The sequence below is a fragment of the Heterodontus francisci genome, chromosome 9 (assembly GCF_036365525.1).
Source record: "Heterodontus francisci isolate sHetFra1 chromosome 9, sHetFra1.hap1, whole genome shotgun sequence".
In the NCBI taxonomy this organism is placed as follows: Eukaryota; Metazoa; Chordata; class Chondrichthyes; order Heterodontiformes; family Heterodontidae; genus Heterodontus; species Heterodontus francisci.
The window spans coordinates 126898026-127042204 of NC_090379.1; positions in this window are offsets into that span (position 1 = coordinate 126898026).

Here is a 144179-nt window from a genome sequence, read left to right on the forward strand (position 1 = left end):
TCACTCTCAGACACTCTCAGACAATCTCTATCACTCTCTGACACTCTCTTTCACTCTCTATCACTCTCTGACACTCTCTGACAATCTCTGACACTCACTGACTCAATACATCACTCTCTATCACTCTCTGACACTCTCTGATATTCTCAGACACTCTCTATCACTCTCTATCACTCTCTGACACTCTGAGACACTCTCAGACACTCTCTGTCACTCTCTGTCACTCTCTGTCACTCTCACACACTCTCAGACACTCTCTATCACTCTCTGACACTCTCTATCACTCTCTGACACTCTCCATCGCTCTCTGTCACTCTCACACACTCTGACACTCTCTGACACTCTCAGACACTCTCTCTCACTCTCTATCACTCTCTGACACTCTCAGAAACTCTCTGTCACTCTCTGACACTCTCAGAAACTCTCTATCACTCTCTGACACTCTCTATCACTCTCTGACACTCTCAGACACTCTCTATCACTCTCTGACACTCTCTATCACTCTCTGACGCTCTCAGACACTCTCAGACACTCTCTGACGCTCTCAGACACTCTCAGACACTCTGACACTCTCTGACACTCTCAGACACTCTCTCTCACTCTCTATCACTCTCTGACACTCTCAGAAACTCTCTGTCACTCTCTGACACTCTCAGAAACTCTCTATCACTCTCTGACACTCTCTATCACTCTCTGACACTCTCAGACAGTCTCTATCACTCTCTGACACTCTCTATCACTCTCTGACGCTCTCAGACACTCTCAGACACTCTCTGAGGCTCTCAGACACTCTCAGACACTCTCTGACACTCTTTGACGCTCTCAGACACTGTCTATCACTCTCAGACACTCTCTATCACTCTCAGACACTCTCTGTCACTCTCTGACACTCTCTGAAACTCTCAGACACACTCAATCACTCTCTCTCACTCTCTGTCACTCTCTAACACTCTCTATCACTCTCTGACACTCTCTGACACTCTCCATCACTCTCTATCTCTCTCTGACACTCTCTGACACACTCTGACTCTCTCTGACACTCTCAGACTCTCTCTATCACTCTTTATCACTCTCTGACACACTCTGACACTCTCTGACACTCTCTGACACTCTCAGGCACTCTCTGACACTCTCAGACACTCTCAGTCACTCTCTATCTCTCTCTATCACTCTCTGACACTCTCTGACACTCTCTGACACTCTTAATCACTATCTGACACTCTGTATCACTCTCTATCACTCTCTGACACTCCCCATCTTTCTCTGACACTCTCTATCACTCTCTGACACTCTCGAACACTCTCTGATGCTCTCTGACGCTCTCTGACACTCTCTATCACTCAATGACACTCTATGACACTCTCTATCACTCTCTATCACTCTCTATCACTCTCTGATACTCTCTTACACTCTCTGACACTCTCAGACACCCTCTATCACTATTTATCAATCTGAGACACACTCTGACACTCTCAGACATTCTGTGACACACTCTGACACTCTCTGTCACTCGATGACACTCTCTGACGCTCTCGATCACTCTCTGACACTCTCTGACACACTCTGACACTCTCTATCACTCTCTATCACTCTCTGACACTCGCTGACATTCTCTGACACTCGCTATCCATCTATGACTCTCTCTGACACTCTCTATCACCGTCTATCACTCTCTGACACTCTCTGACACTCTCTGACACAATCTATCACTCTTTATCACTCTTTGACACTCTCTAACACGCTCAGAAACTCTACATCACTCTCTGACACTCTCTGAAACATGCTATCACTCCATGACTCTCTCTGACACTCTCTATTACTCTCTATCACTCTCTGACACTCTCTGACACTCTCTGACACAATCTATCACTCTCTATCACTCTTTGACACTCTCTAACACTCTCAGAAACTCTCTATCACTCTCTCTCACTCTCTGACACTCTCAGACACTCTCTATCACTCTCTGACACTGACTGACACTCTCAGACACTCTCTGTCACTCTCGGTCACTCTCTGTCACTCTCAGACACTCTCAGACACTCTCTATCACTCTCTGACACTCTCTTTCACTCTCTGACACTCTCTATCACTCTCTGACACTCTCTATCGCTCTCTGACATTCTCACACACTCTGATACTCTCAGACACTCTCCATTACTCTCTATCACTCTCTGACACTCTCTGACACTCTCAGAAACTCTCTATCACTCTCTGACACACTCGATCACTCTCTGACACTCTCTGACACTCTCTATCACTCTCTGACACGCACTGACACTCTCAGACACTCTCTGTCACTCACGGACACTCTCAGACACTCTCTATCACACTCAAACGCTCTTTGACACTCTCATACTCTCTCAGACACTCTCTGACACTCTCTGACGCTCTCATACACTCTCTGACACTCTTTGACGCTCTCAGACACCCTCAGAAACTCTCTATCTCTCTCAGAAACTCTCTATCACTCTCTGACACTCTCTGACACACTCAATCACTCTCTATCACACTCTGACACCATCTGACACTCTCAGACACTCTCTATCACTCTCTATCACTCTCTGACACTCTCTATCACTCAATGACACTCTCTGAAAATCTCTGTCACCTTTATCACTTTCTGACACTCTCTGACACTCTCTGACACTCTCTGACACTCTCTATCATTCTCTATCACTCACTGACACTCTCTGACACTCTCTTTCACTCTCTATCACTCTCTGACACTCTCTATCACTCTATGACACTCTCTGACGCTCTCTATCACTCTCTGACACTCTCAGACACTCTCTATCACTCTCTATCACTCTCTGACACTCTCTATCACTCAATGACACTCTCTGAAAATCTCTGTCACCTTTATCACTTTCTGACACTCTCTGACATTCTCTGACACTCTCTGACACTCTCTATCATTCTCTATCACTCACTGACACTCTCTGACACTCTCTTTCACTCTCTATCACTCTCTGACACACTCAGACACTCTGTGACTCACTCTGACACTCTCTATCACTCTATGACACTCTCTGACGCTCTCTATCACTCTCTGACACTCTCTGACACTCTCTATCACTCTCTTTCACTCTCTGACACTCTCTGACACTCTCTATCATTCTCTATCACTCACTGACACTCTCTGACACTCTCTTTCACTCTCTATCACTCTCTGACACACTCAGACACTCTGTGACTCACTCTGACACTCTCTATCACTCTATGACACTCTCTGACGCTCTCTATCACTCTCTGACACTCTCTGACACTCTCTATCACTCAATGACACTCTGTGACAATCTCTATCACTCTCCATCACTCTCAGACACTCTCTATCACTCCATGACACTCTCTGACACAGTCTGACACTCTCTGACACACTCTGACTCTCTCAGACACTCTCTGACACTCTCAGACGCTCTCTGACACTCTCAGACACTCTCAGACAATCTCAGACACTCTCTATCGCTCGCTATCACTCTCTGACACTCTCTGACAATCTTAATCAATCTCTGACACTCTGTATCACTCTCTATCCCTCTCTGACACTCTCTAGCATTCTCTGACACTCTCTATCACTTTCTGACACTCTCGATCACTCTCTGACGCTCTCTGACACTCTCTGACACTCTCTGACACTCTCTATCACTCAATGACACTTTTTGACACTTTCGATCACTCTCTATCAATCTCTGACACTCTCTATCACTCTCTGTCACTCTCGATCACTCTCTGACACTCTCTGACACTCTCTGACACTCTCTATCACTCAATGACACTTTTTGACACTTTCGATCACTCTCTTTCACTCTCTGACACTCTCTGACACACTCTGACACTCTCTATCACTCTTTATCACTCTCTGACTCTCTCTGACACTTTCAGACACTCTCTGACACTCTCAGACACTCTCAGACTATCTCTGACACTCTCAGACACTCTCAGACTCGCTCAGACACTCTCTGACACTCCCTATCACTCTCTATCACTCTCTATCACTCTCTGACTCTCTCTGACACTCTCAGACACTCACTATCACTCTCTATCACTCTGTCACTCTCTGACACTCTCTATCACTCTCTGAATCTCTCTGACACTCTCTGACACTCAATGACAATCTCTGACACTCCCTATCATAAATCCCTGAAAGTTGCTACCCAGGTTAATAGGGCTGTTAAGAAGGCATATGGTGTGTTAGCCTTTATTAGTAGGGGGATCGAGTTTCAGAGCCACGGGGTCATGATGCAGCTGTACAAAACTCTGGTGAGGCCGCACCTGGAGTATTACGTGCAGTTCTGGTCACCGCATTATAGGAAGGATGTCGAAGCTTTGGAAAGGGTGCAGAGGAGATTTACTAGGATGTTGCCTGGTATGGAAGGAAGGTCTTACGAGGAAAGGCTGAGGGACTTGGGGTTGTTTTCGTTAGAGAGAAGGAGGAGGAGAGGTGACTTAATAGAGACATACAAGATAATCAGAGGGTTAGATAGGGTGGATAGTGAGAGTCTTTTTCCTCAGATGAGGATGGCAAACACGAGGGGACATAGCTTTAAGTTGAGGGGTGAAAGATATAGGACAGATGTCAGAGGTAGTTTCTTTACGCAGAGAGTAGTAGGGGCGTGGAACGCCCTGCCTGCAACAGTAGTAGACTCGCCAACTTTAAGGGCATTTAAGTGGTCATTGGATAGACATATGGATGTAAATGGAATAGTGTAGGTCAGATGATCGGCGCAACATCGAGGGCCGAAGGGCCTGTACTGCGCTGTAATATCCTAATTCTAATTCTAATTCTATCACTCTCTATCACTCTCTATCACTCTCTGACACTCTCTGACACTCTCTGACACTCTCAGACACTCACTGTCACTCTCTATCACTCTCTATCACTCTCTGTCACTCTGACATTCTCTATCACACTCTATCACTTTCTGACACTCTCTGTCACTCTCTGACACTCTCTATCACTCTCTGAATCTCTCTGACACTGTCTATCACTCAATGACACTCTCTGACACTCTCTATCACTCTCTATCACTCTCTGACACTCTCTGACACACTCTGACACTCTCTGACACTCTCAGACACTCTCTATCACTCTTTATCACTCTCTGACAATCTCTGACACTCACTGACACTCTCTGACATTCTGAGACACTCTCTATCACTCTCTGACACCCCCTATCACTCTCTGACACTCTCTGACACTCTCTATCACTCTCTGACACTCTCTATCACTCTCTGTCACTCTCTATCAATCTTTATCACTCTCTGACAATCTCTGACACTCACTGACACTCTCTGACATTCTGAGACACTCTCTATCACTCGCTGACACACTTAATCACTCTCTGACGCTCTCTGTCACTCTCTATCAATCTCTGACACTCTCTATCACTCTCTGTCACTCTCGATCACTCTCTGACACTCTCTGACACTCTCTATCACTCAATGACACTTTTTGACACTTTCGATCACTCTCTATCACTCTCTGACACTCTCTGACACACTCTGACACTCTCATACACTCTCTATCACTCAATGACACTTTTTGACACTTTCGATCACTCTCTATCACTCTCTGACACTCTCTGACTCTCTCTGACGCTCTCTGACACACTCAGACATTCTCTATCGCTCTTTATCACTCTCTGACACACTCTAACGCTCTCTGACACTCTCAGACACTCTCTGACACTCTCAGACACTCTCAGACACTCTCAGACACTCTCTATCACTCGCTATCACTCTCTGACACTCTCTGACAATCCTAATCACTCTCTGACACTCTGTATCACTCTCTATCCCTCTCTGACACTCTCTAGCATTCTCTGACACTCTCTATCACTTTCTGACACTCTCGATCACTCTCTGACGCTCTCTGACACTCTCTATCCCTCAATGACACTCTCTGACACTCTCTGACACAGTCTGACGCTTTCTGACACTCTCAGACAATCTCTGACACTCTCAGACACTCTCAGACACTCTCAGACACTCTCTATCACTCGCTATCACTCTCTGACACTCTCTGACACTCTCTGAAAATCGTAATCACTCTCTGACACTCTGTATCACTCTCTATCACTCTCTGACACTCTCTATCATTCTCTGACACTCTCTATCATTCTCTGACACTCTCTATCACTCTCTGACACTCTCGATCACTCTCTGACGCTCTCTGACAATCTCTATCCCTCAATGACACTCTATGACACTCTCTATCACTCTCTATCACTCTCTATCACTCTCTGATACTCTCTGACACACTCTGACACTCTCAGACGTTCTGTGTCACACTCTGACACTCTCTGTCACTCTATGACACTCTCTGACGCCCTCTATCACTCTCTATCACTCTCTATCACTCTCTGACACTCTCTGACACACTCTGACACTCTCTATCACACTCTATCACTCTCTGACACTCTCTGACACTCTCTGACTCTTGCTATCACTCTATGACTCTCTCTGCAATCTCTATCACTCTCTATCACTCTCTGACACTCTCTGACACTCTCTGACACTCTCTGACACTCTCTGACACTCTCTGACACAATCTATCACTCTCTATCACTCTTTGACACTCTCAGAAACTCTCTATCATTCTCTGACACTCACTGACACTCTCAGACACTCTCTGACACTCTCAGACACTCTCAGAAACTCTCTATCACTCTCTGACACTCTCTATCACTCTCTGACACTCTCTATCACTCTCTGACACTCTCACACACTCTGACACTCACTGAAACTCTCAGACACTCTCTATCACACTCTATAACACTCTGACACTCTCTATCACTCTCTGACATTCTGAGACACTCTCTATCACTCTCTGACACCCTCTGTCACTCTCTGACACTCTCTGACACTCTCTATCACTCTCTGACACTCACTGACACTCTCAGACACTCTCTGTCACTCTCAGACACTCTCAGACACTCTCTATCACTCCCTATCACACTCGAACGCTCTTGGACGCTCTCTGACACTCTCTGACGCTCTCAGACACTCTCTGACACTCTTCGACTCTCTCAGACCATCTCTGACACTCTCCATCACTCTCAGAAACTCTCTATCACTCTCTGACACTCTCTGACACACTCAGACACACTCAATCACTCTCTATCAGTAGAGTAACAGTTAGAGGTGGGAAGAGGTCAGTGCAGGGATCTCCTGTGGTCGTTCCCCTCAACAACAAGTATACAGTTTTAGATACTGTTGGGGGGGACGGCCTATCGGGGGCAGGCTGCAGTGACCGGGCCTCTGGCACGGGGTCCTGCACTGTGGCTCAGAAGGGAAGGAGGGAGAATGGGAGAGCACTAGTCATCGGGGACTCGATGGTGAGGAGTACGGACAGGCGGTTCTCTGGGCGCAGGCGAGACGCACGGATGGTTTGTTGCCTCCCTGGTGCCAGGGTCCGTGATGTTTGTGATCGCGTCTTCAGGATCCTTAAAGGGGAGGGGGAGCAGCCAGAGGTCGTGGTGCACATTGGCACCAACGACGTAGGAAGGAAGGGTGGCACAGATGTTAGAAGTGAGTTTAGGGAGTTAGGCTGGAAGCTGAAAGCTCGGACGGACAGAGTTGTTATCTCTGGTTTGTTGCCGGCGCCACGTGATAGTGAGGCTAGGAATAGGGAGAGAGCACAGCTGAACACGTGGCTGCAGGAATGGTGTAGGAGGGAGGGCTTCCAGTTCTTGGATAATTGGACTGCATTCTGGGGAAGATGGGACCTGTTCAAACAGGACGGGCTGCATCTGAACCAGAGGGGCACCAATATCCTGGGAGGGAGGTTTGCTAGTACTGTTCGGGAGGGTTTAAACTAGTTTGGGAGGGGGATGGGAACCGGACTTGTAATCCAGGGACCAGTGGGTCCACTCAGAAAGACAAAGAGTGTAGTGAGGTATTGGGGAAGGTAGCACTGTCGCAGAGGACAGATGGGCACGGAGAAGGGTTAAAGTGCGTATACTTCAACGCAAGAAGCATCAGGAATAAGGTGAGTGAATTGAAGGCGTGGATGGGCACTTGGGACTACGATGTTGTGGCCATCACTGAAACGTGGATAGGTGAGGGGGAGGAATGGTTTTTGGAGGTACCTGGTTATAGATGTTTTCATAAGATTAGGAATGGTGGTAAAAGAGGTGGGGGGGTGGCATTGTTAGTTAGAAATAGTGTAACAACTGCTGAAAGAATTTTCGAGGAGGATCTGCCGACTGAGGCACTGTGGGTTGAGGTCAGGAACAGGAAAGGAGCAGTCACCTTGATGGGAGTTTTCTATAGGCCCCCCAATAGCAGCAGGGAGGTGGAAGAGCAGATTGGGAAACAGATTTTGGAAAGGAGCAGAAGTCACAGGGTAGTAATTATGGGGGATTTCAACTTCCCAAATATTGATTGGCAACTCTTTAGATCGAATAGTTTGGATGGGGTAGTGTTTGTGCAGTATGTCCAGGAAGCTTTTCTGACTCAGTATGTAGACTGCCCGACCAGAGGGGAGGCAATATTGGATTTGGTACTAGGTAATGAACCAGGGCAAGTGATAGAGCTGTTGGTGGGCGAGCACTTTGGAGATAGTGATCACAATTCTGTAGCATTCACTGTGGTAATGGAGAGGGATAGGTATGTGCAACAGGGCAAGGTTTACAATTGGGGGAAGGGTAGATATGATGCTGTCAGGCAGGAACTGAGGAGCATAAGTTGGGAGCATATGCTGGCAGGGAAGGGCACGGTCGAAATGTGGAACTTTTTCAAGGAGCAGATAGTAGGGGCCATTGATAAGCATGTCCCTGTCAGACAGGGAAGGGATGGTCATGTGAGGGAACCGTGGTTGACAAGAGAGGTTGAGAGTCTTGTTAGGAAGAAGAAGGATGCGTATATAAAGTTGAGGAAAAAGGGCACAGGCATAGCTCTGGAGGGATACAAGATGGCCAGGAAGGATCTGAAGAAAGGGATTAGGAGAGCTAAGAGAGGGCATGAAAAATGCTTGGCGGGTAGGATAAAAGAAAACCCCAAGGCCTTTTACGCGTATGTCAGAAATATGAGGATGACTAGGGGGACCGTAGGTCCGGTCAAGGACAATAGCGGGAGACTGTGTGTTGAGCCGGAAGAGATAAGTGAGGTTTTGAATGAGTACTTCTCTTCGGTATTTACGAATGAGAAGGGGTGTATTACTGAAGAGGACGGTGGGAAGCAGACTGGTAAGCTCGAGGAAGTGCTCGTTAGGAGGGAAGATGTGTTGGGGTTTTTGAATAACTTGAAGATAGACAAGTCTCCCGGGCCTGACGGGGTATATCCAAGGATGTTATGGGAAGCAAGGGATGAAATTGCAGAGCCGCTGGCAATGATCTTTTCATCTTCTCTGCTGACGGGGGTGGTACCAGGTGATTGGAGGGTGGCAAATGTTGTGCCCCTGTTCAAGAAAGGGAATAGGAACAACCCTGGGAATTACAGGCCAGTTAGTCTTACTTCGGTGGTAGGCAAGTTGATGGAAAAGGTGCTGAGGGATAGGATTTCTGAGCATCTGGAAAGACACTGCTTGATTCGGGACAGTCAGCACGGTTTTGTGAGGGGTAGGTCTTGCCTCACAAGCCTGATTGAATTCTTTGAGCAGGTGACCAAGCAAGTGGATGAGGGTAAACCAGTGGATGTGGTGTACATGGATTTTAGTAAGGCATTTGATAAGGTCCCCCATGGTAGACTTATGGAGAAAGTCAGGAGGCATGGGATAGTGGGGAATGTGGCCAGTTGGATTAAGAATTGGCTAACTGATAGAAGGCAGAGAGTGGTCTTAGATGGTAAATACTCAGCCTGGAGCCCAGTTACCAGTGGCGTGCCGCAGGGATCAGTTCTGGGTCCTCTCCTGTTTGTGATTTTTATTAACGACTTGGATGAGGAAGTCGAAGGGTGGGTCAGTAAATTTGCAGATGATACAAAGGTTGGTGGAGTTGTGGATACCGAGGAGGGCTATTGTCGTCTGCAAAGGGACTTGGATAGGTTGCAGTGCTGGGCTGAAAAGTGGCAGATGGAGTTTAACCCTGAAAAGTGTGAGGTCGTCCATTTTGGAAGGACAAACATGAATGCAAAATACTGGGTTAACGGTAGGGTTCTTGGGCATGTGGAGGAGCAGAGAGACCTTGGGGTCTATGTGCATAGATCATTGAAAGTTGCAACTCAAGTGGATAGGGCTGTGAAGAAGGCATATGGGGTGTTAGCGTTCATTAGCAGAGGGATTGAATTTAAGAGCCGTGAGGTGATGATGCAGCTGTACAGGACCTTGGTAAGGCCTCATTTGGAGTACTGTGTGCAGTTCTGGTCGCCTCATTTTAGGAAGGATGTGGAAGCCTTGGAGAGGGTGCAGAGGAGATTTTCCAGGATGTTGCCTGGAATGGAGAATAAGTCTTACGAGGAAAGGCTGAACATTCTAGGCCTCTTCTCATTAGAACGGAGAAGGATGAGGGGTGACATGATAGAGGTTTATAAGATGATCAGGGGAATAGATAGGGTAGACAGTCAGAAACTTTTTCCCCGGGTGGAGCAAAGCGTTACAAGGGGTCATAAATTTAAGGTGAAGGGTGGGAGATATAAGGGGGATGTCAGGGGAAGGTTCTTTACCCAGAGAGTGGTCGAGGCATGGAATGCCTTGCCCGGGGAAGTTGTTGAGTCAGAAACTTTAGGGACTTTCAAAAGGCTTTTGGATAGGTATATGGATAAAGGAGAATGATGGGGTATAGATTAAATTGTCCTTGACAGAGGACAAAGGATCGGCACAACATTGTGGGCCGAAGGGCCTGTTCTGTGCTGTATGTTCTATGTTCTATGTTCTATGTTCTATCACTCTCAGACACTCTCCATCACTCTCTATCACTCTCTGACACTCTCTATCATTCAATGACACTCTCTGAAAATCTCTTTTACTCTTTACCACTCTCTGACCCTCTCTGACACTCTCTATCACTCTCTGACACTCTCTATCACTCTCTGACACTCTCTGACATTCTCTGACACACTCTATCACTCTCTATCACTCTCTATCACTCTTTGATACTCTCTGACACACTCAGACACTCTGTGACTCACTCTGACACTCTCTATCGCTCTATGAAACTCTCTGACGCTCTCTATCACTCTCTATCACTCACTGACATGCTCTATCGCCCTCTGATACTCTCTATCACTCTCTATCACTCTCTGACACTCTCTCATACTCTCTATCACACTCTTTCACACTCTGACACTCTCTGACACTCTCTATCACTCAATGGCACTCTGTGACACTCTCTACTCTCTGACACTCTCTGACACTCTCAGACATTCTGTGACACACTCTGACACTCTCTATCACTCCTTGACACTCTCTGACGCTCTCTATCACTCTCGATCACTCTCTCACACACTCTGACACTCTCTATCACTCTCTATCACTCTCTGACACTCTCTGACATTCTCTGACACTCTCTGACACTCTCTATCACTCTCTATCACTTTCTGACACTCTCTATCACTCTCTGACACTCTCTATCACTCTCTGAAACTTTCGGACACGTAATGACACTCTCTGACAATCCCTATCACTCTCTACCATTCTCTGACACTCTCTGACACTTTCATACACTCTATTACTCTCAATCACTCTCTATCACTTTCTGACACTCTCTATCACTCTCTGACACTCTCTGACACTCTCTATCACTCTCTATCAATCTCTGACAGTCTCTGACACACTCTGACACGCTCAGACATTCTCTATCACTCTTTATCACTCTCTGACACACTCTTACACTCTCTGACACTCTCTATCACTCTATGACACTCTCTGACACTCTCTGACACTCTCTGACACTCTCTATCACTCTCTATCACTCTCTATCACTCTCTGACACTCTCTGACACTCTCTGACACTCTCTATCACTCTCTGATACTCTCTGACACACTCAGACTCTCTGTGACTCACTCTGAAACTCTCTATCACCCTCTGACAGTCTCTATCACTCTCGATCACTCTCTGACACTCTCTGAAACTCTCTATCACTCTCTATCACTCTCTTACACTCTCTGACACTCTCTATCACACAATGACACTCTGTGCCACTCTCTATCACTCTCTGACACGCTCTGACACTCTCTGACACACTCTGACACTCTCAGACACTCACTATCACACTCCGTATCAGTCTCTGACACCCAATGAAACTCTCTATCACTCTCTGACACTCTCTATCACTCTCAATCACTCTCTGACTCTCTCTGACACTCTCTATCACTCAATGACACTCTGTGACACTCTCTATCACTCTCTGACACTCTCTGACACTCTCTATCACTCTCGATCTCTCTCTGACACTCTCTATCACTCAATGACTCTCTGTGACACTCTCTATCACTCTCTGACACTCTCTGACACACTCTGACACTCTCTATCGCACTCTATCACTCTCTGACACTCTCCATCACTCTATGACACTCTCTGACACTCTCCATCACTCTATGACACTCTCTGACACTCTCAGAGGCTCTCTATCTCTCTCTGACTCTCTCAGACACTCTCCATCACTCTCTGACACTCACTGACACTCTCAGACACTCTCTGTCACTCTCTGTCACTCTCTGACACTCTCTGACACTCTCTGACACTCTCTATCACTCTCTATCACTTTCTGACACTCTCTATCACTCTCTGACACTCTCTGACACTCTCTATCACTCTCTATCAATCTCTGACAGTCTCTGACACACTCTGACACTCTCTGACACTCTCAGACATTCTCTATCACTCTTTATCACTCTCTGACACACTCTTACACTCTCTGACACTCTCTATCACTCTATGACACTCTCTGACACTCTCTGACACTCTCTGACACTCTCTATCACTCTCTATCACTCTCTATCACGCTCTGACACTCTCTGACTCTCTCTGACACTCTCTATCACTCTCTGATACTCTCTGACACACTCAGACTCTCTGTGACTCACTCTGACACTCTCTATCACCCTCTGACAGTCTCTATCACTCTCGATCACTCTCTGACACTCTCTGAAACTCTCTATCACTCTCTATCACTCTCTTACACTCTCTGACACTCTCTATCACTCAATGACACTCTGTGCCACTCTCTATCACTCTCTGACACTCTCTGACACTCTCTGACACACTCTGACACTCTCAGACACTCACTATCACACTCCGTATCACTCTCTGACACCCAATGAAACTCTCTATCACTCTCTGACATTCTCTGACACACTCTATCACTCTCAATCACTCTCTGACTCTCTCTGACACTCTCTATCACTCAATGACACTCTGTGACACTCTCTATCACTCTCTGACACTCTCTGACACTCTCTATCACTCTCGATCTCTCTCTGACACTCTCTGACACTCTCTATCACTCTCGATCTCTCTCTGACACTCTCTATCACTCAATGACACTCTGTGACACTCTCTATCACTCTCTGACACTCTCTGACACACTCTGACACTCTCTATCGCACTCTATCACTCTCTGACACTCTCCATCACTCTATGACACTCTCTGACACTCTCCATCACTCTATGACACTCTCTGACACTCTCAGAGGCTCTCTATCTCTCTCTGACTCTCTCAGACACTCTCCATCACTCTCTGACACTCACTGACACTCTCAGACACTCTCTGTCACTCTCTGTCACTCTCTGACACTCTCTGACACTCTCTGACACTCTCTATCACTCTCTATCACTTTCTGACACTCTCTATCACTCTCTGACACTCTCTATCACTCTCTGAAACTTTCGGACACGTAATGACACTCTCTGACACTCCCTATCACTCTCTACCATTCTCTGACACTCTCTGACACTTTCATACACTCTATCACTCTCTATCACTTTCTGACACTCTCTATCACTCTCTGACACTCTCTGACACTCTCTATCACTCTCTATCAATCTCTGACAGTCTCTGACACACTCTGACACTCTCTGACACTCTCAGACATTCTCTATCACTCTTTATCACTCTCTGACACACTCTTACACTCTCTGACACTCTCTATCACTCTATGACACTCTCTGACACTCTCTGACACTCTCTGACACTCTCTATCACTCTCTATCACTCTCTATCACTCTCTGACACTCTCTGACTCTCTCTGACACTCTCTATCACTCTCTGATACTCTCTGACACACTCAGACTCTCTGTGACTCACTCTGACACTCTCTATCACCCTCTGACAGTCTCTATCACTCTCGATCACTCTCTGACACTCTCTGAAACTCTCTATCACTCTCTATCACTCTCTTACACTCTCTGACACTCTCTATCACTCAATGACACTCTGTGCCACTCTCTATCACTCTCTGACACTCTCTGACACACTCTGACACTCTCAGACACTCACTATCACACTCCGTATCACTCTCTGACACCCAATGAAACTCTCTATCACTCTCTGACACTCTCTGACACTCTCTATCACTCTCAATCACTCTCTGACTCTCTCTGACACTCTCTATCACTCAATGACACTCTGTGACACTCTCTATCACTCTCTGACACTCTCTGACACTCTCTATCACTCTCGATCTCTCTCTGACATTCTCTATCACTCAATGACACTCTGTGACACTCTCTATCACTCTCTGACACTCTCTGACACACTCTGACACTCTCTATCGCACTCTATCACTCTCTGACACTCTCCATCACTCTATGACACTCTCTGACACTCTCCATCACTCTATGACACTCTCTGACACTCTCAGAGGATCTCTATCTCTCTCTGACTCTCTATCACTCTCCATTACTCTCTGACACTCTCTGACACACTCTGAAACTCTCAGACACTCTCTATCACACTCCGTATCACTCTCTGACACCCAATGACACTCTATATCACTCTCTGACACTCTATATCACTCTCTATCACTTTCTGACACTCTCTGACACTCTCTATCACTCTCTATCACTCTCTGACTCTCTCTGACACTCTCTATCACTCTCTATCACTGTCTGACACTCTCTATCACTCAATGACACTCTGTGACACTATCTGACACTCTCTATCACTCTCTATCACTCTCTATCACTCTCTATCACTCTCTGACACTCTCTATCACTCTCTGACACTCTCTGACACACTCTGACACTCTCTATCACTCTCTATCAATTTCTGACAGTCTCTGACATTCTCTGACACTCGCTATCACTCTCTGACTCTCTCTGACACTCTCTACCACTCTTTATCAATCTCTGATACTCTCTGACACTCTCTCACACTCGCTATCACTCTATGACTCTCTCTGACACTCTCTATCACTCTCTATCACTCTCTGACACTCTCTGACAATCTCTGACACTCTCTGATACAATATATCACTCTCTATCACTCTCTGACAATCTCTGACATTCTCAGACACTCTCTATCACTCTCTATCACTCTGTGACTCTCACTGACACTCTCAGACACTCTCTGTCACTCTCTGTCACTCTCTATCACTCTCTGACACTCTCTATCTCTCTCTGTCACTCTCACACACACTGACACACTCTGACACTCTCATACACTCTCTCTCACTCTCAATCACTCTCTGACACTCTCTAACACTCTCAGAAACTCTCTGTCACTCTCTGACACTCTCCGAAACTCTCTATCACTCTCTGACACTCTCTATCACTCTCTGACATTCTCAGACACTCTCTATCACTCTCTGACACTCTCTATCACTCTCTGACACTCACTGACACTCTCAGACACTCTCTGTCACTCTCAGACCCTCTCTATCACTCTCTATCACACTCTAACGCTTTTTGACGCTCTCAGACACTCTCTGACGTTCTCAGACACTCTCTGACACTCTCTGACGCTCTCAGACACTCTCTGACACTCTTTGACGCTCTCTGACACTCTCAGGCACTCTATCACTCTCAGACACTCTCTATCACTCTCAGACACTATCCATCACTCTCTGACACTCTCTGACACACTCTGCCACTCTCTATCGCACTCTATCACTCTCTGACACTCTCCATCACTCTATGACACTCTCTGACACTCTCCATCACTCTATGACACTCTCTGACACTCTCAGAGGCTCTCTATCTCTCTCTGACTCTCTCAGACACTCTCCATCACTCTCTGACACTCACTGACACTCTCAGACACTCTCTGTCACTCTCTGTCACTCTCTGTCACTCTCAGACACTCCCAGACACTCTCTGACACTCTCTGACACACTCAGACACTCTGTGACTCAGTCTGACACTCTCTATCACTCTCTGACACTCTCTGACACTTTCCATCACTCAATGACACTCTGTGACACTCTCTATCACTCTCCATTACTCTCTGACACTCTCTGACACACTCTGAAACTCTCAGACACTCTCTATCACACTCTGTATCACTCTCTGACACCCAATGACACTCTATATCACTCTCTGACACTCTATATCACTCTCTATCACTTTCTGACACTCTCTGACACTCTCTATCACTCTCTATCACTCTCTGTCTCTCTCTGACACTCTCTATCACTCTCTATCACTCTCTGACACTCTCTATCAATCAATGACACTCTGTGACACTATCTGACACTCTCTATCACTCTCTATCACTCTCTATCACTCTCTATCACTCTCTGACACTCTCTATCACTCTCTGACACTCTCTGACACACTCTGACACTCTCTATCACTCTCTATCAATTTCTGACACTCTCTGACATTCTCTGACACTCGCTATCACTCTCTGACTCTGTCTGACACTCTCTACCACTCTTTATCAATCTCTGACACTCTCTGACACTCTCTCACACTCGCTATCACTCTATGACTCTCTCTGACACTCTCTATCACTCTCTATCACTCTCTGACACTCTCTGACAATCTCTGACACTCTCTGATACAATATATCACTCTCTATCACTCTCTGACAATCTCTGACATTCTCAGACACTCTCTATCACTCTGTGACTCTCACTGACACTCTCAGACACTCTCTGTCACTCTCTGTCACTCTCTATCACTCTCTGACACTCTCTATCTCTCTCTGTCACTCTCACACACACTGACACTCTCTGACACTCTCATACACTCTCTCTCACTCTCAATCACTCTCTGACACTCTCTGACACTCTCAGAAACTCTCTGTCACTCTCTGACACTCTCCGAAACTCTCTATCACTCTCTGACACTCTCTATCACTCTCTGACATTCTCAGACACTCTCTATCACTCTCTGACACTCTCTATCACTCTCTGACACTCACTGACACTCTCAGATACTCTCTGTCACTCTCAGACCCTCTCTATCACTCTCTATCACACTCTAACGCTTTTTGACGCTCTCAGACACTCTCTGACGCTCTCAGACACTCTCTGACACTCTCTGACGCTCTCAGACACTCTCTGACACTCTTTGACGCTCTCTGACACTCTCAGACACTCTATCACTCTCAGACACTCTCTATCACTCTCAGACACTCTCCATCACTCTCTGACACTCTCTGACACTCTCAGAAACTCTCTGACACTCTCAGACACACTCAATCACTCTCTATCACTCTCTATCACTCTCTGACACTCTCTGACAATCTCTGACACTCTCTGATACAATATATCACTCTCTATCACTCTCTGACAATCTCTGACATTCTCAGACACTCTCTATCACTCTGTGACTCTCACTGACACTCTCAGACACTCTCTGTCACTCTCTGTCACTCTCTATCACTCTCTGACACTCTCTATCTCTCTCTGTCACTCTCACACACACTGACACTCTCTGACACTCTCATACACTCTCTCTCACTCTCAATCACTCTCTGACACTCTCTGACACTCTCAGAAACTCTCTGTCACTCTCTGACACTCTCCGAAACTCTCTATCACTCTCTGACACTCTCTATCACTCTCTGACATTCTCAGACACTCTCTATCACTCTCTGACACTCTCTATCACTCTCTGACACTCACTGACACTCTCAGACACTCTCTGTCACTCTCAGACCCTCTCTATCACTCTCTATCACACTCTAACGCTTTTTGACGCTCTCAGACACTCTCTGACGCTCTCAGACACTCTCTGACACTCTCTGACGCTCTCAGACACTCTCTGACACTCTTTGACGCTCTCTGACACTCTCAGACACTCTATCACTCTCAGACACTCTCTATCACTCTCAGACACTCTCCATCACTCTCTGACACTCTCTGACACTCTCAGACACTCTCTGACACTCTCAGACACACTCAATCACTCTCTATCACTCTCTGACACTCTCTAACACTCTCTATCACTCTCTGAACACTCTGACACTCTCTGACACTCTCGGACCCTCTCTATCACTCTCTAACACTCTCTGACACTCTCTATCAATCAATAACACGCTCTGAAAATCTCTATCACTCTATCACTCTCTGACACTCTCTGACACTCTCTGACACACTCTGACACTCTCAGACACTCTCTACCACTCTTTATCACTCTCTGACACTCTCTGGCACTCTCTATCACTCTCTATCACTCCTTGACACTCTCTATTTCTCTCTGACACTCTCGATCTCTCTCTGACACTCTCAGACACTCTCAGACACTCTCTGACACTCTCAGACATTCTCAGACACTCTCTATCGCTCTCTAAAACTCTCGATCACTCTCTGAAACTCTCGATCACTCTCTGACACTCTCTTTCACTCAATGACACTCTATGACACTTTCTATAACTCTCTATCACTCTCTGATACTCTCTATCACTCTCTGAAACTCTCTGACACTCTCTGACACGCAATGACAAACCCTGACACTCCCTATCATTCTCTACCATTCTCTGACACTCTCTGACACTCTCTGACACTTACAGACACTCTCTGACACTCTCTATCACTCTCTATCACTTTCTGACAAACTCTATCACTCTCTGACACTCTCTGACACTCTCTATCACTCTCTATCACTCTCTGAAACTCTCTGACACACTCTGACACTCTCTGACACTCTCAGACATACTCTATCACTCTTTATCACTCTCTGACACACTGACACTCTCTGACACTCTCAGACACTCTCTGACACTCTCTATCACTCGCTATCACTCTCTGACACTCTCTGACACTCTCTGACATTCTTAATCACTCTCTGACACTCTGTATCACTCTCTATCACTCTATGACACTCTCTATCATTCTCTGACACTCTCTATCACTCTCTGACGCTCTCTGACACTCTCTATCACTCAATGACACTCTATGACACTCACTATCACTCTCTATCACTCTCTGACACACTCTGACACACTCTGAAACTCGCAGACACTCTCTATCACACTCTGTATCACTCTCTGACACCCAATGACACTCTATATAACTCTCTGACACTCTATATCACTCTCTATCACTTTCTGACACTCTCTGACACTCTCTATCACTCTCTATCACTCTCTGACTCTCTCTGACACTCTCTATCACTCTCTATCACTCTCCGACACTCTCCGACACTCTCTATCACTCAATGACACTCTGTGACACTCTCTAACACTCTCTAACACTCTCTATCACTCTCTATCACTCTCTGACACTCTCTGACACACTCTGACACTCTCTATCACTCTCTGACACTCTCTGACACTTTCCAACACTCAATGACACTCTGTGACACTCTCTATCACTCTCCATTACTCTCTGACACTCTCTGACACACTCTGAAACTCTCTGACACTCTCTATCACACTCCGTATCACTCTCTGACACCCAATGACACTCTATATAACTCTCTGACACTCTAAATCACTCTCTATCACTTTCTGACACTCTCTGACACTCTCTATCACTGCCTATCACTCTCTGACTCTCTCTGACACTCTATATCACTCTCTATCACTCTCCGACACTCTCTGACACTCTCTATCACTCAATGACACTCTGTGACACTCTCTATCACTCTCAGACACTCTCTGACACTCTCAGACATACTCTATCACTCTCTGACACTCTCTGACACTCTCTGACATTCTTAATCACTCTCTGACACTCTGTATCACTCTCTATCACTCTCTGACACTCTCTATCATTCTCTGACAATCTCTATCACTCTCTGACACTCTCGATCACTCTCTGACGCTCTCTGACACTCTCTATCACTCAATGACACTCTATGACACTCTCTATCACTCTCTATCACTCTCTGACACACTCTGACACACTCTGAAACTCGCAGACACTCTCTGTCACACTCCGTATCACTCTATGACACCCAATGACACTCTATATAACTCTCTGACACTCTATATCACTCTCTATCACTTTCTGACACTCTCTGACACTCTCTATCACTCTCTATCACTCTCTGACTCTCTCTGACACTCTCTATCACTCTCTATCTCTCTCCGACACTCTCCGACACTCTCTATCACTCAATGACACTCTGTGACACTCTCTAACACTCTCTATCACTCTCTATCACTCTCTGACACTCTCTGACACACTCTGACACTCTCTATCACTCTCTGACACTCTCTGACACTTTCCATCGCTCAATGACACTCTGTGACACTCTCTATCACTCTCCATTACTCTCTGACTCTCTCTGACACACTCTGAAACTCTCTGACACTCTCTATCACACTCCGTATCACTCTCTGACACCCAATGACACTCTATATAACTCTCTGACACTCTAAATCACTCTCTATCACTTTCTGACACTCTCTGACACTCTCTATCACTGTCTATCACTCTCTGACTCTCTCTGACACTCTCTATCACTCTCTACCACTCTCCGACACTCTCTGACACTCTGTATAACTCAATGACACTCTGTGACACTCTCTAACACTAGCTATCACTCTCTATCACTCTCTATCACTCTCTGACACTCTCTGACACACTCTGACCCTCTCTATCACTCTCTATCAATCTCTGACACTCCCTGACATTCTCTGACACTCGCTATCACTCTCTGACTCTCTCTGACACTCTCCATCACTCTTTATGAATCTCTGAAACTCTCTGACACTCTCAGACATTCTGTGACACACTCTGAGACTCTCTATCACTCTCTATCACTCTCTGACACTCTCTGACACTCGCTATCACTCCATGACTCTCTCTGACACTCTCTATCACTCTCTGTCACTCTCTGACACTCTCTGACAATCTCTGACACTCTCTGACACAATATCTCACTCTCTATCACCCTCTGACACTCTGTGACATTCTCAGACACTCTCTATCACTCTCCGACACTCTCTGACACTCTCTATCACTCAATGACACTCTGTGACAATCTGTGACACTCTCTATCACTCTCTATCACTCTCTGACACTCTCTGACACACTCTGACACTCTCTATCACTCTCTATCAATCTCTGACACTCTCTGACATTCTCTGACACTCGCTATCACTCTCTGACTCTCTCTGACACTCTCCACCACTCTATATGAATCTCTGACACTCTCTGACACTCTCAGACATTCTGTGACACAATCTGAGACTCTCTATCACTCTCGATCACTCTCTGACACTCTCTGACACTCTCTGACACTCGCTATCACTCCATGACTCTCTCTGACACTCTCTATCACTCTCTATCACTCTCTGACACTCTCTGACAATCTCTGACACTCTCTGACACAATATCTCAATCTCTATCACTCTCTGACACTCTCTGACATTCTCAGACACTCTGTATCACTCTCTGTCTCTCTCTGACACTCTCAGACACTCTCTATCACTCTGTGACTCTCACTGACACTCTCAGACACTCTCTGTCACTCTCTGTCACTCTCTGCCACTCTCACACACTCTCAGACACTCTCTATCACTCTCTGACACTCTCTATCGCTCTCTGACACTCTCTATCGCTCTCTGTCACTCTCACACACTCTGACACTCTCAGACACTCTCTCTCACTCTCTATCACTCTCTATCACTCTCTGACACTCTCAGAAACTCTCTGTCACTCTCTGACACTCTCAGAAACTCTCTATCACTCTCTGACACTCTCTATCACTCTTTGACATTCTCAGACACTCTCTATCACTCTCTGACACTCTCTATCACTCTCTGACACTCTCTGACACTCTCTATCACTCTCTGACACTCACTGACACTCTCAGACCCTCTCTGTCACTCTCAGACCCTCTCAGACACTCTATATCACTCTCTGTCACACTCTAACGCTCTTTGACTCTCTCAGACAGTATCTGACGCTCTCAGAAACTCTCTGACACTCTTTGACGCTCTCTGACACTCTCAGACACTCTTTATCACTCTCAGACACTCTCTATCACTCTCTCACGCTCTCTGACACTCTCAGCCACACTCAATCACTCTCTATCATTCTCTGACACTCTCTAACACTCTCTATCACTCTCTATCACTCTCTGACACTCTCTATCAATCAATAACACTCTCTGAAAATCTGTATCACTCTATCACTCTCTGACACTCTCTGACACACTCTGACACTCTCTGACACACTCTGACACTCTCAGACACTCTCTATCACTCTTTATCACACTCTGACACTCTCTGACACTCTGAGACTCTCTATCACTCACTGACACTCTCTATCACTCTCCATCACTCCTTGACACTCTATATCACTCTCTGACACTCTCGATCACTCCCTGACACTCTCATACACTCTCAGACACTCTCTGTCACTCTCTATCACTCTCTGACACTCTCTGACACACTTAATCACTCTCTGACAATCTCTGTCACTCTCTATCAATCTCTGACACTCTCTATCACTCTCTGACACTCTTGATCACTCTCTGACACTCTCTGTCACTCAATGACACTCTATGACACTTTCTATCACTCTCTATCACTCTGTGAAACTCTCTGACACACTCTGACACTCTCAGACTCTCTCTATCACTCTTTATCACTCTCTGACACTCTCTGACACTCTCAGACATTCTGTGACACACTCTGACACTCGCTATCACTCTATGACACTCTCTGACGCTCTCTATCACTCTCTATTACTCTCACACACTCTGACACTCTCTATCACTCTCCATCACTCTCTGAAACTCTCTGACACTCTCTGACACTCTCTGACACTCTCTATCACTCTCTATCACTTTCTGACACTCTCTATCAATCTCTGACACTCTCTATCACTCTCTGAAACTCTCTATCAATCTCTGACACACTCTGACACTCTCAGACTCCCTCTATCACTCTTTATCACTCTCTGACACTCTCTGACACTCTCAGACATTCTGTGACACACTCTGACACTCGCTATCACTCGATGACACTCTCCGACGTTCTCTATCACTCTCTATTACTCTCACACACTCTGACACTCCCTATCACTCTCTACCATTCTCTGACACTCTGACACTCTCTGACACTTTCAGACACTCTCTATCACTCTCTATCACTTTCTGACACTCTCTATCACTCTCTGACACTCTCTGACACTCTCTATCACTCTCTATCACTCTCTGACACTCTCTGACACACTCTGACACTCTCTGACACTCTCAGACATTCTCTATCACTCTTTATCAATCTCTGACACACTCTGACACTCTCTGACATTCTCTGACACTCTCTGACACTCTCAGACACTCTCAGACACTCTCTATCACTCGCGATCACTCTCTGACACTCTCTGACACTCTCTGACACTCTCTGACACTCTCTGACACACTTACTCACTCTCTGACACTCTGTCTCACTCTCTATCACTGTCTGACACTATCATTCTCTGACACTCTCTATCACTCTCTGACACTCTCGATCACTCTCTGACGCTCTCTGACACTCTCTATCACTCAATGACACTGTATAACACTCTCTATCACTATCTCTCACTCTCTAATACTCTCTGACACAATCTGACACTCTCAGACGTTCTGTGACACACTCTGACACTCTCTGTCACTCTATGACACTCTCTGACGCCCTCTATGACTCTCTATCACTCTGTGACACTCTCTGACACACTCTGACACTCTCTATCACACTCTATCACTCTCTGACACTCTCTGACACTCGCTATCACTCTATGACTCTCTCTGACAATCTCTATCACTCTCTTGTAATCTCTGACACTCTCTGACACTCTCTGACACTCTCTGACACACTCTGAAACTCTCAGACACTCTCTATCACTCTTTATCACACTCTGACACTCTCTGACATTCTCTGACACTCTCTATCACTCTCTGACACTCTCTATCACTCTCTATCACTCCTTGACACTCTATATCACTCTCTGACACTCTCGATCAATCCCTGACACTCTCATACACTCTCTGTCACTCTATATCACTCTCTGACACTCTCTGACACACTTAATCACTCTCTGACACTCTCTGTCACTCTCTATCAATCTCTGACACTCTCTATCACTCTCTATCACTCTCTGACACTCGCTATCACTCTATGACACTCTCTGACGCTCTCTATCACTCTCTATTACTCTCACACACTCTGACACTCTCTATCAATCTCTATCACTCTCTGAAACTCTCTGACACTCTCTGACACTCTCTATCACTCTCTATCACTTTCTGACACTCTCTATCACTCTCTGACACTCTCTATCACTCTCTGAAACTCTCTATCAATCTCTGACACACTCTGCCACTCTCAGACTCCCTCTATCACTCTTTATCACTCTCTGACACTCTCTGACACTCTCAGACATTCTGTGACACACTCTGACACTCGCTATCACTCGATGACACTCTCTGACGCTCTCTATCACTCTCTATTACTCTCACACACTCTGACACTCCCTATCACTCTCTACCATTCTCTGACACTCTCTGACACTTTCAGACACTCTCTATCACTCTCTATCACTCTCTATCACTTTCTGACACTCTCTATCACTCTCTGACACTCTCTGACACTCTCTATCACTCTCTATCACTCTCTGACACTCTCTGACACTCTCTGACACACTCTGACACTCTCTGACACTCTCAGACATTCTCTATCACTCTTTATCAATCTCTGACACACTGACACTCTGACATTCTCTGACACTCTCTGACACACTTACTCACTCTCTGACGCTCTGTCTCACTCTCTATCACTGTCTGACACTCTCTATCATTCTCTGACACTCTCAGACACTCTCTATCACTCGCGATCACTCTCTGACACTCTCTGACACTCTCTGACACACTTACTCACTCTCTGACGCTCTGTCTCACTCTCTATCACTGTCTGACACTCTGTATCATTCTCTGACACTCTCTATCACTCTCTGAAACTCTCGATCACTCTCTGACGCTCTCTGACACTCTCTATCACTCAATGACACTGTATGACACTCTCTATCACTATCTATCACTCTCTGATACTCTCTGACACAATCTGACACTCTCAGACGTTCTGTGACACACTCTGACACTCTCTGTCACTCTATGACACTCTCTGATGCCCTCAATGACTCTCTATCACTCGGTGACACTCTCTGACACACTCTGACACTCTCTATCACACTCTATCACTCTCTGACACTCTCTGACACTCGCTATCACTCTATGACTCTCTCTGACAATCTCTATCACTCTCTTTTAATCTCTGACACTCTCTGACACTCTCTGACACTCTCTGACACAATCTATCACTCTCTATCAATCTTTGACACTCTCAGAAGCTCTCTATCACTCTCTGACACACACAGACACACTCTATCACTCACTGAAACTCACTGACACTCTCAGACACTCTCAGACACTCTCACACACTCTGACACTCACTGACACTCTCAGACACTCTATATCACTCTCTATCATTCTCTGTCACTCTCTGACACTCTCAGAAACTCTCTGTCACTCTCTGACACTCTCTGACACTCTCTATAACACTCTGACACTCTCTATCACTCTCTGACATTCTGAGACACTCTCTATCACTCTCTGACACTCTCTATCACTCTCTGACACTCTCTGACACTCTCTATCACTCTCTGACACTCACTGACACTCTCAGACACACTCTGACACTCTCTGTCACTCTATGACACTCTCTGACGCCCTCAATGACTCTCGCCTACTCTGTGACACTCTCTGACAGACTCTGACACTCTCTATCACACTCTATCACTCTCTGACACTCTCTGACACTCGCTATCACTCTATGACTCTCTCTGACAATCTCTATCACTCTCTTTTAATCTCTGACACTCTCTGACACTCTCTGACACACTCTGACACAATCTATCACTCTCTATCAATCTTTGACACTCTCAGAAGCTCTCTATCTCTCTCTGACACACACAGACACACTCTATCACTCACTGAAACTCACTGACACTCTCAGACACTCTCAGACACTCTCACACACTCTGACACTCACTGACACTCTCAGACACTCTATATCACTCTCTATCATTCTCTGTCACTCTCTGACACTCTCAGAAACTCTCTGTCACTCTCTGACACTCTCTGACAGTCTCTATAACACTCTGACACTCTCCATCACTCTCTGACATTCTGAGACACTCTCTATCACTCTCTGACACTCTCTATCACTCTCTGACACTCTCTGACACTCTCTATCACTCTCTGACACTCACTGACACTCTCAGACACTCTCTGTCACTCTCAGACACTCTCAGACACTGTCTATCACTCTCTATCACACTGGAACGCTCTTTGACGCTCCCTGACACTCTCTGACGCTCTCAGACACTCTCTGACGCTCTCTGACGCTCTCAGACACTCTCTGACACTCTTTGACGCACTCAGACAATCTCAGACACTCTCCATCACTCTCAGAAACTCTCTATCACTCTCTGACACTCTCTGACACACTCAGACACACTCAATCACTCTCTATCACTCTCTGACACTCCCTGACACTCTCTGACACTCTCTAACACTCTCTATCACTCTCTATCACTCTCTGACACACTCTGACACTCTCTGACACTCTCTGATACTCTCAGACACACTCTATCACTCTCTACCACTCTCTGACACTCTCTGTCACTCTCTGACACTCTCTGACACTCTCTGTCACTCAATGACACTCTATGACACTTTCTATCACTCTCTATCACTCTGTGACACTCTCTGACACACTCTGACACTCTCAGACTCTCTCTATCACTCTTTATCACTCTCTGACACTCTCTGACACTCTCAGACATTATGTGACACACTCTGACACTCGCTATCACTCTATGACACTGTCTGACGCTCTCTATCACTCTCTATTACTCTCACACACTCTGACACTCTCTATCACTCTCTGAAACTCTCTGAAACTCTCTGACACTCTCTGACACTCTCTGACACTCTCTATCACTCTCTATCACTTTCTGACACTCTCTATCACTCTCTGACACTCTCTCTCACTCTCTGAAACTCTCTATCAATCTCTGGCACACTCTGACACTCTCAGACTCCCTCTATCACTCTTTATCACTCTCTGACACTCTCTGACACTCTCAGACATTCTGTGACACACTCTGACACTCGCTATCACTCGATGACACTCTCTCACGCTCTCTATCACTCTCTATTACTCTCACACACTCTGACACTCCCTATCACTCTCTACCATTCTCTGACACTCTCTGACACTCTCTCACACTTTCAGACACTCTCTATCACTCTCTGTCACTTTCTGACACTCTCTATCACTCTCTGACACTCTCTGACACTCTCTATCAATCTCTATCACTCTCTGACAGTCTCTGACACACTCTGACACTCTCTGACACTCTCAGACATTCTCTATCACTCTTTATCAATCTCTGACACACTCTGACACTCTCTGACATTCTCTGACACTCTCTGACACTCTCAGACACTCTCAGACACTCTCTATCACTCGCGATCACTCTCTGACACTCTCTGACACTCTCTGACACTCTCTGACGCACTTACTCACTCTCTGACACTCTGTCTCACTCTCTATCACTGTCTGACACTATCATTCTCTGACACTCTCTATCACTCTCTGACACTCTCGATCACTCTCTGACGCTCTCTGACACTCTCTATCACTCAATGACACTGTATGACACTCTCTATCACTATCTCTCACTCTCTAATACTCTCTGACACAATCTGACACTCTCAGACGTTCTGTGACACACTCTGACACTCTCTGTCACTCTATGACACTCTCTGACGCCCTCTATGACTCTCTATCACTCTGTGACACTCTCTGACACACTCTGACACTCTCTATCACACTCTATCACTCTCTGACACTCTCTGACACTCGCTATCACTCTATGACTCTCTCTGACAATCTCTAACACTCTCTTTTAATCTCTGACACTCTCTGACACACTCTGACACTCTCAGACACTCTCTATCACTCTTTATCACACTCTGACACTCTCTGACATTCTCTGACACTCTCTATCACTCTCTGACACTCTCTATCACTCACTATCACTCCTTGACACTCTATATCACTCTCTGACACTCTCGATCACTCCCTGACACACTCATACACTCTCTGTCACTCTCTATCACTCTCTGACACTCTCTGACACACTTAATCACTCTCTGACACTCTCTGTCACTCTCTATCAATCTCTGACACTCTCTATCACTCTCTGACACTCTTGATCACTCTCTGACACTCTCTGACACTCTCTGTCACTCAATGACACTCTATGACACTTTCTATCACTCTCTATCACTCTGTGACACTCTCTGACACACTCTGACACTCTCAGACTCTCTCTATCACTCTTTATCACTCTCTGACACTCTCTGACACTCTCAGACATTCTGTGACACACTCTGACACTCGCTATCACTCTATGACACTCTCTGACGCTCTCTATCACTCTCTATTACTCTCACACACTCTGACACTCTCTATCAATCTCTATCACTCTCTGAAACTCTCTGACACTCTCTGACACTCTCTGACACTCTCTATCACTCTCTATCACTTTCTGACACTCTCTATCACTCTCTGACACTCTCTATCACTCTCTATTACTCTCACACACTCTGACACTCTCTATCAATCTCTATCACTCTCTGAAACTCTCTGACACTCTCTGACACTCTCTGACACTCTCTATCACTCTCTATCACTTTCTGACACTCTCTATCACTCTCTGACACTCTCTATCACTCTCTGAAACTCTCTATCAATCTCTGACACACTCTGCCACTCTCAGACTCCCTCTATCACTCTTTATCACTCTCTGACACTCTCTGACACTCTCAGACATTCTGTGACACACTCTGACACTCGCTATCACTCGATGACACTCTCTGACGCTCTCTATCACTCTCTATTACTCTCACACACTCTGACACTCCCTATCACTCTCTACCATTCTCTGACACTCTCTGACACTCTCTGACACTTTCAGACACTCTCTATCACTCTCTATCACTCTCTATCACTTTCTGACACTCTCTATCACTCTCTGACACTCTCTATCACTCTCTATCACTCTCTGACACTCTCTGACACTCTCTGACACTCTCTGACACACTCTGACACTCTCTGACACTCTCAGACATTCTCTATCACTCTTTATCATTCTCTGACACACTGACACTCTCTGACATTCTCTGACACTCTCTGACACTCTCTGACACTCTCTGACACTCTCTATCACACTCTGACACACTCTGACACTCTCTGACACTCTCAGACACACTGTATCACTCTCTATCACTCTCTAACACTCTCTGACACTCTCTTTCACTCAATGGCACTCTCTGAAAATCTCTATCACTCTTTATCACTCTCTGACACTCTCTGACACTCTATCACTCTCTGACACTCTCGATCACTCTCTCACACTCTCTGACACTCTCTATCACTCTCTGATTCTCTCTGACACACTCAGACACTCTGTGACTCACTCTGACACTCTCTATCACTCTATGACACTCTCTGACGCTCTCTATCACTCTCTGACACTCTCGATCACTCTCGATCACTCTCTATCACTCTCTGACACTCTCTGACACTCTCTATCACACTCTTTCACACTCTGACACTCTCTGACACTCTCTATCACTCAATGGCACACTGTGACTCTCTCTATCACTCTCCATCACTCTCTGACACTCTCTGACACACTCTGACGCTCTCTATCACTCTCTATGACTCTCTGACATTCTCTGACACTCTCTATCACTCTCTGACACTCTCTGACACTCTCTATCACTCTGTGATTCTCTCTGACACACTCAGACACTCTGTGACTCACTCTGACACTCTCTATCACTCGATGACACTCTCTGACACACTCAGACACTCTGTGACTCACTCTGACACTCTCTATCACTCTCTGACACGCTCTATCACCCTCTGACACTCTCGATCACTCTCTATCACTCTCTGACACTCTCTGACACTCTCTATCACACTCCGTATCACTCTCTGACACCCAATGACACTCTCTATCACTCTCTGACACTCTATATCACTCTCTATCACTCTCTGACATTCTCTGACACTCTCTATCACTCTCTGACTCTCTCTGACACTCTCGATCACTCTCTATCACTCTCTGACACTCTCTGACACTCTCTATCACACTCCGTATCACTCTCTGACTGCCAATGACACTCTCTATCACTCTCTGACACTCTATATCACTCTCTATCACTCTCTGACACTCTCTGACACTCTCTATCACTCTCTGACTCTCTCTGACACTCTCTATCACTCTCTATCACTCTCTGACATTCTCTGACACTCTCTATCACTCAATGACACTCTGTGAAACTCTCTATCACTCTCTGACAGCATCAGACACACTGTGACACACTCTGACGCTCTCTATCACTCTCTATTACGTTCTGACATTCTCTGACACACTCTGACACTCTCTATCACTCTCTGACACTCTACATCACTCTCTGACACTCTCTGACACTCTCTATCACTCTCTATCACTCTCTGACACTCTTTGAGGACCTCTGACACACTCTGACACGCTCTGACACTCTCTATCACTCTCTGACACTCTCTGACACCCTCTGACACACTCTGACACACTCTGACACTCTCTATCACTCTCTGACCCTCTCTGACACTCTCAGAGGCTCTCTATCACTCCATATCACTCTCTGACACTCTCAGACACTCTCTATCAATCTCTGACACTCACTGACACTCTCAGACACTCTCTGCCACTCTGAGACACTCTCAGACACTCTCTATCACTCTCTGACACTCTCTATCACTCTCTGACACTCTCTGACACTCTCTATCACTCTCTATCACTTTCTGACACTCTCTATCACTCTCTGACACTCTCTATCACTCTCTGAAACTCTCTGACACTCTCTATCACTCTCTGACACTCTCGATCACACTCTATCACTCTCTGACACTCAATCACGCTCTGAAACTCTCGATCGCTCTCTGACACTCTCTGACACTCTCTATCACTCAATGACACTCTCTGACACTCTCCATCACTCTCTATCACTCTCTGACACTCTCTGACACACTCTGACACTCTCAGACACTCTCTGTCAGTCTTTATCACTCTCTGACACTCTCTGACACTCTCAGACATTCTGTGACACACTCTGACACACTCTATCACTCTCTGACACTCTCTGACACTCTCTGTCACTCTATGACACTCTCTGACACGCTCTGTCACTCTCTATCAGTCTCTGACACTCTCTGACACTCTCTGACACTCTCTATCATTCTCTATCACTCTCTGACATTCTCTGACGCTCTCTAACACTCTCTATCACTCTCTACCACTCTCTATCACTCTCTGACACTCTCTGACACTCTCTGACACTCTATGACACTCTCTGACACGCCCTGTCACTCTCTATCAGTCTCTGACACTATCAGACAATCTCTATCACTCTCTGACACTCACTGGTACTCTCAGACACTCTCTGTCACTCTCAGACACTCTCAGATACTCTCTATCACTCTCTGACACTCTCTATCACTTTCTGACACTCTCTATCGCTCTCTGACACTCTCACACACGCTGACACTCTCTGACACTCTCAGACACTCTCTATCACTCTCTGACACTCTCAAACACTCTCTATCACTCTCTATCAGTCTCTATCACTCTCTGACACTCTCTGACACCCTCTGACACCCTCTGACACACTCTGACACACTCTATCACTCTCTGACACTCTCTGACACTCTCAGAGTCTCTCTATCACTCTATAGTTACTAGTGGTGTACCGCAAGGTTCTGTTTTGGGGCCACTGCTGTTTGTCATTTTTATAAACGACCTGGATGAGGGTGTAGAAGGGTGGGTTAGTAAATTTGCGGATGACACGAAGGTCGGTGGAGTTGTGGATAGTGTCGAAGGGTGTTGTAGGGTACAGAGGGACATAGATAGGCTGCAGAGCTGGGCTGAGAGATGGCAAATGGAGTTTAATGCGGAGAAGTGTGAGGTGATTCACTTTGGAAGGAGTAACAGCAATGCAGAGTACTGGGCTAATGGGAAGATTCTTGGTAGTGTAGATGAGCAGAGAGATCTTGGTATCCAGGTACATAAATCCCTGAAAGTTGCTACCCAGGTTAATAGGGCTGTTAAGAAGGCATATGGTGTGTTAGCCTTTATTAGTAGGGGGATCGAGTTTCGGAGCCACGAGGTCATGATGCAGCTGTACAAAACTCTGGTGAGGCCGCACCTGGAGTATTGCGTGCAGTTCTGGTCACCGCATTATAGGAAGGATGTCGAAGCTTTGGAAAGGGTGCAGAGGAGATTTACTAGGATGTTGCCTGGTATGGAAGGAAGGTCTTACGAGGAAAGGCTGAGGGACTTGGGGTTGTTTTCGTTAGAGAGAAGGAGGAGGAGAGGTGACTTAATAGAGACATACAAGATAATCAGAGGGTTAGATAGGGTGGATAGTGAGAGTCTTTTTCCTCGGATGAGGATGGCAAACACGAGGGGACATAGCTTTAAGTTGAGGGGTGAAAGATATAGGACAGATGTCAGAGGTAGTTTCTTTACGCAGAGAGTAGTAGGGGCGTGGAACGCCCTGCCTGCAACAGTAGTAGACTCGCCAACTTTAAGGGCATTTAAGTGGTCATTGGATAGACATATGGATGTAAATGGAATAGTGTAGGTCAGATGATCGGCACAACATCGAGGGCCGAAGGGCCTGTACTGCGCTGTAATATTCTAAAAAAAAAAAATATATCACTCTCAGACACTCTCAGGCACTCTCTATCACTATCTGACACTCTCTATCACTCTCTATCACATTCTGACACTCTCGATCACTCTCTGACACTCTCTATCACACTCTGAAACTCTCTGACACTCTCTATCACTCAATGACACTCTCTGACACTCTCTATCACTCTCTGACACTCTCTGACACTATCTGACACTCTATCACTCTTTATCACTCTCTGACACTCACTGACATTCTCTGACACTCTCAGACACTCTCTGACAATCACAGACACTCTCAGACACTCTCTATCACTCACTCACACTCTCTGACACTCTTAATCACTCTCTGACACTCACTGACACTCTCAGACACTCTCTGTCACTCTCAGACACTCTCAGACACTGTCTATCACTCTCTATCACACTGGAACGCTCTTTGACGCTCCCTGACACTCTCTGACGCTCTCAGACACTCTCTGACGCTCTCTGACGCTCTCAGACACTCTCTGACACTCTTTGACGCACTCAGACAATCTCAGACACTCTCCATCACTCTCAGAAACTCTCTATCACTCTCTGACACTCTCTGACACACTCAGACACACTCAATCACTCTCTATCACTCTCTGACACTCCCTGACACTCTCTGACACTCTCTAACACTCTCTATCACTCTCTATCACTCTCTGACACACTCTGACACTCTCTGACACTCTCTGATACTCTCAGACACACTCTATCACTCTCTACCACTCTCTGACACTCTCTGTCACTCTCTGACACTCTCTGACACTCTCTGTCACTCAATGACACTCTATGACACTTTCTATCACTCTCTATCACTCTGTGACACTCTCTGACACACTCTGACACTCTCAGACTCTCTCTATCACTCTTTATCACTCTCTGACACTCTCTGACACTCTCAGACATTATGTGACACACTCTGACACTCGCTATCACTCTATGACACTGTCTGACGCTCTCTATCACTCTCTATTACTCTCACACACTCTGACACTCTCTATCACTCTCTGAAACTCTCTGAAACTCTCTGACACTCTCTGACACTCTCTGACACTCTCTATCACTCTCTATCACTTTCTGACACTCTCTATCACTCTCTGACACTCTCTCTCACTCTCTGAAACTCTCTATCAATCTCTGGCACACTCTGACACTCTCAGACTCCCTCTATCACTCTTTATCACTCTCTGACACTCTCTGACACTCTCAGACATTCTGTGACACACTCTGACACTCGCTATCACTCGATGACACTCTCTCACGCTCTCTATCACTCTCTATTACTCTCACACACTCTGACACTCCCTATCACTCTCTACCATTCTCTGACACTCTCTCACACTTTCAGACACTCTCTATCACTCTCTGTCACTTTCTGACACTCTCTATCACTCTCTGACACTCTCTGACACTCTCTATCAATCTCTATCACTCTCTGACAGTCTCTGACACACTCTGACACTCTCTGACACTCTCAGACATTCTCTATCACTCTTTATCAATCTCTGACACACTCTGACACTCTCTGACATTCTCTGACACTCTCTGACACTCTCAGACACTCTCAGACACTCTCTATCACTCGCGATCACTCTCTGACACTCTCTGACACTCTCTGACACTCTCTGACGCACTTACTCACTCTCTGACACTCTGTCTCACTCTCTATCACTGTCTGACACTATCATTCTCTGACACTCTCTATCACTCTCTGACACTCTCGATCACTCTCTGACGCTCTCTGACACTCTCTATCACTCAATGACACTGTATGACACTCTCTATCACTATCTCTCACTCTCTAATACTCTCTGACACAATCTGACACTCTCAGACGTTCTGTGACACACTCTGACACTCTCTGTCACTCTATGACACTCTCTGACGCCCTCTATGACTCTCTATCACTCTGTGACACTCTCTGACACACTCTGACACTCTCTATCACACTCTATCACTCTCTGACACTCTCTGACACTCGCTATCACTCTATGACTCTCTCTGACAATCTCTAACACTCTCTTTTAATCTCTGACACTCTCTGACACACTCTGACACTCTCAGACACTCTCTATCACTCTTTATCGCACTCTGTCACTCTCTGACATTCTCTGACACTCTCTATCACTCTCTGACACTCTCTATCACTCACTATCACTCCTTGACACTCTATATCACTCTCTGACACTCTCGATCACTCCCTGACACTCTCATACACTCTCTGTCACTCTCTATCACTCTCTGACACTCTCTGACACACTTAATCACTCTCTGACACTCTCTGTCACTCTCTATCAATCTCTGACACTCTCTATCACTCTCTGACACTCTTGATCACTCTCTGACACTCTCTGACACTCTCTGTCACTCAATGACACTCTATGACACTTTCTATCACTCTCTATCACTCTGTGACACTCTCTGACACACTCTGACACTCTCAGACTCTCTCTATCACTCTTTATCACTCTCTGACACTCTCTGACACTCTCAGACATTCTGTGACACACTCTGACACTCGCTATCACTCTATGACACTCTCTGACGCTCTCTATCACTCTCTATTACTCTCACACACTCTGACACTCTCTATCAATCTCTATCACTCTCTGAAACTCTCTGACACTCTCTGACACTCTCTGACACTCTCTATCACTCTCTATCACTTTCTGACACTCTCTATCACTCTCTGACACTCTCTATCACTCTCTATTACTCTCACACACTCTGACACTCTCTATCAATCTCTATCACTCTCTGAAACTCTCTGACACTCTCTGACACTCTCTGACACTCTCTATCACTCTCTATCACTTTCTGACACTCTCTATCACTCTCTGACACTCTCTATCACTCTCTGAAACTCTCTATCAATCTCTGACACACTCTGCCACTCTCAGACTCCCTCTATCACTCTTTATCACTCTCTGACACTCTCTGACACTCTCAGACATTCTGTGACACACTCTGACACTCGCTATCACTCGATGACACTCTCTGACGCTCTCTATCACTCTCTATTAATCTCACACACTCTGACACTCCCTATCACTCTCTACCATTCTCTGACACTCTCTGACACTCTCTGACACTTTCAGACACTCTCTATCACTCTCTATCACTCTCCATCACTTTCTGACACTCTCTATCACTCTCTGACACTCTCTATCACTCTCTATCACTCTCTGACACTCTCTGACACTCTCTGACACACTCTGACACTCTCTGACACTCTCAGACATTCTCTATCACTCTTTATCATTCTCTGACACACTGACACTCTCTGACATTCTCTGACACTCTCTGACATTCTCAGACACTCTCAGACACTCTCTATCACTCGCGATCACTCTCTGACACTCTCTGACACTCTCTGACACACTTACTCACTCTCTGACACTCTGTCTCACTCTCTATCACTGTCTGACACCCTCTATCATTCTCTGACACTCTCTATCACTCTGAAACTCTCGATCACTCTCTGACGCTCTCTGACACTCTCTATCACTCAATGACACTGTATGACACTCTCTATCACTCTCTATCACTCTCTGATACTCTCTGACACAATCTGACACTCTCAGACGTTCTGTGACACACTCTGACACTCTCTGTCACTCTATGACACTCTCTGACGCCCTCAATGACTCTCTATCACTCTGTGACACTCTCTGACAGACTCTGACACTCTCTATCACACTCTATCACTCTCTGACACTCTCTGACACTCGCTAGCACTCTATGACTCTCTCTGACAATCTCTATCACTCTCTTTTAATCTCTGACACTCTCTGACACTCTCTGACACACTCTGAAACAATCTATCACTCTCTATCAATCTTTGACACTCTCAGAAGCTCTCTATCACTCTCTGACACACACAGACACACTCTATCACTCACTGAAACTCACTGACACTCTCAGACACTCTCAGACACTCTCACACACTCTGACACTCACTGACACTCTCAGACACTCGATATCACTCTCTATCATTCTCTGTCACTCTCTGACACTCTCAGAAACTCTCTGTCACTCTCTGACACTCTCTGACACTCTCTATAACACTCTGACACTCTCTATCACTCTCTGACATTCTGAGACACTCTCTATCACTCTCTGACACTCTCTATCACTCTCTGACACTCTCTGACACTCTCTATCACTCTCTGACACTCACTGACACTCTCAGACACACTCTGACACTCTCTGTCACTCTATGACACTCTCTGACGCCCTCAATGACTCTCGCCTACTCTGTGACACTCTCTGACAGACTCTGACACTCTCTATCACACTCTATCACTCTCTGACACTCTCTGACACTCGCTATCACTCTATGACTCTCTCTGACAATCTCTATCACTCTCTTTTAATCTCTGACACTCTCTGACACTCTCTGACACACTCTGACACAATCTATCACTCTCTATCAATCTTTGACACTCTCAGAAGCTCTCTATCTCTCTCTGACACACACAGACACACTCTATCACTCACTGAAACTCACTGACACTCTCAGACACTCTCAGACACTCTCACACACTCTGACACTCACTGACACTCTCAGACACTCTATATCACTCTCTATCATTCTCTGTCACTCTCTGACACTCTCAGAAACTCTCTGTCACTCTCTGACACTCTCTGACACTCTCTATAACACTCTGACACTCTCTATCACTCTCTGACATTCTGAGACACTCTCTATCACTCTCTGACACTCTCTATCACTCTCTGACACTCTCTGACACTCTCTATCACTCTCTGACACTCACTGACACTCTCAGACACTCTCTGTCACTCTCAGACACTCTCAGACACTGTCTATCACTCTCTATCACACTGGAACGCTCTTTGACGCTCCCTGACACTCTCTGACGCTCTCAGACACTCTCTGACACTCTCTGACGCTCTCTGACGCTCTCAGACACTCTCTGACACTCTTTGACGCACTCAGACAATCTCAGATACTCTCCATCACTCTCAGAAACTCTCTATCACTCTCTGACACTCTCTGACACACTCAGACACACTCAATCACTCTCTATCACTCTCTGACACTCTCTGACACTCTCTAACACTCTCTATCACTCTCTGACACACTCTGACACTCTCTGACACTCTCTGACACTCTCAGACACACTCTATCACTCTCTATCACTCTCTGACACTCTCTGGCACTCTCTATCACTCAATGACACTCTCTGAAAATCTCTATCACTCTTTATCACTCTCTGAAACTCTCTGACACTCTCCATCACTCTCTGACACTCTCTATCACTCTCTGACACTCTCTGACACTCTCGATCACTCTCTATCACTCTCTGATACTCTCTGACACACTCAGACGTTCTGTGACACACTCTGACACTCTCTGTCAATCTATGACACTCTCTGACGCCCTCTATCACTCTCAATCACTCTCTGACACTCTCTGACACACTCTGACACTCTCTATCACACTCTATCACTCTCTATCAATCTTTGACACTCTCAGAAACTCTCTATCACTCTCTATCACTCTCTGACACTCTCAGACACTCTCTATCACTCACTGACACTCACTGACACTCTCAGACACTCTCTGACCCTCTCTATCACTCTCTGACACTCTCTATCGCTCTCTGACACTCTCACACACTCTGACACTCACTGACACTCTCACACACTCTATATCACTCGCTATCATTCTCTGACACTCTCAGAAACTCTTTGTCGCTCTCTGACACTCTCTGACACTCTCTATAACACTCTGAAACTCTCCATCACTCTCTGACATTCTGAGACACTCTCTATCACTCTGTGACACTCTCTATCACTCTCTGACACTCTCTGACACTCTCTATAACACTCACTGACACTCTCAGACACTCTCTGTCACTCTCAGACACTCTCAGACACTCTCTATCACTCTCTATCACACTCAAACGCTCTTTCACGCTCCCTGACACTCTCTGACGCTCTCAGACAATCTCTGACAATCTCTGACGCTCTCAGACACTCTCTGACACTCTTTGACGCTCTCAGACAATCTCAGACACTCTCCATCACTCTCAGAAACTCTCTATCACTCTCTGACACTCTCTGACACACTAAGACACACTCAATCACTCTCTATCACTCTCTGACACTCTCTGACACTCTCTAACACTCTCTATCACTCTCTGACACACTCTGACACTCTCTGACACTCTCTGACACTCTCAGACACACTCTATCACTCTCTATCACTCTCTGACACTCTCTATCACTCAATGACACTCTCTGAAAATTTCTATCACTCTTTATCACTCTCTGACACTCTCTGACACTCTCCATCACTCTCTGACACTCTCTATCACTCTCTGACACTCTCTGACACTCTCTATCACTCTCTGAAACTCTCTGACACTCTCTGACACTCTCCATCACTCTCTATCACTCTCTGATACTCTCTGACACACTCAGACACTCTGTGACTCACTCTGACACTCTCTATCACTCGATGACAATCCCTGACGCTCTCTATCTCTCTCTGACACGCTCTATCACCCTCTGACACTCTCTATCACTCTCTATTACACTCTGAAACTCTCTGACACCCTCTATCACACTCTATCAAAATCTGACACTCTCTGACACACTCTATCACTCAATGGCACTCTCTATCACCCTCTGACACTCTCAGACACTCTCTATCACTCTCTGACACTCTCCATCACTCTCTGACACTCTCTGACACACTCAGACACTCTGTGACTCACTCTGACACTCTCTATCACTCGATGACACTCTCTGACGCTCTCTACCACTCTCTGACACGCTCTATCACCCTCTGACACTCTCTATCACTCTCTATCACTCTCTGACACTCTCTGACTCTCTCTATCACACTTTTTCACACTCTGACACTCTCTATCACTCAATGGCACTCTGTGACTCTCTCTATCACTCTCCATCACTCTCCATCACTCTGTAACACTCTCTGACACACTCTGACACTCTCAGACAATCTCTATCACACTCAGTATCACTCTCTGACACCCAATGACACTCTCTATCACTCTCTGACACTCTCTGACACTCTCTATCACTCTCTATCACTCTCTGACACTCTCTGACATTCTCAGAAACTTTCTGTCACTCTCTGACACTATCAGAAACTCTCTATCACTCTCTGAAACTCTCTATCACTCTCTGACATTCTCAGACACTCTCTATCACTCTCTGACACTCTCTATCACTCTCTGACGCTCTCTGACACTCTCTATCACTCTCTGACTCTCACTGACACTCTCAGACACTCTCTGTCGCTCTCAGACACTCTCTATCACCCTCTATCACACTTGAACGCTCTTTGACGCTCTCAGACACTATCTGACGCTCTCAGACACTCTCTGACACTCTCTGACGCTCTCAGACACTCTCTGACACTCTTTGACGCTCTCAGACACTCTCAGACACTCTCTATCACTCTCAGAAACTCTCTATCACTCTCTGACACTCTCTGACACACTCAGACACTCTCTATCACTCTCTGACACACTCTGACACTCTCTGACGCTCTCAGACAGTCTCGATCACTCTCCATCACTCTCTGACACTCTCTATCACTCAATGACACTCTCTGAAAATCTCTATCACTCTTTATCACTCTCTGACACTCTTTGACACTCTCTGACACTCTCTATCATTCTCTATCACTCTCTGACACTTTCTGACACTCTCAGACACTGTCTATCAATCTCTGACAATCTCAGGCACTCTCTATCACTCTCTGACACTCACTGATACTCTCAGACACTCTCTGACACTCTCTGTCACTCTCTGTCACTCTCAGACACTCTCAGATACTCTCTATCACTCTCTGACACTCTCTATCACTCTCTGACGCTCTCTGACACTCTCTATCACTCTCTGACTCTCACTGACACTCTCAGACACTCTCTGTCACTCTCAGACACTCTCTATCACCCTCTATCACACTTGAACGCTCTTTGACGCTCTCAGACACTATCTGATGCTCTCAGACACTCTCTGACACTCTCTGACGCTCTCAGACACTCTCTGACACTCTTTGACGCTCTCAGACACTCTCAGACACTCTCTATCACTCTCAGAAACTCTCTATCACTCTCTGACACTCTCTGACACACTCAGACACTCTCTATCACTCTCTGACACACTCTGACACTCTCTGACGCTCTCAGACAGTCTCGATCACTCTCCATCACTCTCTGACACTCTCTATCACTCAATGACACTCTCTGAAAATCTCTATCACTCTTTATCACTCTCTGACACTCTTTGACACTCTCTGACACTCTCTATCATTCTCTATCACTCTCTGACACTTTCTGACACTCTCAGACACTGTCTATCAATCTCTGACAATCTCAGGCACTCTCTATCACTCTCTGACACTCACTGATACTCTCAGACACTCTCTGACACTCTCTGTCACTCTCTGTCACTCTCAGACACTCTCAGATACTCTCTATCACTCTCTGACGCTCTCTATCACTCTCTGACACTCTCTATCACTCTCTGGCACTCTCTATCGCTCTCTGACACTCTCACACACACTGACACTCTCTGACACTCTCAGTCACTCTCTATCACTCTCTGACAGTCTCAGACACTCTCTGACACTCTTTGATGCTCTCAGACAATCTCTGACACTCTCCATCACTCTCAGAAACTCTCTATGACTCTCTGACACTCTCTGACACACTCAGACACACTCAATCACTCTCTATCACTCTCTGACACTCTCTGACACTCTCTAACACTCTCTATCACACTCTGACACACTCTGACACTCTCTGACACTCTCAGACACACTGTATCACTCTCTATCACTCTCTAACACTCTCTGACACTCTCTTTCACTCAATGGCACTCTCTGAAAATCTCTATCACTCTTTATCACTCTCTGACACTCTGACACTCTATCACTCTCTGACACTCTCGATCACTCTCTCACACTCTCTGACACTCTCTATCACTCTCTGATTCTCTCTGACACACTCAGACACTCTGTGACTCACTCTGACACTCTCTATCACTCTATGACACTCTCTGACGCTCTCTATCACTCTCTGACACTCTCGATCACTCTCGATCACTCTCTATCACTCTCTGACACTCTCTGACACTCTCTATCACACTCTTTCACACTCTGACACTCTCTGACACTCTCTATCACTCAATGGCACACTGTGACTCTCTCTATCACTCTCCATCACTCTCTGACACTCTCTGACACACTCTGACGCTCTCTATCACTCTCTATGACTCTCTGACATTCTCTGACACTCTCTATCACTCTCTGACACTCTCTGACACTCTCTATCACTCTGTGATTCTCTCTGACACACTCAGACACTCTGTGACTCACTCTGACACTCTCTATCACTCGATGACACTCTCTGACACACTCAGACACTCTGTGACTCACTCTGACACTCTCTATCACTCTCTGACACGCTCTATCACCCTCTGACACTCTCGATCACTCTCTATCACTCTCTGACACTCTCTGACACTCTCTATCACACTCCGTATCACTCTCTGACACCCAATGACACTCTCTATCACTCTCTGACACTCTATATCACTCTCTATCACTCTCTGACATTCTCTGACACTCTCTATCACTCTCTGACTCTCTCTGACACTCTCGATCACTCTCTATCACTCTCTGACACTCTCTGACACTCTCTATCACACTCCGTATCACTCTCTGACTGCCAATGACACTCTCTATCACTCTCTGACACTCTATATCACTCTCTATCACTCTCTGACACTCTCTGACACTCTCTATCACTCTCTGACTCTCTCTGACACTCTCTATCACTCTCTATCACTCTCTGACATTCTCTGACACTCTCTATCACTCAATGACACTCTGTGAAACTCTCTATCACTCTCTGACAGCATCAGACACACTGTGACACACTCTGACGCTCTCTATCACTCTCTATTACGTTCTGACATTCTCTGACACACTCTGACACTCTCTATCACTCTCTGACACTCTACATCACTCTCTGACACTCTCTGACACTCTCTATCACTCTCTATCACTCTCTGACACTCTTTGAGGACCTCTGACACACTCTGACACGCTCTGACACTCTCTATCACTCTCTGACACTCTCTGACACCCTCTGACACACTCTGACACACTCTGACACTCTCTATCACTCTCTGACCCTCTCTGACACTCTCAGAGGCTCTCTATCACTCCATATCACTCTCTGACACTCTCAGACACTCTCTATCAATCTCTGACACTCACTGACACTCTCAGACACTCTCTGCCACTCTGAGACACTCTCAGACACTCTCTATCACTCTCTGACACTCTCTATCACTCTCTGACACTCTCTGACACTCTCTATCACTCTCTATCACTTTCTGACACTCTCTATCACTCTCTGACACTCTCTATCACTCTCTGAAACTCTCTGACACTCTCTATCACTCTCTGACACTCTCGATCACACTCTATCACTCTCTGACACTCTCTATAACACTCTGAAACTCTCCATCACTCTCTGACATTCTGAGACACTCTCTATCACTCTGTGACACTCTCTATCACTCTCTGACACTCTCTGACACTCTCTATAACACTCACTGACACTCTCAGACACTCTCTGTCACTCTCAGACACTCTCAGACACTCTCTATCACTCTCTATCACACTCAAACGCTCTTTCACGCTCCCTGACACTCTCTGACGCTCTCAGACAATCTCTGACAATCTCTGACGCTCTCAGACACTCTCTGACACTCTTTGACGCTCTCAGACAATCTCAGACACTCTCCATCACTCTCAGAAACTCTCTATCACTCTCTGACACTCTCTGACACACTAAGACACACTCAATCACTCTCTATCACTCTCTGACACTCTCTGACACTCTCTAACACTCTCTATCACTCTCTGACACACTCTGACACTCTCTGACACTCTCTGACACTCTCAGACACACTCTATCACTCTCTATCACTCTCTGACACTCTCTATCACTCAATGACACTCTCTGAAAATTTCTATCACTCTTTATCACTCTCTGACACTCTCTGACACTCTCCATCACTCTCTGACACTCTCTATCACTCTCTGACACTCTCTGACACTCTCTATCACTCTCTATCACTCTCTGAAACTCTCTGACACTCTCTGACACTCTCCATCACTCTCTATCACTCTCTGATACTCTCTGACACACTCAGACACTCTGTGACTCACTCTGACACTCTCTATCACTCGATGACAATCCCTGACGCTCTCTATCTCTCTCTGACACGCTCTATCACCCTCTGACACTCTCTATCACTCTCTATTACACTCTGAAACTCTCTGACACCCTCTATCACACTCTATCAAAATCTGACACTCTCTGACACACTCTATCACTCAATGGCACTCTCTATCACCCTCTGACACTCTCAGACACACTCTATCACTCTCTGACACTCTCCATCACTCTCTGACACTCTCTGACACACTCAGACACTCTGTGACTCACTCTGACACTCTCTATCACTCGATGACACTCTCTGACGCTCTCTACCACTCTCTGACACGCTCTATCACCCTCTGACACTCTCTATCACTCTCTATCACTCTCTGACACTCTCTGACTCTCTCTATCACACTTTTTCACACTCTGACACTCTCTATCACTCAATGGCACTCTGTGACTCTCTCTATCACTCTCCATCACTCTCCATCACTCTGTAACACTCTCTGACACACTCTGACACTCTCAGACAATCTCTATCACACTCAGTATCACTCTCTGACACCCAATGACACTCTCTATCACTCTCTGACACTCTCTGACACTCTCTATCACTCTCTATCACTCTCTGACACTCTCTGACATTCTCAGAAACTTTCTGTCACTCTCTGACACTATCAGAAACTCTCTATCACTCTCTGAAACTCTCTATCACTCTCTGACATTCTCAGACACTCTCTATCACTCTCTGACACTCTCTATCACTCTCTGACGCTCTCTGACACTCTCTATCACTCTCTGACTCTCACTGACACTCTCAGACACTCTCTGTCGCTCTCAGACACTCTCTATCACCCTCTATCACACTTGAACGCTCTTTGACGCTCTCAGACACTATCTGACGCTCTCAGACACTCTCTGACACTCTCTGACGCTCTCAGACACTCTCTGACACTCTTTGACGCTCTCAGACACTCTCAGACACTCTCTATCACTCTCAGAAACTCTCTATCACTCTCTGACACTCTCTGACACACTCAGACACTCTCTATCACTCTCTGACACACTCTGACACTCTCTGACGCTCTCAGACAGTCTCGATCACTCTCCATCACTCTCTGACACTCTCTATCACTCAATGACACTCTCTGAAAATCTCTATCACTCTTTATCACTCTCTGACACTCTTTGACACTCTCTGACACTCTCTATCATTCTCTATCACTCTCTGACACTTTCTGACACTCTCAGACACTGTCTATCAATCTCTGACAATCTCAGGCACTCTCTATCACTCTCTGACACTCACTGATACTCTCAGACACTCTCTGACACTCTCTGTCACTCTCTGTCACTCTCAGACACTCTCAGATACTCTCTATCACTCTCTGACACTCTCTATCACTCTCTGACGCTCTCTGACACTCTCTATCACTCTCTGACTCTCACTGACACTCTCAGACACTCTCTGTCACTCTCAGACACTCTCTATCACCCTCTATCACACTTGAACGCTCTTTGACGCTCTCAGACACTATCTGATGCTCTCAGACACTCTCTGACACTCTCTGACGCTCTCAGACACTCTCTGACACTCTTTGACGCTCTCAGACACTCTCAGACACTCTCTATCACTCTCAGAAACTCTCTATCACTCTCTGACACTCTCTGACACACTCAGACACTCTCTATCACTCTCTGACACACTCTGACACTCTCTGACGCTCTCAGACAGTCTCGATCACTCTCCATCACTCTCTGACACTCTCTATCACTCAATGACACTCTCTGAAAATCTCTATCACTCTTTATCACTCTCTGACACTCTTTGACACTCTCTGACACTCTCTATCATTCTCTATCACTCTCTGACACTTTCTGACACTCTCAGACACTGTCTATCAATCTCTGACAATCTCAGGCACTCTCTATCACTCTCTGACACTCACTGATACTCTCAGACACTCTCTGACACTCTCTGTCACTCTCTGTCACTCTCAGACACTCTCAGATACTCTCTATCACTCTCTGACGCTCTCTATCACTCTCTGACACTCTCTATCACTCTCTGGCACTCTCTATCGCTCTCTGACACTCTCACACACACTGACACTCTCTGACACTCTCAGTCACTCTCTATCACTCTCTGACAGTCTCAGACACTCTCTGACACTCTTTGATGCTCTCAGACAATCTCTGACACTCTCCATCACTCTCAGAAACTCTCTATGACTCTCTGACACTCTCTGACACACTCAGACACACTCAATCACTCTCTATCACTCTCTGACACTCTCTGACACTCTCTAACACTCTCTATCACACTCTGACACACTCTGACACTCTCTGACACTCTCAGACACACTGTATCACTCTCTATCACTCTCTAACACTCTCTGACACTCTCTTTCACTCAATGGCACTCTCTGAAAATCTCTATCACTCTTTATCACTCTCTGACACTCTCTGACACTCTATCACTCTCTGACACTCTCGATCACTCTCTCACACTCTCTGACACTCTCTATCACTCTCTGATTCTCTCTGACACACTCAGACACTCTGTGACTCACTCTGACACTCTCTATCACTCTCTGACACTCTTTGACGCTCTCAGACACTCTCAGACACTCTCTATCACTCTCAGAAACTCTCTATCACTCTCTGACACTCTCTGACACACTCAGACACTCTCTATCACTCTCTGACACACTCTGACACTCTCTGACGCTCTCAGACAGTCTCGATCACTCTCCATCACTCTCTGACACTCTCTATCACTCAATGACACTCTCTGAAAATCTCTATCACTCTTTATCACTCTCTGACACTCTTTGACACTCTCTGACACTCTCTATCATTCTCTATCACTCTCTGACACTTTCTGACACTCTCAGACACTGTCTATCAATCTCTGACAATCTCAGGCACTCTCTATCACTCTCTGACACTCACTGATACTCTCAGACACTCTCTGACACTCTCTGTCACTCTCTGTCACTCTCAGACACTCTCAGATACTCTCTATCACTCTCTGACGCTCTCTATCACTCTCTGACACTCTCTATCACTCTCTGGCACTCTCTATCGCTCTCTGACACTCTCACACACACTGACACTCTCTGACACTCTCAGTCACTCTCTATCACTCTCTGACAGTCTCAGACACTCTCTGACACTCTTTGATGCTCTCAGACAATCTCTGACACTCTCCATCACTCTCAGAAACTCTCTATGACTCTCTGACACTCTCTGACACACTCAGACACACTCAATCACTCTCTATCACTCTCTGACACTCTCTGACACTCTCTAACACTCTCTATCACACTCTGACACACTCTGACACTCTCTGACACTCTCAGACACACTGTATCACTCTCTATCACTCTCTAACACTCTCTGACACTCTCTTTCACTCAATGGCACTCTCTGAAAATCTCTATCACTCTTTATCACTCTCTGACACTCTCTGACACTCTATCACTCTCTGACACTCTCGATCACTCTCTCACACTCTCTGACACTCTCTATCACTCTCTGATTCTCTCTGACACACTCAGACACTCTGTGACTCACTCTGACACTCTCTATCACTCTATGACACTCTCTGACGCTCTCTATCACTCTCTGACACTCTCGATCACTCTCGATCACTCTCTATCACTCTCTGACACTCTCTGACACTCTCTATCACACTCTTTCACACTCTGACACTCTCTGACACTCTCTATCACTCAATGGCACACTGTGACTCTCTCTATCACTCTCCATCACTCTCTGACACTCTCTGACACACTCTGACGCTCTCTATCACTCTCTATGACTCTCTGACATTCTCTGACACTCTCTATCACTCTCTGACACTCTCTGACACTCTCTATCACTCTGTGATTCTCTCTGACACACTCAGACACTCTGTGACTCACTCTGACACTCTCTATCACTCGATGACACTCTCTGACACACTCAGACACTCTGTGACTCACTCTGACACTCTCTATCACTCTCTGACACGCTCTATCACCCTCTGACACTCTCGATCACTCTCTATCACTCTCTGACACTCTCTGACACTCTCTATCACACTCCGTATCACTCTCTGACACCCAATGACACTCTCTATCACTCTCTGACACTCTATATCACTCTCTATCACTCTCTGACATTCTCTGACACTCTCTATCACTCTCTGACTCTCTCTGACACTCTCGATCACTCTCTATCACTCTCTGACACTCTCTGACACTCTCTATCACACTCCGTATCACTCTCTGACTGCCAATGACACTCTCTATCACTCTCTGACACTCTATATCACTCTCTATCACTCTCTGACACTCTCTGACACTCTCTATCACTCTCTGACTCTCTCTGACACTCTCTATCACTCTCTATCACTCTCTGACATTCTCTGACACTCTCTATCACTCAATGACACTCTGTGAAACTCTCTATCACTCTCTGACAGCATCAGACACACTGTGACACACTCTGACGCTCTCTATCACTCTCTATTACGTTCTGACATTCTCTGACACACTCTGACACTCTCTATCACTCTCTGACACTCTACATCACTCTCTGACACTCTCTGACACTCTCTATCACTCTCTATCACTCTCTGACACTCTTTGAGGACCTCTGACACACTCTGACACGCTCTGACACTCTCTATCACTCTCTGACACTCTCTGACACCCTCTGACACACTCTGACACACTCTGACACTCTCTATCACTCTCTGACCCTCTCTGACACTCTCAGAGGCTCTCTATCACTCCATATCACTCTCTGACACTCTCAGACACTCTCTATCAATCTCTGACACTCACTGACACTCTCAGACACTCTCTGCCACTCTGAGACACTCTCAGACACTCTCTATCACTCTCTGACACTCTCTATCACTCTCTGACACTCTCTGACACTCTCTATCACTCTCTATCACTTTCTGACACTCTCTATCACTCTCTGACACTCTCTATCACTCTCTGAAACTCTCTGACACTCTCTATCACTCTCTGACACTCTCGATCACACTCTATCACTCTCTGACACTCAATCACGCTCTGAAACTCTCGATCGCTCTCTGACACTCTCTGACACTCTCTATCACTCAATGACACTCTCTGACACTCTCCATCACTCTCTATCACTCTCTGACACTCTCTGACACACTCTGACACTCTCAGACACTCTCTGTCAGTCTTTATCACTCTCTGACACTCTCTGACACTCTCAGACATTCTGTGACACACTCTGACACACTCTATCACTCTCTGACACTCTCTGACACTCTCTGTCACTCTATGACACTCTCTGACACGCTCTGTCACTCTCTATCAGTCTCTGACACTCTCTGACACTCTCTGACACTCTCTATCATTCTCTATCACTCTCTGACATTCTCTGACGCTCTCTAACACTCTCTATCACTCTCTATCACTCTCTATCACTCTCTGACACTCTCTGACACTCTCTGACACTCTATGACACTCTCTGACACGCCCTGTCACTCTCTATCAGTCTCTGACACTATCAGACAATCTCTATCACTCTCTGACACTCACTGGTACTCTCAGACACTCTCTGTCACTCTCAGACACTCTCAGATACTCTCTATCACTCTCTGACACTCTCTATCACTTTCTGACACTCTCTATCGCTCTCTGACACTCTCACACACGCTGACACTCTCTGACACTCTCAGACACTCTCTATCACTCTCTGACACTCTCAAACACTCTCTATCACTCTCTATCAGTCTCTATCACTCTCTGACACTCTCTGACACCCTCTGACACCCTCTGACACACTCTGACACACTCTATCACTCTCTGACACTCTCTGACACTCTCAGAGTCTCTCTATCACTCTATAGTTACTAGTGGTGTACCGCAAGGTTCTGTTTTGGGGCCACTGCTGTTTGTCATTTTTATAAACGACCTGGATGAGGGTGTAGAAGGGTGGGTTAGTAAATTTGCGGATGACACGAAGGTCGGTGGAGTTGTGGATAGTGTCGAAGGGTGTTGTAGGGTACAGAGGGACATAGATAGGCTGCAGAGCTGGGCTGAGAGATGGCAAATGGAGTTTAATGCGGAGAAGTGTGAGGTGATTCACTTTGGAAGGAGTAACAGCAATGCAGAGTACTGGGCTAATGGGAAGATTCTTGGTAGTGTAGATGAGCAGAGAGATCTTGGTATCCAGGTACATAAATCCCTGAAAGTTGCTACCCAGGTTAATAGGGCTGTTAAGAAGGCATATGGTGTGTTAGCCTTTATTAGTAGGGGGATCGAGTTTCGGAGCCACGAGGTCATGATGCAGCTGTACAAAACTCTGGTGAGGCCGCACCTGGAGTATTGCGTGCAGTTCTGGTCACCGCATTATAGGAAGGATGTCGAAGCTTTGGAAAGGGTGCAGAGGAGATTTACTAGGATGTTGCCTGGTATGGAAGGAAGGTCTTACGAGGAAAGGCTGAGGGACTTGGGGTTGTTTTCGTTAGAGAGAAGGAGGAGGAGAGGTGACTTAATAGAGACATACAAGATAATCAGAGGGTTAGATAGGGTGGATAGTGAGAGTCTTTTTCCTCGGATGAGGATGGCAAACACGAGGGGACATAGCTTTAAGTTGAGGGGTGAAAGATATAGGACAGATGTCAGAGGTAGTTTCTTTACGCAGAGAGTAGTAGGGGCGTGGAACGCCCTGCCTGCAACAGTAGTAGACTCGCCAACTTTAAGGGCATTTAAGTGGTCATTGGATAGACATATGGATGTAAATGGAATAGTGTAGGTCAGATGATCGGCACAACATCGAGGGCCGAAGGGCCTGTACTGCGCTGTAATATTCTAAAAAAAAAAAATATATCACTCTCAGACACTCTCAGGCACTCTCTATCACTATCTGACACTCTCTATCACTCTCTATCACATTCTGACACTCTCGATCACTCTCTGACACTCTCTATCACACTCTGAAACTCTCTGACACTCTCTATCACTCAATGACACTCTCTGACACTCTCTATCACTCTCTGACACTCTCTGACACTATCTGACACTCTATCACTCTTTATCACTCTCTGACACTCACTGACATTCTCTGACACTCTCAGACACTCTCTGACAATCACAGACACTCTCAGACACTCTCTATCACTCACTCACACTCTCTGACACTCTTAATCACTCTCTGACACTCACTGACACTCTCAGACACTCTCTGTCACTCTCAGACACTCTCAGACACTGTCTATCACTCTCTATCACACTGGAACGCTCTTTGACGCTCCCTGACACTCTCTGACGCTCTCAGACACTCTCTGACGCTCTCTGACGCTCTCAGACACTCTCTGACACTCTTTGACGCACTCAGACAATCTCAGACACTCTCCATCACTCTCAGAAACTCTCTATCACTCTCTGACACTCTCTGACACACTCAGACACACTCAATCACTCTCTATCACTCTCTGACACTCCCTGACACTCTCTGACACTCTCTAACACTCTCTATCACTCTCTATCACTCTCTGACACACTCTGACACTCTCTGACACTCTCTGATACTCTCAGACACACTCTATCACTCTCTACCACTCTCTGACACTCTCTGTCACTCTCTGACATTCTCTGACACTCTCTGTCACTCAATGACACACTATGACACTTTCTATCACTCTCTATCACTCTGTGACACTCTCTGACACACTCTGACACTCTCAGACTCTCTCTATCACTCTTTATCACTCTCTGACACTCTCTGACACTCTCAGACATTATGTGACACACTCTGACACTCGCTATCACTCTATGACACTGTCTGACGCTCTCTATCACTCTCTATTACTCTCACACACTCTGACACTCTCTATCACTCTCTGAAACTCTCTGAAACTCTCTGACACTCTCTGACACTCTCTGACACTCTCTATCACTCTCTATCACTTTCTGACACTCTCTATCACTCTCTGACACTCTCTCTCACTCTCTGAAACTCTCTATCAATCTCTGGCACACTCTGACACTCTCAGACTCCCTCTATCACTCTTTATCACTCTCTGACACTCTCTGACACTCTCAGACATTCTGTGACACACTCTGACACTCGCTATCACTCGATGACACTCTCTCACGCTCTCTATCACTCTCTATTACTCTCACACACTCTGACACTCCCTATCACTCTCTACCATTCTCTGACACTCTCTCACACTTTCAGACACTCTCTATCACTCTCTGTCACTTTCTGACACTCTCTATCACTCTCTGACACTCTCTGACACTCTCTATCAATCTCTATCACTCTCTGACAGTCTCTGACACACTCTGACACTCTCTGACACTCTCAGACATTCTCTATCACTCTTTATCAATCTCTGACACACTCTGACACTCTCTGACATTCTCTGACACTCTCTGACACTCTCAGACACTCTCAGACACTCTCTATCACTCGCGATCACTCTCTGACACTCTCTGACACTCTCTGACACTCTCTGACGCACTTACTCACTCTCTGACACTCTGTCTCACTCTCTATCACTGTCTGACACTATCATTCTCTGACACTCTCTATCACTCTCTGACACTCTCGATCACTCTCTGACGCTCTCTGACACTCTCTATCACTCAATGACACTGTATGACACTCTCTATCACTATCTCTCACTCTCTAATACTCTCTGACACAATCTGACACTCTCAGACGTTCTGTGACACACTCTGACACTCTCTGTCACTCTATGACACTCTCTGACGCCCTCTATGACTCTCTATCACTCTGTGACACTCTCTGACACACTCTGACACTCTCTATCACACTCTATCACTCTCTGACACTCTCTGACACTCGCTATCACTCTATGACTCTCTCTGACAATCTCTAACACTCTCTTTTAATCTCTGACACTCTCTGACACACTCTGACACTCTCAGACACTCTCTATCACTCTTTATCGCACTCTGTCACTCTCTGACATTCTCTGACACTCTCTATCACTCTCTGACACTCTCTATCACTCACTATCACTCCTTGACACTCTATATCACTCTCTGACACTCTCGATCACTCCCTGACACTCTCATACACTCTCTGTCACTCTCTATCACTCTCTGACACTCTCTGACACACTTAATCACTCTCTGACACTCTCTGTCACTCTCTATCAATCTCTGACACTCTCTATCACTCTCTGACACTCTTGATCACTCTCTGACACTCTCTGACACTCTCTGTCACTCAATGACACTCTATGACACTTTCTATCACTCTCTATCACTCTGTGACACTCTCTGACACACTCTGACACTCTCAGACTCTCTCTATCACTCTTTATCACTCTCTGACACTCTCTGACACTCTCAGACATTCTGTGACACACTCTGACACTCGCTATCACTCTATGACACTCTCTGACGCTCTCTATCACTCTCTATTACTCTCACACACTCTGACACTCTCTATCAATCTCTATCACTCTCTGAAACTCTCTGACACTCTCTGACACTCTCTGACACTCTCTATCACTCTCTATCACTTTCTGACACTCTCTATCACTCTCTGACACTCTCTATCACTCTCTATTACTCTCACACACTCTGACACTCTCTATCAATCTCTATCACTCTCTGAAACTCTCTGACACTCTCTGACACTCTCTGACACTCTCTATCACTCTCTATCACTTTCTGACACTCTCTATCACTCTCTGACACTCTCTATCACTCTCTGAAACTCTCTATCAATCTCTGACACACTCTGCCACTCTCAGACTCCCTCTATCACTCTTTATCACTCTCTGACACTCTCTGACACTCTCAGACATTCTGTGACACACTCTGACACTCGCTATCACTCGATGACACTCTCTGACGCTCTCTATCACTCTCTATTAATCTCACACACTCTGACACTCCCTATCACTCTCTACCATTCTCTGACACTCTCTGACACTCTCTGACACTTTCAGACACTCTCTATCACTCTCTATCACTCTCTATCACTTTCTGACACTCTCTATCACTCTCTGACACTCTCTATCACTCTCTATCACTCTCTGACACTCTCTGACACTCTCTGACACACTCTGACACTCTCTGACACTCTCAGACATTCTCTATCACTCTTTATCATTCTCTGACACACTGACACTCTCTGACATTCTCTGACACTCTCTGACATTCTCAGACACTCTCAGACACTCTCTATCACTCGCGATCACTCTCTGACACTCTCTGACACTCTCTGACACACTTACTCACTCTCTGACACTCTGTCTCACTCTCTATCACTGTCTGACACCCTCTATCATTCTCTGACACTCTCTATCACTCTGAAACTCTCGATCACTCTCTGACGCTCTCTGACACTCTCTATCACTCAATGACACTGTATGACACTCTCTATCACTCTCTATCACTCTCTGATACTCTCTGACACAATCTGACACTCTCAGACGTTCTGTGACACACTCTGACACTCTCTGTCACTCTATGACACTCTCTGACGCCCTCAATGACTCTCTATCACTCTGTGACACTCTCTGACAGACTCTGACACTCTCTATCACACTCTATCACTCTCTGACACTCTCTGACACTCGCTAGCACTCTATGACTCTCTCTGACAATCTCTATCACTCTCTTTTAATCTCTGACACTCTCTGACACTCTCTGACACACTCTGAAACAATCTATCACTCTCTATCAATCTTTGACACTCTCAGAAGCTCTCTATCACTCTCTGACACACACAGACACACTCTATCACTCACTGAAACTCACTGACACTCTCAGACACTCTCAGACACTCTCACACACTCTGACACTCACTGACACTCTCAGACACTCGATATCACTCTCTATCATTCTCTGTCACTCTCTGACACTCTCAGAAACTCTCTGTCACTCTCTGACACTCTCTGACACTCTCTATAACACTCTGACACTCTCTATCACTCTCTGACATTCTGAGACACTCTCTATCACTCTCTGACACTCTCTATCACTCTCTGACACTCTCTGACACTCTCTATCACTCTCTGACACTCACTGACACTCTCAGACACACTCTGACACTCTCTGTCACTCTATGACACTCTCTGACGCCCTCAATGACTCTCGCCTACTCTGTGACACTCTCTGACAGACTCTGACACTCTCTATCACACTCTATCACTCTCTGACACTCTCTGACACTCGCTATCACTCTATGACTCTCTCTGACAATCTCTATCACTCTCTTTTAATCTCTGACACTCTCTGACACTCTCTGACACACTCTGACACAATCTATCACTCTCTATCAATCTTTGACACTCTCAGAAGCTCTCTATCTCTCTCTGACACACACAGACACACTCTATCACTCACTGAAACTCACTGACACTCTCAGACACTCTCAGACACTCTCACACACTCTGACACTCACTGACACTCTCAGACACTCTATATCACTCTCTATCATTCTCTGTCACTCTCTGACACTCTCAGAAACTCTCTGTCACTCTCTGACACTCTCTGACACTCTCTATAACACTCTGACACTCTCTATCACTCTCTGACATTCTGAGACACTCTCTATCACTCTCTGACACTCTCTATCACTCTCTGACACTCTCTGACACTCTCTATCACTCTCTGACACTCACTGACACTCTCAGACACTCTCTGTCACTCTCAGACACTCTCAGACACTGTCTATCACTCTCTATCACACTGGAACGCTCTTTGACGCTCCCTGACACTCTCTGACGCTCTCAGACACTCTCTGACACTCTCTGACGCTCTCTGACGCTCTCAGACACTCTCTGACACTCTTTGACGCACTCAGACAATCTCAGATACTCTCCATCACTCTCAGAAACTCTCTATCACTCTCTGACACTCTCTGACACACTCAGACACACTCAATCACTCTCTATCACTCTCTGACACTCTCTGACACTCTCTAACACTCTCTATCACTCTCTGACACACTCTGACACTCTCTGACACTCTCTGACACTCTCAGACACACTCTATCACTCTCTATCACTCTCTGACACTCTCTGGCACTCTCTATCACTCAATGACACTCTCTGAAAATCTCTATCACTCTTTATCACTCTCTGAAACTCTCTGACACTCTCCATCACTCTCTGACACTCTCTATCACTCTCTGACACTCTCTGACACTCTCGATCACTCTCTATCACTCTCTGATACTCTCTGACACACTCAGACGTTCTGTGACACACTCTGACACTCTCTGTCAATCTATGACACTCTCTGACGCCCTCTATCACTCTCAATCACTCTCTGACACTCTCTGACACACTCTGACACTCTCTATCACACTCTATCACTCTCTATCAATCTTTGACACTCTCAGAAACTCTCTATCACTCTCTATCACTCTCTGACACTCTCAGACACTCTCTATCACTCACTGACACTCACTGACACTCACTGACACTCTCAGACACTCTCTGACCCTCTCTATCACTCTCTGACACTCTCTATCGCTCTCTGACACTCTCACACACTCTGACACTCACTGACACTCTCACACACTCTATATCACTCGCTATCATTCTCTGACACTCTCAGAAACTCTTTGTCGCTCTCTGACACTCTCTGACACTCTCTATAACACTCTGAAACTCTCCATCACTCTCTGACATTCTGAGACACTCTCTATCACTCTGTGACACTCTCTATCACTCTCTGACACTCTCTGACACTCTCTATAACACTCACTGACACTCTCAGACACTCTCTGTCACTCTCAGACACTCTCAGACACTCTCTATCACTCTCTATCACACTCAAACGCTCTTTCACGCTCCCTGACACTCTCTGACGCTCTCAGACAATCTCTGACAATCTCTGACGCTCTCAGACACTCTCTGACACTCTTTGACGCTCTCAGACAATCTCAGACACTCTCCATCACTCTCAGAAACTCTCTATCACTCTCTGACACTCTCTGACACACTAAGACACACTCAATCACTCTCTATCACTCTCTGACACTCTCTGACACTCTCTAACACTCTCTATCACTCTCTGACACACTCTGACACTCTCTGACACTCTCTGACACTCTCAGACACACTCTATCACTCTCTATCACTCTCTGACACTCTCTATCACTCAATGACACTCTCTGAAAATTTCTATCACTCTTTATCACTCTCTGACACTCTCTGACACTCTCCATCACTCTCTGACACTCTCTATCACTCTCTGACACTCTCTGACACTCTCTATCACTCTCTATCACTCTCTGAAACTCTCTGACACTCTCTGACACTCTCCATCACTCTCTATCACTCTCTGATACTCTCTGACACACTCAGACACTCTGTGACTCACTCTGACACTCTCTATCACTCGATGACAATCCCTGACGCTCTCTATCTCTCTCTGACACGCTCTATCACCCTCTGACACTCTCTATCACTCTCTATTACACTCTGAAACTCTCTGACACCCTCTATCACACTCTATCAAAATCTGACACTCTCTGACACACTCTATCACTCAATGGCACTCTCTATCACCCTCTGACACTCTCAGACACTCTCTATCACTCTCTGACACTCTCCATCACTCTCTGACACTCTCTGACACACTCAGACACTCTGTGACTCACTCTGACACTCTCTATCACTCGATGACACTCTCTGACGCTCTCTACCACTCTCTGACACGCTCTATCACCCTCTGACACTCTCTATCACTCTCTATCACTCTCTGACACTCTCTGACTCTCTCTATCACACTTTTTCACACTCTGACACTCTCTATCACTCAATGGCACTCTGTGACTCTCTCTATCACTCTCCATCACTCTCCATCACTCTGTAACACTCTCTGACACACTCTGACACTCTCAGACAATCTCTATCACACTCAGTATCACTCTCTGACACCCAATGACACTCTCTATCACTCTCTGACACTTTCTGACACTCTCTATCACTCTCTATCACTCTCTGACACTCTCTGACATTCTCAGAAACTTTCTGTCACTCTCTGACACTATCAGAAACTCTCTATCACTCTCTGAAACTCTCTATCACTCTCTGACATTCTCAGACACTCTCTATCACTCTCTGACACTCTCTATCACTCTCTGACGCTCTCTGACACTCTCTATCACTCTCTGACTCTCACTGACACTCTCAGACACTCTCTGTCGCTCTCAGACACTCTCTATCACCCTCTATCACACTTGAACGCTCTTTGACGCTCTCAGACACTATCTGACGCTCTCAGACACTCTCTGACACTCTCTGACGCTCTCAGACACTCTCTGACACTCTTTGACGCTCTCAGACACTCTCAGACACTCTCTATCACTCTCAGAAACTCTCTATCACTCTCTGACACTCTCTGACACACTCAGACACTCTCTATCACTCTCTGACACACTCTGACACTCTCTGACGCTCTCAGACAGTCTCGATCACTCTCCATCACTCTCTGACACTCTCTATCACTCAATGACACTCTCTGAAAATCTCTATCACTCTTTATCACTCTCTGACACTCTTTGACACTCTCTGACACTCTCTATCATTCTCTATCACTCTCTGACACTTTCTGACACTCTCAGACACTGTCTATCAATCTCTGACAATCTCAGGCACTCTCTATCACTCTCTGACACTCACTGATACTCTCAGACACTCTCTGACACTCTCTGTCACTCTCTGTCACTCTCAGACACTCTCAGATACTCTCTATCACTCTCTGACACTCTCTATCACTCTCTGACGCTCTCTGACACTCTCTATCACTCTCTGACTCTCACTGACACTCTCAGACACTCTCTGTCACTCTCAGACACTCTCTATCACCCTCTATCACACTTGAACGCTCTTTGATGCTCTCAGACACTATCTGATGCTCTCAGACACTCTCTGACACTCTCTGACGCTCTCAGACACTCTCTGACACTCTTTGACGCTCTCAGACACTCTCAGACACTCTCTATCACTCTCAGAAACTCTCTATCACTCTCTGACACTCTCTGACACACTCAGACACTCTCTATCACTCTCTGACACACTCTGACACTCTCTGACGCTCTCAGACAGTCTCGATCACTCTCCATCACTCTCTGACACTCTCTATCACTCAATGACACTCTCTGAAAATCTCTATCACTCTTTATCACTCTCTGACACTCTTTGACACTCTCTGACACTCTCTATCATTCTCTATCACTCTCTGACACTTTCTGACACTCTCAGACACTGTCTATCAATCTCTGACAATCTCAGGCACTCTCTATCACTCTCTGACACTCACTGATACTCTCAGACACTCTCTGACACTCTCTGTCACTCTCTGTCACTCTCAGACACTCTCAGATACTCTCTATCACTCTCTGACGCTCTCTATCACTCTCTGACACTCTCTATCACTCTCTGGCACTCTCTATCGCTCTCTGACACTCTTACACACACTGACACTCTCTGACACTCTCAGTCACTCTCTATCACTCTCTGACAGTCTCAGACACTCTCTGACACTCTTTGATGCTCTCAGACAATCTCTGACACTCTCCATCACTCTCAGAAACTCTCTATGACTCTCTGACACTCTCTGACACACTCAGACACACTCAATCACTCTCTATCACTCTCTGACACTCTCTGACACTCTCTAACACTCTCTATCACACTCTGACACACTCTGACACTCTCTGACACTCTCAGACACACTGTATCACTCTCTATCACTCTCTAACACTCTCTGACACTCTCTTTCACTCAATGGCACTCTCTGAAAATCTCTATCACTCTTTATCACTCTCTGACACTCTCTGACACTCTATCACTCTCTGACACTCTCGATCACTCTCTCACACTCTCTGACACTCTCTATCACTCTCTGATTCTCTCTGACACACTCAGACACTCTGTGACTCACTCTGACACTCTCTATCACTCTATGACACTCTCTGACGCTCTCTATCACTCTCTGACACTCTCGATCACTCTCGATCACTCTCTATCACTCTCTGACACTCTCTGACACTCTCTATCACACTCTTTCACACTCTGACACTCTCTGACACTCTCTATCACTCAATGGCACACTGTGACTCTCTCTATCACTCTCCATCACTCTCTGACACTCTCTGACACACTCTGACGCTCTCTATCACTCTCTATGACTCTCTGACATTCTCTGACACTCTCTATCACTCTCTGACACTCTCTGACACTCTCTATCACTCTGTGATTCTCTCTGACACACTCAGACACTCTGTGACTCACTCTGACACTCTCTATCACTCGATGACACTCTCTGACACACTCAGACACTCTGTGACTCACTCTGACACTCTCTATCACTCTCTGACACGCTCTATCACCCTCTGACACTCTCGATCACTCTCTATCACTCTCTGACACTCTCTGACACTCTCTATCACACTCCGTATCACTCTCTGACACCCAATGACACTCTCTATCACTCTCTGACACTCTATATCACTCTCTATCACTCTCTGACATTCTCTGACACTCTCTATCACTCTCTGACTCTCTCTGACACTCTCGATCACTCTCTATCACTCTCTGACACTCTCTGACACTCTCTATCACACTCCGTATCACTCTCTGACTGCCAATGACACTCTCTATCACTCTCTGACACTCTATATCACTCTCTATCACTCTCTGACACTCTCTGACACTCTCTATCACTCTCTGACTCTCTCTGACACTCTCTATCACTCTCTATCACTCTCTGACATTCTCTGACACTCTCTATCACTCAATGACACTCTGTGAAACTCTCTATCACTCTCTGACAGCATCAGACACACTGTGACACACTCTGACGCTCTCTATCACTCTCTATTACGCTCTGACATTCTCTGACACACTCTGACACTCTCTATCACTCTCTGACACTCTACATCACTCTCTGACACTCTCTGACACTCTCTATCACTCTCTATCACTCTCTGACACTCTTTGAGGACCTCTGACACACTCTGACACGCTCTGACACTCTCTATCACTCTCTGACACTCTCTGACACCCTCTGACACACTCTGACACACTCTGACACTCTCTATCACTCTCTGACCCTCTCTGACACTCTCAGAGGCTCTCTATCACTCCATATCACTCTCTGACACTCTCAGACACTCTCTATCAATCTCTGACACTCACTGACACTCTCAGACACTCTCTGCCACTCTGAGACACTCTCAGACACTCTCTATCACTCTCTGACACTCTCTATCACTCTCTGACACTCTCTGACACTCTCTATCACTCTCTATCACTTTCTGACACTCTCTATCACTCTCTGACACTCTCTATCACTCTCTGAAACTCTCTGACACTCTCTATCACTCTCTGACACTCTCGATCACACTCTATCACTCTCTGACACTCTATCACGCTCTGACACTCTCGATCGCTCTCTGACACTCTCTGACACTCTCTATCACTCAATGACACTCTCTGACACTCTCCATCACTCTCTATCACTCTCTGACACTCTCTGACACACTCTGACACTCTCAGACACTCTCTGTCAGTCTTTATCACTCTCTGACACTCTCTGACACTCTCAGACATTCTGTGACACACTCTGACACACTCTATCACTCTCTGACACTCTCTGACACTCTCTGTCACTCTATGACACTCTCTGACACGCTCTGTCACTCTCTATCAGTCTCTGACACTCTCTGACACTCTCTGACACTCTCTATCATTCTCTATCACTCTCTGACATTCTCTGACGCTCTCTAACACTCTCTATCACTCTCTATCACTCTCTATCACTCTCTGACACTCTCTGACACTCTCTGACACTCTATGACACTCTCTGACACGCCCTGTCACTCTCTATCAGTCTCTGACACTATCAGACAATCTCTATCACTCTCTGACACTCACTGGTACTCTCAGACACTCTCTGTCACTCTCAGACACTCTCAGATACTCTCTATCACTCTCTGACACTCTCTATCACTTTCTGACACTCTCTATCGCTCTCTGACACTCTCACACACGCTGACACTCTCTGACACTCTCAGACACTCTCTATCACTCTCTGACACTCTCAAACACTCTCTATCACTCTCTATCAGTCTCTATCACTCTCTGACACTCTCTGACACCCTCTGACACCCTCTGACACACTCTGACACACTCTATCACTCTCTGACACTCTCTGACACTCTCAGAGTCTCTCTATCACTCTATAGTTACTAGTGGTGTACCGCAAGGTTCTGTTTTGGGGCCACTGCTGTTTGTCATTTTTATAAACGACCTGGATGAGGGTGTAGAAGGGTGGGTTAGTAAATTTGCGGATGACACGAAGGTCGGTGGAGTTGTGGATAGTGTCGAAGGGTGTTGTAGGGTACAGAGGGACATAGATAGGCTGCAGAGCTGGGCTAAGAGATGGCAAATGGAGTTTAATGCGGAGAAGTGTGAGGTGATTCACTTTGGAAGGAGTAACAGCAATGCAGAGTACTGGGCTAATGGGAAGATTCTTGGTAGTGTAGATGAGCAGAGAGATCTTGGTATCCAGGTACATAAATCCCTGAAAGTTGCTACCCAGGTTAATAGGGCTGTTAAGAAGGCATATGGTGTGTTAGCCTTTATTAGTAGGGGGATCGAGTTTCGGAGCCACGAGGTCATGATGCAGCTGTACAAAACTCTGGTGAGGCCGCACCTGGAGTATTGCGTGCAGTTCTGGTCACCGCATTATAGGAAGGATGTCGAAGCTTTGGAAAGGGTGCAGAGGAGATTTACTAGGATGTTGCCTGGTATGGAAGGAAGGTCTTACGAGGAAAGGCTGAGGGACTTGGGGTTGTTTTCGTTAGAGAGAAGGAGGAGGAGAGGTGACTTAATAGAGACATACAAGATAATCAGAGGGTTAGATAGGGTGGATAGTGAGAGTCTTTTTCCTCGGATGAGGATGGCAAACACGAGGGGACATAGCTTTAAGTTGAGGGGTGAAAGATATAGGACAGATGTCAGAGGTAGTTTCTTTACGCAGAGAGTAGTAGGGGCGTGGAACGCCCTGCCTGCAACAGTAGTAGACTCGCCAACTTTAAGGGCATTTAAGTGGTCATTGGATAGACATATGGATGTAAATGGAATAGTGTAGGTCAGATGATCGGCACAACATCGAGGGCCGAAGGGCCTGTACTGCGCTGTAATATTCTAAAAAAAAAAAATATATCACTCTCAGACACTCTCAGGCACTCTCTATCACTCTCTGACACTCTCTATCACTCTCTATCACATTCTGACACTCTCGATCACTCTCTGACACTCTCTATCACACTCTGAAACTCTCTGACACTCTCTATCACTCAATGACACTCTCTGACACTCTCTATCACTCTCTGACACTCTCTGACACTATCTGACACTCTATCACTCTTTATCACTCTCTGACACTCTCTGACATTCTCTGACACTCTCAGACACTCTCTGACAATCACAGACACTCTCAGACACTCTCTATCACTCACTCACACTCTCTGACACTCTTAATCACTCTCGGACACTCTCTGACAATCACAGACCCCCTCAGACACTCTCTATCACTCTCTATCACTCTCTCACACTCTCTGACACTCTTAATCACTCTCTGACACTCTCTATCACAATCTATCACTCTCTGACACTCTCTATCACTCTCTGACACTCTCGATCACTCTCTGACAATCTCTGACACTCTCTATCACTCAATGACACTCTCTGACACTATCACTCTCTATCACTCTCTGACACTCTCTGACACACTCTGACACTCTCTGACACACTCTGACACTCTCAGACACTCTCTGTCAGTCTTTATCACTCTCTGACACTCTCAGACATTCTGTGACACACTCTGACACACTCTATCACTCTATGACACTCTCTGACGCTCTCTATCACTCTCTATCACTCTCTGACACTCTCTGACACTCTCTATCACTCTATGACACTCTCTGACACGATCTGTCACCTTCTATCAATCTCTGACACTCTCTGACACTCTCTATCATTCTCTATCACTCTCTGACACTCACTGATACTCTCAGACACTCTCTGACACTCTCAGACACTCTCAGATACTCTCTATCACTCTCTGACACTCTCTATCACTCTCTGACACTCTCCATCACTCTCTGACACTCTCTATCGCTCTCTGACACTCTCACACACACTGACACTCTCTGAAACTCTCAGACACTCTCTATCACTCTCTGACACTCTCTGAATCTCTCAGAAACTCTCTCTCACTCTCTGACATTCTCAGACACTCTCTATCACTCTCTGACATTCTCTGTCACTATCTGACATTCTCTGCAACTCTCTATCACTCTCTGACACCCTCTGACTCTCTCAGAACCCCTCTGTCACTCTCAGACATTCTCACACACTCTCTATCACTCTCTATCACTCTCTATCACTCGCTATCACACTCTGACACTCTCTGACACTCTCAGACATTCTGTGACACATTCTGACACTCTCCATCAATCCACGACACTCTCTGACGCTCTCTATCACTCTCTATCACTCTCTCACACACTCTGACACTCTATCACTCTCTGTCACTCTCTGACACTCTCTGACACTCTCTGACACTCTCAGACACTCTCTATCACTCTCTATCACTCTCTGACACTCTCTATCACTCTCTGACACTCTCTGACTCTCTCTATCACTCTCTGCCACTCTCTGACACTCTCTATCACTCTCTGACACTCTCTATCACTCTCTGACACTCTCTATCACTATCTGACACTCTCTGACACTCTCACAAACTCACTATCACTCTCTAACACTCACTATCACTCTCTGACACTCTCTGACACTCTCTCGCACTCTCTGACACTCTCTATCTCTCTCTGACACTCTCTGACTCTCTCTATCTCTCTCTGCCACTCTCTGACACTCTCTATCACTCTCTGACACTCTCTGGCACTCTCAGACACTCTCAGCCACTCTCAGCCACTCACTAGCACTCTCTGACACTCTCTGACACTCTCTGACACACTCGATCACTGTCTGACACTCTCTGACGCTCTCTGACACTCTCTGACTCTCTCTATCACTCTCTGCCACTCTCTGACACTCTATATCACTCTCTGACACTGTCTGACACTCTCAGACACTCTCAGACACTCTCAGACACTCACTATCACTCTCTGACACTCCCTGACACACTCTGACACTCTCTGACACTCTCTATCATTCTCTATCACTCTCTGACATTCTCTGACGCTCTCTAACACTCTCTATCACTCTCTATCACTCTCTATCACTCTCTGACACTCTCTGACACTCTCTGACACTCTATGACACTCTCTGACACGCCCTGTCACTCTCTATCAGTCTCTGACACTATCAGACAATCTCTATCACTCTCTGACACTCACTGGTACTCTCAGACACTCTCTGTCACTCTCAGACACTCTCAGATACTCTCTATCACTCTCTATCACTCTCTGACATTCTCTGACGCTCTCTAACACTCTCTATCACTCTCTATCACTCTCTATCACTCTCTGACACTCTCTGACACTCTCTGACACTCTATGACACTCTCTGACACGCCCTGTCACTCTCTATCAGTCTCTGACACTATCAGACAATCTCTATCACTCTCTGACACTCACTGGTACTCTCAGACACTCTCTGTCACTCTCAGACACTCTCAGATACTCTCTATCACTCTCTGACACTCTCTATCACTTTCTGACACTCTCTATCGCTCTCTGACACTCTCACACACGCTGACACTCTCTGACACTCTCAGACACTCTCTATCACTCTCTGACACTCTCAAACACTCTCTATCACTCTCTATCAGTCTCTATCACTCTCTGACACTCTCTGACACCCTCTGACACCCTCTGACACACTCTGACACACTCTATCACTCTCTGACACTCTCTGACACTCTCAGAGTCTCTCTATCACTCTATAGTTACTAGTGGTGTACCGCAAGGTTCTGTTTTGGGGCCACTGCTGTTTGTCATTTTTATAAACGACCTGGATGAGGGTGTAGAAGGGTGGGTTAGTAAATTTGCGGATGACACGAAGGTCGGTGGAGTTGTGGATAGTGTCGAAGGGTGTTGTAGGGTACAGAGGGACATAGATAGGCTGCAGAGCTGGGCTAAGAGATGGCAAATGGAGTTTAATGCGGAGAAGTGTGAGGTGATTCACTTTGGAAGGAGTAACAGCAATGCAGAGTACTGGGCTAATGGGAAGATTCTTGGTAGTGTAGATGAGCAGAGAGATCTTGGTATCCAGGTACATAAATCCCTGAAAGTTGCTACCCAGGTTAATAGGGCTGTTAAGAAGGCATATGGTGTGTTAGCCTTTATTAGTAGGGGGATCGAGTTTCGGAGCCACGAGGTCATGATGCAGCTGTACAAAACTCTGGTGAGGCCGCACCTGGAGTATTGCGTGCAGTTCTGGTCACCGCATTATAGGAAGGATGTCGAAGCTTTGGAAAGGGTGCAGAGGAGATTTACTAGGATGTTGCCTGGTATGGAAGGAAGGTCTTACGAGGAAAGGCTGAGGGACTTGGGGTTGTTTTCGTTAGAGAGAAGGAGGAGGAGAGGTGACTTAATAGAGACATACAAGATAATCAGAGGGTTAGATAGGGTGGATAGTGAGAGTCTTTTTCCTCGGATGAGGATGGCAAACACGAGGGGACATAGCTTTAAGTTGAGGGGTGAAAGATATAGGACAGATGTCAGAGGTAGTTTCTTTACGCAGAGAGTAGTAGGGGCGTGGAACGCCCTGCCTGCAACAGTAGTAGACTCGCCAACTTTAAGGGCATTTAAGTGGTCATTGGATAGACATATGGATGTAAATGGAATAGTGTAGGTCAGATGATCGGCACAACATCGAGGGCCGAAGGGCCTGTACTGCGCTGTAATATTCTAAAAAAAAAAAATATATCACTCTCAGACACTCTCAGGCACTCTCTATCACTCTCTGACACTCTCTATCACTCTCTATCACATTCTGACACTCTCGATCACTCTCTGACACTCTCTATCACACTCTGAAACTCTCTGACACTCTCTATCACTCAATGACACTCTCTGACACTCTCTATCACTCTCTGACACTCTCTGACACTATCTGACACTCTATCACTCTTTATCACTCTCTGACACTCTCTGACATTCTCTGACACTCTCAGACACTCTCTGACAATCACAGACACTCTCAGACACTCTCTATCACTCACTCACACTCTCTGACACTCTTAATCACTCTCTGACACTCTCTGACAATCACAGACCCCCTCAGACACTCTCTATCACTCTCTATCACTCTCTCACACTCTCTGACACTCTTAATCACTCTCTGACACTCTCTATCACAATCTATCACTCTCTGACACTCTCTATCACTCTCTGACACTCTCGATCACTCTCTGACAATCTCTGACACTCTCTATCACTCAATGACACTCTCTGACACTATCACTCTCTATCACTCTCTGACACTCTCTGACACACTCTGACACTCTCTGACACACTCTGACACTCTCAGACACTCTCTGTCAGTCTTTATCACTCTCTGACACTCTCAGACATTCTGTGACACACTCTGACACACTCTATCACTCTATGACACTCTCTGACGCTCTCTATCACTCTCTATCACTCTCTGACACTCTCTGACACTCTCTATCACTCTATGACACTCTCTGACACGATCTGTCACCTTCTATCAATCTCTGACACTCTCTGACACTCTCTATCATTCTCTATCACTCTCTGACACTCACTGATACTCTCAGACACTCTCTGACACTCTCAGACACTCTCAGATACTCTCTATCACTCTCTGACACTCTCTATCACTCTCTGACACTCTCCATCACTCTCTGACACTCTCTATCGCTCTCTGACACTCTCACACACACTGACACTCTCTGAAACTCTCAGACACTCTCTATCACTCTCTGACACTCTCTGAATCTCTCAGAAACTCTCTCTCACTCTCTGACATTCTCAGACACTCTCTATCACTCTCTGACATTCTCTGTCACTATCTGACATTCTCTGCAACTCTCTATCACTCTCTGACACCCTCTGACTCTCTCAGAACCCCTCTGTCACTCTCAGACATTCTCACACACTCTCTATCACTCTCTATCACTCTCTATCACTCGCTATCACACTCTGACACTCTCTGACACTCTCAGACATTCTGTGACACACTCTGACACTCTCCATCAATCCACGACACTCTCTGACGCTCTCTATCACTCTCTATCACTCTCTCACACACTCTGACACTCTATCACTCTCTGTCACTCTCTGACACTCTCTGACACTCTCTGACACTCTCAGACACTCTCTATCACTCTCTATCACTCTCTGACACTCTCTATCACTCTCTGACACTCTCTGACTCTCTCTATCACTCTCTGCCACTCTCTGACACTCTCTATCACTCTCTGACACTCTCTATCACTCTCTGACACTCTCTATCACTATCTGACACTCTCTGACACTCTCACAAACTCACTATCACTCTCTAACACTCACTATCACTCTCTGACACTCTCTGACACTCTCTCGCACTCTCTGACACTCTCTATCTCTCTCTGACACTCTCTGACTCTCTCTATCTCTCTCTGCCACTCTCTGACACTCTCTATCACTCTCTGACACTCTCTGGCACTCTCAGACACTCTCAGCCACTCTCAGCCACTCACTAGCACTCTCTGACACTCTCTGACACTCTCTGACACACTCGATCACTGTCTGACACTCTCTGACGCTCTCTGACACTCTCTGACTCTCTCTATCACTCTCTGCCACTCTCTGACACTCTATATCACTCTCTGACACTGTCTGACACTCTCAGACACTCTCAGACACTCTCAGACACTCACTATCACTCTCTGACACTCCCTGACACACTCTGACACTCTCTGACACACTCTATCACTGTCTGACACTCTCTGACACTCTCAGACACTCTCTGACACTCTCTGAAACTCACTATCACTCTCTGACACTCTCTGACACTCTCTATCACTCTCTATCATTCTCTGACACTCTCAGACACCTCAGTAACTCTCTGACTCTCTCTGACACTCTCTGACACTCTCTATCACTCTCTATCACTCTCTATCACTCTCTGACACTCTCAGACACTCACTATCACTCTCTGATACTCTCTGACACTCTCTATCACTCTCTGACACTCTCAATCACTCTCTGACACTCTCTGGCACTCTCTGAAACTCTCTATAACTCTCTGACACTCTCTGGCACTCTCTGACACCCTCTGACACTCACTATCACTCTCTGACACTCTCTGAAACACTCTGACACTCTCTGACAGTCTCTGACAGTCTCTGACAGTCTCTATCACTCTCTGATACTCTCTGACACTCTCAATCACTGTCTGACACTCTCTATCTATCTCTGACACTCTCTATCTATCTCTGACACTCTCTGACATTCTCTGACACTCTCTGACACTCTCTGACACCCTCTGACACTCTCTATCACTCTCTATGACACTCTATCAATCTCTGACACTCTCTGACTCACTCTGACACTCTCTGACACTCACTGACGCCCTCTGACACTCTCTATCACTCTCTATCACTCCTTGACACACTTAGACACACTCTGACACTTCAGACTCTCTCAGACACTAACTATCACTCTCTGACGAACTCTCTGACACTCTATTACACTCTCTGACACTCTCTGACACTCTCTGACACTCTCAGACATGCACTATCACTCTCTGACTATCACTATCACTTTCTGACATTCTCCATCTCTCTCTGACACTCTCTGACACTCTCTATCACTCTCTATCGCTCTCTGACACTCTCTGACACTCTCAGAAACTCACTATCACTCTCTGACACACGCAATCACTATCTGACACTATCTGACTCTCTCTATCACTCTCTATCGCTCTCTGACACTCTCTGAAACTCTCAGAAACTCACTATCACTCTCTGACACTCTCTCTCACTCTCTGACACTCTCTATCACTCTCTGACACTCTCTGACACTCTCTATCACTCACTATCACTCTCTGACACTCTCTGACACTCTCTGACACTCTCTATCACTCTCTGACACTCTCTGACACTCTCTATCACTCTCTGACACTCTCTGACACTCTCTGACATTCACTATCACTCTCTGACACTCTCGATCTCTCTCTGACACTCTCTGACACTCTCTATATCTCTCTGACACTCTGACACTCACTATCACTATCTGACACTATCTGACACTCTCTATCACTCTCTATTGCTCTCTGACACTCTCTGACACTCTCAGAAACTAACTAACACCCTCTGACACTCACCATCACTCTCTGACACTCTCAGAAACTAACTATCACTCTCTGACACTCACTATCACTCTCTGACACTCTCTGAAACTCTCGCTCACTCTCTGACACTCTCTATCTCCCTCTGACACTCTCTGACACTCTCTATCACTCAATATCACTCTCTGACACTCTCTGACATTCACTATCACTCTCTGACACTCTCGATCTCTCTCTGACACTCTCTGACACTCTCTGACACTCTCTGACACTCTCTATATCTCTCTGACACTCTGACACTCTCTGACACTCACTATCACTATGTGACACTATCTGACACTCTCTATCACTCTCTATTGCTCTCTGACACTCTCTGACACTCTCAGAAACTAACTATCATCCTCTGACACTCACCATCACTCTCTGACACTCTCAGAAACTAACTATCACTCTCTGACACTCACTATCACTCTCTGACACTCTCTGAAACTCTCGCTCACTCTCTGACACTCTCTATCTCCCTCTGACACTCTCTGACACTCTCTATCACTCAATATCACTCTCTGACACTCTCTGACACTCTCTATCACTCTCTGACACTCTCTGACACTCACTATCACTCTCTGACACTCTCTATCTCTCTCTGACACTCTCTGACACTCTCTATCACTCTCTATCACTCTCTGACAATCCCTGACACTCTCAGACACTCACTATCACTCTCTGACACGCTCTATCACTATCTGACACTCTCTGACACTCTCTATCACTCTCTGACACTCTCTGACACCCTCTGACACTCTCTATCACTCTCTATCACTCTCTGACACTCTCAGACACTCTCAGACACTCACTATCACTCTCTGACTCTCTCTATCACTCTCTGCCACTCTCTGACACTCTCTATCACTCGCTGACACTCTCTGAAACTCTCTGACACTCTCTGACAATCTCAGACACTCTCAGACACTCTCTGACACTCTCTGACATACTCTGACACTCTCTATCACTCTCTGACACTCTCTGAAACTCACTATCAATCTCTGACACTCTCTGTCACTCTCTACCATTCTCTGACACTCTCTGACACTCTCAGACACTCACTATCACTCTCTGATACTCTCTGACACTCTCTATCACTCTCTGACACTCTCTATCTCTCTCTGACTCTCTCTATCTCTCTCTGACACTCTCTATCACTCTCTGACACTCTCTGACACTCTCTATAACTCTCTGACACGCTCTGACACTCTCTGACACACTCTGACACTCTCTATAACACTCTGACACACTGACACACTCTGACACAGTCAGACACTCTCAGACACTAACTATCACTCTCTGAAGAACTCTCTGACGAACTCTCTGTGACTCTCTGACACTCTCTGACACTCTCTGACACTCTCGATCACTCTCTATCACTCTCTGACACTCTCAGACAATCACTATCACTCTCTGACACTCACTATCACTCTCTGACACTCTCTATCTCTCACTGACACTCTCTGACACGCTCGATCACTCTCAATCGCTCTCTGACACTCTCTGACACTCTCAGAAACTCACTATCACTCTCTGACACTCTCTATCACTATCTGACACTATCTGACACTCTCTATCACTCTCTATCGCTCTCTGACACACTCTGACACACTCAGAAACTCACTATCACTCTCTGACACTCACTATCACTCTCTGACACTCTCTATCACTCTCTGACACTCTCTATCACTATCTGACACTCTCTATCACTCTATATCGCTCTCTGACACTCTCACAAACTCACTATCACTCTCTGACACTCACTATCACTCTCTGACACTCTCTGACACACTCTCTCACTCTCTGACACTCTCTATCTCTCTCTGACAGTCTATGACACTCTCTATCACTCACTATCACTCTCTGACACTCTCTGACACTCTCTATCACTCTCTGACACTCTCTTACTCTCTGACACTCTCTATCACTCTCTGACTCTCTCTGACACTCACTATCACTCTCTGACACTCTCTATCGCTCTCTGACACTCTCTGACACTCTCTGACACTCTCCATCACTCTCTGACACTCTCTGACACTCTCTTCACTCTATGACACTCTCTCTCACTCTCTGACACTCTCTCTCACTCTCTGACAATCTCTATCTCTCTCTGACACTCTCTGACACTCTCTATCACACTCTATCACTCTCTATCGCTCTCTGACACTCTCTGACACTCTCAGGCACTCACTATCACTCTCTGACACGCTCTATCACTATCTGACAATCTCTGACACTCTCTATCACTCTCTGACACTCTCTGACACTCTCTGACACTCTCGATCACTATCTGACACTCTCTGACACTCTCTGACACTCTCGATCACTATCTGACACTCTCTGACACTCTCTATCAATCTCTGACACTCACTGTCACTCTCAGCCACTCACTATCACTCTCTGACTCTCTCTATCACTCTCAGCCACTCTCTGACACTCTCTATCACTCTGACACTCTCTGACACTCTCAGAAACTCTCAGACACACTCAGACACTCACTATCACTCTCTGACTCTCTCTATCACTCTCTGCCAATCTCTGACACTCGCTATAACTCTCTATCACACTCTGACACTCTCTGACACTCTCAGACACACTCAGACACTCACTATCACTCTCTGACTCTCTCTATCACTCTCTGCCAATCTCTGACACTCTCTATCACTCTCTATCACTCTCTGACACTCTTTGACACTCTCAGACACTCACTACCACTCTCTGACACTCTCTGACACACTCTGACACACTCTGACACTCTCTGACACTCTCTGACACTCTCTGACACTCTCAGACACTCTCTGACTCTCTCTGAAACTCACTATCACTCTCTGACACTCTCTGACTCTCTCTGAAACTCACTATCACTCTCTGACACTCTCTATCACTCTCTATCATTCTCTGACACTACCAGACACTCTCAGACACTCACTATCACTCTCTGAAACTCTCTGACACTCTCTGACACTCTCTATCACTCTCTGTCACTCTCTGACACTCTCTGAAACTCACTATCACTCTCTGTCACTCTCAATCATTCTCTGACACTCTCTGACACTCTCAGACACTCACTATCACTCTCTGATACTCTCAGACACTCACTATCACTCTCTGACACTGTCTGACACTCTCTATCACTCACTGACACTCTCTATCTCTCTCTGACACTCTCTAGCTCTCTCTGACACTCTCTGACACTCTCTGACACTCTCACAAACTCACTATCACTCTCTGACACTCACTATCACTCTCTGACACTCTCTGACACTCTCTTGCACTCTCTGACACTCTCTATCTCTCTCTGACACTCTCAGACACGCTCTATCACTCACGATCACTCTCTGACACTCTCTGACACTCTCTATCACTCTCTGACACACTCTGACACTCTATATCACTCTGACACTCTCTGACACTCACTATCACTCTCTGACACTCTATATCTCTCTCTGACACGCTCTGACAATCACTATCACTCTCTGACACTCTCTATCACTCTCTGACACTCTCTATCTCTCTCTGACACTCTCTGACACTCTCTATCACTCTCTATCACTCTCTGACTCTCTCTATCACTCTCTGCCACTCTCTGACACTCTCTATCACTCTCTGACACTCTCTATCACTCTCTGACACTCTCTATCACTATCTGAAACTCTCTGACACTCTCACAAACTCACTATCACTCTCTGACACTCACATTCACTCTCTGACACTCTCTGACACTCTCTCGCACTCTCTGACACTCTCTATCTCTCTCTGACACTCTCTGACTCTCTCTATCTCTCTCTGCCACTCTCTGACACTCTCTATCACTCTCTGACACTCTCTGGCACTCTCAGACACTCTCAGCCACTCTCAGACACTCACTAGCACTCTCTGACACTCTCTGACACTCTCTGACACACTCGATCACTGTCTGACACTCTCTGACGCTCTCTGACACTCTCTGACTCTCTCTATCACTCTCTGCCACTCTCTGACACTCTATATCACTCTCTGACACTGTCTGACACTCTCAGACACTCTCAGACACTCACTATCACTCTCTGACACTCTCTGACACACTCTGACACTCTCTGACACACTCTATCACTGTCTGACACTCTCTGACACTCTCAGACACTCTCTGACACTCTCTGAAACTCACTATCACTCTCTGACACTCTCTATCACTCTCTATCATTCTCTGACACTCTCAGACACTCTCTGACACTTTCTGACACTCTCTATCACTCTCTATCACTCTCTATCACTCTCTGACACTCTCAGACACTCACTATCACTCTCTGATACTCTCTGACACTCTCTATCACTCTCTGACACTCTCTGGCACTCTCTGAAACTCTCTATAACTCTCTGACACTCTCTGGCACTCTCTGACACTCTCTATAACTCTCTGACACTCTCTGGCACTCCCTGAAACTCTCTATAACTCTCTGACACTCTCTGGCACTCTCTGACACCCTCTGACACTCACTATCACTCTCTGACACTCTCTGAAACTCTCTGACACTCTCTTACAGTCTCTGACAGTCTCTGACAGTCTCTATCACTCTCTGATACTCTCTGACACTCTCAATCACTGTCTGACACTCTCTATCTATCTCTGACACTCTCTATCTCTCTCTGACACTCTCTGACATTCTCTGACACTCTCTGACACTCTCTGACACTCTCTGACACCCTCTGACACTCTCTATCACTCTCTATGACACTCTATCAATCTCTGACACTCTCTGACTCACTCTGACACTCTCTGACACTCACTGACACCCTCTGACACTCTCTATCACTCTCTATCACTCCTTGACACACTCAGACACACTCTGACACTTCAGACACTCTCAGACACTAACTATCACTCTCTGACGAACTCTCTGACACTCTATTACACTCTCTGACACTCTCTGACACTCTCTGACACTCTATCACTCTCTGACACTCTCTGACACTCTCAGACAAGCACTATCACTCTCTGACTATCACTATCACTTTCTGACATTCTCCATCTCTCTCTGACAATCTCTGACACTCTCTATCACTCTCTATCGCTCTCTGACACTCTCTGAAACTCTCAGAAATTCACTATCACTCTCTGACACACGCAATCACTATCTGACACTATCTGACTCTCTCTATCACTCTCTATCGCTCTCTGACACTCTCTGACACTCTCAGAAACTCACTATCACTCTCTGACACTCTCTCTCACTCTCTGACACTCTCTATCACTCTCTGACACTCTCTGACACTCTCTATCACTCACTATCACTCTCTGACACTCTCTGACACACTCTGACACTCTCTATCACTCTCTGACAATCTCTGACACTCTCTATCACTCTCTGACACTCTCTGACACTCTCTGACATTCACTATCACTCTCTGACACTCTCGATCTCTCTCTGACACTCTCTGACACTCTCTATATCTCTCTGACACTCTGACACTCTCTGACACTCACTATAACTATCTGACACTATCTGACACTCTCTATCACTCTCTATTGCTCTCTGACACTCTCTGACACTCTCAGAAACTAACTATCACCCTCTGACACTCACCATCACTCTCTGACACTCTCAGAAACTAACTATCACTCTCTGACACTCACTATCACTCTCTGACACTCTCTGAAACTCTCGCTCACTCTCTGACACTCTCTATCTCCCTCTGACACTCTCTGACACTCTCTATCACTCTCTATCACTCTCTGACACTCTCTGACACTCACTATCACTCTCTGACACTCTCTACCTCTCTCTGACACTCTCTGACACTCTCTATCACTCTCTATCACTCTCTGACAATCCCTCACACTCTCAGACACTCACTATCACTCTCTGACACGCTCTATCACTATCTGACACTCTCTGACACTCTCTATCACTCTCTGACACTCTCTGACACCCTCTGACACTCTCTATCACTATCTGACACTCTCTGACACTCTCTGATATTCTCTATCACTCTCTGACACTCTCTGACACTCTCAGACACTCACTATCACTCTCTGACTCTCTCTATCACTCTCTGCCACTCTCTGACACTCTCTATCACTCTATGACACTCTATATCACTCTCTGACACTCTCTGACACTCTCTATCACTCTATGACACTCTATATCACTCTCTGACACTCTCTATCACTATCTGACACTCACTATCACTCTCTGACACGCTCTATCACTGTCTGACACTCTCTGACACTCTCTGACACTCTCTATCACTCTCTGACACTCTCTGACACCCTCTGACACTCTCTATCACTATCTGACACTCTCTGACACTCTCTGATACTCTCTATCACTCTCTGACACTCTCAGACACTCACTATCACTCTCTGACTCTCTCTATCACTCTCTTCCACTCTCTGACACTCTCTATCACTCTCTGACACTCTCTGACACTCTCTATCACTCTCTATCACTCTCTATCGCTCTCTGACACTCTCTGACACTCTCAGGCACTCACTATCACTCTCTGACACGCTCTATCACTATCTGACACTCTCTGACACGCTCTATCACTCTCTGACACTCTCTGACACTCTCTGACACTCTCTATCACTATCTGACACTCTCTGACACTCTCTGACACTCTCTATCACTCTCTGACACTCTCTGACACTCTCTGACACTCTCTATCACTCTCTGACACTCTCTGGCACACTCAGACACTCTCAGCCACTCTCAGACACTCACTAGCACTCTCTGACACTCTCTGACACACTCTGACACTCTCTGACACACTCGATCACTGTCTGACACTCTCTGACGCTCTCTGACACTCTCTGACTCTCTCTATCACTCTCTGCCACTCTCTGACACTCTATATCACTCTCTGACACTGTCTGACACTCTCAGACACTCTCAGACACTCTCAGACACTCACTATCACTCTCTGACACTCTCTGACACACTCTGACACTCTCTGACACACTCTATCACTGTCTGACACTCTCTGACACTCTCAGACACTCTCTGACACTCTCTGAAACTCACTATCACTCTCTGACACTCTCTATCACTCTCTATCATTCTCTGACACTCTCAGACACTCTCAGACACTCACTATCACTCTCTGACACTCTCTGACTCTCTCTGACACTCTCTGACACTCTCTATCACTCTCTATCACTCTCTATCACTCTCTGACACTCTCAGACACTCACTATCACTCTCTGATACTCTCTGACACTCTCTATCACTCTCTGACACTCTCTATCTCTCTCTGACACTCTCAATCACTCTCTGACACTCTCTGGCACTCTCTGAAACTCTCTATAACTCTCTGACACTCTCTGGCACTCTCTGACACCCTCTGACACACTCAGACACTCTCAGACACTCACTATCACTCTCTGACACTCTCTGAAACTCTCTGACACTCTCTGACAGTCTCTGACAGTCTCTATCACTCTCTGATACTCTCTGACACTCTCAATCACAGTCTGACACTCTCTATCTATCTCTGACACTCTCTATCTCTCTCTGACACTCTCTGACATTCTCTGACACTCTCTGACACTCTCTATCACTCTCTGACACTCTCTATCACTCTCTGACACTCTCTGACACTCTCTATCACTCACTATCACTCTCTGACACTCTCTGACACTCTCAGACACTCACTATCACTCTCTGACACTCTCTGAAACTCTCTGACACTCTCTGACAGTCTCTGACAGTCTCCATCACTCTCTGATACTCTCTGACACTCTCAATCACTGTCTGACACTCTCTATCTATCTCTGACACTCTCTATCTCTCTCTGACACTCTCTGACATTCTCTGACACTCTCTGACACTCTCTCTCACTCTCTGACACTCTCTATCACTCTCTGACACTCTCTGACACTCTCTATCACTCACTATCACTCTCTGACACTCTCTGACACTCTCTATCACTCTCTGACACTCTCTGACACTCTCTATCACTCTCTGACACTCTCTGACACTCTCTGACATTCACTATCACTCTCTGACACTCTCTATCTCTCTCTGACACTCTCTGACACTCTCTGACCCTCTCTATATCTCTCTGACACTCTGACACTCTCTGACACTCACTATCACTATCTGACACTATCTGACACTCTCTATCACTCTCTATTGCTCTCTGACACTCTCTGACACTCTCAGACACTCACTATCACTCTCTGACTCTCTGTATCACTCTCTGCCACTCTCTGACACTCTCTGTCACTCTATGACACTCTCTATCACTCTCTGACACTCTCTATCACTATCTGACACTCTCTGACACTCTCTGACACTCTCTATCACTCTCTGACACTCTCTGACACTCTCAGACACTCACTATCACTCTCTGACACGCTCTATCACTATCTGACACTCTCTGACACTCTCTATCACTCTCTGACACTCTCTGACACCCTCTGACACTCTCTATCACTATCTGACGCTCTCTGACACTCTCTGATACTCTCTATCACTCTCTGACACTCTCTGATACTCTCAGACACTCACTATCACTCTCTGACTCTCTCTATCACTCTCTGCCACTCTCTGACACTCTCTATCACTCTCTGACACTCTCTATCACTCTCTGACACTCTCTATCACTATCTGACACTCTCTGACACTCTCTGACACTCCCTATCACTCTCTGACACTCTCTGACACTCTCAGACACTCACTATCACTCTCTGACTCTCTCTATCACTCTCTGCCACTCTCTGACACTCTCTATCACTCTCTGACACTCTCTGACACTCTCTGAAACTCTCTGACAATCTCAGACACTCTCAGACACTCTCAGACACACTCTGACACTCTCTGACACACTCTGAAACTCTCTGACACACTCTGAAACTCTCTATCACTCTCTGTCATTCTCTGACACTCTCTGACAATCACTATCACTCTCTGACTCTCTCTATCACTCTCTGCCACTCTCTGACACTCTCTCTCACTCTTTGACACTCTCTATCACTATCTGACACTATCTGACACTCTCTATCACTCTCTATCGCTCTCTGACACTCTCTGACACACTCAGCAACTCACTATCACTCTCTGACACTCACGATCACTCTCTGACACTCTCTATCACTCTCTGACACTCTCTGACACTCACTATCACTCTCTGACACTCTCTATCTCTCTCTGACACGCTCTGACAGTCACTATCACTCTCTGACACTCTATCACTCTCTGACACTCTCTATCTCCTTCTGACACTCTCTGACACTCTCTATCACTCTCTATCACTCTCTATCGCTCTCTATCGCTCTCTGACACTCTCTGACACTCTCAGGCACTCACTATCACTCTCTGACACGCTCTATCACTATCTGACACTCTCTGACACTCTCTATCACTCTCTGACACTCTCTGACACTCTCTGACACTCTCTATCTCTCTCTGCCACTCTCTGACCCTCTCTATCACTCTCTGACACTCTCTGACACTCTCTATATCTCTCTGACACTCTGACACTCTCTGACACTCACTATAACTATCTGACACTATCTGACACTCTCTATCACTCTCTATTGCTCTCTGACACTCTCTGACACACTCAGAAACTAACTATCACCCTCTGACACTCACCATCACTCTCTGACACTCTCAGAAACTAACTATCACTCTCTGACACTCACTATCACTCTCTGACACTCTCTGAAACTCTCGCTCACTCTCTGACACTCTCTATCTCCCTCTGACACTCTCTGACACTCTCTATCACTCAATATCACTCTCTGACACTCTCTGACACTCTCTATCACTCTCTGACACTCTCTGACACTCACTATCACTCTCTGACACTCTCTATCTCTCTCTGACACTCTCTGACACTCTCTATCACTCTCTATCACTCTCTGACAATCCCTCACACTCTCAGACACTCACTATCACTCTCTGACACGCTCTATCACTATCTGACACTCTCTATCACTCTCTGACACTCTCTGACACCCTCTGACACTCTCTATCACTATCTGACACTCTCTGACACTCTCTGATATTCTCTATCACTCTCTGACACTCTCTGACACTCTCAGACACTCACTATCACTCTCTGACTCTCTCTATCACTCTCTGCCACTCTCTGACACTCTCTATCACTCTATGACACTCTATATCACTCTCTGACACTCTATATCACTCTCTATCACTATCTGACACTCTCTGACAATCTCTGACACTCTCTATCACTCTCTGACACTCTCAGACACTCACTATCACTCTCTGACACGCTCTATCACTGTCTGACACTCTCTGACACTCTCTGACACTCTCTATCACTCTCTGACACTCTCTGACACCCTCTGACACTCTCTATCACTATCTGACACTCTCTGACACTCTCTGATACTCTCTATCACTCTCTGACACTCTCAGACACTCACTATCACTCTCTGACTCTCTCTATCACTCTCGTCCACTCTCTGACACTCTCTATCACTCTCTGACACTCTCTGACACTCTCTATCACTCTCTATCACTCTCTATCGCTCTCTGACACTCTCTGACACTCTCAGGCACTCACTATCACTCTCTGACACGCTCTATCACTATCTGACACTCTCTGACACTCTCTATCACTCTCTGACACTCTCTGACACTCTCTATCACTATCTGACACTCTCTGACACTCTCTGACACTCTCTATCACTCTCTGACACTCTCTGACACTCTCAGACACTCACTATCACTCTCTGACTCTCTCTATCTCTCTCTGCCACTCTCTGACACTCTCTATCACTCTCTGACACTCTCTGGCACTCTCAGACACTCTCAGCCACTCTCAGACACTCACTAGCACTCTCTGACACTCTCTGACACACTCTGACACTCTCTGACACACTCGATCACTGTCTGACACTCTCTGACGCTCTCTGACACTCTCTGACTCTCTCTATCACTCTCTGCCACTCTCTGACACTCTATATCACTCTCTGACACTGTCTGACACTCTCAGACACTCTCAGCCACTCTCAGACACTCACTATCACTCTCTGACACTCTCTGACACACTCTGACACTCTCTGACACACTCTATCACTGTCTGACACTCTCTGACACTCTCAGACACTCTCTGACACTCTCTGAAACTCACTATCACTCTCTGACACTCTCTATCACTCTCCATCATTCTCTGACACTCTCAGACACTCTCAGACACTCACTATCACTCTCTGACACTCTCTGACTCTCTCTGACACTCTCTGACACTCTCTATCACTCTCTATCACTCTCTATCACTCTCTGACACTCTCAGACACTCACTATCACTCTCTGATACTCTCTGACACTCTCTATCACTCTCTGACACTCTCTATCTCTCTCTGACACTCTCTATCTCTCTCTGACACTCTCAATCACTCTCTGACACTCTCTGGCACTCTCTGAAACTCTCTATAACTCTCTGACACTCTCTGGCACTCTCTGACACCCTCTGACACTCTCAGACACTCTCAGACACTCACTATCACTCTCTGACACTCTCTGACACTCTCTGCCACTCTCTGACACTCTCTATCACTCTCTGACACTCTCTGGCACTCTCAGACACTCTCAGCCACTCTCAGACACTCACTAGCACTCTCTGACACTCTCTGACACACTCTGACACTCTCTGACACACTCGATCACTGTCTGACACTCTCTGACGCTCTCTGACACTCTCTGACTCTCTCTATCACTCTCTGCCACTCTCTGACACTCTATATCACTCTCTGACACTGTCTGACACTCTCAGACACTCTCAGCCACTCTCAGACACTCACTATCACTCTCTGACACACTCTGACACTCTCTGACACACTCTATCACTGTCTGACACTCTCTGACACTCTCAGACACTCTCTGACACTCTCTGAAACTCACTATCACTCTCTGACACTCTCTATCACTCTCCATCATTCTCTGACACTCTCAGACACTCTCAGACACTCACTATCACTCTCTGACACTCTCTGACTCTCTCTGACACTCTCTGACACTCTCTATCACTCTCTATCACTCTCTATCACTCTCTGACACTCTCAGACACTCACTATCACTCTCTGATACTCTCTGACACTCTCTATCACTCTCTGACACTCTCTATCTCTCTCTGACACTCTCTATCTCTCTCTGACACTCTCAATCACTCTCTGACACTCTCTGGCACTCTCTGAAACTCTCTATAACTCTCTGACACTCTCTGGCACTCTCTGACACCCTCTGACACTCTCAGACACTCTCAGACACTCACTATCACTCTCTGACACTCTCTGAAACTCTCTGACAGTCTCTGACAGTCTCTGACAGTCTCTATCACTCTCTGATACTCTCTGACACTCTCAATCACTGTCTGACACTCTCTATCTATCTCTGACACTCTCTATCTCTCTCTGACACTCTCTGACATTCTCTGACACTCTCTGACACTCTCTATCACTCTCTGACACTCTCTATCACTCTCTGACACTCTCTGACACTCTCTATCACTCACTATCACTCTCTGACACTCTCTGACACTCTCAGACACTCACTATCACTCTCTGACACTCTCTGAAACTCTCTGACACTCTCTGACAGTCTCTGACAGTCTCCATCACTCTCTGATACTCTCTGACACTCTCAATCACTGTCTGACACTCTCTATCTATCTCTGACACTCTCTATCTCTCTCTGACACTCTCTGACATTCTCTGACACTCTCTGACACTCTCTCTCACTCTCTGACAATCTCTATCACTCTCTGACACTCTCTGACACTCTCAATCACTCACTATCACTCTCTGACACTCTCTGACACTCTCTATCACTCTCTGACACTCTCTGACACTCTCTATCACTCTCTGACACTCTCTGACACTCTCTGACATTCACTATCACTCTCTGACACTCTCTATCTCTCTCTGACACTCTCTGACACTCTCTGACACTCTCTATATCTCTCTGACACTCTGACACTCTCTGACAATCACTATCACTATCTGACACTATCTGACACTCTCTATCACTCTCTATTGCTCTCTGACACTCTCTGACACTCTCAGACACTCACTATCACTCTCTGACTCTCTGTATCACTCTCTGCCACTCTCTGACACTCTCTGTCACTCTATGACACTCTCTATCACTCTCTGACACTCTCTATCACTATCTGACACTCTCTGAGACTCTCTGACACTCTCTATCACTCTCTGACACTCTCTGACACTCTCAGACACTCACTATCACTCTCTGACACGCTCTATCACTATCTGACACTCTCTGACACTCTCTATCACTCTCTGACACTCTCTGACACCCTCTGACACTCTCTATCACTATCTGACGCTCTCTGACACTCTCTGATACTCTCTATCACTCTCTGACACTCTCTGATACTCTCAGACACTCACTATCACTCTCTGACTCTCTCTATCACTCTCTGCCACTCTCTGACACTCTCTATCACTCTCTGACACTCTCTATCACTCTCTGACACTCTCTATCACTCTCTGACACTCTCTGACACTCTCTGACACTCCCTATCACTCTCTGACACTCTCTGACACTCTCAGACACTCACTATCACTCTCTGACTCTCTCTATCACTCTCTGCCACTCTCTGACACTCTCTATCACTCTCTGACACTCTCTGACACTCTCTGACACTCTCTGACAATCTCAGACACTCTCAGACACTCTCAGACACACTCTGACACTCTCTGACACACTCTGAAAGTCTCTATCACTCTCTGTCATTCTCTGACACTCTCTGACAATCACTATCACTCTCTGACTCTCTCTATCACTCTCTGCCACTCTCTGACACTCTCTCTCACTCTTTGACACTCTCTATCACTATCTGACACTATCTGACACTCTCTATCACTCTGTATCGCTCTCTGACACTCTCTGACACACTCAGCAACTCACTATCACCCTCTGACACTCACGATCACTCTCTGACACTCTCTATCACTCTCTGACACTCTCTGACACTCACTATCACTCTCTGACACTCTCTATCTCTCTCTGACACGCTCTGACAGTCACTATCACTCTCTGACACTCTATCACTCTCTGACACTCTCTATCTCCTTCTGACACTCTCTGACACTCTCTATCACTCTCTATCGCTCTCTATCGCTCTCTGACACTCTCTGACACTCTCAGGCACTCACTATCACTCTCTGACACGCTCTATCACTATCTGACACTCTCTGACACTCTCTATCACTCTCTGACACTCTCTGACACTCTCTGACACTCTCTATCTCTCTCTGCCACTCTCTGACCCTCTCTATCACTCTCTGACACTCTCTGACACTCTCTATCACTCTCAGACACTCACTATCACTCTCTGACTCTCTCTATCTCTCTCTGCCACTCTCTGACCCTCTCTATCACTCTCTGACACTCTCTGGCACTCTCAGACACTCTCAGCCACTCTCAGACACTCACTATCACTCTCTGACACTCTCTGACACACTCTGACACTCTCTGACACACTCGATCACTGTCTGACACTCTCTGACACTCTCTGCCACTCTCTGACACTCTCCATCACTCTCTGACACTCTCAGACACTCTCAGACACTCACTATCACTCTCTGACACTCTCTGACAAACTCTGACACTCTCTGACACACTCTATCACTGTCTGACACTCTCTGACACTCTCTGACACTCTCAGACACTCTCTGAAACTCACTATCACTCTCTGACACTCTCTATCACTCTCTATCATTCTCTGACACTCTCAGACACTCTCAGACACTCATTATCACTCTCTGACACTCTCTGACACTCTCTATCACTCTCTATCACTCTCTGACACTCTCAGACACTCACTATCACTCTCTGATACTCTCTGACAATCTCTATCTCTCTCTGACACTCTCTGACACTCTCAGAAACTCACTATCACTCTCTGAGCAGGGGAATGGGAACCTAAATTGCAGTGCCAGTGTACAGGCTGTTGAGAGTAGTGAGGTAGGGGATAAGGTTACAGGGACGCAAGAGGGCACTGGCAAGCAAGAACTTGGTTTAAAGTGTGTCTACTTCAACGCCAGGAGCATCCGGAATAAGGTGGGTGAGCTTGCAGCATGGGTTGGTACCTGGGATCCTGATGTTGTGGCCATTTCGGAGACATGGGTAGAGCAGGGGCAGGAATGGATGTTGCAGGTTCCGGGATTTAGATGTTTCAGAAAGAACAGAGAAGAGGGTAAAAGAGGGGGGGGGGGGGGTGTGGCATTGTTAATCAAGGAAAGTATTACAGCGGCAGAAAGGACGTTTGAGGACTCGTCTACTGAGGTAGTATGGGCCGAGGTTAGAAACAGGAGAGGAGAGGTCACCCTGTTGGGAGTTTTCTATAGACCTCCGAATAGTTCCAGAGATGTAGAGGAAAGGATAGCGAAGATGATTCTCGACAGGAGCGAGAGTAACAGGGTAGTGGTTATGGGGGACTTTAACTTTCCAAATATTGACTGGAAATACTATAGTTCGATTACTTTAGATGGGTCTGCTTTTGTCCAGTGTGTGCAGGAGGGTTTTCTGACACAGTATGTGGACAGGCCAACCAGGGGCGATGCCACATTGGATTTGGTACTGGGTAATGAACCCGGCCATGTGTTCGATTTAGATGTAGGTGAGCACTTTGGCGATAGTGATCACAATTCGGTTAGGTTTACCTGAGCGATGGGCAGGGACAGGTATATACTGCAGGGCAAGAATTATAGCTGGGGGAAAGGAAATTATGACGCGATTAGGCAAGATTTAGGATGTGTAGGATGGGGAAGGAAACTGCAGGGGATGGGCACAAACGAAATGTGGAGCTTATTCAAGGAGCAGCTAATGCGTGTCCTTGATAAGTATGTACCTGTCAGGCAGGGAGGAAGTTGTCGAGCAAGGGAGCCGTGGTTTACTCAAGAAGTTGAAGCGCTTGTCAAGAGGAAGAGGGCGGCTTATGTTAGGATGAGACGTGAAGGCTCAGTTAGGGCGCTTGAGAGTTACAAGCTAGCCAGGAGGGCGAAGAAGAGCAAGGAGAGGACACGAGAAGTCATTGGCGGATAGGATCAAAGAAAACCCTAAGGCTTTCTATAGGTATATCAGGAATAAACGAATGATAAGAGTTAGAACAGGGCCAATCAAGGATAGTAGTGGGAAGTTGTGTGCGGAATCAGAGGGGATAGGGGAAGCGTTAAATGAATATTTTTCGTCAGTATTTACAGTAGAGAAAGAAAATGTTGCAGAGGAGATTACTGAGATACAGCCTACTAGGCTAGATGGGATTGAGATTCACAAGGAGGAGGTGTTAGCAATTTTGGAAAGAGTGAAAATAGATAAGTCCCCTGGGCCAGATGGGATTTATCCTAGGATTCTCTGGGAAGCCAGGGAGGAGATTGCAGAGCCGTTGTTGTTGATCTTCAAGTCGTCATTGTCGACAGGAGTAGTGCCGGAGGACTGGAGGATAGCAAATGTTGTCCCCTTGTTCAAGAAGGGGAGTAGAGACAGCCCTGGTAATTATAGACCTGTGAGCCTTACTTCGGTTGTGGGTAAAATGTTGGAAAAGGTTATAAGAGACAGGATTTATAATCATCTTGAAAAGAATAGGTTCATTTGCGATAGTCAGCACGGTTTTGTGAAAGGTAGGTCGTGCCTCACAAACCTTATTGAGTTTTTCGAGAAGGTGACCAAACAGGTGGATGAGGGTAAAGCCGTGGATGTGGTGTATATGGATTTCAGTAAGGCGTTTGATAAGGTTCCCCACGGTAGGCTATTGCAGAAAATACGCAAGTATGGGGTTGAAGGTGATTTAGAGCTTTGGATCAGAAATTGGCTAGCTGAAAGAAGACAGAGGGTGGTGGTTGATGGCAAATGTTCATCCTGGAGTTTAGTTACTAGTGGTGTACCGCAAGGTTCTGTTTTGGGGCCACTGCTGTTTGTCATTTTTATAAACGACCTGGATGAGGGTGTAGAAGGGTGGGTTAGTAAATTTGCGGATGACACGAAGGTCGGTGGAGTTGTGGATAGTGTCGAAGGGTGTTGTAGGGTACAGAGGGACATAGATAGGCTGCAGAGCTGGGCTGAGAGATGGCAAATGGAGTTTAATGCGGAGAAGTGTGAGGTGATTCACTTTGGAAGGAGTAACAGCAATGCAGAGTACTGGGCTAATGGGAAGATTCTTGGTAGTGTAGATGAGCAGAGAGATCTTGGTATCCAGGTACATAAATCCCTGAAAGTTGCTACCCAGGTTAATAGGGCTGTTAAGAAGGCATATGGTGTGTTAGCCTTTATTAGTAGGGGGATCGAGTTTCAGAGCCACGGGGTCATGATGCAGCTGTACAAAACTCTGGTGAGGCCGCACCTGGAGTATTGCGTGCAGTTCTGGTCACCGCATTATAGGAAGGATGTCGAAGCTTTGGAAAGGGTGCAGAGGAGATTTACTAGGATGTTGCCTGGTATGGGAGGAAGGTCTTACGAGGAAAGGCTGAGGGACTTGGGGTTGTTTTCGTTAGAGAGAAGGAGGAGGAGAGGTGACTTAATAGAGACATACAAGATAATCAGAGGGTTAGATAGGGTGGATAGTGAGAGTCTTTTTCCTCGGATGAGGATGGCAAACACGAGGGGACATAGCTTTAAGTTGAGGGGTGAAAGATATAGGACAGATGTCAGAGGTAGTTTCTTTACGCAGAGAGTAGTAGGGGCGTGGAACGCCCTGCCTGCAACAGTAGTAGACTCGCCAACTTTAAGGGCATTTAAGTGGTCATTGGATAGACATATGGATGTAAATGGAATAGTGTAGGTCAGATGATCGGCGCAACATCGAGGGCCGAAGGGCCTGTACTGCGCTGTAATATTCTAATACTAATTCTAATTCTGACACTCTCTATCTCTCTCTGACACTCTCAATCACTCTCTGACACTCTCTGGCACTCTCTGAAATTCTCCATAACTCTCTGAAACTCTCTGGCACTCTCTGACACCCTCTGTCACTCTCAGACACTCTCAGACACTCACTACCACTCTCTGACACTCTCTGAAATTCTCTAACACTCTCTGACAGTCTCTGACAGTCTCTATCACTCTCTGATACTCTCTGACACTCTCAATCACCTTCTGACACTCTCTATCTCTCTCTGACACTCTCTATCTCTCTCTGACACTCTCTGACATTCTCTGACACTCTCTGACACCCTCTGACACTCTCTATCACTCTCTATGACTCTCGATCACTCTCTGACACTCTCTGACACACTCTGACACTCTCTGACAATCACTGACACCCTCTGACACTCTCTATCACTCTCTATCACTCCTTGACACACTCAGACACACTCTGACACTTCAGACACTCTCAGACGCTAACTATCACTCTCTGACGAACTCTCTGACACTCTCTTACACTCTCTGACATTCTCTGACACTATCTGACACTCTCTATCACTCTCTATCGTTCTCTGACACTCTCTGACACTCTCAGACACTCTCTATCACTCACTATCACTCTCTGACACTCTCTGACACTCTCTATCACTCTCTGACACTCTCTGACACTCTCTGACACTCTCTATCACTCTCTGACACTCTCTGACACTCTCCATCACTCTCTATCACTCTCTGACACTCCCTGACACTCTCAGAAACTAACTATCACTCTCTGACACTCACTATCACTCTCTGACACTCTCTGAAACTCTCGCTCAATCTCTGACACTCTCTATCTCCCTCTGACACTCTCTGACACGCTCTATCACTCACTATCACTCTCTGACACTCTCTGACACTCTCTATCACTCTCTGACGCTCTCTGACACTCTCTATCACTCTCTGACACTCTCTGACACTCACTATCACTCTCTGGCACTCTCTATCTCTCTCTGACACTCTCTGACACTCTCTATCACTCTCTATCACTCTCTGACACTCTCTGACACTCTCAGACACTCACTATCACTCTCTTACACGCTCTATCACTATCTGACACTCTCTGACACTCTCTATCACTCTCTGACACTCTCTGACACCCTCTGACATTCTCTATCACTATCTGACACTCTCTGACACTCTCTGACACTCTCTATCACTCTCTGACACTCTCAGACAATCACTATCACTCTCTGACTCTCTCTATCACTCTCTGCCACTCTCTGACACTCTCTATCACTCTATGACACTCTCTATCACTCTCTGACACTCTCTATCACTATCTGACACTATCTGACACTCTTTGACACTGTCTATCACTCTCTGACACTCTCTGACACTCTCAGACAATCACTATCACTCTCTGACACGCTCTATCACTATCTGACACTCTCTGACACTCTCTATCACTCTCTGACACTCTCTGAAACCCTCTGACACTCTCTATCACTCTCTGACACTCTCTGAAACCCTCTGACACTCTCTATCACTCTCTGACACTCTCTGACACTCTCTGACACTCACTATCACTCTCTGACTCTCTCTATCACTTTCTGCCACTCTCTGACACTCTCTATCACTCTATGACACACTCTCTCACTCTCTGACACTCTCTATCACTATCTGACACTCTCTGACACTCTCTGACACTCTCTATCACTCTCTGACACTCTCTGACACTCACAGACACTCACTATCTCTCTCTGACTCTCACTGCCACTCTCTGACACTCTCTATCACTCTCTATCACTCTCTGACACTCTCTGACACTCTCTGACAATCTCAGACACTCTCAGACACTCTCAGACACTCTCTGACACTCTCTGACACACTCTGAAACTCACTATCACTCTCTGACTCTCTCTGCCACTCTCTGACACTCTCTATCACTCTCTATCACTCTCTGACACTCTCTGACACTCTCTGACAATCTCAGACACTCTCAGACACTCTCAGACACTCTCTGACACTCTCTGACACACTCTGAAACTCACTATCACTCTCTGACACTCTCTATCACTCTCTATCACTCTCTGACAATCACTATCACTCTCTGACTCTCTCTATCACTCTCTGCCACTCTCTGACACTCTCTCTCACTCTATGCCACTCTCTATCACTCTCTGATACTCTCTGACACTCTCTGACACACTCTGACTCTGTCAGACACTCTCAGACACTCTCAGACACTCTCAGACACACTCTGACACTCTCTGACACACTCTGAAGCTCACTATCACTCTCTGACACTCTCTGACACTCTCTGACAATCACAGACACTCTCAGACAATCTCAGACACGCTCAGACACACTCTGACACTCTCTGACACACTCTGAAGCTCACTATCACTCTCTGACACTCTCTGTGACACTCTATCACTCTCTGACAATCTCTGACACTCTCTATCATTCTCTGACACTCTCTGACACTCTCTGACACTCTCAGACACTCTCTGACACTCTCTGACACTATCTATCACTCTCTATCACTCTCTGACACTCTCTGAAACTCACTATCACTCTCTGTCACTCTCTATCATTCTCTGACACTCTCTGACACTCTCAGACACTCACAATCACTCTCTGACACTCTCTATCACTCTCTGACACTCTCTGAAACTCACTATCACTCTCTGTCACTCTCTATCATTCTCTGACACTCTCTGACACTGTCAGACACTCACTATCACTCTCTGATACTCTCTGACACTCTATCACTCTCTGACATCCTCTAACTCTCTCTGACACTCTCTATCTCTCTCTGACACTCTCAATCACTCTCTGACACTCTCTGACACTCTCTGACACTCTCTATAACTCTCTGACACTCTCTGGCACTCTCTGACTCTCTCTGAAACTCACTATCACTCTCTGACACTCTCTGACTCTCTCTGAAACTCACTATCACTCTCTGACACTCTCTATCACTCTCTATCATTCTCTGACACTACCAGACACTCTCAGACACTCACGATCACTCTCTGAAACTCTCTGACACTCTCTGACACACTCTGACACACTCTGACACTCTCTGACACTCTCTGACACTCTCTGACACTCTCAGACACTCTCTGACTCTCTCTGAAACTCACTATCACTCTCTGACACTCTCTGACTCTCTCTGAAACTCACTATCACTCTCTGACACTCTCTATCACTCTCTATCATTCTCTGACACTACCAGACACTCTCAGACACTCACTATCACTCTCTGAAACTCTCTGACACTCTCTGACACTCTCTGACACTCTCTATCACTCTCTGTCACTCTCTGACACTCTCTGAAACTCACTATCACTCTCTGTCACTCTCAATCATTCTCTGACACTCTCTGACACTCTCAGACACTCACTATCACTCTCTGATACTCTCAGACACTCACTATCACTCTCTGACACTGTCTGACACTCTCTATCACTCACTGACACTCTCTATCTCTCTCTGACACTCTCTGACACTCTCTAGCTCTCTCTGACACTCTCTGACACTCTCTGACACTCTCACAAACTCACTATCACTCTCTGACACTCACTATCACTCTCTGACACTCTCTGACACTCTCTTGCACTCTCTGACACTCTCTATCTCTCTCTGACACTCTCTGACACGCACTATCACTCACGATCACTCTCTGACACTCTCTGACACTCTCTATCACTCTCTGACACACTCTGACACTCTATATCACTCTGACACTCTCTGACACTCACTATCACTCTCTGACACTCTATATCTCTCTCTGACACGCTCTGACAATCACTATCACTCTCTGACACTCTCTATCACTCTCTGACACTCTCTATCTCTCTCTGACACTCTCTGACACTCTCTATCACTCTCTATCACTCTCTGACTCTCTCTATCACTCTCTGCCACTCTCTGACACTCTCTATCACTCTCTGACACTCTCTATCACTCTCTGACACTCTCTATCACTATCTGAAACTCTCTGACACTCTCACAAACTCACTATCACTCTCTGACACTCACATTCACTCTCTGACACTCTCTGACACTCTCTCGCACTCTCTGACACTCTCTATCTCTCTCTGACACTCTCTGACTCTCTCTATCTCTCTCTGCCACTCTCTGACACTCTCTATCACTCTCTGACACTCTCTGGCACTCTCAGACACTCTCAGCCACTCTCAGACACTCACTAGCACTCTCTGACACTCTCTGACACTCTCTGACACACTCGATCACTGTCTGACACTCTCTGACGCTCTCTGACACTCTCTGACTCTCTCTATCACTCTCTGCCACTCTCTGACACTCTATATCACTCTCTGACACTGTCTGACACTCTCAGACACTCTCAGACACTCACTATCACTCTCTGACACTCTCTGACACACTCTGACACTCTCTGACACACTCTATCACTGTCTGACACTCTCTGACACTCTCAGACACTCTCTGACACTCTCTGAAACTCACTATCACTCTCTGACACTCTCTATCACTCTCTATCATTCTCTGACACTCTCAGACACTCTCAGACACTCACTATCACTCTCTGACTCTCTCTGACACTCTCTGACACTCTCTGACACTCTCTATCACTCTCTATCACTCTCTGACACTCTCAGACACTCACTATCACTCTCTGATACTCTCTGACACTCTCTATCACTCTCTGACACTCTCTGGCACTCTCTGAAACTCTCTATAACTCTCTGACACTCTCTGGCACTCTCTGACACTCTCTATAACTCTCTGACACTCTCTGGCACTCCCTGAAACTCTCTATAACTCTCTGACACTCTCTGGCACTCTCTGACACCCTCTGACACTCACTATCACTCTCTGACACTCTCTGAAACTCTCTGACACTCTCTTACAGTCTCTGACAGTCTCTGACAGTCTCTATCACTCTCTGATACTCTCTGACACTCTCAATCACTGTCTGACACTCTCTATCTATCTCTGACACTCTCTATCTCTCTCTGACACTCTCTGACATTCTCTGACACTCTCTGACACTCTCTGACACCCTCTGACACTCTCTATCACTCTCTATGACACTCTATCAATCTCTGACACTCTCTGACTCACTCTGACACTCTCTGACACTCACTGACACCCTCTGACACTCTCTATCACTCTCTATCACTCCTTGACACACTCAGACACACTCTGACACTTCAGACACTCTCAGACACTAACTATCACTCTCTGACGAACTCTCTGACACTCTATTACACTCTCTGACACTCTCTGACACTCTCTGACACTCTATCAATCTCTGACACTCTCTGACACTCTCAGACAAGCACTATCACTCTCTGACTATCACTATCACTTTCTGACATTCTCCATCTCTCTCTGACACTCTCTGACACTCTCTATCACTCTCTATCGCTCTCTGACACTCTCTGAAACTCTCAGAAATTCACTTTCACTCTCTGACACACGCAATCACTATCTGACACTATCTGACTCTCTCTATCACTCTCTATCGCTCTCTGACACTCTCTGACACTCTCAGAAACTCACTATCACTCTCTGACACTCTCTCTCACTCTCTGACACTCTCTGTCACTCTCTGACACTCTCTGACACTCTCTATCACTCACTATCACTCTCTGACACTCTCTGACACATTCTGACACTCTCTATCACTCTCTGACAATCTCTGACACTCTCTATCACTCTCTGACACTCTCTGACACTCTCTGACATTCACTATCACTCTCTGACACTCTCGATCTCTCTCTGACACTCTCTGACACTCTCTATATCTCTCTGACACTCTGACACTCTCTGACACTCACTATAACTATCTGACACTATCTGACACTCTCTATCACTCTCTATTGCTCTCTGACACTCTCTGACACTCTCAGAAACTAACTATCACCCTCTGACACTCACCATCACTCTCTGACACTCTCAGAAACTAACTATCACTCTCTGACACTCACTATCACTCTCTGACACTCTCTGAAACTCTCGCTCACTCTCTGACACTCTCTATCTCCCTCTGACACTCTCTGACACTCTCTATCACTCAATATCACTCTCTGACACTCTCTGACACTCTCTATCACTCTCTGACACTCTCTGACACTCACTATCACTCTCTGACACTCTCTACCTCTCTCTGACACTCTCTGACACTCTCTATCACTCTCTATCACTCTCTGACAAGCCCTCACACTCTCAGACACTCACTATCACTCTCTGACACGCTCTATCACTATCTGACACTCTCTGACACTCTCTATCACTCTCTGACACTCTCTGACACCCTCTGACACTCTCTATCACTATCTGACACTCTCTGACACTCTCTGATATTCTCTATCTCTCTCTGACACTCTCTGACACTCTCAGACACTCACTATCACTCTCTGACTCTCTCTATCACTCTCTGCCACTCTCTGACACTCTCTATCACTCTATGACACTCTATATCACTCTCTGACACTCTCTATCACTATCTGACACTCTCTGACAATCTCTGACACTCTCTATCACTCTCTGACACTCTCAGACACTCACTATCACTCTCTGACACGCTCTATCACTGTCTGACACTCTCTGACACTCTCTGACACTCTCTATCACTCTCTGACCCTCTCTGACACCCTCTGACACTCTCTATCACTATCTGACACTCTCTGACACTCTCTGATACTCTCTATCACTCTCTGACACTCTCAGACACTCACTATCACTCTCTGACTCTCTCTATCACTCTCTTCCACTCTCTGACACTCTCTATCACTCTCTGACACTCTCTGACACTCTCTACCACTCTCTATCACTCTCTATCGTTCTCTGACACTCTCTGACACTCTCAGGCACTCACTATCACTCTCTGACACGCTCTATCACTATCTGACACTCTCTGACACGCTCTATCACTCTCTGACACTCTCTGACACTCTCTATCACTATCTGACACTCTCTGACACTCTCTGACACTCTCTATCACTCTCTGACACTCTCTGACACTCTCAGACACTCACTATCACTCTCTGACTCTCTCTATCTCTCTCTGCCACTCTCTGACACTCTCTATCACTCTCTGACACTCTCTGGCACTCTCAGACACTCTCAGCCACTCTCAGACACTCACTAGCACTCTCTGACACTCTCTGACACACTCTGACACTCTCTGACACACTCGATCACTGTCTGACACTCTCTGACGCTCTCTGACACTCTCTGACTCTCTCTATCACTCTCTGCCACTCTCTGACACTCTATATCACTCTCTGACACTGTCTGACACTCTCAGACACTCTCAGACACTCTCAGACACTCACTATCACTCTCTGACACTCTCTGACACACTCTGACACTCTCTGACACACTCTATCACTGTCTGACACTCTCTGACACTCTCAGACACTCTCTGACACTCTCTGAAACTCACTATCACTCTCTGACACTCTCTATCACTCTCTATCATTCTCTGACACTCTCAGACACTCTCAGACACTCACTATCACTCTCTGACACTCTCTGACTCTCTCTGACACTCTCTGACACTCTCTATCACTCTCTATCACTCTCTATCACTCTCTGACACTCTCAGATACTCACTATCACTCTCTGATACTCTCTGACACTCTCTATCACTCTCTGACACTCTCTATCTCTCTCTGACACTCTCAATCACTCTCTGACACTCTCTGGCACTCTCTGAAACTCTCTATAACTCTCTGACACTCTCTGGCACTCTCTGACACCCTCTGACACACTCAGACACTCTCAGACACTCACTATCACTCTCTGACACTCTCTGAAACTCTCTGACACTCTCTGACAGTCTCTGACAGTCTCTATCACTCTCTGATACTCTCTGACACTCTCAATCACTGTCTGACACTCTCTATCTATCTCTGACACTCTCTATCTCTCTCTGACACTCTCTGACATTCTCTGACACTCTCTGACACTCTCTATCACTCTCTGACACTCTCTATCACTCTCTGACACTCTCTGACACTCTCTATCACTCACTATCACTCTCTGACACTCTCTGACACTCTCAGACACTCACTATCACTCTCTGACACTCTCTGAAACTCTCTGACACTCTCTGACAGTCTCTGACAGTCTCCATCACTCTCTGATACTCTCTGACACTCTCAATCACTGTCTGACACTCTCTATCTATCTCTGACACTCTCTATCTCTCTCTGACACTCTCTGACATTCTCTGACACTCTCTGACACACTCTCTCACTCTCTGACACTCTCTATCACTCTCTGACACTCTCTGACACTCTCTATCACTCACTATCACTCTCTGACACTCTCTGACACTCTCTATCACTCTCTGACACTCTCTGACACTCTCTATCACTCTCTGACACTCTCTGACACTCTCTGACATTCACTATCACTCTCTGACACTCTCTATCTCTCTCTGACACTCTCTGACACTCTCTGACCCTCTCTATATCTCTCTGACACTCTGACACTCTCTGACACTCACTATCACTATCTGACACTATCTGACACTCTCTATCACTCTCTATTGCTCTCTGACACTCTCTGACACTCTCAGACACTCACTATCACTCTCTGACTCTCTGTATCACTCTCTGCCACTCTCTGACACTCTCTGTCACTCTATGACACTCTCTATCACTCTCTGACACTCTCTATCACTATCTGACACTCTCTGACACTCTCTGACACTCTCTATCACTCTCTGACACTCTCTGACACTCTCAGACACTCACTATCACTCTCTGACACGCTCTATCACTATCTGACACTCTCTGACACTCTCTATCACTCTCTGACACTCTCTGACACCCTCTGACACTCTCTATCACTATCTGACGCTCTCTGACACGCTCTGATACTCTCTATCACTCTCTGACACTCTCTGATACTCTCAGACACTCACTATCACTCTCTGACTCTCTCTATCACTCTCTGCCACTCTCTGACACTCTCTATCACTCTCTGACACTCTCTATCACTCTCTGACACTCTCTATCACTATCTGACACTCTCTGACACTCTCTGACACTCCCTATCACTCTCTGACACTCTCTGACACTCTCAGACACTCACTATCACTCTCTGACTCTCTCTATCACTCTCTGCCACTCTCTGACACTCTCTATCACTCTCTGACACTCTCTGACACTCTCTGACACTCTCTGACAATCTCAGACACTCTCAGACACTCTCAGACACACTCTGACACTCTCTGACACACTGTGAAACTCTCTGACACACTCTGAAACTCTCTATCACTCTCTGTCATTCTCTGACACTCTCTGACAATCACTATCACTCTCTGACTCTCTCTATCACTCTCTGCCACTCTCTGACACTCTCTCTCACTCTTTGACACTCTCTATCACTATCTGACACTATCTGACACTCTCTATCACTCTCTATCGCTCTCTGACACTCTCTGACACACTCAGCAACTCACTATCACTCTCTGACACTCACGATCACTCTCTGACACTCTCTATCACTCTCTGACACTCTCTGACACTCACTATCACTCTCTGACACTCTCTATCTCTCTCTGACACGCTCTGACAGTCACTATCACTCTCTGACACTCTATCACTCTCTGACACTCTCTATCTCCTTCTGACACTCTCTGACACTCTCTATCACTCTCTATCACTCTCTATCGCTCTCTATCGCTCTCTGACACTCTCTGACACTCTCAGGCACTCACTATCACTCTCTGACACGCTCTATCACTATCTGACACTCTCTGACACTCTCTATCACTCTCTGACACTCTCTGACACTCTCTGACACTCTCTATCTCTCTCTGCCACTCTCTGACCCTCTCTATCACTCTCTGACACTCTCTGACACTCTCTATATCTCTATGACACTCTGACACTCTCTGACACTCACTATAACTATCTGACACTATCTGACACTTTCTATCACTCTCTATTGCTCTCTGACACTCTCTGACACACTCAGAAACTAACTATCACCCTCTGACACTCACCATCACTCTCTGACACTCTCAGAAACTAACTATCACTCTCTGACACTCACTATCACTCTCTGACACTCTCTGAAACTCTCGCTCACTCTCTGACACTCTCTATCTCCCTCTGACACTCTCTGACACTCTCTATCACTCAATATCACTCTCTGACACTCTCTGACACTCTCTATCACTCTCTGACACTCTCTGACACTCACTATCACTCTCTGACACTCTCTACCTCTCTCTGACACTCTCTGACACTCTCTATCACTCTCTATCACTCTCTGACAATCCCTCACACTCTCAGACACTCACTATCACTCTCTGACACGCTCTATCACTATCTGACACTCTCTGACACTCTCTATCACTCTCTGACACTCTCTGACACCCTCTGACACTCTCTATCACTATCTGACACTCTCTGACACTCTCTGATATTCTCTATCACTCTCTGACACTCTCTGACACTCTCAGACACTCACTATCACTCTCTGACTCTCTCTATCACTCTCTGCCACTCTCTGACACTCTCTATCACTCTATGACACTCTATATCACTCTCTGACACTCTCTATCACTATCTGACACTCTCTGACAATCTCTGACACTCTCTATCACTCTCTGACACTCTCAGACACTCACTATCACTCTCTGACACGCTCTATCACTGTCTGACACTCTCTGACACTCTCTGACACTCTCTATCACTCTCTGACACTCTCTGACACCCTCTGACACTCTCTATCACTATCTGACACTCTCTGACACTCTCTGATACTCTCTATCACTCTCTGACACTCTCAGACACTCACTATCACTCTCTGACTCTCTCTATCACTCTCGTCCACTCTCTGACACTCTCTATCACTCTCTGACACTCTCTGACACTCTCTATCACTCTCTATCACTCTCTATCGCTCTCTGACACTCTCTGACACTCTCAGGCACTCACTATCACTCTCTGACACGCTCTATCACTATCTGACACTCTCTGACACTCTCTATCACTCTCTGACACTCTCTGACACTCTCTATCACTATCTGACACTCTCTGACACTCTCTGACACTCTCTATCACTCTCTGACACTCTCTGACACTCTCAGACACTCACTATCACTCTCTGACTCTCTCTATCTCTCTCTGCCACTCTCTGACACTCTCTATCACTCTCTGACACTCTCTGGCACTCTCAGACACTCTCAGCCACTCTCAGACACTCACTAGCACTCTCTGACACTCTCTGACACACTCTGACACTCTCTGACACACTCGATCACTGTCTGACACTCTCTGACGCTCTCTGACACTCTCTGACTCTCTCTATCACTCTCTGCCACTCTCTGACACTCTATATCACTCTCTGACACTGTCTGACACTCTCAGACACTCTCAGCCACTCTCAGACACTCACTATCACTCTCTGACACTCTCTGACACACTCTGACACTCTCTGACACACTCTATCACTGTCTGACACTCTCTGACACTCTCAGACACTCTCTGACACTCTCTGAAACTCACTATCACTCTCTGACACTCTCTATCACTCTCTATCATTCTCTGACACTCTCAGACACTCTCAGACACTCACTATCACTCTCTGACACTCTCTGACTCTCTCTGACACTCTCTGACACTCTCTATCACTCTCTATCACTCTCTATCACTCTCTGACACTCTCAGACACTCACTATCACTCTCTGATTCTCTCTGACACTCTCTATCACTCTCTGACACTCTCTATCTCTCTCTGACACTCTCTATCTCTCTCTGACACTCTCAATCACTCTCTGACACTCTCTGGCACTCTCTGAAACTCTCTATAACTCTCTGACACTCTCTGGCACTCTCTGACACCCTCTGACACTCTCAGACACTCTCAGACACTCACTATCACTCTCTGACACTCTCTGAAACTCTCTGACAGTCTCTGACAGTCTCTGACAGTCTCTATCACTCTCTGATACTCTCTGACACTCTCAATCACTGTCTGACACTCTCTATCTATCTCTGACACTCTCTATCTCTCTCTGACACTCTCTGACATTCTCTGACACTCTCTGACACTCTCTATCACTCTCTGACACTCTCTATCACTCTCTGACACTCTCTGACACTCTCTATCACTCACTATCACTCTCTGACACTCTCTGACACTCTCAGACACTCACTATCACTCTCTGACACTCTCTGAAACTCTCTGACACTCTCTGACAGTCTCTGACAGTCTCCATCACTCTCTGATACTCTCTGACACTCTCAATCACTGTCTGACACTCTCTATCTATCTCTGACACTCTCTATCTCTCTCTGACACTCTCTGACATTCTCTGACACTCTCTGACACTCTCTCTCACTCTCTGACACTCTCTATCACTCTCTGACACTCTCTGACACTCTCAATCACTCACTATCACTCTCTGACACTCTCTGACACTCTCTATCACTCTCTGACACTCTCTGACACTCTCTATCACTCTCTGACACTCTCTGACACTCTCTGACATTCACTATCACTCTCTGACACTCTCTATCTCTCTCTGACACTCTCTGACACTCTCTGACACTCTCTATATCTCTCTGACACTCTGACACTCTCTGACAATCACTATCACTATCTGACACTATCTGACACTCTCTATCACTCTCTATTGCTCTCTGACACTCTCTGACACTCTCAGACACTCACTATCACTCTCTGACTCTCTGTATCACTCTCTGCCACTCTCTGACACTCTCTGTCACTCTATGACACTCTCTATCACTCTCTGACACTCTCTATCACTATCTGACACTCTCTGAGACTCTCTGACACTCTCTATCACTCTCTGACACTCTCTGACACTCTCAGACACTCACTATCACTCTCTGACACGCTCTATCACTATCTGACACTCTCTGACACTCTCTATCACTCTCTGACACTCTCTGACACCCTCTGACACTCTCTATCACTATCTGACGCTCTCTGACACTCTCTGATACTCTCTATCACTCTCTGACACTCTCTGATACTCTCAGACACACACTATCACTCTCTGACTCTCTCTATCACTCTCTGCCACTCTCTGACACTCTCTATCACTCTCTGACACTCTCTATCACTCTCTGACACTCTCTGACACTCTCTGACACTCCCTATCACTCTCTGACACTCTCTGACACTCTCAGACACTCACTATCACTCTCTGACTCTCTCTATCACTCTCTGCCACTCTCTGACACTCTCTATCACTCTCTGACACTCTCTGACACTCTCTGACACTCTCTGACAATCTCAGACACTCTCAGACACTCTCAGACACACTCTGACACTCTCTGACACACTCTGAAACTCTCTATCACTCTCTGTCATTCTCTGACACTCTCTGACAATCACTATCACTCTCTGACTCTCTCTATCACTCTCTGCCACTCTCTGACACTCTCTCTCACTCTTTGACACTCTCTATCACTATCTGACACTATCTGACACACTCAGCAACTCACTATCACCCTCTGACACTCACGATCACTCTCTGACACTCTCTATCACTCTCTGACACTCTCTGACACTCACTATCACTCTCTGACACTCTCTATCTCTCTCTGACACGCTCTGACAGTCACTATCACTCTCTGACACTCTATCACTCTCTGACACTCTCTATCTCCTTCTGACACTCTCTGACACTCTCTATCACTCTCTATCACTCTCTATCGCTCTCTATCGCTCTCTGACACTCTCTGACACTCTCAGGCACTCACTATCACTCTCTGACACGCTCTATCACTATCTGACACTCTCTGACACTCTCTATCACTCTCTGACACTCTCTGACACTCTCTGACACTCTCTATCTCTCTCTGCCACTCTCTGACCCTCTCTATCACTCTCTGACACTCTCTGACACTCTCTATCACTCTCAGACACTCACTATCACTCTCTGACTCTCTCTATCTCTCTCTGCCACTCTCTGACCCTCTCTATCACTCTCTGACACTCTCTGGCACTCTCAGACACTCTCAGCCACTCTCAGACACTCACTATCACTCTCTGACACTCTCTGACACACTCTGACACTCTCTGACACACTCGATCACTGTCTGACACTCTCTGACACTCTCTGCCACTCTCTGACACTCTCTATCACTCTCTGACACTCTCAGACACTCTCAGACACTCACTATCACTCTCTGACACTCTCTGACAAACTCTGACACTCTCTGACACACTCTATCACTGTCTGACACTCTCTGACACTCTCTGACACTCTCAGACACTCTCTGAAACTCACTATCACTCTCTGACACTCTCTATCACTCTCTATCATTCTCTGACACTCTCAGACACTCTCAGACACTCATTATCACTCTCTGACACTCTCTGACACTCTCTGACACTCTCTATCACTCTCTATCACTCTCTGACACTCTCAGACACTCACTATCACTCTCTGATACTCTCTGACAATCTCTATCTCTCTCTGACACTCTCTGACACTCTCAGAAACTCACTATCACTCTCTGAGCAGGGGAATGGGAACCTAAATTGCAGTGCCAGTGTACAGGCTGTTGAGAGTAGTGAGGTAGGGGATAAGGTTACAGGGACGCAAGAGGGCACTGGCAAGCAAGAACTTGGTTTAAAGTGTGTCTACTTCAACGCCAGGAGCATCCGGAATAAGGTGGGTGAGCTTGCAGCATGGGTTGGTACCTGGGATCCTGATGTTGTGGCCATTTCGGAGACATGGGTAGAGCAGGGGCAGGAATGGATGTTGCAGGTTCCGGGATTTAGATGTTTCAGAAAGAACAGAGAAGAGGGTAAAAGAGGGGGGGGGGTGTGGCATTGTTAATCAAGGAAAGTATTACAGCGGCAGAAAGGACGTTTGAGGACTCGTCTACTGAGGTAGTATGGGCCGAGGTTAGAAACAGGAGAGGAGAGGTCACCCTGTTGGGAGTTTTCTATAGACCTCCGAATAGTTCCAGAGATGTAGAGGAAAGGATAGCGAAGATGATTCTCGACAGGAGCGAGAGTAACAGGGTAGTGGTTATGGGGGACTTTAACTTTCCAAATATTGACTGGAAATACTATAGTTCGATTACTTTAGATGGGTCTGCTTTTGTCCAGTGTGTGCAGGAGGGTTTTCTGACACAGTATGTGGACAGGCCAACCAGGGGCGATGCCACATTGGATTTGGTACTGGGTAATGAACCCGGCCAGGTGTTCGATTTAGATGTAGGTGAGCACTTTGGCGATAGTGATCACAATTCGGTTAGGTTTACCTGAGCGATGGGCAGGGACAGGTATATACCGCAGGGCAAGAATTATAGCTGGGGGAAAGGAAATTATGACGCGATTAGGCAAGATTTAGGATGTGTAGGATGGGGAAGGAAACTGCAGGGGATGGGCACAAACGAAATGTGGAGCTTATTCAAGGAGCAGCTAATGCGTGTCCTTGATAAGTATGTACCTGTCAGGCAGGGAGGAAGTTGTCGAGCAAGGGAGCCGTGGTTTACTCAAGAAGTTGAAGCGCTTGTCAAGAGGAAGAGGGCGGCTTATGTTAGGATGAGACGTGAAGGCTCAGTTAGGGCGCTTGAGAGTTACAAGCTAGCCAGGAGGGCGAAGAAGAGCAAGGAGAGGACACGAGAAGTCATTGGCGGATAGGATCAAAGAAAACCCTAAGGCTTTCTATAGGTATATCAGGAATAAACGAATGATAAGAGTTAGAACAGGGCCAATCAAGGATAGTAGTGGGAAGTTGTGTGCGGAATCAGAGGGGATAGGGGAAGCGTTAAATGAATATTTTTCGTCAGTATTTACAGTAGAGAAAGAAAATGTTGCAGAGGAGATTACTGAGATACAGCCTACTAGGCTAGATGGGATTGAGATTCACAAGGAGGAGGTGTTAGCAATTTTGGAAAGAGTGAAAATAGATAAGTCCCCTGGGCCAGATGGGATTTATCCTAGGATTCTCTGGGAAGCCAGGGAGGAGATTGCAGAGCCGTTGTTGTTGATCTTCAAGTCGTCATTGTCGACAGGAGTAGTGCCGGAGGACTGGAGGATAGCAAATGTTGTCCCCTTGTTCAAGAAGGGGAGTAGAGACAGCCCTGGTAATTATAGACCTGTGAGCCTTACTTCGGTTGTGGGTAAAATGTTGGAAAAGGTTATAAGAGACAGGATTTATAATCATCTTGAAAAGAATAGGTTCATTTGCGATAGTCAGCACGGTTTTGTGAAAGGTAGGTCGTGCCTCACAAACCTTATTGAGTTTTTCGAGAAGGTGACCAAACAGGTGGATGAGGGTAAAGCCGTGGATGTGGTGTATATGGATTTCAGTAAGGCGTTTGATAAGGTTCCCCACGGTAGGCTATTGCAGAAAATACGCAAGTATGGGGTTGAAGGTGATTTAGAGCTTTGGATCAGAAATTGGCTAGCTGAAAGAAGAAAGAGGGTGGTGGTTGATGGCAAATGTTCATCCTGGAGTTTAGTTACTAGTGGTGTACCGCAAGGTTCTGTTTTGGGGCCACTGCTGTTTGTCATTTTTATAAACGACCTGGATGAGGGTGTAGAAGGGTGGGTTAGTAAATTTGCGGATGACACGAAGGTCGGTGGAGTTGTGGATAGTGTCGAAGGGTGTTGTAGGGTACAGAGGGACATAGATAGGCTGCAGAGCTGGGCTGAGAGATGGCAAATGGAGTTTAATGCGGAGAAGTGTGAGGTGATTCACTTTGGAAGGAGTAACAGCAATGCAGAGTACTGGGCTAATGGGAAGATTCTTGGTAGTGTAGATGAGCAGAGAGATCTTGGTATCCAGGTACATAAATCCCTGAAAGTTGCTACCCAGGTTAATAGGGCTGTTAAGAAGGCATATGGTGTGTTAGCCTTTATTAGTAGGGGGATCGAGTTTCAGAGCCACGGGGTCATGATGCAGCTGTACAAAACTCTGGTGAGGCCGCACCTGGAGTATTGCGTGCAGTTCTGGTCACCGCATTATAGGAAGGATGTCGAAGCTTTGGAAAGGGTGCAGAGGAGATTTACTAGGATGTTGCCTGGTATGGGAGGAAGGTCTTACGAGGAAAGGCTGAGGGACTTGGGGTTGTTTTCGTTAGAGAGAAGGAGGAGGAGAGGTGACTTAATAGAGACATACAAGATAATCAGAGGGTTAGATAGGGTGGATAGTGAGAGTCTTTTTCCTCGGATGAGGATGGCAAACACGAGGGGACATAGCTTTAAGTTGAGGGGTGAAAGATATAGGACAGATGTCAGAGGTAGTTTCTTTACGCAGAGAGTAGTAGGGGCGTGGAACGCCCTGCCTGCAACAGTAGTAGACTCGCCAACTTTAAGGGCATTTAAGTGGTCATTGGATAGACATATGGATGTAAATGGAATAGTGTAGGTCAGATGATCGGCGCAACATCGAGGGCCGAAGGGCCTGTACTGCGCTGTAATATTCTAATACTAATTCTAATTCTGACACTCTCTATCTCTCTCTGACACTCTCAATCACTCTCTGACACTCTCTGGCACTCTCTGAAATTCTCCATAACTCTCTGAAACTCTCTGGCACTCTCTGACACCCTCTGTCACTCTCAGACACTCTCAGACACTCACTATCACTCTCTGACACTCTCTGAAATTCTCTAACACTCTCTGACAGTCTCTGACAGTCTCTATCACTCTCTGATACTCTCTGACACTCTCAATCACCTTCTGACACTCTCTATCTCTCTCTGACACTCTCTATCTCTCTCTGACACTCTCTGACATTCTCTGACACTCTCTGACACCCTCTGACACTCTCTATCACTCTCTATGACTCTCTAACACTTTCTGACACTCTCTGACACACTCTGACACTCTCTGACAATCACTGACACCCTCTGACACTCTCTATCACTCTCTATCACTCCTTGACACACTCAGACACACTCTGACACTTCAGACACTCTCAGACGCTAACTATCACTCTCTGACGAACTCTCTGACACTCTCTTACACTCTCTGACATTCTCTGACACTATCTGACACTCTCTATCACTCTCTATCGTTCTCTGACACTCTCTGACACTCTCAGACACTCTCTATCACTCACTATCACTCTCTGACACTCTCTGACACTCTCTATCACTCTCTGACACTCTCTGACACTCTCTGACACTCTCTATCACTCTCTGACACTCTCTGACACTCTCCATCACTCTCTATCACTCTCTGACACTCCCTGACACTCTCAGAAACTAACTATCACTCTCTGACACTCACTATCACTCTCTGACACTCTCTGAAACTCTCGCTCAATCTCTGACACTCTCTATCTCCCTCTGACACTCTCTGACACGCTCTATCACTCACTATCACTCTCTGACACTCTCTGACACTCTCTATCACTCTCTGACGCTCTCTGACACTCTCTATCACTCTCTGACACTCTCTGACACTCACTATCACTCTCTGGCACTCTCTATCTCTCTCTGACACTCTCTGACACTCTCTATCACTCTCTATCACTCTCTGACACTCTCTGACACTCTCAGACACTCACTATCACTCTCTTACACGCTCTATCACTATCTGACACTCTCTGACACTCTCTATCACTCTCTGACACTCTCTGACACCCTCTGACATTCTCTATCACTATCTGACACTCTCTGACACTCTCTGACACTCTCTATCACTCTCTGACACTCTCAGACAATCACTATCACTCTCTGACTCTCTCTATCACTCTCTGCCACTCTCTGACACTCTCTATCACTCTATGACACTCTCTATCACTCTCTGACACTCTCTATCACTATCTGACACTATCTGACACTCTTTGACACTGTCTATCACTCTCTGACACTCTCTGACACTCTCAGACAATCACTATCACTCTCTGACACGCTCTATCACTATCTGACACTCTCTGACACTCTCTATCACTCTCTGACACTCTCTGAAACCCTCTGACACTCTCTATCACTCTCTGACACTCTCTGAAACCCTCTGACACTCTCTATCACTCTCTGACACTCTCTGACACTCTCTGACACTCACTATCACTCTCTGACTCTCTCTATCACTTTCTGCCACTCTCTGACACTCTCTATCACTCTATGACACACTCTCTCACTCTCTGACACTCTCTATCACTATCTGACACTCTCTGACACTCTCTGACACTCTCTATCACTCTCTATCGTTCTCTGACACTCTCTGACACTCTCAGACACTCTCTATCACTCACTATCACTCTCTGACACTCTCTGACACTCTCTATCACTCTCTGACACTCTCTGACACTCTCTGACACTCTCTATCACTCTCTGACACTCTCTGACACTCTCCATCACTCTCTATCACTCTCTGACACTCCCTGACACTCTCAGAAACTAACTATCACTCTCTGACACTCACTATCACTCTCTGACACTCTCTGAAACTCTCGCTCAATCTCTGACACTCTCTATCTCCCTCTGACACTCTCTGACACGCTCTATCACTCACTATCACTCTCTGACACTCTCTGACACTCTCTATCACTCTCTGACGCTCTCTGACACTCTCTATCACTCTCTGACACTCTCTGACACTCACTTTCACTCTCTGGCACTCTCTATCTCTCTCTGACACTCTCTGACACTCTCTATCACTCTCTATCACTCTCTGACACTCTCTGACACTCTCAGACACTCACTATCACTCTCTTACACGCTCTATCACTATCTGACACTCTCTGACACTCTCTATCACTCTCTGACACTCTCTGACACCCTCTGACATTCTCTATCACTATCTGACACTCTCTGACACTCTCTGACACTCTCTATCACTCTCTGACACTCTCAGACAATCACTATCACTCTCTGACTCTCTCTATCACTCTCTGCCACTCTCTGACACTCTCTATCACTCTATGACACTCTCTATCACTCTCTGACACTCTCTATCACTATCTGACACTATCTGACACTCTTTGACACTGTCTATCACTCTCTGACACTCTCTGACACTCTCAGACAATCACTATCACTCTCTGACACGCTCTATCACTATCTGACACTCTCTGACACTCTCTATCACTCTCTGACACTCTCTGAAACCCTCTGACACTCTCTATCACTCTCTGACACTCTCTGAAACCCTCTGACACTCTCTATCACTCTCTGACACTCTCTGACACTCTCTGACACTCACTATCACTCTCTGACTCTCTCTATCACTTTCTGCCACTCTCTGACACTCTCTATCACTCTATGACACACTCTCTCACTCTCTGACACTCTCTATCACTATCTGACACTCTCTGACACTCTCTGACACTCTCTATCACTCTCTGACACTCTCTGACACTCTCAGACACTCACTATCTCTCTCTGACTCTCTCTGCCACTCTCTGACACTCTCTATCACTCTCTATCACTCTCTGACACTCTCTGACACTCTCTGACAATCTCAGACACTCTCAGACACTCTCAGACACTCTCTGACACTCTCTGACACACTCTGAAACTCACTATCACTCTCTGACTCTCTCTGCCACTCTCTGACACTCTCTATCACTCTCTATCACTCTCTGACACTCTCTGACACTCTCTGACAATCTCAGACACTCTCAGACACTCTCAGACACTCTCTGACACACTCTGAAACTCACTATCACTCTCTGACACTCTCTATCACTCTCTATCACTCTCTGACAATCACTATCACTCTCTGACTCTCTCTATCACTCTCTGCCACTCTCTGACACTCTCTCTCACTCTATGCCACTCTCTATCACTCTCTGATACTCTCTGACACTCTCTGACACACTCTGACTCTGTCAGACACTCTCAGACACTCTCAGACACTCTCAGACACACTCTGACACTCTCTGACACACTCTGAAGCTCACTATCACTCTCTGACACTCTCTGACACTCTCTGACAATCACAGACACTCTCAGACAATCTCAGACACGCTCAGACACACTCTGACACTCTCTGACACACTCTGAAGCTCACTATCACTCTCTGACACTCTCTGTGACACTCTATCACTCTCTGACAATCTCTGACACTCTCTATCATTCTCTGACACTCTCTGACACTCTCTGACACTCTCAGACACTCTCTGACACTCTCTGACACTATCTATCACTCTCTATCACTCTCTGACACTCTCTGAAACTCACTATCACTCTCTGTCACTCTCTATCATTCTCTGACACTCTCTGACACTCTCAGACACTCACAATCACTCTCTTACACTCTCTATCACTCTCTGACACTCTCTGAAACTCACTATCACTCTCTGTCACTCTCTATCATTCTCTGACACTCTCTGACACTGTCAGACACTCACTATCACTCTCTGATACTCTCTGACACTCTATCACTCTCTGACATCCTCTATCTCTCTCTGACACTCTCTATCTCTCTCTGACACTCTCAATCACTCTCTGACACTCTCTGACACTCTCTGACACTCTCTATAACTCTCTGACACTCTCTGGCACCCTCTGACAGCCTCTGACACTCTCGATCACTCTCTGTCACTCTCTGACACACTCTGACACACTCTGACACTCTCAGACACTCTCAGACACTCACTATCACTCTCTGACACTCTCTGAAACTCACTGACACTCATTTAAACTCTCTGACAGTCTCTGACAGACTCTATCACTCTTTGATACTCTCTGACACACTCTGAAGCTCACTATCACTCTCTGACACTCTCTGTGACACTCTATCACTCTCTGACACTCTCTGACACTCTCTGACACTCTCTGACATTCTCTGACACCCTCTGACACTCTCTATCACTCTCTATGACTCTCTATCACTCTCTGACACTCTCTGACACACTCTGACACTCTCAGAATCTCTCAGACACTCACTATCACTCTCTGACTCTCTCTGCCACTCTCTGACACACTCTATCACTCGCTGACACTCTCTGTCACTCTCTCTCACTCTCTGTCACTCTCTGTCACTCTCTGTCACTCTCTGACAATCTCAGACACTCTCAGACACTCTCAGACACTCTCTGAATATCTCTAACATACTCTGAAACTCTCTATCACTCTCTGACACACTCTGAAACTCACTATCACTCTCTGACACTCTCTATCACTTTCTATCATTCTCTGACACTCTCTGACACTCTCAGACACTCACTATCACTCTCTGATACTCTCTGACACTTTCTATCACTCTCTGACACTCTCTATCTCTCTCTGACACACTCTGACACACTCTGACACTCTCAGACACTCTCAGACACTCACTATCACTCTCTGACACTCTCTGAAACTCTCTGACACTCATTTAAACTCTCTGACAGTCTCTGACAGTCTCTATCACTCTTTGATAATCTCTGACACTGTCTGTCACTCTCTGTCACTCTCTGACAATCTCAGACACTCTCAGACACTCTCAGACACACTCTGATTATCTCTAACATACTCTGACACTCTCTGTCACTCTCTGACACACTCTGAAACTCACTATCACTCTCTGACACTCTCTATCACTTTCTATCATTCTCTGACACTCTCTGACACTCTCAGACACTCACTATCACTCTCTGATTCTCTCTGACACTCTCTATCACTCTCTGACACTCTCTATCTCTCTCTGACACTCTCTAACTCTCTCTGACACTCTCTGACACCCTCTGACACTCTCTATCACTCTCTATCACTCTCTGACACACCCTGACACACTCTGACAATCTCAGACACTCTCTATCACTCTCTATCACTCTCTGACACACTCTGACACTCTCTGACAGTCTCTATCACTCTCTGACACCCTCTATATCTCTCTGACACTCTGTGACACTCTCAGACACTCACTATCACTCTCTATAACTCTCTGACACTCTCTGACACTCTCTGACACCATCTGACACTCTCTGACAGTCTCTATCACTCTCTGACACTCTCTATCACTGTCTGACACTCTCTATCTCCCTCTGACACTCTCTATCTCTCTCTGACACTCTCTGACATTCTCTGACACACTCTGACACTCTCTATAGCTCTCTGACACTCCCTGACACCCTCTGACACTCTCTATCCTTCTCTATCACTCTCTATCACTCTCTGACACACTCTGACACTCTCAGACACTCTCTATCACTCTCTGACACTCTCTATCACTCTCTGCCACTCTCTATCACTCGCTGACACTTTCTGACACTCTCTGTCACTCTCTGACACTCTCTGACACTCTCATTCTCTGACACTCTCTGACACTCTCAGACACTCACTATCACTCTCTGATACGCTCTGACTCTCTCTATCACTCTCTGACACTCTCTATCTCTCTCTGACACTCTCTATCTCTCTCTGACGCTCTCTATCACTCTCTGACACTCTCTGACACTCTCTATAACTCTCTGACACTCTCCGATACTCTCTGACACCCTCTGACACTCTCTATCACTCTCTGACACACTCTGACAGACTCTGACACACACTGACACTCTCAGACACTCTCAGACACTCACTATCACTCTCTAACACTCTCTGACACTCTCTGACAGTCTCTATCACTCTCGGACACCCTCTATATCTCTCTATGACACTCTGTGACACTCTCTATCACTCTCTATCGCTCTCTGACACTCTCTGACACTCTCAGACACTCACTATCACTCTCTGCCACTCTCTGACACTCTCTATCACTCGCTGACACTCTCTGACACTCTCTGACATACTCTGACACTCTCTGTCACTCTCTGACACTCTCTGAAACTCACTATCACTCTCTGACACTCTCTATCACTTTCTATCATTCTCTGACACTCTCTGACACTCTCAGACACTCACTATCACTCTCTGCCACTCTCTGCCACTCTCTATCACTCGCTGACACTCTCTGCCACTCTCTGACAATCTCAGACACTCTCAGACACTCTCTGACACTCTCTGACACTCTCTGACATAGTCTGACACTCTCTATCACTCTCTGACACTCTCTGAAACTCACTATCACTCTCTGACACTCTCTATCACTTTCTATCATTCTCTGACACTGTCTGACACTCTCAGACACTCACTATCACTCTCTGATACTCTCTGACACTCTCTATCACTCTCTGACACTTTCTATCTCTCTCTGACACTCTCTATCTCTCTCTGAAACTCACTATCACTCTCTGACACGCTCTATCACTTTCTATCATTCTCTGACAATGTCTGACACTCTCAGACACTCACTATCACTCTCTGATACTCTCTGACACTCTATATCACTCTCTGACACTCTCTATCTCTCTCTGACACTCTCTATCACTCTCTGACACTCTCTGACACCCTGTGACACTCTCAATCACTCTCGGACACACTCTGACACACTCTGACACTCTCAGACACTCACTATCACTCTCTGACACTCTGTGACACTCTCTATCACTCTCTATCGCTCTCTGACACTCTCTGACAATCTCAGTCACTCTCAGACACTCTCAGAAACTCACTATCACTCTCTGACTCTCTCTATCACTCTCTGCCACTCTCTATCACTCTCTGAAACTCTCTGACACTCTCTGACATACTCTGACACTCTCGATCACTCTCTGACACTCTCTGACACTCTCAGACACTCACTATCACTCTCTGATACTCTCTGACACTCTCTATCACTCTCAGACACTCTCTATCTCTCTCTGACACTCTCTATCTCTCTCTGACACTCTCTATCACTCTCTGACACTCTCTGACACTCTCTGACACTCTCTATAACTCTCTGCCACTCTCTATCACTCGCTGACACTCTCTGACACTCTCTGACACTCTCTGAAACTCACTATCACTCTCTGACACTCTCTATCACTTTCTATCATTCTCTGACAATGTCTGACACTCTCAGACACTCACTATCACTCTCTGATACTCTCTGACACTCTCTATCACTCTCTGACACTCTCTATCTCTCTCTGACACTCTCTATCACTCTCTGACACTCTCTGACACCCTGTGACACTCTCAATCACTCTCTGACACACTCTGACACACTCTGACACTCTCAGACACTCACTATCACTCTCTGACACTCTCTGACACTCTCTGACAGTCTCTATCACTCTCTGACACCCTCTATCTCTCTCTGACACTCTGTGACACTCTCTATCACTCTCTATCGCTCTCTGACACTCTCTGACACTCTCAGACACTCACTATCACTCTCTGATACTCTCAGACACTCACTATCACTCTCTGATACTCTCTGACACTCTCTATCACTCTCTGACACTCTCAGACACTCTCAGACACTCACTATCACTCTCTGACACTCTCTGACACTCTCTGACACTCTCTGACAGTCTCTATCACTCTCTGACACCCTCTATCTCTCTCTGACACTCTGTGACACTCTCTATCACTCTCTATCGCTCTCTGACACTCTCTGAAACTCACTATCAATCTCTGACAGTCTCTGAAACTCACTATCACTCTCTGACACTCTCTGAAACTCACTATCACTCTCTGACACTCTCTGACACTCTCTGACACTCTCTGACACACTCTCTCACTCTCTGACACTCTCTATCACTATCTGACACTCTCTGACACTCTCTATCACTCTCTGACACTCTCTGACAGTCTCTATCACTCTCTGACACCCTCTATCTCTCTCTGACACTCTGTGACACTCTCTATTACTCTCTATCGCTCTCTGACACTCTCAGACATTCACTATTACTCTCTGCCACTATCTGACACTCTCTATCACTCTCTGACACTCTCTGACACTCTCTGACACTCTCTGACATACTCTGACATACTCTGACACTCTCTATCACTCTCTGACACCTTCTGGCACCCTCTGACACTCTCTGACATACTCTGACTCTCTCTATCACTCTCTGACACTCTCTGAAACTCACTATCACTCTCTGACACTCTCTATCACTTTCTATCATTCTCTGACACTCTCTGACACTCTCAGACACTCACTATCACTCTCTGCCACTCTCTGACACTCTCTATCACTCGCTGACACTCTCTGCCACTCTCTGACAATCTCAGACACTCTCAGACACTCTCAGACACTCTCAGACACTCTCTGACACTCTCTGACATACTCTGACACTCTCTATCACTCTCTGACAATCTCTGAAACTCACTATCACTCTCTGACACTCTCGATCACTTTCTATCATTCTCTGACACTGTCTGACACTCTCAGAGACTCACTATCACTCTCTGATACTCTCTGACACTCTCTATCACACTCTGGCACTCTCTATCTCTCTCTGACACTCTCTATCTCTCTCTGACACTCTCTATCACTCTCTGACACTCTCTGACACCCTTTGACACTCTCAATCACTCTCTGACACACTATGACACTCTCTGACACTCTCAGACACTCCCAGACACTCACTATCACTCTCTGACACTCTCTGACACTCTCTGACAGTCTCTATCACACTCTGACACTCTCAGACACTCTCAGACACTCACTATCACTCTCTGCCGCTCTCTGACACTCTCTATCACTCGCTGACACTCTCTGCCACTCTCTGACAATCTCAGACACTCTCAGACACTCTCAGACACTCTCTGACACTCTCTGACACTCTCAGACACTCACTATCACTCTCTGCCACTCTCTGACACTCTCTGACACTCTCTATCACTCGCTGACACTCTCTGCCACTCTCTGCCACTCTCTGACACTCTCAGACACTCTCAGACACTCTCAGACACTCTCAGACACTCTCAGACACTCTCTGACACTCTCTGACATACTCTGACACTCTCTATCACTCTCTGACAATCTCTGAAACTCACTGTCACTCTCTGACACTCTCTATCACTTTCTATCATTCTCTGACACTGTCTGACACTCTCAGACACTCACTATCACTCTCTGATACTCTCTGACACTCTCTATCACACTCTGGCACTCTCTATCTCTCTCTGACACTCTCTATCTCTCTCTGACACTCTCTATCACTCTCTGACACTCTCTGACACCCTTTGACACTCTCTATCACTCTCTGACACACTATGACACTCTCTGACACTCTCAGACACTCTCAGACACTCACTATCACTCTCTGACACTCTCTGACAGTGTCTATCACTCTCCGACACCCTATATCTCTCTCTGAAACTCTCAGACACTCTCAGACACTCTCTATCACTCTCTGACACTCTCTGAAACTCACTATCACTCTCTGACACTCTCTGACTCTCTCTATCATTCTCTGACACTCTCTGACACTCTCAGACACTCACTATCACTCTCTGATATTCTCTGAAACTCTCTATCACTCTATGACACTCTCTATCTCTCTCTGACACTCTCTATCTATCTCTGACACTCTCAATCACTCTCTGAAACTCACTATCACTCTCTGACACTCTCTATCGCTCTCTGACACTCTCTGAAACTCACTATCACTCTCTGACACTCTCTGAAACTCACTATCACTCTCTGACACTCTCTGAAACTCACTATCACTCTCTGACACTCTCTGACACTCTCTATCATTCTCTGACACACTCTGACACTCTCAGACACTCTCAGACACTCACTATCACTCTCTGACTCTCTCTTTCACTCTCTGCCACTCTCTGTCACTCGCTGACACTCTCTGAAACTCTCTGACACTCTCTGACACTCTCTGACACACTCTGACACTCGCAGACACTCTCAGACACTCACTATCACTCTCTAACACTCTCTGACAGTCTCTATCACTCTCTGACACCCTCTATCAGTCTCTGACACTCTGTGACACTCTCTATCACTCTCTATCGCTCTCTGACACTCTCTGACACTCTCAGACACTCACTATCACTCTCTGCCACTCTCTGTCACTCTCTATCACTCGCTGACACTCTCTGACCCTCTCTGACACTCTCTGACACTCTCTGACACTCTCTGACACTCTCTGACATACTCTGACACTCTCTATCACTCTCTGACACTCTCTGGCACCCTCTGACACTCTCTGACATACTCTGACTCTCTCTATCACTCTCTGACTCTCTCTGAAACTCACTATCACTCTCTGACACTCTCTATCACTTTCTATCATTCTCTGACACTCTCTGACACTCTCAAACAATCTCAGACACTCTCAGACACTCTCAGACACTCTCTGACACTCTCTGACATACTCTGACACTCTCTATCACTCTCTGACACTCTCTGAAACTCACTATCACTCTCTGACACTCTCTATCACTTTCTGTCATTCTCTGACACTGTCTGACACTCTCTGACACTCACTATCACTCTCTGATACTCTCTGACACTCTCTATCACTCTCTGACACTCTCTATCTCTCTCTGACACTCTCTATTTCTCTCTGACACTCTCTGGCACCCTCTGACACTCTCTGACATACTCTGACTCTCTCCATCACTCTCTGACACTCTCTGAAACTCACTATCACTCTCTGACACTCTCTATCACTTTCTATCATGCTCTGACACTCTCTGACACTCTCAGACACTCACTATCACTCTCTGCCACTCTCTGACACTCTCTATCACTCGCTGACACTCTCTGCCACTCTCTGACAATCTCAGACACTCTCAGACACTCTCAAACACTCTCAGACACTCTCTGACACTCTCTGACATACTCTGACACTCTCTATCACTCTCTGACAATCTCTGAAACTCACTATCACTCTCTGACACTCTCTATCACTTTCTATCATTCTCTGACACTGTCTGACACTCTCAGACACTCACTATCACTCTCTGATACTCTCTGACACTCTCTATCACACTCTGGCACTCTCTATCTCTCTCTGACACTCTCTATCACTCTCTGACATTCTCTGACACCCTTTGACACTCTCTATCACTCTCTGACACACTATGACACTCTCTGACACTCTCAGACACTCACTATCACTCTCTGACACTCTCTGACACTCTCTGACAGTCTCTATCACTCTCTGACACCCTCTATCTCTCTCTGAAAATCTCAGACACTCTCAGACACTCTCAGACACTCTCTATCACTCTCTGACACTCTCTGAAACTCACTATCACTCTCTGACACTCTCTGACACTCTCTATCATTCTCTGACACTCTCTGACACTCTCAGACACTCACTATCACTCTCTGATATTCTCTGACACTCTCTATCACTCTCTGACACTCTCTATCTCTCTCTGACACTCTCTATCTCTCTCTGACACTCTCAATCACTCTCTGAAACTCACTATCACTCTCTGACACTCTCTATCGCTCTCTGACACTCTCTGAAACTCACTATCAGTCTCTGACACACTCTGAAACTCACTATCACTCTCTGACACTCTCTGAAACTCACTATCACTCTCTGACACTCTCTGACACTCTCTATCATTCTCTGACACACTCTGACACTCTCAGACACTCTCAGACACTCACTATCACTCTCTGACTCTCTCTTTCACTCTCTGCCACTCTCTGTCACTCGCTGACACTCTCTGAAACTCTCTGACTCTCTCTGACACTCTCTGACACACTCTGACACTCGCAGACACTCTCAGACACTCACTATCACTCTCTAACACTCTCTGACACTCTCTGACAGTCTCTATCACTCTCTGACACGCTCTATCTCTCTCTGACACTCTGTGACACTCTCTATCACTCTCTATCGCTCTCTGACACTCTCTGACACTCTCATTCACTCACTATCACTCTCTGCCACTCTCTGACACTCTCTATCATTCGCTGACACTCTCTGACCCTCTCTGACAATCTCAGACACTCTCAGACACTCTCAGACACTCTCTGACACTCTCTGACATACTCTGACACTCTCTATCACTCTCTGACAATCTCTGAAACTCACTATCACTCTCTGACACTCTCTATCACTTTCTATCATTCTCTGACACTGTCTGACACTCTCAGACACTCACTATCACTCTCTGATACTCTCTGACACTCTCTATCACACTCTTGCACTCTCTATCTCTCTCTGACACTCTCTATCACTCTCTGACACTCTCTGACACCCTTTGACACTCTCTATCACTCTCTGACACACTATGACACTCTCTGACACTCTCAGACACTCTCAGACACTCACTATCACTCTCTGACACTCTCTGACACTCTCTGACAGTCTCTATCACTCTCTGACACCCTCTATCTCTCTCTGAAACTCTCAGACACTCTCAGACACTCTCAGACACTCTCTATCACTCTCTGACACTCTCTGAGACTCTCTATCATTCTCTGACACTCTCTGACACTCTCAGACACTCACTATCACTCTCTGATATTCTCTGACACTCTCTATCACTCTCTGACACTCCCTATCTCTCTCTGACATTCTCTATCTCTCTCTGACACTCTCAATCACTCTCTGAAACTCACTATCACTCTCTGACACTCTCTATCGCTCTCTGACACTCTCTGAAACTCACTATCACTCTCTGACACACTCTGAAACTCACTATCACTCTCTGACACTCTCTGAAACTCACTATCACTCTCTGACACTCTCTGACACTCTCTATCATTCTCTGACACACTCTGACACTCTCAGACACTCTCAGACACTCACTATCACTCTCTGACTCTCTCTTTCACTCTCTGCCACTCTCTGTCACTCGCTGACACTCTCTGAAACTCTCTGACACTCTCTGACACTCTCCGACACACTCTGACACTCGCAGACACTCTCAGACACTCACTATCACTCTCTAACACTCTCTGACACTCTCTGACAGTCTCTATCACTCTCTGACACGCTCTATCTCTCTCTGACACTCTGTGACACTCTCTATCACTCTCTATCGCTCTCTGACACTCTCTGACACTCTCAGACACTCACTATCACTCTCTGCCACTCTCTGACACTCTCTATCACTCGCTGACACTCTCTGACCCTCTCTGACACTCTCTGACACTCTCTGACACTCTCTGACATACTCTGACACTCTCTATCACTCTCTGACACTCTCTGGCACCCTCTGACACTCTCTGACATACTCTGACACTCTCAAACAATCTCAGACACTCTCAGACACTCTCTGACACTCTCTGACATACTCTGACACTCTCTATCACTCTCTGACACTCTCTGAAACTCACTATCACTCTCTGACACTCTCTATCACTTTCTATCATTCTCTGACACTGTCTGACACTCTCTGACACTCACTATCACTCTCTGATACTCTCTGACACTCTCTATCACTCTCTGACACTCTCTATCTCTCTCTGACACTCTCTATTTCTCTCTGACACTCTCTATCTCTCTCTGACACTCTCTGACACCCTTTGACACTCTCTATCACTCTCTGACACACTATGACACACTCTGACACTCTCAGACACTCACTATCACTCTCTGACACTCTCTGACACTCTCTGACAGTCTCTATCACTCTCTGACACCCTCTATCTCTCTCTGAAAGTCTGTGACACTCTCTATCACTCTCTATCACTCTCTGACACTCTCTGACAATCTCAGACACTCTCAGACACTCTCTATCACTCTCTGACACTCTCTGAAACTCACTATCACTCTCTGACACTCTCTGACACTCTCTATCATTCTCTGACACTCTCTGACACTCTCAGACACTCACTATCACTCTCTGATACTCTCTGACACTCTCTATCACTCTCTGACACTCTCTATCTCCCTCTGACACTCTCTATCTCTCTCTGACACTCTCTATCTCTCTATGACACTCTCAATCACTCTCTGACACTCTCTGACACTCTCTGATACTCTCTATAACTCTCTGCCACTCTCTATCACTCGCTGACACTCTCTGACACTCTCTGACACTCTCTGACATACTCTGACACTCTCTATCACTCTCTGACACTCTCTGAAACTCACTATCACTCTCTGACACGCTCTATCACTTTCTATAATTCTCTGACAATGTCTGACACTCTCAGACACTCACTATCACTCTCTGATACTCTCTGACACTCTCTATCACTCTCTGACACTCTCTATCTCTCTCTGACACTCTCTATCTCTCTCTGACACTCTCTATCACTCTCTGACACTCTCTGACACCCTTTGAGACTCTCTATCACTCTCTGACACACTATGACACACTCTGACACTCTCAGACTCTCTCAGACACTCACTATCACTCTCTGACACTCTCTGACACTCTCTGACAGTCTCTATCACTCTCTGACACCCTCTATCTCTCTCTGAAACTCTGTGACACTCTCTATCACTCTCTATCACTCTCTGACACTCTCTGAAACTCACTATAACTCTCTGACTCTCTCTGACACTCTCTATCATTCTCTGACACTCTCTGACACTCTCAGACACTCACTATCACTCTCTGATACTCTCTGACACTCTCTATCACTCTCTGACACTCTCTATTTCTCTCTGACACTCTCTATCTCACTCTGACACTCTCTATCTCTCTCTGACACTCTCAATCACTCTCTGAAACTCACTATCACTCTCTGACACTCTCTGACACTCTCTATCATTCTCTGACACTCTCTGACACTCTCAGACACTCACTTTCACTCTCTGATACTCTCTGATACTCTCTATCACTCTCTGACACTCTCTGACACTCTCAGACACTCACTATCACTCTCTGACACTCTCTGACAGTCTCTATCACTCTCTGATACTCTCTGATACTCTCTATCACTCTCTGACACTCTCAATCACTCTCTGAAACTCACTATCACTCTCTGACACTCTCTGACACTCTCAGACATTCACTTTCACTCTCGGATACTCTCTGACACTCTCTATCACTCTCTGACACTCTCTGACACTCTCAGACACTCACTATCACTCTCTGACACTCTCTGACACTCTCTGACAGTCTCTATCACTCTCTGACACCCTCTATCTCTCTCTGACACTCTTTGACACTCTCTATCACTCTCTATCGCTCTCTGACACTCTCTGACACTCTCAGACACTCACTATCACTCTCTGCCACTCTCTGACACTCTCTTTCACTCGCTGACACTCTCTGACACTCTCTGACACTCTCTGACACTCTCTGACATACTCTGACACTCTCTATCACTCTCTGACACTCTCTGGCACCCTCTGACACTCTCTGACATACTCTGACTCTCTCTATCACTCTCTGACACTCTCTGAAACTCACTATCACTCTCTGACACTCTCTATCACTTTCTATCATTCTCTGACACTCTCTGACACTCTCAGACACTCACTATCGCTCTCTGCCGCTCTCTGACACTCTCTATCACTCGCTGACACTCTCTGCCACTCTCTGACAATCTCAGACACTCTCAGACACTCTCAGACAGTCTCAGACACTCTCTGACACTCTCTGACATACTCTGACATTCTCTATCACTCTCTGACACTCACTATCACTCTCTGCCACTCTCTGACACTCGCTGACACTCTCTGCCACTCTCTGACAATCTCAGACACTCTCAGACACTCTCAGACACTCTCAGACACTCTCTGACACTCTCTGACATACTCTGACACTCTCTATCACTCTCTGACACTCTCTGAAACTCACTATCACTCTCTGACACTCTCTATCACTTTCTATCATTCTCTGACACTGTCTGACACTCTCAGACACTCACTATCACTCTCTGATACTCTCTGACACTCTCTATCACTCTCTGACACTCTCTATCTCTCTCTGACACTCTCTATCACTCTCTGACACACTATGACACACTCTGACACTCTCAGACACTCTCAGACACTCACTATCACTCTCTGACACTCTCTGACACTCTCTGACAGTCTCTATCACTCTCTGACACACTCTATCTCTCTCTGACACTCTGTGACACTCTCTATCACTCTCCATCACTCTCTGACACTCTCTGACAATCTCAGACACTCTCAGACACTCTCTATCACTCTCTGAAACTCACTATCACTCTCTGACACTCTCTGACACTCTCTATCATTCTCTGACACTCTATGACACTCTCAGACACTCACTATCACTCTCTGATACTCTCTGACACTCTCTATCACTCTCTGACACTCTCTATCTCTCTCTGACACTCTCAATCACTCTCTGACACTCTCTGACACTCTCTGACACTCTCTATCACTCTCTGCCACTCTCTGAAACTCACTATCACTCTCTGACACGCTCTATCACTTTCTATAATTCTCTGACAATGTCTGACACTCTCAGACACTCACTATCACTCGCTGACAATCTCTGACACTCTCTGACATACTCTGACACTCTCTATCACTCTCTGACACTCTCTGAAACTCACTATCACTCTCTGACACGCTCTATCACTTTCTATAATTCTCTGACAATGTCTGACACTCTCAGACACTCACTATCACTCTCTGATACTCTCTGACACTCTCTATCACTGTCTGACACTCTCTATCTCTCTCTGACACTCTCTATCTCTCTCTGACACTCTCTATCACTCTCTGACACCCTTTGACACTCTCTATCACTCTCTGACACACTATGACACACTCTGACACTCTCAGACACTCTCAGGCACTCACTATCACCTCTGACACTCTCTGAAAGTCTCTATCACTCTCTGACACCCTCTATCTTTCTCTGAAACTCTGTGACACTCTCTATCACTCTCTATCACTCTCTGACACTCTCTGACAATCTCAGACACTCTCAGACACTCTCTATCACTCTCTGAAACTCACTATCACTCTCTGACACTCTCTATCATTCTCTGACACTCTCTGACACTCTCAGACACTCACTATCACTCTCTGATACTCTCTGACACTCTCTATCACTCTCTGACACTCTCTATCTCTCTCTGACACTCTCAATCACTCTCTGACACTCTCTGACACTCTCTGACACTCTCTATCACTCTCTGCCACTCTCTGAAACTCACTATCACTCTCTGACACGCTCTATCACTTTCTATAATTCTCTGACAATGTCTGACACTCTCAGACACTCACTATCACTCGCTGACAATCTCTGACACTCTCTGACATACTCTGACACTCTCTATCACTCTCTGACACTCTCTGAAACTCACTATCACTCTCTGACACGCTCTATCACTTTCTATAATTCTCTGACAATGTCTGACACTCTCAGACACTCACTATCACTCTCTGATACTCTCTATTTTTCTGACACTCTCTATCTCTCTCTGACACTCTCTATCACTCTCTGACACCCTTTGACACTCTCTATCACTCTCTGACACACTATGACACACTCTGACACTCTCAGACACTCTCAGGCACTCACTATCACCTCTGACACTCTCTGAAAGTCTCTATCACTCTCTGACACCCTCTATCTTTCTCTGAAACTCTGTGACACTCTCTATCACTCTCTATCACTCTCTGACACTCTCTGACAATCTCTGACAATCTCAGACACTCTCAGACACTCACTATCACTCTCTGCCACTCTCCGACACTCTCTGTCACTCGCTGACACTCTCTGCCACTCTCTGACAATCTCAGACACTCTCAGACACTCTCAGACAGTCTCAGACACTCTCTGACACTCTCTGACATACTCTGACATTCTCTATCACTCTCTGACACTCACTATCACTCTCTGCCACTCTCTGACACTCTCTATCACTCGCTGACACTCTCTGCCACTCTCTGACAATCTCAGACACTCTCAGACACTCTCAGACACTCTCTGACACTCTCTGACATACTCTGACACTCTCTATCACTCTCTGACACTCTCTGAAACTCACTATCACTCTCTGACATTCTCTATCACTTTCTATCATTCTCTGACACTGTCTGACACTCTCAGACACTCACTATCACTCTCTGATACTCTCTGACACTCTCTATCACTCTCTGACACTCTCTATCTCTCTCTGACACTCTCTATCACTCTCTGACACACTATGACACTCTCTATCACTCTCTGACACACTATGACACACTCTGACACTCTCAGACACTCTCAGGCACTCACTATCACTCTCTGACACTCTCTGACAGTCTCTATCACTCTCTGACACCCTCTATCTCTCTCTGAAACTCTGTGACACTCTCTATCACTCTCTATCACTCTCTGACACTCTCTGACAATCTCAGACACTCTCAGACACTCTCAGACACTCTCTATCACTCTCTGACACACTCTGAAACTCACTATCACTCTCTGACACTCTCTGACTCTCTCAGAATCTCACTATCGCTCTCTGACACTCTCTGACACTCTCTGACGCTCTCTGACACTCTCTGACATTCTCTGACAATGTCTGACACTCTCAGACACTCACTATCACTCTCTGACACTATCTGACATTCTCTGACACTCTCTATCACTCTCTATCACTCTCTGACACTCTCTGACACTCTCTATCACTCTCTGACACTCTCTGACACTCTCTGACACTCTCAGACACTCACTATCACTCTCCGACTCTCTCTATCACTCTCTGCAACTCTCTGCCACTCTCTGACACTCTCTACCACTCGCTGACACTCTCTGACACTCTCAGAAACTCTCTGACACTATCTGACATTCTCTGACACTCTCTATCACTCTCTATCACTCTCTGACACTCTCTGACACTCTCTATCACTCTCTGACTCTCTCTGACACTCTCAGACACTCACTATCACTCTCCGACTCTCTCTATCACTCTCTGCAACTCTCTGACACTCTCTGACACTCTCTACCACTCGCTGACACTCTCTGACACTCTCTGACAATCTCAGACAATCTCAGACACTCTCAGACACTCATTATCGCTCTCTGACTCTCTCTGACACTCTCTTCAACTCTCTGACACTCTCTACCAATCGCTGACACTCTCTGACACTCTCAGACACTCACTATCACTCTCTGACACTCTCTGACAGTGTCTATCACTCTCTGACACTCTCTATCACTCTCTGACACTCTCTATCTCTCTCTGACACTCTCTATCTCTCTCTGACACTCTCTATCTCTCTCTGACACTCTCTATCACAGTCTGACACTCTCTATCACTCGCTGACACTCTCTGACACTCTCTGACATACTCTGACACTCTCTATCACTCTCTGACACTCTCTGAAACTTACTATCACTCTCTGACACTCTCTGACACTCTCTCTCATTCTCTGACACTCTCTGACACTCTCAGACACTCACTATCACTCTCTGATACGCTCTGACTCTCTCTATCACTCTCTGACACTCTCTATTTCTCTCTGACACTCTCTATCTCTCTCTGACACTCTCTGACACCCTTTGACACTCTCTATCACTCTCTGACACACTCTGACACACTCTGACACTCTCTGACACTCTCAGACACTCACTATCACTCTCTGACACTCTGTGACACTCTCTGTCACTCTCTATCGCTCTCTGACACTCTCTGACACTCTCAGACACTCACTATCACTCTCTGACACTCTCTGACAGTCTCTATCACTCTCTGACACCCTCTATCTCTCTCTGACACTCTGTGACACTCTCTGTCACTCTCTATCGCTCTCTGACACTCTCTGACACTCTCAGACACTCACTATCACTCTCTGCCACTCTCTGACACTCTCTATCACTCGCTGACACTCTGTGACACTCTCTGTCACTCTCTATCGCTCTCTGACACTCTCTGACACTCTCAGACACTCACTATCACTCTCTGACACTCTCTGACAGTCTCTATCACTCTCTGACACCCTCTATCTCTCTCTGACACTCTGTGACACTCTCTGTCACTCTCTATCGCTCTCTGACACTCTCTGACACTCTCAGACACTCACTATCACTCTCTGCCACTCTCTGACACTCTCTATCACTCGCTGACACTCTCTGACACTCTCTGACACTCTCTGACAATCTCTGACAATCTCAGACACTCTCAGACACTCTCAGACACTCTCTGACACTCTCTGACACTCTCTGACATACTCTGACATACTCTGACACTCTCAGACACTCTCAGACACTCTCTGACACTCTCTGCCATACTCTGACACTCTCTATCACTCTCTGACACTCTCTGAAACTCACTATCACTCTCTGACACTCTCTAGCACTTTCTATCATTCTCTGACACTGTCTGACACTCTCAGACACTCACTATCACTCTCTGATACTCTCTGACACTCTCTATCACTCTCTGACACTCTCTATCTCTCTCTGACACATTCTATCTCTCTCTGACACTCTCTATCACTCTCTGACACTCTCTGACACCCTTTGACACTCTCCCTCTCACTCTCTGACACACTCTGACACACTCTGACACTCTCAGACACTCTCAGACACTCACTATCACTCTCTGGCACTCTCTGACACTCTCTATCACTCTCTGACACTCTCTATCTCTCTCTGACACATTCTATCTCTCTCTGACACTCTCTATCACTCTCTGACACTCTCTGACACCCTTTGACACTCTCCCTCTCACTCTCTGACACACTCTGACACACTCTGACACTCTCAGACACTCTCAGACACTCACTATCACTCTCTGACACTCTCTGACAATCTCAGACACTCTCAGACACTCTCAGACACTCTCTATCACTCTCTGACACACTCTGAAACTCACTATCACTCTCTGACACTCTCTCACTCTCTCAGAATCTCACTATCGCTCTCTGACACTCTCTGACACTCTCTGACGCTCTCTGACACTCTCTGACATTCTCTGACAATGTCTGACACTCTCAGACACTCACTATCACTCTCTGACACTATCTGACATTCTCTGACACTCTCTATCACTCTCTATCACTCTCTGACACTCTCTGACACTCTCTATCACTCTCTGACACTCTCTGACACTCTCTGACACTCTCAGACACTCACTATCACTCTCCGACTCTCTCTATCACTCTCTGCAACTCTCTGCCACTCTCTGACACTCTCTACCACTCGCTGACACTCTCTGACACTCTCAGAAACTCTCTGACACTATCTGACATTCTCTGACACTCTCTATCACTCTCTATCACTCTCTGACACTCTCTGACACTCTCTATCACTCTCTGACTCTCTCTGACACTCTCAGACACTCACTATCACTCTCCGACTCTCTCTATCACTCTCTGCAACTCTCTGACACTCTCTGACACTCTCTACCACTCGCTGACACTCTCTGACACTCTCTGACAATCTCAGACAATCTCAGACACTCTCAGACACTCATTATCGCTCTCTGACTCTCTCTGACACTCTCTTCAACTCTCTGACACTCTCTACCAATCGCTGACACTCTCTGACACTCTCAGACACTCACTATCACTCTCTGACACTCTCTGACAGTGTCTATCACTCTCTGACACTCTCTATCACTCTCTGACACTCTCTATCTCTCTCTGACACTCTCTATCTCTCTCTGACACTCTCTATCTCTCTCTGACACTCTCTATCACAGTCTGACACTCTCTATCACTCGCTGACACTCTCTGACACTCTCTGACATACTCTGACACTCTCTATCACTCTCTGACACTCTCTGAAACTTACTATCACTCTCTGACACTCTCTGACACTCTCTCTCATTCTCTGACACTCTCTGACACTCTCAGACACTCACTATCACTCTCTGATACGCTCTGACTCTCTCTATCACTCTCTGACACTCTCTATTTCTCTCTGACACTCTCTATCTCTCTCTGACACTCTCTGACACCCTTTGACACTCTCTATCACTCTCTGACACACTCTGACACACTCTGACACTCTCTGACACTCTCAGACACTCACTATCACTCTCTGACACTCTGTGACACTCTCTGTCACTCTCTATCGCTCTCTGACACTCTCTGACACTCTCAGACACTCACTATCACTCTCTGACACTCTCTGACAGTCTCTATCACTCTCTGACACCCTCTATCTCTCTCTGACACTCTGTGACACTCTCTGTCACTCTCTATCGCTCTCTGACACTCTCTGACACTCTCAGACACTCACTATCACTCTCTGCCACTCTCTGACACTCTCTATCACTCGCTGACACTCTGTGACACTCTCTGTCACTCTCTATCGCTCTCTGACACTCTCTGACACTCTCAGACACTCACTATCACTCTCTGACACTCTCTGACAGTCTCTATCACTCTCTGACACCCTCTATCTCTCTCTGACACTCTGTGACACTCTCTGTCACTCTCTATCGCTCTCTGACACTCTCTGACACTCTCAGACACTCACTATCACTCTCTGCCACTCTCTGACACTCTCTATCACTCGCTGACACTCTCTGACACTCTCTGACACTCTCTGACAATCTCTGACAATCTCAGACACTCTCAGACACTCTCAGACACTCTCTGACACTCTCTGACACTCTCTGACATACTCTGACATACTCTGACACTCTCAGACACTCTCAGACACTCTCTGACACTCTCTGCCATACTCTGACACTCTCTATCACTCTCTGACACTCTCTGAAACTCACTATCACTCTCTGACACTCTCTAGCACTTTCTATCATTCTCTGACACTGTCTGACACTCTCAGACACTCACTATCACTCTCTGATACTCTCTGACACTCTCTATCACTCTCTGACACTCTCTATCTCTCTCTGACACATTCTATCTCTCTCTGACACTCTCTATCACTCTCTGACACTCTCTGACACCCTTTGACACTCTCCCTCTCACTCTCTGACACACTCTGACACACTCTGACACTCTCAGACACTCTCAGACACTCACTATCACTCTCTGGCACTCTCTGACACTCTCTGACAGTCTCTATCACTCTCTGACACCCTCTATCTCTCTCTGACACTCTGTGACACTCTCTATCACTCTCTATCGCTCTCTGACACTCTCTGACAATCTCAGATACTCTCAGACACTCTCAGACACTCTCTGACACTCTCTGACATACTCTGACACTCTCTATCACTCTCTGACACTCTCTATCACTTTCTATCATTCTCTGACACTCTCTGACCTTCTCGGACACTCACTATCACCTTGTGACACTCTCTGACACTCTCAGACACTCACTATCACTCTCTGACACTCTCTATCACTCTCTGCCACTCTCTGACACTCTCTATCACTCTCTGACACTCTCTGACACTCTCTGACAATCTCAGACACTCACTATCACTTTCTGACACTCTCTGACACTCTCAGACACTCAGTATCACTCTCTGACTCTCTCTATCACTCACTGCCACTCTCTGACACTCTCTATCACTCTCTGACACTCTCTGACACTCTCTGAAACTCACTATCACTCTCTGACATTCTCTATCACTCTCTATCATTCTCTGACACTCTCTGACACTCTCAGACACTCACTATCACTCTTTTACACTCTCTGACACTCTCTGACACTCCCTATCACTCTCTATCAATCTCTATCACTCTCTGACACTCTCTGACACTCTCTGACACTCTCTATCACTCTCTGACACTCTCTGACACTCTCTGACACTCACTATCACTCTCTGACACTCTCTGACACTCTCTGACACTCTCAGACACTCACTATCACTCTCTGATACTCTCTGACACCCTCTATCACTCTCTGACACTCTCTATCTCTCTCTGACACTCTCCATCACTCTCTGGCACTCTCAATCACTCTCTGACACTCTCTGACACTCTCTGATACACTCTATAACTCTCTGACTCTCTCTGGCACTCTCTGACACCCTCTGACACTCTCTATCACTCTCTGACTCTCACTATCACTCTCTGACACTCTCTGACACTCTCTGACACTCTCTGCCAGTCTCTATCACTCTCTGACACTCTCTATCACTGTCTGACACTCTCTATCTCTCTCTGACAATCTGTATCTCTCCCTGACACTCTCTGACATTCTCTGACACTCTCAGACACTCACTATCACTCTTTTACACTCTCTGACACTCTCTGACACTCCCTATCACTCTCTATCAATCTCTATCACTCTCTGACACTCTCTGACACTCTCTATCACTCTCTGACACTCTCTGACACTCTCTGACACTCTCTGACACTCACTATCACTCTCTGACACTCTCTGACACTCTCTATCACTCTCTGACACTCTCTGACACTCTCTGACACTCTCTGACATTCTCTGACACTCTCTATCACTCTCTGATACTCTCTGTAACTCACTATCACTCTCTGTCACTCTCTATCATTCTCTGACACTCTCTGACACTCTCAGACACTCACTATCACTCTCTGATACTCTCTGACACCCTCTATCACTCTCTGACACTCTCTATCTCTCTCTGACACTCTCCATCTCTCTCTGGCACTCTCAATCACTCTCTGACACTCACTGACACTCTCTGACACTCTCTGACAATCTCAGACAATCTCAGACACTCTCAGACACTCATTATCGCTCTCTGACTCTCTCTGACACTCTCTTCAACTCTCTGACACTCTCTACCAATCGCTGACACTCTCTGACACTCTCAGACACTCACTATCACTCTCTGACACTCTCTGACAGTGTCTATCACTCTCTGACACTCTCTATCACTCTCTGACACTCTCTATCTCTCTCTGACACTCTCTATCTCTCTCTGACACTCTCTATCTCTCTCTGACACTCTCTATCACAGTCTGACACTCTCTATCACTCGCTGACACTCTCTGACACTCTCTGACATACTCTGACACTCTCTATCACTCTCTGACACTCTCTGAAACTTACTATCACTCTCTGACACTCTCTGACACTCTCTCTCATTCTCTGACACTCTCTGACACTCTCAGACACTCACTATCACTCTCTGATACGCTCTGACTCTCTCTATCACTCTCTGACACTCTCTATTTCTCTCTGACACTCTCTATCTCTCTCTGACACTCTCTGACACCCTTTGACACTCTCTATCACTCTCTGACACACTCTGACACACTCTGACACTCTCTGACACTCTCAGACACTCACTATCACTCTCTGACACTCTGTGACACTCTCTGTCACTCTCTATCGCTCTCTGACACTCTCTGACACTCTCAGACACTCACTATCACTCTCTGACACTCTCTGACAGTCTCTATCACTCTCTGACACCCTCTATCTCTCTCTGACACTCTGTGACACTCTCTGTCACTCTCTATCGCTCTCTGACACTCTCTGACACTCTCAGACACTCACTATCACTCTCTGCCACTCTCTGACACTCTCTATCACTCGCTGACACTCTGTGACACTCTCTGTCACCCTCTATCGCTCTCTGACACTCTCTGACACTCTCAGACACTCACTATCACTCTCTGACACTCTCTGACAGTCTCTATCACTCTCTGACACCCTCTATCTCTCTCTGACACTCTGTGACACTCTCTGTCACTCTCTATCGCTCTCTGACACTCTCTGACACTCTCAGACACTCACTATCACTCTCTGCCACTCTCTGACACTCTCTATCACTCGCTGACACTCTCTGACACTCTCTGACACTCTCTGACAATCTCTGACAATCTCAGACACTCTCAGACACTCTCAGACACTCTCTGACACTCTCTGACACTCTCTGACATACTCTGACATACTCTGACACTCTCAGACACTCTCAGACACTCTCTGACACTCTCTGCCATACTCTGACACTCTCTATCACTCTCTGACACTCTCTGAAACTCACTATCACTCTCTGACACTCTCTAGCACTTTCTATCATTCTCTGACACTGTCTGACACTCTCAGACACTCACTATCACTCTCTGATACTCTCTGACACTCTCTATCACTCTCTGACACTCTCTATCTCTCTCTGACACATTCTATCTCTCTCTGACACTCTCTATCACTCTCTGACACTCTCTGACACCCTTTGACACTCTCCCTCTCACTCTCTGACACACTCTGACACACTCTGACACTCTCAGACACTCTCAGACACTCACTATCACTCTCTGGCACTCTCTGACACTCTCTGACAGTCTCTATCACTCTCTGACACCCTCTATCTCTCTCTGACACTTTGTGACACTCTCTATCACTCTCTATCGCTCTCTGACACTCTCTGACAATCTCAGATACTCTCAGACACTCTCAGACACTCTCTGACACTCTCTGACATACTCTGACACTCTCTATCACTCTCTGACACTCTCTATCACTTTCTATCATTCTCTGACACTCTCTGACCTTCTCGGACACTCACTATCACCTTGTGACACTCTCTGACACTCTCAGACACTCACTATCACTCTCTGACACTCTCTATCACTCTCTGCCACTCTCTGACACTCTCTATCACTCTCTGACACTCTCTGACACTCTCTGACAATCTCAGACACTCACTATCACTTTCTGACACTCTCTGACACTCTCAGACACTCAGTATCACTCTCTGACTCTCTCTATCACTCACTGCCACTCTCTGACACTCTCTATCACTCTCTGACACTCTCTGACACTCTCTGAAACTCACTATCACTCTCTGACATTCTCTATCACTCTCTATCATTCTCTGACACTCTCTGACACTCTCAGACACTCACTATCACTCTTTTACACTCTCTGACACTCTCTGACACTCCCTATCACTCTCTATCAATCTCTATCACTCTCTGACACTCTCTGACACTCTCTGACACTCTCTATCACTCTCTGACACTCTCTGACACTCTCTGACACTCACTATCACTCTCTGACACTCTCTGACACTCTCTGACACTCTCAGACACTCACTATCACTCTCTGATACTCTCTGACACCCTCTATCACTCTCTGACACTCTCTATCTCTCTCTGACACTCTCCATCACTCTCTGGCACTCTCAATCACTCTCTGACACTCTCTGACACTCTCTGATACACTCTATAACTCTCTGACTCTCTCTGGCACTCTCTGACACCCTCTGACACTCTCTATCACTCTCTGACTCTCACTATCACTCTCTGACACTCTCTGACACTCTCTGACACTCTCTGCCAGTCTCTATCACTCTCTGACACTCTCTATCACTGTCTGACACTCTCTATCTCTCTCTGACAATCTGTATCTCTCCCTGACACTCTCTGACATTCTCTGACACTCTCAGACACTCACTATCACTCTTTTACACTCTCTGACACTCTCTGACACTCCCTATCACTCTCTATCAATCTCTATCACTCTCTGACACTCTCTGACACTCTCTATCACTCTCTGACACTCTCTGACACTCTCTGACACTCTCTGACACTCACTATCACTCTCTGACACTCTCTGACACTCTCTATCACTCTCTGACACTCTCTGACACTCTCTGACACTCTCTGACATTCTCTGACACTCTCTATCACTCTCTGATACTCTCTGTAACTCACTATCACTCTCTGTCACTCTCTATCATTCTCTGACACTCTCTGACACTCTCAGACACTCACTATCACTCTCTGATACTCTCTGACACCCTCTATCACTCTCTGACACTCTCTATCTCTCTCTGACACTCTCCATCTCTCTCTGGCACTCTCAATCACTCTCTGACACTCTCTGACACTCTCTGATACACTCTATAACTCTCTGACTCTCTCTGGCACTCTCTGACACCCTCTGACACTCTCTATCACTCTCTGACACTCACTATCACTCTCTGACACTCTCTGACACTCTCTGACACTCTCAGACACTCACTACCACTCTCTGATACTCTCTGACACCCTCTATCACTCTCTGACACTCTCTATCTCTCTCTGACACTCTCCATCTCTCTCTGGCACTCTCAATCACTCTCTGACACTCTCTGACACTCTATGATACACTCTATAACTCTCTGACTCTCTCTGGCACTCTCTGACACCCTCTGACACTCTCTATCACTCTCTGACACTCACTATCACTCTCTGACACTCTCTGACACTCTCTGACACTCTCTGACAGTCTCTATCACTCTCTGACACTCACTATCACTGTCTGACACTCTCTATCTCTCTCTGACAATCTGTATCTCTCCCTGACACTCTCTGACATTCTCTGACACTCTCTGACACTCTCTATAACTCTCTGACACTCTCTGACACCCTCTGACACCCTCTGACACTCTCTATCACTCTCTGACACACTCCGACACACTCTGACACTCTCAGACACTCTCAGACACTCACTATCACTCTCTGACACTCTCTATCACTCTCTATCGCTCTCTAACACTCTCTGACACTCTCAGACACTCACTATCAGTCTCTGCCACTCTCTGACACTCTCTATCACTCGCTGACACTCTCTGACACTCTCTGACACTCTCTGACCATCTCAGACACTCTCTGACACTCTCTGACACTCTCTGACATACTCTGACACTCTCTATCACTCTCTGACACTCTCTGAAACTCACTATCACTCTCTGACACACTCTATCACTTTCTATCAATCTCTGACACTCTCTGACACTCTCTGACACTCTCAGACACTCACTATCACTCTCTGCCACTCCCTGACACTCTCTGACAATCTCTGACACTCTCAGACACTCTCTATCACTCTCTGACACTCTCTATCTCTCACTGACACTGTCTATCTCTCTCTGACACTGTCTATCTCTCTCTGTCACTCTCTATCACTCTCTGACACTCTCTGACACCCTCTGACACTCTCTATCACTCTCTGACACACTCTGACACACTCTGACTCTCTCAGACACTCTCAGACACTCACTATCACTCTCTGACACTCTCTGACACTCTCTGACAGTCTCTATCACTCTCTGACACCCTCTATCTCTCTCTGACACTCTGTGACACTCTCTATCTCTCTCTGACACTGTCTATCTCTCTCTGACACTGTCTATCTCTCTCTGACACTCTCTATCACTCTCTGACACTCTCTGACACCCTCTGACACTCTCTATCACTCTCTGACACACTCTGACACACTCTGACACTCTCAGACACTCTCAGACACTCACTATCACTCTCTGACATTCTCTGACACTCTCTGACAGTCTCTATCACTCTCTGACACCCTCTATCTCTCTCTGACACTCTGTGACACTCTCTATCACTCTCTATCGCTCTCTGACACTCTCTGAGAATCTCAGACACGCTCAGACACTCTCAGACACTCTCTGACACTCTCTGACATACTCTGACACTCTCTATCACTCTCTGACACTCTCTGAAACTCACTATCACTCTCTGACACTCTCTATCACTTTCTATCATTCTCTGACACTCTCTGACACTCTCAGACACTCACTATCACTTTCTGACACTCACTATCACTCTCCACCACTCTCTGCCACTCTCTGATACTCTCTGACACTCTCTGACACTCTCTAACACTCTCTGACACTCTCTGACACTTTCTATCTCTCTCTGACTCTCTCAATCACTCTCTGACACTCTCTGACACTCTCTGATACACTCTATAACTCTCTGACTCTCTCTGGCACTCTCTGACACCCTCTGACACTCACTATCACTCTTACCTTAGCGATGGGCAGGGACAGGTATATACCGCAGGGCAAGAATTATAGCTGGGGGAAAGGAAATTATGACGCGATTAGGCAAGATTTAGGATGTGTAGGATGGGGAAGGAAACTGCAGGGGATGGGCACAAACGAAATGTGGAGCTTATTCAAGGAGCAGCTAATGCGTGTCCTTGATAAGTATGTACCTGTCAGGCAGGGAGGAAGTTGTCGAGCAAGGGAGCCGTGGTTTACTCAAGAAGTTGAAGCGCTTGTCAAGAGGAAGAGGGCGGCTTATGTTAGGATGAGACGTGAAGGCTCAGTTAGGGCGCTTGAGAGTTACAAGCTAGCCAGGAAGGATCTAAAGGGAGGGCTAAGAAGAGCAAGGAGAGGACACGAGAAGTCATTGGCGGATAGGATCAAAGAAAACCCTAAGGCTTTCTATAGGTATATCAGGAATAAACGAATGATAAGAGTTAGAACAGGGCCAATCAAGGATAGTAGTGGGAAGTTGTGTGCGGAATCAGAGGAGATAGGGGAAGCGTTAAATGAATATTTTTCGTCAGTATTTACAGTAGAGAAAGAAAATGTTGCCGAGGAGATTACTGAGATACAGCCTACTAGGCTAGATGGGATTGAGATTCACAAGGAGGAGGTGTTAGCAATTTTGGAAAGAGTGAAAATAGATAAGTCCCCTGGGCCAGATGGGATTTATCCTAGGATTCTCTGGGAAGCCAGGGAGGAGATTGCAGAGCCGTTGTTGTTGATCTTCAAGTCGTCATTGTCGACAGGAGTAGTGCCGGAGGACTGGAGGATAGCAAATGTTGTCCCCTTGTTCAAGAAGGGGAGTAGAGACAGCCCTGGTAATTATAGACCTGTGAGCCTTACTTCGGTTGTGGGTAAAATGTTGGAAAAGGTTATAAGAGACAGGATTTATAATCATCTTGAAAAGAATAAGTTCATTTGCGATAGTCAGCACGGTTTTGTGAAAGGTAGGTCGTGCCTCACAAACCTTATTGAGTTTTTCGAGAAGGTGACCAAACAGGTGGATGAGGGTAAAGCCGTGGATGTGGTGTATATGGATTTCAGTAAGGCGTTTGATAAGGTTCCCCATGGTAGGCTATTGCAGAAAATACGGAAGTATGGGGTTGAAGGTGATTTAGAGCTTTGGATCAGAAATTGGCTAGCTGAAAGAAGACAGAGGGTGGTGGTTGATGGCAAATGTTCATCCTGGAGTTTAGTTACTAGTGGTGTACCGCAAGGTTCTGTTTTGGGGCCACTGCTGTTTGTCATTTTTATAAACGACCTGGATGAGGGTGTAGAAGGGTGGGTTAGTAAATTTGCGGATGACACGAAGGTCGGTGGAGTTGTGGATAGTGTCGAAGGGTGTTGTAGGGTACAGAGGGACATAGATAGGCTGCAGAGCTGGGCAGAGAGATGGCAAATGGAGTTTAATGCGGAGAAGTGTGAGGTGATTCACTTTGGAAGGAGTAACAGCAATGCAGAGTACTGGGCTAATGGGAAGATTCTTGGTAGTGTAGATGAGCAGAGAGATCTTGGTATCCAGGTACATAAATCCCTGAAAGTTGCTACCCAGGTTAATAGGGCTGTTAAGAAGGCATATGGTGTGTTAGCCTTTATTAGTAGGGGGATGGAGTTTCAGAGCCACGGGGTCATGATGCAGCTGTACAAAACTCTGGTGAGGCCGCACCTGGAGTATTGCGTGCAGTTCTGGTCACCGCATTATAGGAAGGATGTGGAAGCTTTGGAAAGGGTGCAGAGGAGATTTACTAGGATGTTGCCTGGTATGGAAGGAAGGTCTTACGAGGAAAGGCTGAGGGACTTGGGGTTGTTTTCGTTAGAGAGAAGGAGGAGGAGAGGTGACTTAATAGAGACATACAAGATAATCAGAGGGTTAGATAGGGTGGATAGTGAGAGTCTTTTTCCTCGGATGAGGATGGCAAACACGAGGGGACATAGCTTTAAGTTGAGGGGTGAAAGATATAGGACAGATGTCAGAGGTAGTTTCTTTACGCAGAGAGTAGTAGGGGCGTGGAACGCCCTGCCTGCAACAGTAGTAGACTCGCCAACTTTAAGGGCATTTAAGTGGTCATTGGATAGACATATGGATGTAAATGGAATAGTGTAGGTCAGATGATCGGCGCAACATCGAGGGCCGAAGGGCCTGTACTGCGCTGTAATATTCTAATTCTAATTCTAATTCCATAACTCTCTGAGACTCTCTGACACCCTCTGACACTCTCGATCACTCTCTATCACTCTATGACACACTCTGACACTCTCTGGCACTCTCAGACACTCTCTATCACTCTCTGACACTCTCTGAAACTCACTATCACTCTCTGACACTCTATGACACACTCTGACACTCTCTGGCACTCTCAGACACTCTCTATCACTCTCTGACACTCTCTGAAACTCACTATCACTCTCTGACACTCTCTATCACTTTCTATCATTCTCTGACACTCTCTGACACTCTCAGACACTCACTATCACTTTCTGACACTCACTATCACTCTCTGCCACTCTCTGCCACTCTCTGATACTCTCTGACACTCTCTGACACTCTCTAACACTTTCTGACACTCTCTGACACTCTCTATCTCTCTCTGACTCTCTCCATCACTCTCTGAGACTCTCTGACACCCTCTGACACTCTCTGACACTTTCTATCTCTCTCTGACTCTCTCAATCACTCTCTGACACTCTCTGACACTCTCTGACATACTCTGACACTCTCTATCACTCTCTGACACTCTCTGAAACTCACTATCATTCTCTGACACTCTCTATCACTTTCTATCATTCTCTGACACTCTCTGACACTCTCAGACACTCACTATCACTCTCTGCCACTCTCTGACACTCTCTATCACTCGCTGACACTCTCTGACAATCTCAGACACTCTCAGACACTCTCAGACACTCTCTGACACTCTCTATCACTCGCTGACACTCTCTGACAATCTCAGACACTCTCAGACACTCTCAGACACTCTCTGACACTCTCTGACATACTCTGACACTCTCTATCACTCTCTGACACTCTCTGAAACTCACTATCACCCTCTGAACCTCTCTATCACTTTCTATCATTCTCTGACACTCTCTGACACTCTCAGACACTCTCTATCACTCTCTGACACTCTCTATCTCTCACTGACACTGTCTATCTCTCTCTGACACTGTCTATCTCTCTCTGACACTCTCTATCACTCTCTGACACTCTCTGACACCCTCTGACACTCTCTATCACTCTCTGACACACTCTGACACACTCTGACACTCTCAGACACTCTCAGACACTCACTATCACTCTCTGACACTCTTTGATACACTCTATAACTCTCTGACTCTCTCTGGCACTCTCTGACACCCTCTGACACTCACTATCACTCTTACCTTAGCGATGGGCAGGGACAGGTATATACCGCAGGGCAAGAATTATAGCTGGGGGAAAGGAAATTATGACGCGATTAGGCAAGATTTAGGATGTGTAGGATGGGGAAGGAAACTGCAGGGGATGGGCACAAACGAAATGTGGAGCTTATTCAAGGAGCAGCTAATGCGTGTCCTTGATAAGTATGTACCTGTCAGGCAGGGAGGAAGTTGTCGAGCAAGGGAGCCGTGGTTTACTCAAGAAGTTGAAGCGCTTGTCAAGAGGAAGAGGGCGGCTTATGTTAGGATGAGACGTGAAGGCCCAGTTAGGGCGCTTGAGAGTTACAAGCTAGCCAGGAAGGATCTAAAGGGAGGGCTAAGAAGAGCAAGGAGAGGACACGAGAAGTCATTGGCGGATAGGATCAAAGAAAACCCTAAGGCTTTCTATAGGTATATCAGGAATAAACGAATGATAAGAGTTAGAACAGGGCCAATCAAGGATAGTAGTGGGAAGTTGTGTGCGGAATCAGAGGAGATAGGGGAAGCGTTAAATGAATATTTTTCGTCAGTATTTACAGTAGAGAAAGAAAATGTTGCCGAGGAGATTACTGAGATACAGCCTACTAGGCTAGATGGGATTGAGATTCACAAGGAGGAGGTGTTAGCAATTTTGGAAAGAGTGAAAATAGATAAGTCCCCTGGGCCAGATGGGATTTATCCTAGGATTCTCTGGGAAGCCAGGGAGGAGATTGCAGAGCCGTTGTTGTTGATCTTCAAGTCGTCATTGTCGACAGGAGTAGTGCCGGAGGACTGGAGGATAGCAAATGTTGTCCCCTTGTTCAAGAAGGGGAGTAGAGACAGCCCTGGTAATTATAGACCTGTGAGCCTTACTTCGGTTGTGGGTAAAATGTTGGAAAAGGTTATAAGAGACAGGATTTATAATCATCTTGAAAAGAATAAGTTCATTTGCGATAGTCAGCACGGTTTTGTGAAAGGTAGGTCGTGCCTCACAAACCTTATTGAGTTTTTCGAGAAGGTGACCAAACAGGTGGATGAGGGTAAAGCCGTGGATGTGGTGTATATGGATTTCAGTAAGGCGTTTGATAAGGTTCCCCATGGTAGGCTATTGCAGAAAATACGCAAGTATGGGGTTGAAGGTGATTTAGAGCTTTGGATCAGAAATTGGCTAGCTGAAAGAAGACAGAGGGTGGTGGTTGATGGCAAATGTTCATCCTGGAGTTTAGTTACTAGTGGTGTACCGCAAGGTTCTGTTTTGGGGCCACTGCTGTTTGTCATTTTTATAAACGACCTGGATGAGGGTGTAGAAGGGTGGGTTAGTAAATTTGCGGATGACACGAAGGTCGGTGGAGTTGTGGATAGTGTCGAAGGGTGTTGTAGGGTACAGAGGGACATAGATAGGCTGCAGAGCTGGGCTGAGAGATGGCAAATGGAGTTTAATGCGGAGAAGTTACTGTTTTCCTTGTCTTTGAGTTTCTTTTGGCGCCGGAGGAACCGGAAGCTGGTCGGCAGCGAGGACTCCTGGGTGGGTATTTTCCTTAAAGGTGCGGAGCTGAGTAAACCCGAGGCACTACACATGTAGTGTCTCCCACCCATCCTCCTCCTATAACCTAATAATAAGACCCTTTTTACCCTCCTCCTCTAGCCAAAAAGGACTGAACAGGTAAGCTATTTACTGTTTTTGTTAATATCTATAGTTGTACTTAACTAAGGGGTAATTGAATAAAAGAAATGGCAGCCAGTGTAGTGTCTTGCTCCTCCTGCAGAATGTTCGAGGTGAGGGAAACCTCCGGTGGCCCTGCCGACTTCACCTGCTGGAAGTGCATCCGTCTCCAGCTCCTATCAGACCGTGTTAGGGAATTGGAGCTGGAGCTGGATGAACTGAGGATCATTCGGGAAGCTGAGGGGTTGATAGATAGAAGCTACACGGAGGTCGTTACTCCACAAATCAAAGGCAGCTGGGTAACAGTTAGAGGTGGGAAGAGGTCAGTGCAGGGATCTCCTGTGGTCGTTCCCCTCAACAACAAGTATACAGTTTTAGATACTGTTGGGGGGGACGGCCTATCGGGGGCAGGCTGCAGTGACCGGGCCTCTGGCACGGGGTCCTGCACTGTGGCTCAGAAGGGAAGGAGGGAGAATGGGAGAGCACTAGTCATCGGGGACTCGATGGTGAGGAGTACGGACAGGCGGTTCTGTGGGCGCAGGCGACACGCACGGATGGTTTGTTGCCTCCCTGGTGCCAGGGTCCGTGATGTTTGTGATCGCGTCTTCAGGATCCTTAAAGGGGAGGGGGAGCAGCCAGAGGTCGTGGTGCACATTGGCACCAACGACGTAGGAAGGAAGGGTGGCACAGATGTTAGAAGTGAGTTTAGGGAGTTAGGCTGGAAGCTGAAAGCTCGGACGGACAGAGTTGTTATCTCTGGTTTGTTGCCGGCGCCACGTGATAGTGAGGCTAGGAATAGGGAGAGAGCACAGCTGAACACGTGGCTGCAGGAATGGTGTAGGAGGGAGGGCTTCCAGTTCTTGGATAATTGGACTGCATTCTGGGGAAGATGGGACCTGTTCAAACAGGACGGGCTGCATCTGAACCAGAGGGGCACCAATATCCTGGGAGGGAGGTTTGCTAGTACTGTTCGGGAGGGTTTAAACTAGTTTGGGAGGGGGATGGGAACCGGACTTGTAATCCAGGGACCAGTGGGTCCACTCAGAAAGACAAAGAGTGTAGTGAGGTATTGGGGAAGGTAGCACTGTCACAGAGGACAGATGGGCACGGAGAAGGGTTAAAGTGCGTATACTTCAACGCAAGAAGCATCAGGAATAAGGTGAGTGAATTGAAGGCGTGGATGGGCACTTGGGACTACGATGTTGTGGCCATCACTGAAACGTGGATAGGTGAGGGGGAGGAATGGTTTTTGGAGGTACCTGGTTATAGATGTTTTCATAAGATTAGGAATGGTGGTAAAAGAGGTGGGGGGGTGGCATTGTTAGTTAGAAATAGTGTAACAACTGCTGAAAGAATTTTCGAGGAGGATCTGCCGACTGAGGCACTGTGGGTTGAGGTCAGGAACAGGAAAGGAGCAGTCACCTTGATGGGAGTTTTCTATAGGCCCCCCAATAGCAGCAGGGAGGTGGAAGAGCAGATTGGGAAACAGATTTTGGAAAGGAGCAGAAGTCACAGGGTAGTAATTATGGGGGATTTCAACTTCCCAAATATTGATTGGCAACTCTTTAGATCGAATAGTTTGGATGGGGTAGTGTTTGTGCAGTATGTCCAGGAAGCTTTTCTGACTCAGTATGTAGACTGCCCGACCAGAGGGGAGGCAATATTGGATTTGGTACTAGGTAATGAACCAGGGCAAGTGATAGAGCTGTTGGTGGGCGAGCACTTTGGAGATAGTGATCACAATTCTGTAGCATTCACTGTGGTAATGGAGAGGGATAGGTATGTGCAACAGGGCAAGGTTTACAATTGGGGGAAGGGTAGATATGATGCTGTCAGGCAGGAACTGAGGAGCATAAGTTGGGAGCATATGCTGGCAGGGAAGGGCACGGTCGAAATGTGGAACTTTTTCAAGGAGCAGATAGTAGGGGCCATTGATAAGCATGTCCCTGTCAGACAGGGAAGGGATGGTCATGTGAGGGAACCGTGGTTGACAAGAGAGGTTGAGAGTCTTGTTAGGAAGAAGAAGGATGCGTATATAAAGTTGAGGAAAAAGGGCACAGGCATAGCTCTGGAGGGATACAAGATGGCCAGGAAGGATCTGAAGAAAGGGATTAGGAGAGCTAAGAGAGGGCATGAAAAATGCTTGGCGGGTAGGATAAAAGAAAACCCCAAGGCCTTTTACGCGTATGTCAGAAATATGAGGATGACTAGGGGGACCGTAGGTCCGGTCAAGGACAATAGCGGGAGACTGTGTGTTGAGCCGGAAGAGATAAGTGAGGTTTTGAATGAGTACTTCTCTTCGGTATTTACGAATGAGAAGGGGTGTATTACTGAAGAGGACGGTGGGAAGCAGACTGGTAAGCTCGAGGAAGTGCTCGTTAGGAGGGAAGATGTGTTGGGGTTTTTGAATAACTTGAAGATAGACAAGTCTCCCGGGCCTGACGGGGTATATCCAAGGATGTTATGGGAAGCAAGGGATGAAATTGCAGAGCCGCTGGCAATGATCTTTTCATCTTCTCAGCTGACGGGGGTGGTACCAGGTGATTGGAGGGTGGCAAATGTTGTGCCCCTGTTCAAGAAAGGGAATAGGAACAACCCTGGGAATTACAGGCCAGTTAGTCTTACTTCGGTGGTAGGCAAGTTGATGGAAAAGGTGCTGAGGGATAGGATTTCTGAGCATCTGGAAAGACACTGCTTGATTCGGGACAGTCAGCACGGTTTTGTGAGGGGCAGGTCTTGCCTCACAAGCCTGATTGAATTCTTTGAGCAGGTGACCAAGCAAGTGGATGAGGGTAAACCAGTGGATGTGGTGTACATGGATTTTAGTAAGGCATTTGATAAGGTCCCCCATGGTAGACTTATGGAGAAAGTCAGGAGGCATGGGATAGTGGGGAATGTGGCCAATTGGATTAAGAATTGGCTAACTGATAGAAGGCAGAGAGTGGTCTTAGATGGTAAATACTCAGCCTGGAGCCCAGTTACCAGTGGCGTGCCGCAGGGATCAGTTCTGGGTCCTCTCCTGTTTGTGATTTTTATTAACGACTTGGATGAGGAAGTCGAAGGGTGGGTCAGTAAATTTGCAGATGATACAAAGGTTGGTGGAGTTGTGGATACCGAGGAGGGCTATTGTCGTCTGCAAAGGGACTTGGATAGGTTGCAGTGCTGGGCTGAAAAGTGGCAGATGGAGTTTAACCCTGAAAAGTGTGAGGTCGTCCATTTTGGAAGGACAAACATGAATGCAAAATACTGGGTTAACGGTAGGGTTCTTGGGCATGTGGAGGAGCAGAGAGACCTTGGGGTCTATGTGCATAGATCATTGAAAGTTGCAACTCAAGTGGATAGGGCTGTG